Here is a 143550-nt window from a genome sequence, read left to right on the forward strand (position 1 = left end):
CCTTGTTGTTATGTTAAAGTATTTCTTGACTTTACCAATTAACTAATGAGGATTAACTAATGTTTTACCTGCCGCCAGCTCACCTGCGAGGTGTTTTACCTGCTGCCAGCTCACCTGCGAGGTGTTTTACCTTCTGCCAGCTCACCTGCGAGGTGTTTTACCTGCTGCCAGCTCACCTGCCAGGTGTTTTACCTGCTGCCAGCTCACCTGCCAGGTGTTTTACCTGCTGCCAGCTCACCTGCCAGGTGTTTTACCAGCTGCCAGCTCACCTGCGAGGTGTTTTACCTGCCGCCAGCTCACCTGCCAGGTGTTTTACCTGCCGCCAGCTCACCTGCCAGGTGTTTTACCTGCTGCCAGCTCACCTGCCAGGTGTTTTACCTGCTGCCAGCTCACCTGCGAGATGTTTTACCTGCCGCCAGCTCACCTGCCAGGTGTTTTACCTGCTGCCAGTTCACCTGCCAGGTGTTTTACCTGCTGCCAGCTCACCTGCCAGGTGTTTTACCAGCTGCCAGCTCACCTGCCAGGTGTTTTACCTGCTGCCAGCTCACCTGCCAGGTGTTTTACCTGCTGCCAGCTCACCTGCCAGGTGTTTTACCAGCTGCCAGCTCACCTGCGAGGTGTTTTACCTGCCGCCAGCTCACCTGCCAGGTGTTTTACCTGCCGCCAGTTCACCTGCCAGGTGTTTTACCTGCTGCCAGCTCACCTGCCAGGTGTTTTACCTGCTGCCAGCTCACCTGCGAGATGTTTTACCTGCCGCCAGCTCACCTGCCAGGTGTTTTACCTGCTGCCAGCTCACCAGCGAGATGTTTTACCTGCCGCCAGCTCACCTGCGAGGTGTTTTACCTGCTGCCAGTTCACCTGCCAGGTGTTTTACCTGCTGCCAGCTAACCTGCGAGGTGTTTTACCAGCTGCCAGCTCACCTGCCAGGTGTTTTACCTGCTGCCAGTTCACCTGCCAGGTGTTTTACCTGCTGCCAGCTAACCTGCGAGGTGTTTTACCTGCCGCCAGCTCACCTGCGAGGTGTTTTACCTGCTGCCAGCTCACCTGCGAGGTGTTTTACCTGCTGCCAGCTCACCTGTGAGGTGTTTTACCTGCTGCCAGCTCACCTGCGAGGTGTTTTACCTGCTGCCAGCTCACCTGCGAGGTGTTTTACCTGCTGCCAGCTCACCTGCCAGGTGTTTTACCTGCTGCCAGCTCACCTGCGAGGTGTTTTACCAGCTGCCAGCTCACCTGCCAGGTGTTTTACCAGCTGCCAGCTCACCTGCGAGGTGTTTTACCTGCTGCCAGCTCACCTGCGAGGTGTTTTACCTGCTGCCAGCTCACCTGCCAGGTGTTTTACCAGCTGCCAGCTCACCTGCGAGGTGTTTTACCTGCTGCCAGCTCACCTGCCAGGTGTTTTACCTGCCGCCAGCTCACCTGCCAGGTGTTTTACCTGCTGCCAGCTCACCAGCGAGATGTTTTACCAGCTGCCAGCTCACCTGCGAGGTGTTTTACCTGCTGCCAGCTCACCTGCCAGGTGTTTTACCTGCCGCCAGCTCACCTGCCAGGTGTTTTACCTGCTGCCAGCTCACCTGCGAGGTGTTTTACCTGCCACCAGCTAACCTGCAAGGTGTTTTACCAGCCGCCAGTTCACCTGCGAGGTGTTTTACCTGCTGCCAGCTCACCTGCCAGGTGTTTTACCAGCTGCCAGCTCACCTGCGAGGTGTTTACCTGCTGCCAGCTCACCTGCGAGGTGTTTTACCTGCCGCCAGCTCACCTGCCAGGTGTTTTACCTGCTGCCAGCTCACCAGCGAGATGTTTTACCAGCTGCCAGCTCACCTGCCAGGTGTTTTACCTGCCGCCAGCTAACCTGCGAGGTGTTTTACCTGCTGCCAGCTCACCTGCCAGGTGTTTTACCTGCTGCCAGTTCACCTGCGAGGTGTTTTACCTGCCGCCAGCTCACCTGCGAGGTGTTTTACCTGCTGCCAGCTCATCTGCCAGGTGTTTTACCTGCTGCCAGTTCACCTGCCAGGTGTTTTACCTGCTGCCAGCTAACCTGCGAGGTGTTTTACCTGCCGCCAGCTCACCTGCGAGGTGTTTTACCTGCTGCCAGCTCACCTGCGAGGTGTTTTACCTGCTGCCAGCTCACCTGCGAGGTGTTTTACCTGCTGCCAGTTCACCTGCGAGGTGTTTTACCTTCTGCCAGCTCACCTGCCAGGTGTTTTACCTGCTGCCAGCTCACCTGCCAGGTGTTTTACCTTCTGCCAGCTCACCTGCGAGGTGTTTTACCTGCTGCCAGCTCACCTGACAGGTGTTTTACCTGCTGCCAGCTCACCTGCGAGGTGTTTTACCTGCTGCCAGCTCACCTGCGAGGTGTTTTACCTGCTGCCAGCTCACCTGCGAGGTGTTTTATTCAGCTTACCAAGCCACAGCGTGGTGTCACTTCCTGTTTTGAGAGCCAATCAGCACGTCTCGCAGCTGTCAGACAGTTCCGGATATCTGGGAGCTAATAGCCAAATACTCAGATTAATAGTGAAATATGTTGGCTTCATCCCTCCAGCTGGAGCTAAGTCTGTCCCGAGGCTTCTGTGAAAGCTGAGCGGGCGTCATGTGGCTCAAACTGCAACCAAACGGTGAAAACCCGCCTAAACCCAGAGCAGGGTGGCTGCCGCCGTCCATCCCACTGAAGCTCTGAGTTTGTTTCTCAGCTCGTCTCCACACGGTGTTTAAATAAAGTTACACACCCAGGAAGTTAGAGGAGGAACATCTTCACAGGTTTTAGAAACAGAAACAAACTGAGTCTCGTCATGTTGTTTTAAAAGCATTTTAATGGCTTTTTGCACATATATAACAGAGATGGGGAGAAATCTACAGGTGCAGATCCAACTAGCAGTGACCCCCCGGTCCACATCACACCCAACAACCCCCCCCAGGCCCCACCTCCATCCCACCCACCCCTATCGTGGCATTATTGATTGTGCAACATGAAGAGATATCTTGTTACTATGGTTACAGTGACAGAAGAATGCACACTATATTTATCAAATTGCCAGAGATTTTAGCAAAAAGAAAGAATAAAGCAAAAACAGAGCGGGGGGGCCAAACACCGGTGAGTAATTCAGGTGGATGAGTCCTCACCCCACCACCAGCTGTGGAAAAACACCCACTTCCCAGGTGTTCGGGCTCATGTTGTCACATCAACCTCGTTTTCAGGCAGCTACGGAAGCTCATTAATGACAAAATTACAGAAACAAAGTTCACTTCGGATTCTAAACTCACCTGTTCTGCCACAGCAAGAACTCTGTTGGAATATTTAACCCGATTCTTACATTCCTCGACACTTTCTGGGGTTAAATTTAGTGATTAATACGGTTTAATTTGCTTCCTTTATAATATACAGTCTGAGGAAGAGGAAACCAAACAGTTAATGCAGCTCTGCAGCGCCCCCTGGTGTATAAACACCTGCTGCTTCAGGTCTTCTTTGTCATCACGGAGACACTTTCTTCATGGAAAGTTGCATCACCTCCTGTTCAGGAGCACAGATGTGCACAGATGTGCTCATATTTTCCACCAATAAAGCTGTTTTTAACCGATGAACGTGGAGTGAGCTCCGATCATTCCTGCCTCAGGGGCCGAGGTGCCGGGTTGTGCCTTTTATACGCCTGAACTCGGCCAATTTTGTCCTTAAAGAGCTTCCGTACCTTCAGGACCCGCTCGACTAACTCAGATTTCACCACAAAGGCAGAAGAAGTTGGAAACTTAACAAGAAAAAATGGAGAGCTGAAGCCAACAAGCAAGCGACCATCACTCTGCAACGTTACTCACTTCCAGTAAATGCTGTTTTAAAACCAACCGAACGGTAACTTTGCTTTTACGGAACATCTAACCTTCAAACTCGCCGGACCAAGCAAACCGAAGAGCTTCACAAAGTGGAGGAAACTAAACTCAGGGTTCAGAAATGTGAAGAAAGTAGAAAAGAAAGCTGGAAAAGTTCCTCGTTATTCCTCCATCATCCGTTTCACACAAAGAAAGTTAAAGTTTAACTCGATGAAGCTTATCACGGTTGGTCGTATTAGTAGTAGTAATAATAAGTGAAATTAAACACAGGTTTATTTTAACAGTTTGTTATACACAAAGTTATACATACAGTTCAAAAGCACCGCAGGGTAACGGCTCATCTGCTCCGTGTGCTGCAGGAATTAGACGGCCCCCGAGCCACGATTGTCTGCTTCTCACCGGTTTATTGCACAAACCAAGAAAGCAGAATGACTCAGAATGGCACAGAACCCTTCCTGGCTTCACTCTCCGGTGGAGCTTCAGAGGATTACCCCGCCGTGGTCTCAGTTTCCCCACTACAGGGATACACGTCATCTTGCAAAGACAAAGGCCTCGCAAAAACTGAGGAGGGGCCCAAACAGGAACTACCTACAACTTCCAAAGAAACATAGAAAAGCGGAAGTGACTGGGAAGCTTAACACCACCCAAACAAGGCAGAGTCGGACAGAAAGCCGGGAGAAACACAAAGAGCAGCAAGAAGAAGAAAACGGGGTTAACGGGGAACTCCTCTACGTTGTGTTGTTCAGCGGCAAACTCTGGCTTTGATTGGTTGGACAGCAGCCGCCTGCGGACCCTCGGCTGGAGGAGCTCCGGGTCTCTGAGCTCTGAGCCCACCGGACGGTTGATAGGCACAGAGTGGAGAGTTTTGGCTCGGAGCTGCATGCTGGAGTCACGCTTTGAGAGGAAGAGGAAGAGAGAAGCGGCTGTTTGGGGTTAGGTCTGACTGCAACCGTGCAGGAAGCCGAGCGAACAGTTTGTTAGAAGCTGTTAAAAACTGAGTTATTTCGTTTCTAATGTGGGACTGAACAGCTGAAAGAAATGGAACTACAGTCTGAGGCTCTGTCTATGACAGGATCGGTTGCTGTGAGCAGATTCGAGACCTGATCAACGATCAATCGATAAGGAGCGACCCCAAACAGCACCAGAGGGGGGGGGAGGGGGAGGGAGGGAGGGGGGAGGGAGGCGGAGCCTCTATTTCTTCTTGCTGAACAGACTGAAGCGCTTCTCCTTGTCTTTCTCTCGTTTGCCCGGGCTCGACTCCGCCGCCGAGATGGCGACGGAGGCGGGCAGCGTCTGAGCACGTGCGGCGGGGGCCGGCGTGCTGTGGCTGCTGGGCGTGACCTCTGACTTGTCGACCGACACGGCGGCGGCGATGGCCGAGATCCACGTGTTCATCTCCTCCTGCGGGACGAGGAGAAAGGCGTGAAGGTTCAGATGGGAAAGAAAGTTAAATGTAATTTATTTCTACAACAAAAAGGGCTTTACAGCAGATAATAAAGAAAAGAATAAGTACAAAACAATAAAATAACAGTAAACGCAATAAAATTAAATACAGCAAAATTGAATAAGATAATATAAAAGAGTCACCATACTGCTGAATGAAATGAAACAGTTTAATCCGTCATACTCACATCGTCTTTGGCTTGGAAGAGATACTCATTCCCATCAGTAATCCTGTGGATTCATGCACATGAATGAGTATTTACAGGTTTTTATGGCTCACAGGTGTCACATGAATGAGTATTTACAGGTTTTTATGGCTCACATGTGTCACATGAATGAGTATTTACAGGTTTTTATGGCTGACATGTGTCACATGAATGAGTATTTACAGGTTTTTATGGCTCACATGTGTCACATGAATGAGTATTTACAGGTTTTTATGGCTCACATGTGTCACATGAATGAGTATTTACAGGAAATCTGACGTTTTTATGGCTCACAGGTGTCACATGAATGAGTATTTACAGGTTTTTATGGCTCACATGTGTCACATGAATGAGTATTTACAGGTTTTTATGGCTCACATGTGTCACATGAATGAGTATTTACAGGTTTTTTTAGCTCACAGGTGTCACATGAATGAGTATTTACAGGTTTTTATGGCTCACAGGTGTCACATGAATGAGTATTTACAGGTTTTTATGGCTCACAGGTGTCACATGAATGAGTATTTACAGGTTTTTATGGCTCACAGGTGTCACATGAACGTGCTTCGCAACAACAGATGATGAGTTAGCATCTAAAGCCAGGGAAAAATGGGAGAATTTCCCCATCCTCCAGGATCCTGACACCCACTTGAGCTTGAAGACGTGCTTCTTCTTCTTGTAGTCCAGCGCCACCTCGCACACGGCGTCCTTCAGGCTGACGGGAATCTCGCTGTGGTAGGGGACGCCCTGACTGGCGCTCTTCTGGTCCTTGTAGAAGCCCATCTCCTGCTGGTTGATCACGCAGTACACGTTGTGCCACGACCTGCCGGGACACAGCTTTAGTTCTGGGTCCTTTTCTTTCACCAAAGTTCTACGAATCTGTGGCACAACTTTCATTTTCTCGTGCCTTTCTTCTGCATTTCATGCACAGAAGATGCAGCAGAAAGATCAGCTGCTTTGAAACATTTTCCATCAGGATCAACTGAACCACAGAGTTAAAGAGCTCAGTTTCCACCTGTTACATAATCTTTTAATCATGAGACAGTTTAGAAGCATGTCTCATCTCAGGCTGGTTCTAAATGCAGGTAAAACTCAGTCTATGTTCTTTTCAGATAAAAAGAAGGTTTCTGCTGTTTTACCCTGTATTATGTCTGCTCAGGGCACCCATACTGAGTCTGTGGCCACTTATAAATAACATTGGACCATAGCTTTTCTTTTAAATGACCAATTACTGAAGAAACTTCAATTAAAACTGGGGTTTTTCTTCAGAAATAGAGCCTGTTTTTCCTTTAATGCAAGAAAACGTATTGTGGCAGCCACTCCTGGATTATGGTGATGTTTACCCACTGGTATCTATTTATCTATAAATCCATCCTTGGACTACTCCCCTCCTATTTGTCCACAGACTTTACACGGAAACAGTCTGATCATAGCCTCCGGTCCTGGATTTCATCACATTTACCCCCCAGTCTGTACTGAACTGCTGATGCTGCATCTGTAACATGTTTTATTTAACTAGAGGACTTCAGATTACTTTTAGGAAGGCTGGTGAGACAGTCAGTGGGGGTCTGCATATGTTCTGTACTTAACTAGTTACTTTTTTCTTTAATTTTATTATTATTAATGATCATATGTTCCTGTTTTTGTCTCTTGGACGTTCAGTTAATCTGTAACTTGGTGTTTTGCTGCTGCCTAACCCTAACCCTCCCTGGGTCTCAGTGAGATTTTACCCGTATAAATAAAGGTTAATAAAAATAAAAAAATGCACAGGTGAACGTTTTTCCCCCTCAGTGAGTCAGAAGCGACTCCTACCTGCTCGACGCCTTCTTGTTGTGGCCCTCCCACTCGTGTTTGCGGTGCAGGAAGCCCTCCAGCTGGGACGTGGGCGCTTCTTGTTGGCTTTTGGCCGGCAGCGTCGCTGCCTGGCTGGGCTTCCCCTTGCGAGACGCCCCAGGAGACCCAGAGGGGCTGGGCTCCGACACCCCGTTCACCACCTCCCCGCCTTCCACGTTATCCTGGGACCGGAGGAAAGAGGAGTCAGAGCGCTGCAGGTGGAGGCCTGGTACACACCGTGCGATTCGCAGCCATTTAAAGATCGAAACGCGCAACTTTGTGACTATGTGGAAGCCAGTAATGCAAAACATGTCCGTCCAACTAAAACCGTGGAGCTAAAATACAGATAATGAGGCTGGGAAGCTGGTCTGTTAATGCTCCAAACTTCCATCTTTTAGTAAAAACAGGAAAGTTGGGAAGAAACTGGGTCTAAAATCAGCCCATTAAGGCTAAGGTTAAAGCATTTCCAGACTGTCGCTCTGCTCTAATAAAATCCTGATTTTATAACCAATTAAAGTAGCTCAAAGACAGCGTCTGATTCTGCTGGATTACATGGACCAGGACCCCCCACAGAGGAGGTTGGAGGCAGCAGGTGACCATCCTGCAGTGTAATCCAGCATCACTAACCGTAGAGCTATGCCTCCAGCATGGAAATGATGGTCCCAGCTGCTCTGTTAATGCTCCAAACTTCCATCTTTTAGTAAAAACAGGAAAGTTGGGAAGAAACTGGCTCTAAAATCAGCCCATTAAGGCTAAGGTTAAAGCATTTCCAGACGGTCGCTCTGCTCTAATAAAATCCTGATTTTATAACCAATTAAAGTAGCTCAAAGACAGCGTCTGATTCTGCTGGATTACATGGACCAGGACCCCCCACAGAGGAGGTTACAGGCAGCAGGTGACCATCCTGCAGTGTAATCCAGCATCACTAACCGCTGGCGCCGGTAGATGGAAGCCAAACAAGCTAAATGTGGCAGTGTTCAGATCACGGCCACATTAAGAAAGCTTTGATATAAACGCAGCGATTAGAGCCTCACCGTCACGGCTTATAAGGCGGCTGTTCGCACGGTGTCTACCTGCTTTTAAACACATTTTATCAGTCACACACACACAGAAGCAGTGAATCAGTTATCAGAGCTGCAGCATGCAGAGCAGAGACCAATCACAGGCTGGGAAGACACTTTAAACTGATCACAACGCCTTTGGGATGTCAGTATTATGCATGTGGGCAGTGCAGCCTCATCTAAAACCCTCAAAACTTACCCAAAACCAGGCAGTTAAATGAGTAAATGTGTTGATTTAACACACCTAAGGAGGCGTGGTCAAAGAGACTGAACTAAATTAACCTAAATTAAGCCTGAATCTATGAAACTGAGTCCCTTTTACACATGAACTAAACCCATCAAACCGCTGACACCAGCCTGTTTAAAGCAGATTGAAGCTTTCATTTTCAGCTGATTAGAAAGACATTAAAATGGACATTCACGGCACACGGTCCAATCATGCACTGATTACACACTTTCTGACATGCATGATCACACAGCACCACCCTGAGTGGTGGGGATTCATGAAGGAGGACAGAAAACAACCCAATCTCAAACAATTAGCCACAAAATTGCTTGGAAGCCATTATTGGTGAGGGGAGAATGCGATTGGTCTGCTTCCAGAGCAGATTTTATTTTTCCACACCACTCCAAGCTGATACTTATCACCCCAGTACAGAGCTCCTCGAGGGCCAGACGAATGGTGGGCAGATCAGAGGTCCGACCCATCCTGGAGCTTTAACCGAAGGGCTCAGAGGGCTGGACCCATCCTGGAGCTTTAACCGAAGGGTTCAGAGAGCTGGACCCATCCTGGAGCTTTAACCGAAGGGCTCAGAGAGCTGGACCCATCCTGGAGCTTTAACCGAAGGGTTCAGAGAGCTGGACCCATCCTGGAGCTTTAACCGAAGGGTTCAGAGGGGTGGACCCATCCTGGAGCTTTAACCGAAGGGTTCAGAGGGCTGGACCCATCCTGGAGCTTTAACCGAAGGGTTCAGAGGGCTGGACCCATCCTGGAGCTTTAACCGAAGGGTTCAGAGAGCTGGACCCATCCTGGAGCTTTAACCGAAGGGTTCAGAGGGCTGGACCCATCCTGGATCTTTAACCGAAGGGTTCAGAGAGCTGGACCCATCCTGGAGCTTTAACCGAAGGGTTCAGAGAGCTGGACCCACCCTGGAGCTTTAACCGAAGGGTTCAGAGAGCTGGACCCACCCTGGAGCTTTAACCGAAGGGTTCAGAGGGCTGGACCCATCCTGGAGCTTTAACCGAAGGGTTCAGAGAGCTGGACCCACCCTGGAGCTTTAACCGAAGGGTTCAGAGAGCTGGACCCACCCTGGAGCTTTAACCGAAGGGTTCAGAGGGGTGGACCCATCCTGGAGCTTTAACTTCCGACTCAGAAGGAACTAACCAATCGTGGGAGCTTGGAAGGAGCTAAACCAATCGTGGGAGCTCGGAAGGATCTAAACCAATCGTGGGAGCTCGGAAGGAGCTAACCAATCGTGGGAGCTCGGAAGGATCTAAACCAATCGTGGGAGCTCGGAAGGAACTAAACCAATCGTGGGAGCTCGGAAGGAGCTAAACCAATCGTGGGAGCTCGGAAGGAGCTAACCAATCGTGGGAGCTCGGAAGGAGCTAAACCAATCGTGGGAGCTCGGAAGGATCTAAACCAATCGTGGGAGCTCGGAAGGAGCTAAACCAATCGTGGGAGCTTGGAAGGATTTAAACCAATCGTGGGAGCTTGGAAGGATTTAAACCAATCGTGGGAGCTCGGAAGGAGCTAAACCAATCGTGGGAGCTCGGAAGGAGCTAAACCAATCGTGGGAGCTCGGAAGGAACTAAACCAATCGTGGGAGCTCGGAAGGAACTAACCAATCGCGGGAGCTCGGAAGAAACTAACCAATTGCGGGAGCTCGGAAGGATCTAAACCAATCGTGGGAGCTCGGAAGGAGCTAAACCAATCGTGGGAGCTCGGAAGGATTTAAACCAATCGTGGGAGCTCGGTAGGAGCTAAACCAATCGTGGGAGCTCGGAAGGAACTAAACCAATCGTGGGAGCTCGGAAGGAGCTAAACCAATCGTGGGAGCTCGGAAGGAACTAAACCAATCGTGGGAGCTCAGAAGGATCTAAACCAATCGTGGGAGCTCAGAAGGATCTAAACCAATCGTGGGAGCTCGGAAGGAGCTAAACCAATCGTGGGAGCTCGGAAGGAGCTAAACCAATCGTGGGAGCTTGGAAGGATTTAAACCAATCGTGGGAGCTCGGAAGGAGCTAAACCAATCGTGGGAGCTTGGAAGGATTTAAACCAATCGTGGGAGCTCGGAAGGAACTAACCAATCGTGGGAGCTCAGAAGGAACTAAACCAATCGTGGGAGCTTGGAAGGAACTAACCAATCGCGGGAGCTCGGAAGAAACTAACCAATCGTGGGAGCTCGGAAGGATCTAAACCAATCGTGGGAGCTCGGAAGGATTTAAACCAATCGTGGGAGCTCGGAAGGAGCTAAACCAATCGTGGGAGCTCGGAAGGAACTAAACCAATCGTGGGAGCTCGGAAGGATCTAAACCAATCGTGGGAGCTCGGAAGGAGCTAAACCAATCGTGGGAGCTCGGAAGGAACTAAACCAATCGTGGGAGCTCAGAAGGAACTAAACCAATCGTGGGAGCTTGGAAGGAACTAACCAATCGCGGGAGCTCGGAAGAAACTAACCAATCGTGGGAGCTCGGAAGGATCTAAACCAATCGTGGGAGCTCGGAAGGATTTAAACCAATCGTGGGAGCTCGGAAGGAGCTAAACCAATCGTGGGAGCTCGGAAGGATCTAAACCAATCGTGGGAGCTCGGAAGGAGCTAAACCAATCGTGGGAGCTCGGAAGGAACTAAACCAATCGTGGGAGCTCGGAAGGATCTAAACCAATCGTGGGAGCTCGGAAGGAGCTAAACCAATCGTGGGAGCTCGGAAGGAACTAAACCAATCGTGGGAGCTCGGAAGGATCTAAACCAATCGTGGGAGCTCAGAAGGATCTAAACCAATCGTGGGAGCTCGGAAGGAGCTAAACCAATCGTGGGATTACTTTGGGAGCACCACCGGCTCTGCTGGTGATTTTCTTTCTCAAACACCAATAGGACCAGTTCTTACAGGTGTTGGGTTATTTTTTACTGGGTCGACTGATCCAAGAAAAAACTGGAGCTTAAACTGAGGCAAAGATGCATCTGAAACTTCGGTCTTTCAATATTTAGTTTTAAGAATAAAAAATCCTGCTGAGAAGTTCCCATTTGCTGCATCTCCAGAGATGTTATGAAGTTAAATAACCTTAAGTTACCTTCTTCTTCTTGTTGTTCTACAAGCTGCTGGGTGAATAATGAATGCATTCAGCCTTTTGTGTGAGCATGGGATGGAGAAATGCAACATAAAACAGTGAATGAACAGAAGTTTAACTGGACACGATGACACAGAGAGGGACAAACCAGTTCTGACTGGGTTTATTGGGAATGTGTTAGTTGGGGTCCACTGAAGGAGCAATCAACAAGCAACAGATACAGAACAAATAAAGAAATGAAACCAATAAACATGGAACAGGAAGAGGGAACAAACGCACACAATCACGCACGTTTGGGTCGAAATGGGTGAAAAACGATTTAAATGATATTCTAAGTGATGTATGAAAGGCTCGAGCTGTGGGACAGGTGTGTGATGTTTCACATGAAGTAATATCAAGACGTGTTCATTTTAAATAACTCGTTTAAGCTCAGTGCTGCTAGAAATGACTCCGAATCAGCATCTAAAACCCTGCAGTGACCAATCAGAGGAGTTTCTGTTGGTTCGGCTCAGACTCTGTGAGGAGACGCCAGATAAAGGGAAACCAAGGAGGAGGAAAGTTCTGATGGAAATGACCGAATCAGCATCTAAAACCCTGCAGTGACCAATCAGAGGAGTTTCTGTTCGTTCGGCTCAGACTCTGTGAGGAGACGCCAGATAAAGGGAAACCAAGGAGGAGGAAAGTTCTGATGGAAATGACCGAATCAGCATCTAAAACCCTGTAATAACCAATCAGAGGAGTTTCTGTTGGTTCGGTTCAGACGCTGTGAGGAGACGCCAGATAAAGGGAAACCAAGGAGGAGGAAAGTTCTGATGGAAATGACCGAATCAGCATCTAAAACCCTGCAGTGACCAATCAGAGGAGTTTCTGTTGGTTCGGCTCAGACGCTGTGAGGAGACGCCAGATAAAGGGAAACCAAGGAGGAGGAAAGTTCTGATGGAAATGACCGAATCAGCATCTAAAACCCTGCAGTGACCAATCAGAGGAGTTTCTGTTTGTTCAGCTCAGGCGCTGTGAGGAGACGCCAGATAAAGGGAAACCAAGGAGGAGGAAAGTTCTGATGGAAATGACCGAATCAGCATCTAAAACCCTGTAATAACCAATCAGAGGAGTTTCTGTTGGTTCGGTTCAGACGCTGTGAGGAGACGCCAGATAAAGGGAAACCAAGGAGGAGGAAAGTTCTGATGGAAATGACCGAATCAGCATCTAAAACCCTGCAGTGACCAATCAGAGGAGTTTCTGTTGGTTCGGCTCAGACGCTGTGAGGAGACGCCAGATAAAGGGAAACCAAGGAGGAGGAAAGTTCTGATGGAAATGACCGAATCAGCATCTAAAACCCTGCAGTGACCAATCAGAGGAGTTTCTGTTTGTTCAGCTCAGGCGCTGTGAGGAGACGCCAGATAAAGGGAAACCAAGGAGGAGGAAAGTTCTGATGGAAATGACCGAATCAGCATCTAAAACCCTGCAGTGACCAATCAGAGGAGTTTCTGTTCGTTGGGCTCAGACTCTGTGAGGAGACGCCAGATAAAGGGAAACCAAGGAGGAGGAAAGTTCTGATGGAAATGACTGAATCAGCATCTAAAACCCTGCAGTGACCAATCAGAGGAGTTTCTGTTCGTTCGGCTCAGACTCTGTGAGGAGACGCCAGATAAAGGGAAACCAAGGAGGAGGAAAGTTCTGATGGAAATGACTGAATCAGCATCTAAAACCCTGCAGTGACCAATCAGAGGAGTTTCTGTTGGTTCGGCTCAGACTCTGTGAGGAGACGCCAGATAAAGGGAAACCAAGGAGGAGTAAAGTTCTGATGGAAATGACTGAATCAGCATCTAAAACCCTGCAGTGACCAATCAGAGGAGTTTCTGTTCGTTCGGCTCAGACTCTGTGAGGAGACGCCAGATAAAGGGAAACCAAGGAGGAGGAAAGTTCTGATGGAAATGACCGAATCAGCATCTAAAACCCTGCAGTGACCAATCAGAGGAGTTTCTGTTGGTTCGGCTCAGACTCTGTGAGGAGACGCCAGATAAAGGGAAACCAAGGAGGAGGAAAGTTCTGATGGAAATGACCGAATCAGCATCTAAAACCCTGCAGTGACCAATCAGAGGAGTTTCTGTTCGTTGGGCTCAGACTCTGTGAGGAGACGCCAGATAAAGGGAAACCAAGGAGGAGGAAAGTTCTGATGGAAATGACTGAATCAGCATCTAAAACCCTGCAGTGACCAATCAGAGGAGTTTCTGTTGGTTCGGCTCAGACTCTGTGAGGAGACGCCAGATAAAGGGAAACCAAGGAGGAGGAAAGTTCTGATGGAAATGACCGAATCAGCATCTAAAACCCTGCAGTGACCAATCAGAGGAGTTTCTGTTTGTTAGGCTCAGACTCTGTGAGGAGACGCCAGATAAAGGGAAACCAAGGAGGAGGAAAGTTCTGATGGAAATGACTGAATCAGCATCTAAAAACCTGCAGTGACCAATCAGAGGAGTTTCTGTTCGTTCGGCTCAGACTCTGTGAGGAGACGCCAGATAAAGGGAAACCAAGGAGGAGGAAAGTTCTGATGGAAATGACCGAATCAGCATCTAAAACCCTGCAGTGACCAATCAGAGGAGTTTCTGTTCGTTCGGCTCAGACTCTGTGAGGAGACGCCAGATAAAGGGAAACCAAGGAGGAGGAAAGTTCTGATGGAAATGACCGAATCAGCATCTAAAACCCTGTAATAACCAATCAGAGGAGTTTCTGTTGGTTCGGTTCAGACGCTGTGAGGAGACGCCAGATAAAGGGAAACCAAGGAGGAGGAAAGTTCTGATGGAAATGACCGAATCAGCATCTAAAACCCTGCAGTGACCAATCAGAGGAGTTTCTGTTGGTTCGGCTCAGACGCTGTGAGGAGACGCCAGATAAAGGGAAACCAAGGAGGAGGAAAGTTCTGATGGAAATGACCGAATCAGCATCTAAAACCCTGCAGTGACCAATCAGAGGAGTTTCTGTTTGTTCAGCTCAGGCGCTGTGAGGAGACGCCAGATAAAGGGAAACCAAGGAGGAGGAAAGTTCTGATGGAAATGACCGAATCAGCATCTAAAACCCTGTAATAACCAATCAGAGGAGTTTCTGTTGGTTCGGTTCAGACGCTGTGAGGAGACGCCAGATAAAGGGAAACCAAGGAGGAGGAAAGTTCTGATGGAAATGACCGAATCAGCATCTAAAACCCTGCAGTGACCAATCAGAGGAGTTTCTGTTGGTTCGGCTCAGACGCTGTGAGGAGACGCCAGATAAAGGGAAACCAAGGAGGAGGAAAGTTCTGATGGAAATGACCGAATCAGCATCTAAAACCCTGCAGTGACCAATCAGAGGAGTTTCTGTTTGTTCAGCTCAGGCGCTGTGAGGAGACGCCAGATAAAGGGAAACCAAGGAGGAGGAAAGTTCTGATGGAAATGACCGAATCAGCATCTAAAACCCTGCAGTGACCAATCAGAGGAGTTTCTGTTCGTTGGGCTCAGACTCTGTGAGGAGACGCCAGATAAAGGGAAACCAAGGAGGAGGAAAGTTCTGATGGAAATGACTGAATCAGCATCTAAAACCCTGCAGTGACCAATCAGAGGAGTTTCTGTTCGTTCGGCTCAGACTCTGTGAGGAGACGCCAGATAAAGGGAAACCAAGGAGGAGGAAAGTTCTGATGGAAATGACTGAATCAGCATCTAAAACCCTGCAGTGACCAATCAGAGGAGTTTCTGTTGGTTCGGCTCAGACTCTGTGAGGAGACGCCAGATAAAGGGAAACCAAGGAGGAGGAAAGTTCTGATGGAAATGACTGAATCAGCATCTAAAACCCTGCAGTGACCAATCAGAGGAGTTTCTGTTCGTTCGGCTCAGACTCTGTGAGGAGACGCCAGATAAAGGGAAACCAAGGAGGAGGAAAGTTCTGATGGAAATGACCGAATCAGCATCTAAAACCCTGCAGTGACCAATCAGAGGAGTTTCTGTTGGTTCGGCTCAGACTCTGTGAGGAGACGCCAGATAAAGGGAAACCAAGGAGGAGGAAAGTTCTGATGGAAATGACCGAATCAGCATCTAAAACCCTGCAGTGACCAATCAGAGGAGTTTCTGTTCGTTGGGCTCAGACTCTGTGAGGAGACGCCAGATAAAGGGAAACCAAGGAGGAGGAAAGTTCTGATGGAAATGACTGAATCAGCATCTAAAACCCTGCAGTGACCAATCAGAGGAGTTTCTGTTGGTTCGGCTCAGACTCTGTGAGGAGACGCCAGATAAAGGGAAACCAAGGAGGAGGAAAGTTCTGATGGAAATGACCGAATCAGCATCTAAAACCCTGCAGTGACCAATCAGAGGAGTTTCTGTTTGTTAGGCTCAGACTCTGTGAGGAGACGCCAGATAAAGGGAAACCAAGGAGGAGGAAAGTTCTGATGGAAATGACTGAATCAGCATCTAAAAACCTGCAGTGACCAATCAGAGGAGTTTCTGTTCGTTCGGCTCAGACTCTGTGAGGAGACGCCAGATAAAGGGAAACCAAGGAGGAGGAAAGTTCTGATGGAAATGACTGAATCAGCATCTAAAACCCTGCAGTGACCAATCAGAGGAGTTTCTGTTGGTTCGGCTCAGACTCTGTGAGGAGACGCCAGATAAAGGGAAACCAAGGAGGAGGAAAGTTCTGATGGAAATGACCGAATCAGCATCTAAAACCCTGCAGTGACCAATCAGAGGAGTTTCTGTTGGTTCGGCTCAGACTCTGTGAGGAGACGCCAGATAAAGGGAAACCAAGGAGGAGGAAAGTTCTGATGGAAATGACTGAATCAGCATCTAAAACCCTGCAGTGACCAATCAGAGGAGTTTCTGTTGGTTCGGCTCAGACTCTGTGAGGAGACGCCAGATAAAGGGAAACCAAGGAGGAGGAAAGTTCTGATGGAAATGACCGAATCAGCATCTAAAACCCTGCAGTGACCAATCAGAGGAGTTTCTGTTTGTTAGGTTCAGACTCTGTGAGGAGACGCCAGATAAAGGGAAACCAAGGAGGAGGAAAGTTCTGATGGAAATGACCGAATCAGCATCTAAAACCCTGCAGTGACCAATCAGAGGAGTTTCTGTTGGTTCGGTTCAGACTCTGTGAGGAGACGCCAGATAAAGGGAAACCAAGGAGGAGGAAAGTTCTGATGGAAATGACCGAATCAGCATCTAAAACCCTGCAGTGACCAATCAGAGGAGTTTCTGTTGGTTCGGCTCAGACTCTGTGAGGAGACGCCAGATAAAGGGAAACCAAGGAGGAGGAAAGTTCTGATGGAAATGACCGAATCAGCATCTAAAACCCTGCAGTGACCAATCAGAGGAGTTTCTGTTGGTTCGGCTCAGACTCTGTGAGGAGACGCCAGATAAAGGGAAACCAAGGAGGAGGAAAGTTCTGATGGAAATGACTGAATCAGCATCTAAAACCCTGCAGTGACCAATCAGAGGAGTTTCTGTTCGTTGGGCTCAGACTCTGTGAGGAGACGCCAGATAAAGGGAAACCAAGGAGGAGTAAAGTTCTGATGGAAATGACTGAATCAGCATCTAAAACCCTGCAGTGACCAATCAGAGGAGTTTCTGTTCGTTGGGCTCAGACTCTGTGAGGAGACGCCAGATAAAGGGAAACCAAGGAGGAGTAAAGTTCTGATGGAAATGACTGAATCAGCATCTAAAACCCTGCAGTGACCAATCAGAGGAGTTTCTGTTTGTTCGGTTCAGACTCTGTGAGGAGACGCCAGATAAAGGGAAACCAAGGAGGAGGAAAGTTCTGATGGAAATGACTGAATCAGCATCTAAAACCCTGCAGTGACCAATCAGAGGAGTTTCTGTTGGTTCGGTTCAGACTCTGTGAGGAGACGCCAGATAAAGGGAAACCAAGGAGGAGGAAAGTTCTGATGGAAATGACCGAATCAGCATCTAAAACCCTGCAGTGACCAATCAGAGGAGTTTCTGTTGGTTCGGCTCAGACTCTGTGAGGAGACGCCAGATAAAGGGAAACCAAGGAGGAGTAAAGTTCTGATGGAAATGACTGAATCAGCATCTAAAACCCTGCAGTGACCAATCAGAGGAGTTTCTGTTGGTTCGGCTCAGACTCTGTGAGGAGACGCCAGATAAAGGGAAACCAAGGAGGAGGAAAGTTCTGATGGAAATGACTGAATCAGCATCTAAAACCCTGCAGTGACCAATCAGAGGAGTTTCTGTTGGTTCGGCTCAGACTCTGTGAGGAGACGCCAGATAAAGGGAAACCAAGGAGGAGGAAAGTTCTGATGGAAATGACCGAATCAGCATCTAAAACCCTGCAGTGACCAATCAGAGGAGTTTCTGTTCGTTGGGCTCAGACTCTGTGAGGAGACGCCAGATAAAGGGAAACCAAGGAGGAGGAAAGTTCTGATGGAAATGACCGAATCAGCATCTAAAACCCTGCAGTGACCAATCAGAGGAGTTTCTGTTTGTTAGGCTCAGACTCTGTGAGGAGACGCCAGATAAAGGGAAACCAAGGAGGAGGAAAGTTGGGACGGCGATGTTATTGATTCATTAATATCTGTCAGATTCCTTTAAACAGCAGGTCATGTTAACAGATATTACATAAGCTGCCTTTGGGATCAGTTCTCAGGTATATTTTCCTTATTCGTTCCCTTTTAAACGTCTTTTCTCACCTCCATTGAAGCCCTTTGGGCGGGTCACAGACGGCACAATGATGGTTTTAATTGATTTTAAGATTCTTTTACTCACTTTTAAAGCTTTAAATGGTGCGGCAGCCACTATTTAACCCCACTGCTGCACTTATATAACCCTGAAACAGCTGTGAGTGCAGCTGGATTAAATCAGAGAGATCAGGCTTTAGAGTCTGGACTAACCTGCCACTTCATATTCATTTAAAACTCCCTTTTTTACCTTTTAATCGGAGCTCAGTTTGGGCCTTTAGTTCTGGCTCGTTTTCTTGCTTCTGTTATTTGTTCACGTCTGATTTATCTGATGAGAATCGTGACACTCGTGAAGAAACATGACAAATGAAACGGAAAATTAAAACAAATGTGTGTTTGATTTAAGGCTGAATGTGATGCAGTGAGATGAAGAACGACCTGGAATGAGCAGGATGGTGTTAACGGTGGATGGAGACAGGTGCCTTCACCACTAAACTATCTGCTAAATGTTGAATTATCACTGAATATAAGCAGAATATATTTTAACACAACTTTAACACTTTGTATTCTTTTTATTTTAAGACGATAAAAGTAAGACGAACTTCTTCTGGACGTGTTTTCGTGATAATTCCACAGCTAATCGTCCGCTTTTTTCATCTCAGGTGTTCATATTCCACAGGGTGAGTTTGTAAATGATGACGTAAACTAGCAGAAACATGAGCAGCTGAGGGGAGAGGATGGCGGGGGTGTCGAGCTGAGAGACAGAGGGGAGAAAGGGGGAGAAACGAGGGGACGGAGGGATTAAAACCACCCACATTTATACACTCACTCACATCCACACTCAATGCAAACATGACTTTCTGCTCACTCTGCGGCTTAAGGAGTAAGAAACATTGTTTTATAGCACCTTTAACACTTTAAACATCGATTAAAGAGTCAAAAAAAGGAATAAGAAGCGTCCAACAACGTCCACCTGAATCTTCTGAAGCATTTTAGATCATCAAACTAATCAGAAGCAGCTTTTTAAAACCCTCCAAAGAGCAGCTCAGAGACTGTTTTAAGCTGCATAAATCCTACGGAGAACAAGCCTTAATGTTACTTTTCATTTATGTGCAACTGAGCCCAGAACCAGGCCTGAAATGCTGAATAAGACGGGTCAGAACGCAGGCATTCAGGTTCAATTCTTCCAGTTTGCCCTGAAAAGAAGATTCAGGCGGACGGCTCAGACTGAGCTGGTCCTCGTACGTTTTAACCCGGTGACTTAAAGGCCTTTTAGAAGTCATCACACCGACGTATTTAAGCTAAATTATGGATAGAAAATAAGACATTATCAATCTGTGGGAGTGTGTGGAGGTGGTGAGCGTGTCAGGGGGCGGCGGCGGGCCGGCGGCCCTGCAGGCTGCTGCTGTATTTCTGGTAGGCGGGTGAGCGGTAACTAACCCTGGCAGAGTCCTGCTCGGTCGGCAGCCCGTTCTGAGACACCGGCTCTCCTTCCCTGCAGAAATAAAACACAGTTTAACAGGTTAGGACCGTCGGAAAGGTTCGGTTCCACAACCCGTTCCCCTTTTTATGGTTTCAGGGAAGCTTCGATCAGCTGTGAAGCTTCTGCTTTAACCTCTGAAACCTGCAGATTTACATCACTGCACCTGGTAGGTTTTGGGTTTTTTGCAGAGAATGAAAAAGCAGGATTGACCACAAAGGTTCAGTGAGTTCAGCTCTTTTTTTACAGACAAACTTTGTTTTCGGTTAGCTTTTCAGCCTCAGGTTTTATGTTTTTATGCATTTAGCAGAGGCTTTTATCCAAAGCGACTTACAGGTAGGCAGTTAGAATAAGGGGGTCTTGCCTAAGGACCCTACTGGAGGTAATACCTTTCATGCAGGGGATTTGAACCCAGATGAAAGGTGGGAATCATACAACTACACTATCCAGGACATCACTTTCAGATCCTGTTCATCTGCTGGAGATAGTTTTTTAGGCCTGACACTTCTTCTTTTGTCCTCCACTTGTCCAGTTTCCTCAAATGTTTTAAGGACACACTGCACACCATGCTGAGATATGCCAAGTTTTCAGCTAATAGCTCTTTGGGAATCACCTTGTTGCTGCAGAAATCCTATTTTCTGTCTGTCAAACTGTGTTTTCTTTGCTGTTTTTCATAGATGCAGCTAAAGAAATGGGAACAAATGATGTGTCTTTGGGAGAAAGTGCCTAAAGATCCAGTTTAAAATGGCTTCTTTGCTAAGTTGTCTGTTCTGTGTCGACACAACACTGGTTCACCCCTTGAGTTAGGAGCCTTTTTCCTGCCTGAATGCTTCATAGCTCAGAGTTAAGTGGCTGAACAAAGAAAAACACTGAAAATGCTCAGGAACAAGGACTGAAGATGAGGGAAAAAGCAAAAAATGTCCAAAGAAAAACTGTGAAGGAGCTTCTGAAAGCTGCAGAACTGTTGATCAGGACACTTTAAAGGTTTCAGAAAGCTGCAGAACTGTTGATCAGGACACTTCAAAGGTTACAGAAAGCTGCAGAACTGTTGATCAGGACACTTTAAAGGTTACAGAAAGCTGCAGAACTGTTGATCAGGACACTTTAAAGGTTTCAGAAAGCTGCAGAACTGTTGATCAGGACACTTTAAAGGCTTCAGAAAGCTGCAGAACTGTTGATCAGGACACTTTAAATGTTTCAGAAAGCTGCAGAACTGTTGATCAGGACACTTTAAAGGTTACAGAAAGCTGCAGAACTATTGATCAGGACACTTTAAAGGTTACAGAAAGCTGCAGAACTATTGATCAGGACACTTTAAAGGTTTCAGAAAGCTGCAGAACTATTGATCAGGACACTTTAAAGGTTTCAGAAAGCTGCAGAACTGTTGATCAGGACACTTTAAAGGTTACAGAAAGCTGCAGAACTGTTGATCAGGACACTTTAAAGGTTTCAGAAAGCTGCAGAACTGTTGATCAGGACACTTTAAAGGTTACAGAAAGCTGCAGAACTATTGATCAGGACACTTTAAAGGTTACAGAAAGCTGCAGAACTATTGATCAGGACACTTTAAAGGTTTCAGAAAGCTGCAGAACTGTTGATCAGGACACTTTAAAGGTTACAGAAAGCTGCAGAACTGTTGATCAGGACACTTTAAAGGTTTCAGAAAGCTGCAGAACTGTTGATCAGGACACTTTAAAGGTTTCAGAAAGCTGTAGAACTATTGATCAGGACACTTTAAAGGTTTCAGAAAGCTACAGAACTATTGATCAGGACACTTCAAAGGTTACAGAAAGCTGCAGAACTGTTGATCAGGACACTTTAAAGGTTACAGAAAGCTGCAGAACTATTGATCAGGACACTTTAAAGGTTTCAGAAAGCTGCAGAACTGTTGATCAGGACACTTTAAAGGTTTCAGAAAGCTGCAGAACTATTGATCAGGACACTTTAAAGGTTACAGAAAGCTGTAGAACTATTGATCAGGACACTTTAAAGGTTTCAGAAAGCTACAGAACTATTGATCAGGACACTTCAAAGGTTACAGAAAGCTGCAGAACTGTTGATCAGGACACTTTAAAGGTTACAGAAAGCTGCAGAACTATTGATCAGGACACTTTAAAGGTTTCAGAAAGCTGCAGAACTGTTGATCAGGACACTTTAAAGGTTTCAGAAAGCTGCAGAACTGTTGATCAGGACACTTTAAAGGTTTCAGAAAGCTGTAGAACTATTGATCAGGACACTTTAAAGGTTTCAGAAAGCTACAGAACTATTGATCAGGACACTTCAAAGGTTACAGAAAGCTGCAGAACTGTTGATCAGGACACTTTAAAGGTTTCAGAAAGCTGCAGAACTGTTGATCAGGACACTTTAAAGGTTACAGAAAGCTGCAGAACTGTTGATCAGGACACTTTAAAGGTCTCAGAAAGCTGCAGAACTATTGATCAGGACACTTTAAAGGTTTCAGAAAGCTGCAGAACTATTGATCAGGACACTTTAAAGGTTTCAGAAAGCTGCAGAACTGTTGATCAGGACACTTTAAAGGTTTCAGAAAGCTGCAGAACTGTTGATCAGGACACTTTAAAGGTTTCAGAAAGCTGCAGAACTGTTGATCAGGACACTTTAAAGGTTTCAGAAAGCTGCAGAACTGTTGATCAGGACACTTCAAAGGTTACAGAAAGCTGCAGAACTATTGATCAGGACACTTTAAAGGTTTCAGAAAGCTGCAGAACTGTTGATCAGGACACTTCAAAGGTTACAGAAAGCTGCAGAACTATTGATCAGGACACTTTAAAGGTTTCAGAAAGCTGCAGAACTATTGATCAGGACACTTTAAAGGTTTCAGAAAGCTGCAGAACTATTGATCAGGACACTTTAAAGGTTTAAAGCTGCAGAACTGTTGATCAGGACACTTTAAAGGTTTCAGAAAGCTGCAGAACTATTGATCAGGACACTTTAAAGGTTTCAGAAAGCTGCAGAACTGTTGATCAGGACACTTCAAAGGTTACAGAAAGCTGCAGAACTATTGATCAGGACACTTTAAAGGTTTCAGAAAGCTGCAGAACTATTGATCAGGACACTTTAAAGGTTTCAGAAAGCTGCAGAACTATTGATCAGGACACTTTAAAGGTTACAGAAAGCTGCAGAACTGTTGATCAGGACACTTTAAAGGTTACAGAAAGCTGCAGAACTATTGATCAGGACACTTTAAATGTTTCAGAAAGCTGCAGAACTGTTGATCAGGACACTTTAAAGGTTTCAGAAAGCTGCAGAACTGTTGATCAGGACACTTTAAAGGTTTCAGAAAGCTGCAGAACTGTTGATCAGGACACTTTAAAGGTTTCAGAAAGCTGCAGAACTGTTGATCAGGACACTTTAAAGGTTACAGAAAGCTGCAGAACTATTGATCAGGACACTTTAAAGGTTACAGAAAGCTGCAGAACTATTGATCAGGACACTTTAAAGGTTTCAGAAAGCTGCAGAACTGTTGATCAGGACACTTTAAAGGTTACAGAAAGCTGCAGAACTGTTGATCAGGACACTTTAAAGGTTTCAGAAAGCTGCAGAACTGTTGATCAGGACACTTTAAAGGTTTAAAGTTTTTAAAGGTGGCATTCATACCACTACTCTATCCAGTCCAGTCCACATCTTTTTACCACATCTATTGACAGGTTATTTCACACAAACACTTCCTGTAATCTTTGGGAGCTTCCGTCATGCTCCACTGAAAGTGTCTGAATAAAAACCCTTTTCAGAGCTTAAACCTCCACCTTTTGTCCCGTTTCCACAGTAAAGGCGGTAAAACGCTGCTCAGTCGGAGTAAAATGAGTAAAAGCTTCACCTCGGCTGCGCCGCAGCCTCGTCGGCCTGAGCCTCAGACGCCGGGGGTTGCCTCCTTCTCTCCTCTTCCTCTTGCCTACTTCTCACTTCCAGTAACTCCATCTGGACACACAAACAGAGTCAGCGCCGGTTCCGCCGCCCGACACCCGAGACCCGCCCCGCTCCTCACCGTGGTCAGCCTCTCCAGAGCGGCGAAGCGCTCCTCCCAGGTGGCGGCGGACTTCTCGAAGGCCTCGTGGCGCTTGATGAGCTTCTCCACCTCGTCCACGCTCTGCCCCATCTCCCTGCTGGACAGGTAGGGGTCCTGCCCCAGCAGCCAGGCCTCGGCCACGCCTGCGTCCCGGGAGAACTGGTGCACCTCCAGGACTGAACACATTCACACGTCAGGCGATTCATTCGGCGCCGTCTCTTCTGAGAGACGCGCTGGCGGCCATCTTACCCAGTCTGAGCCACTCCCATCTGTCCTCCCACTTGTCGATCATGTCTTTCCTCTTGTCCGTCAACTGCAGCAACTTCTCTTTAATCTGTCGGGAGAAACGGTTTTCAGAGACTTCAGGTGTTCCTGAAACTCAAACTACACCCTGCTGCAGCATGTGGTTAAAGGGTGGAGAACGACAGAAAAGCAGCATGTGGTTAAAGGGTGGAGAACGACAGAAAAGCAGCATGTGGTTAAAGGGTGGAGAACGACAGAAAAGCAGCATGTGGTTAAAGGGTGGAGAACGACAGAAAAGCAGCATGTGGTTAAAGGGTGGAGAACGACAGAAAAGCAGCATGTGGTTAAAGGGTGGAGAACGACAGAAAAGCAGCATGTGGTTAAAGGGTGGAGAACGACAGAAAAGCAGCATGTGGTTAAAGGGTGGAGAACGACAGAAAAGCAGCATGTGGTTAAAGGGTGGAGAACGACAGAAAAGCAGCATGTGGTTAAAGGGTGGAGAACGACAGAAAAGCAGCATGTGGTTAAAGGGTGGAGAACGACGGAAAAGCAGCATGTGGTTAAAGGGTGGAGAACGACAGAAAAGCAGCATGTGGTTAAAGGGTGGAGAACGACGGAAAAGCAGCATGTGGTTAAAGGGTGGAGAACGACAGAAAAGCAGCATGTGGTTAAAGGGTGGAGAACGACAGAAAAGCAGCATGTGGTTAAAGGGTGGAGAACGACAGAAAAGCAGCATGTGGTTAAAGGGTGGAGAACGACAGAAAGGCAGCATGTGGTTAAAGGGTGGAGAACGACAGAAAAGCAGCATGTGGTTAAAGGGTGGAGAACGACAGAAAAGCAGCATGTGGTTAAAGGGTGGAGAACGACAGAAAAGCAGCATGTGGTTAAAGGGTGGAGAACGACAGAAAAGCAGCATGTGGTTAAAGGGTGGAGAACGGCAGAAAAGCAGCATGTGGTTAAAGGGTGGAGAACGACAGAAAAGCAGCATGTGGTTAAAGGGTGGAGAACGACAGAAAAGCAGCATGTGGTTAAAGGGTGGAGAACGACAGAAAAGCAGCATGTGGTTAAAGGGTGGAGAACGACAGAAAAGCAGCATGTGGTTAAAGGGTGGAGAACGACAGAAAAGCAGCATGTGGTTAAAGGGTGGAGAACGACAGAAAAGCAGCATGTGGTTAAAGGGTGGAGAACGACAGAAAAGCAGCGTGTGGTTAAAGGGTGGAGAACGACAGAAAAGCAGCATGTGGTTAAAGGGTGGAGAACGACAGAAAAGCAGCATGTGGTTAAAGGGTGGAGAACGACAGAAAAGCAGCATGTGGTTAAAGGGTGGAGAACGACAGAAAAGCAGCATGTGGTTAAAGGGTGGAGAATGACAGAAAAGCAGCATGTGGTTAAAGGGTGGAGAACGACAGAAAAGCAGCATGTGGTTAAAGGGTGGAGAACGACAGAAAAGCAGCATGTGGTTAAAGGGTGGAGAACGACAGCAAAGCAGCATGTGGTTAAAGGGTGGAGAACGACAGAAAAGCAGCATGTGGTTAAAGGGTGGAGAACGACAGAAAAGCAGCATGTGATAAAGGGTGGAGAACGACGGAAAAGCAGCATGTGGTTAAAGGGTGGAGAACGACAGAAAAGCAGCATGTGGTTAAAGGGTGGAGAACGACAGAAAAGCAGCGTGTGGTTAAAGGGTGGAGAACGACAGAAAAGCAGCATGTGGTTAAAGGGTGGAGAACGACAGAAAAGCAGCATGTGGTTAAAGGGTGGAGAACGACAGAAAAGCAGCATGTGGTTAAAGGGTGGAGAACGACAGAAAAGCAGCATGTGGTTAAAGGGTGGAGAACGACAGAAAAGCAGCATGTGGTTAAAGGGTGGAGAACGACAGAAAAGCAGCATGTGGTTAAAGGGTGGAGAACGACAGAAAAGCAGCATGTGGTTAAAGGGTGGAGAACGACAGAAAAGCAGCATGTGGTTAAAGGGTGGAGAACGACAGAAAAGCAGCATGTGGTTAAAGGGTGGAGAACGACAGAAAAGCAGCATGTGGTTAAAGGGTGGAGAACGACAGAAAAGCAGCATGTGGTTAAAGGGTGGAGAACGACAGAAAAGCAGCATGTGGTTAAAGGGTGGAGAACGACAGAAAAGCAGCATGTGGTTAAAGGGTGGAGAACGACAGAAAAGCAGCATGTGGTTAAAGGGTGGAGAACGACAGAAAAGCAGCATGTGGTTAAAGGGTGGAGAACGACAGAAAAGCAGCATGTGGTTAAAGGGTGGAGAACGACAGAAAAGCAGCATGTGGTTAAAGGGTGGAGAACGACAGAAAAGCAGCATGTGGTCAAAGGGTGGAGAACGACAGAAAAGCAGCATGTGGTTAAAGGGTGGAGAACGACAGAAAAGCAGCATGTGGTTAAAGGGTGGAGAACGACAGAAAAGCAGCATGTGGTCAAAGGGTGGAGAACGACAGAAAAGCAGCATGTGGTCAAAGGGTGGAGAACGACAGAAAAGCAGCATGTGGTCAAAGGGTGGAGAACGACAGAAAAGCAGCATGTGGTTAAAGGGTGGAGAACGACAGAAAAGCAGCATGTGGTTAAAGGGTGGAGAACGACAGAAAAGCAGCATGTGGTTAAAGGGTGGAGAACGACAGAAAAGCAGCATGTGGTTAAAGGGTGGAGAACGACAGAAAAGCAGCATGTGGTTAAAGGGTGGAGAACGACGGAAAAGCAGCATGTGGTTAAAGGGTGGAGAACGACAGAAAAGCAGCATGTGGTTAAAGGGTGGAGAACGACAGAAAAGCAGCATGTGGTTAAAGGGTGGAGAACGACAGAAAAGCAGCATGTGGTTAAAGGGTGGAGAACGACAGAAAAGCAGCATGTGGTTAAAGGGTGGAGAAGGACAGAAAAGCAGCATGTGGTTAAAGGGTGGAGAACGACAGAAAAGCAGCATGTGGTTAAAGGGTGGAGAACGACAGAAAAGCAGCATGTGGTTAAAGGGTGGAGAACGACAGAAAAGCAGCATGTGGTTAAAGGGTGGAGAACGACAGAAAAGCAGCATGTGGTTAAAGGGTGGAGAACGACAGAAAGCAGCACGTGGTTAAAGGGTGGAGAACGACAGAAAAGCAGCATGTGGTTAAAGGGTGGAGAACGACAGAAAAGCAGCATGTGGTTAAAGGGTGGAGAACGACAGAAAAGCAGCATGTGGTTAAAGGGTGGAGAACGACAGCAAAGCAGCATGTGGTTAAAGGGTGGAGAACGACAGAAAAGCAGCATGTGGTTAAAGGGTGGAGAACGACAGAAAAGCAGCATGTGGTTAAAGGGTGGAGAACGACAGAAAAGCAGCATGTGGTTAAAGGGTGGAGAACGACAGAAAAGCAGCATGTGGTTAAAGGGTGGAGAACGACAGCAAAGCAGCATGTGGTTAAAGGGTGGAGAACGACAGAAAAGCAGCATGTGGTTAAAGGGTGGAGAACGACAGAAAAGCAGCATGCGGTTAAAGGGTGGAGAACGACAGAAAAGCAGCATGTGGTTAAAGGGTGGAGAACGACAGAAAAGCAGCATGTGGTTAAAGGGTGGAGAACGACAGAAAAGCAGCATGTGGTTAAAGGGTGGAGAACGACAGAAAAGCAGCATGTGGTTAAAGGGTGGAGAACGACGGAAAAGCAGCATGTGGTTAAAGGGTGGAGAACGACAGAAAAGCAGCATGTGGTTAAAGGGTGGAGAACGACAGAAAAGCAGCATGTGGTTAAAGGGTGGAGAACGACAGAAAAGCAGCATGTGGTTAAAGGGTGGAGAACGACAGAAAAGCAGCATGCGGTTAAAGGGTGGAGAACGACAGAAAAGCAGCATGTGGTTAAAGGGTGGAGAACGACAGAAAAGCAGCATGTGGTTAAAGGGTGGAGAACGACAGAAAAGCAGCATGTGGTTAAAGGGTGGAGAACGACAGAAAAGCAGCATGTGGTTAAAGGGTGGAGAACGACGGAAAAGCAGCATGTGGTTAAAGGGTGGAGAACGACAGAAAAGCAGCATGTGGTTAAAGGGTGGAGAACGACAGAAAAGCAGCATCTGACTCTGCGCACCTCCTCTGAAGCGTAGTGCTTCCTGGCCAGCAGAGCTTTCCCCAGCTCGATGCAGGCGGTGAAGCTGTCGTTGCGGGCGTCGATCTCCGCCTTGATGCCCTGGTGGTTGTTCATCAGCAGCTCCACCGACGACACGTCCCTGAAAGCCAAACACACGCAGAACTCAGCCCACAGAGTTTCTGAAGCTCTTTTCTGACTCAATAAAACAGCTACTTTGATAATCCATCACTGTCAAGCTCAGCTGAAGCTAATCTGAGAGCAGGAAATGTTCATCGGGCTGGTTTGGACAGCAGGTGGCGCTGTGGGGATTATTCTTTTATGTGAGATGGAAACAGAGAAAGATCTGTTTCTACCTCTGCTGACAGTGCAGCTTTAACCAGGCTTTACACAAAATGGAGTCACTTCTCTTATCTTATCGGGGTCTATGAGGCACTTTTTAAGCCTCCAGCATTAAAAGTGATGATGTCAGATCAGAGGTTACACGTTTTTCTGTTTAAATCCAATCTTTCTTAAACCAGTTTGAGTCCCAGTGGGTCAGAACATGGAGAGGGTTCATCTTTTCAGAACTCTGGTCCCACCTGGGCTTCTCCTGGGCCTCGATCAGGCGGATGACGTCCTCCATCCACAGCATCAGGTCGCGCACCATGCTGAAGAAGCGGAACTTGTCTCCGGTGTCGCTCAGCTTCGCCCGCCGGCCCTCCGCCGCCTCCAGCAGGTTCTTCCAGGCCTCCAGAACCTGGAGGGAGACGACACCATTACGATCTCTGATAAACAGCTGGCCCAGCTTCTGATGCCTCTAAGCACAACATGGCTGACACACGGCTCGTTGCTTTCAGGCACAACTCAAATGGGACGGAAGCAAAGGAAAACATTCGTGCAGATTGCAGAAGCAGAGGGGAACAAAGCATCGGTCTACTCATCTCTGGCTGCTTAACACCAGGCGGCACTGAGCTGGGCTCATTTAAGGCGGTATTTTTTGTCCTGAACACCCAAACGGCAGAAGCTGAAATCTAAAGAAGATCAAAAAAACATTCGCTTCCTTCTTAAACTGGAAAAACAAAAGCAGAATCCTGTTTTTTACAGAAAAAGTTCTGTTTGCACATAGTTAAGCTGATTAAATGGAAATTTCATACTTCCTGTCTCGTTTGCTCGTCACATCCAGACTCCTCCAGAACCTTCTTCTGGACACTTTCTCCCCTTTCAGCTGAGCTTAGCCTCAGAATGAAAGAACAAGCTTTTTTTTGCACATTTAAAGCTGTTTAAAGTGCAGATGATCCACTTTAACAGCTTTAAAGCAGTAGCGGGCTCGGTGTCTGACCCACCAACCCTTCGAGTAAGGACCAAGCTTCCAGATAATCAGGTCAGACGAGGCTGCCGCCTGCAAGCATCGACATTTAAACACTGAAACTGTGCTACAGACCAAACACCTGAAGTGTTTGCAAACTACAAGCATTCTTCATCCCGTCAGAGGCCCGGGTGGGTGGAGTTTTTAGTGCTGAAGAACATCCACCCGCACGGCGATCTGAGGGGAGTCACCAGATCACCGGGACTAACACTAGGCCGGAGCTGCATGGAGGAGACTAAAATGTTACTACAGCTGATCAACATTTTAGTCGGAACATTCAAAGAAAGTCTAAAGTGCAGCCAAAAGTAACACTGATGCAAAGCCAACGTTTGTGGGAGCGGGGTCTCACCTCTGCCTTTCTCCTCTGGGCGGACGGGGAGGAGATGGAGGCAAAGGGACATACAGGGAATGGTCAAAGCACATCAGCACCACCAGCTGTTCTAACAACCCAGTCCACCGACCTTCAGGTACAGTGAGGACAGATGTTCGGCCCGGCAGCGTTAGGTTCAGGGAGCCCAGCGGCGTTCGTGATGAGCAACAAGTCGCAGCTTCAGAAATACAACTGGCCGTGGTTCTGAACCAGTTCAGAGAGCGAAAGCGCTGTGATGAGAACGCAGCGGCGAGGATGCAGCGAGGAGAGGGCTGCGGCGGCGAGAGGGCTGCGGCGAGAACGCAGCGGCGAGAGCGCTGCGGCGAGAGCGCTGCGGCGAGAGCGCTGCGGCGAGAGGGCTGCGGCGAGAGCGCTGCGGCGAGAGGGCTGCGGCGAGAGGGCTGCGGCGAGAGGGCTGCGGCGAGAGGGCTGCGGCGAGAGGGCTGCGGCGAGAGCGCAGCGGCGAGAGCGCTGCGGCGAGAGGGCTGCGGCGAGAGCGCTGCGGCGAGAGGGCTGCGGCGAGAGGGCTGCGGCGAGAGGGCTGCGGCGAGAACGCAGCGGCGAGAGCGCAGCGGCGAGAACGCAGCGACGAGAGCGCTGCGGCGAGAGGGCTGCGGCGAGAGGGCAGCGGCGAGAGGGCTGCGGCGAGAACGCAGCGGCGAGAGCGCAGCGGCGAGAGCGCAGCGGCGAGAACGCTGCGGCGAGAGGGCAGCGGCGAGAGGGCAGCGGCGAGAGGGCAGCGGCGAGAGGGCAGCGGCGAGAGGGCTGCGGCGAGAACGCAGCGGCGAGAGCGCAGCGGCGAGAGCGCAGCGGCGAGAGCGCAGCGGCGAGAGCGCAGCGGCGAGAACGCAGCGGCGAGAACGCTGCGGCGAGAGGGCTGCGGCGAGAGCGCAGCGGCGAGAGGGCTGCGGCGAGAGGGCTGCGGCGAGAGCGCAGCGGCGAGAGGGCTGCGGCGAGAGGGCTGCGGCGAGAGGGCTGCGGCGAGAGGGCTGCGGCGAGAACGCAGCGGCGAGAGGGCAGCGGCGAGAGGGCGTTTTTTAGACTGGAACTGGTTCTGAACCAGGTTACAGAGATCGCTGTGGCGAGAAAATTTAGCAGATTTCTGAAGCTGTTTCTTAGGCTGTGGTTCTGAAACGTGTTTTTTGGGGAAGTCTCCAATTACGCAAACGTTTGGGGTTTATTGGTTTCAAATATTCGTAAAGTTAAAACCAGGGCTTTGTGCAGAGCTGCCAAATAAACCCGGCTCGTCGGTTCTGGTGGAGCCGAGTTTAAAAAGACTTGGTTCAGTCCAAAAAAGGAAAATCAAAGCTGAATAAATCCAGAACAAACTGGACCAAACAAAGCAAATCGGACTTTTACAGCTCAGGTTAAACGGCAGAAAACGCCTCCTCAGAAACTCCTTTTTTATTCAAACATGTGAACTGATTCTTTTGTTCGTCTGTAACCGACGAGTCGGCGTCTGAACGAGTTCACCTGCATGAATAAAGGTTAAATGAATCAAAACAAGGTCAGTAAAGCAACCATCCTGCTCATCTTTACCTCCACCCAACAGGCTCCAACCACGGTGTGTTTGCTGCACCTCGAAAAGTGGGAAATTCAAACTCTTTCAGTTAATCAACAAACTCATCAGCAGACGGCTTAAGAACTGAGATGGAAAAGCTGCAGCAGGTTTTTTATCAGGTTTTATCTCCCAAAGAGGAAATAAAACATTCAAATGTGTCACAAAGAGTGAAAGTTGAACGTTTCTACGGGAATCAGCGAGAATAAACTGGAAAATGTTGGCTAAAACACTGTTCTGTTCCTCACACTACTTACTGCAGGGCTTTAATAGGGAAACGTGCGCTTCTTCATCACGTGCACAGATGATTTCTGATCTCACTGTTGAGCCCAAAGACACAAAGTCTTACAAACTGTGATGAAACTTACTTTTTTCCTTCCAAAAAGCAACTTTTTGAGAGACTCTTCCTGTAGTTTGACCATGCCCTGTAAGAACGACCAGCTGGCGTCACATCTGGACTGTTTCTACAGGTGGGACAACTCTAACCTGAGTTAATGTCTTTGTGGGAGCTAAAGTACCTCATTAAGTCTGAGAAACTGACTCCAAACCGTTTTATTCTGCCAGCACATCCCTGCAGGCGCCGAGGAACGGTGCAGCAGCAGCGCAGCATGCGAGAGGCAAAGAGCCTTTTTACAGCAACATCACCACCACCAGCGCTGCGAGGGGTTTGTTTTCAGGGCAGTCAGTAAGAGAAGGAGGGCTCTACCACGCTGCCGTGGACGGAAAACACTGAAACTGTGAGTTTGGAGCAAGCAGTAAAGTGTCCTGATGCGTTCTCTCTGGAGCTCACCTCTCCTTCTCGCTTCTGAATGTCGTCGGCTTTGTCTCCGGCGTAAGCCGACTGCAGGCGGACGGCGTCCTCCTGAAGCTGCCGGACCTGCGAGGGAAGAGGCGTTCAGGTTAGTTCGATCAGATTCGCCTAAAAATCATCTTTTAAAGGATTTTTACTTGATAAAGGAGCCAGAATCAAGAATAACATCAACTAAACAAAATAAACAAAACAGAAAATCTTTTAAAAAGCTGCGATAAAAAGAGAAAAAAGGGTCTGAAACATTTAAATTCACGGTTTGAAGTGAGTAAACTGGTTGTAATTCAGCAGAAGAAGCAGTTGTCTTCACCTCAAAGTGGGAAAAGAAAAAAAACTGGGAGAAAATCTGGTGATTAAGGAACAGAAATGACTCCTCAGTCGGGATTCTTGCAGTTTATCAGAAGACGTGAAGAAGAAAAGGTGAACGGAAATGTTTCAGAGACGACTTGATGCACATTCTGACCTGAAAAGATTCAAATAACTCGTTTCCTGTTAGAACAACTACTTCTTCTGCTGAAACACTTTAAACGCCGACTTTATTCAGGCTTCTAGTTAGATAAGATTCGCCTAAAAATCATCTTTTAAAGGATTTTTACTTGTTAAAAGGAGCCAGAATCAAGAATAACATCAACTAAACAAAATAAACAAAACAAAAAATCTTTTAAAAAGCTGCGATAAAAAGAGAAAAAAGGGTCTGAAACATTTAAATTCACGGTTTGAAGTGAGTAAACTGGTTGTAATTCAGCAGAAGAAGTTCCTCAAAGTGGAAACAGAAAAGAAACTGGGAGAAAATCTGGTGATTAAGGAACAGAAATGACTCCTCAGTCGGGATTCTTGCAGTTTATCAGAAGGCGTGAAGAAGAAAAGGTGAACGGAAATGTTTCAGAGACGACTTGATGCACATTCTGACCTGAAAAGGTTAAAATAACTCGTTTCCTGTTAGAACAACTACTTCTTCTACTGAAACACTTTAAACGCCGACTTTATTCAGGCTTCTAGTTAGATAAGATTCGCCTAAAAATCATCTTTTAAAGGATTTTTACTTGTTAAAAGGAGCCAGAATCAAGAATAACATCAACTAAACAAAATAAACAAAACAGAAAATCTTTTAAAAAGCTGCGATAAAAAGAGAAAAAAGGGTCTGAAACATTTAAATTCACGGTTTGAAGTGAGTAAACTGGTTGTAATTCAGCAGAAGAAGCAGTTGTCTTCACCTCAAAGTGGAAAAAGAAAAGAAACTGGGAGGAAATCTGGTGATTAAGGAACAGAAATGACTCCTCAGTCGGGATTCTTGCAGTTTATCAGAAGGCGTGAAGAAGAAAAGGTGAACGGAAATGTTTCAGAGACGACTTGATGCACATTCTGACCTGAAAAGGTTAAAATAACTCGTTTCCTGTTAGAACAACTACTTCTTCTACTGAAACACTTTAAACGCCGACTTTATTCAGGCTTCTAGTTAGATCAGATTCGCCTAAAAATCATCTTTTAAAGGATTTTTACTTGTTAAAGGAGCCAAAATCAAGAATAACATCAACTAAACTAAATATAGAGTCAAAGTACACATAAAAATACATAAAAGACCATTAAATGATGGATATAAAATGGATATAGAAGTGTTAGAAAGTGTCTGCAGACACATCTGACCTGTGAATTATTTCAGTTTCATCATTTATGCTGAAAAAAGGCTTCAAACGTTCTTTAATTTGTGATAAAAAAAACAAACATTCAGCTAGAAACTGTCCCGGTTCATTTCACGCAGGCTTTAATTCGTCTGGTTTCCTCTCAACAGCGAAGCAAATCTTTTAAAAAGCTGCGATAAAAAGAGAAAAAAGGGTCTGAAACATTTAAATTCACGGTTTGAAGTGAGTAAACTGGTTGTAATTCAGCAGAAGAAGCAGTTGTCTTCACCTCAAAGTGGGAAAAGAAAAAAAAACTGGGAGGAAATCTGGTGATTAAGGAACAGAAATGACTCCTCAGTCGGGATTCTTGCAGTTTATCAGAAGGCGTGAAGAAGAAAAGGTGAACGGAAATGTTTCAGAGACGACTTGATGCACATTCTGACCTGAAAAGGTTAAAATAACTCGTTTCCTGTTAGAACAACTACTTCTTCTACTGAAACACTTTAAACGCCGACTTTATTCAGGCTTAAATTCGTCTGGTTTCCTCTCAACAGTGAAGCAATCTTTTAAAAAGCTGCGATAAAAAGAGAAAAAAGGGTCTGAAACATTTAAAGTCACGGTTTGAAGTGAGTAAACTGGTTGTAATTCAGCAGAAGAAGCAGTTGTCTTCACCTCAAAGTGGGAAAAGAAAAAAAACTGGGAGGAAATCTGGTGATTAAGGAACAGAAATGACTCCTCAGTCGGGATTCTTGCAGTTTATCAGAAGGTGTGAAGAAGAAAAGGTGAACAACTACTTCTTCTACTGAAACACTTTAAACGCAGACTTTATTCAGGCTTCTTTGTTACGATCGTAAACAGCCTCAGAGATTTGGGAAATGAGCCACAGAAGAGACTTTGGAGGCGTTTTACGGTTTCTGACATGCTTTTCATCGCCTGGCGTTTCACGCCGCGTCTGTACCTGCGTTCCCAGAGCCTGGATGTCGTGCTCGAAGGTGGTGTGCATCCTCTGCAGGGTCTCCACCGTGTTCTGGTCCCGGCCCAGCTCCTCCGGGAGCTTCTTGTGTTTGTCCAGGATGCGGTTGAGGATCTCCTTGGCGTCGTGGTAGAACTTGTGGAGCTCGTAGGAGGCGGAGAGGATCTGCGTCCGGGTGTCGATGAGCTCCAGCAGGTCGGCCCAGGCCTCGTTCAGGCCGTCCTTCCACTCGGCGATGGTGGCGGCGTCGCCGTGGCCGGAGTTGATCAGCTCGTCCGCCTGCCGGTTGACCCCGTCCACGCGCTCCTGGCCGATGTTCCCGGTGTCGCGGGCGAATTCTCTGAAGCGCTCCTGCAGCATCTGAAGGTCCAGAATAAAGAGGTTAACCATACAAACGGGTGTTTTATGACGCATTTTCCTAGGTTATGGCGGTTCTGAAGGTGTGCTGCGCTCACGGTCACGTGCTCGTAGTCCTGCCCCAGCTCGTGAGACCCGGCCACCACCTCCCTCTCGGCGATCCACTGCTCCAAGTCGTCCACCTCCCGGTTGAGCTGGAAGAGTTTCAGACGCTCGTCCAGCTTCCCCCGACGCTCCTCCGACAGGTCCTTCAGGCCGGCGTAGAGCTTGTCCACCTGAGACTGACGCATGCCGATGCGCTCGCTGCGGGACGAGGGGAGAACGCCACCGTTTGCATCTTCTGTCTGATAAAATGCAGAAAACCGTCCCGCCCTGAACCCTCACCTGTCGGTGTGCCCGGCGGCCACCAGGCCCCGGCTGGTGCCGGACAGCTGGTGGACGGCGTCGGCGTAGTCCTCCACCGCCTGCTCCAGGATCTGATGCTTCTTCAGCATGGCCACCGAACTCTGCTCGTCCTGAAAGAGACGCACAGAAGCTGCAGGAAACCGTTTGGTTTGGAGCTCGGGAGGAGAAAGGGAGGCTGGAAAAACTGAACTTTTACTGATCAGGGAAGGCAGCCGGAAACAGATCCAACCTGAAACCAGCCGCAAACTGAGGAACTGACGGCACAAAGGGAGCAACTCGCTGAACAGTTATCACCACTTTCTTCTGCTTTTGGTTTGGTATTGCAGCCATTAACCATCAGGGTTACCTGTCAGGCCGAACACTCCTTCACCTTCCTGCAGTTAACGTTAACGCTCATCTGTGAACGATCCATTTTAGCTTAAATACTCCTCTGGCCACCTTGACTCCTGCAATGCTCTCCTAACTGGTTTCCTAACTGGTTTCCTAACTGCTCTCCTAACTGGTTTCCTAACTGGTCTCCTAACTGGTTTCCTAACTGGTCTCCTAACTGGTTTCCTAACTGCTCTCCTAACTGGTTTCCTAACTGGTCTCCTAACTGGTCTCCTAACTGGTTTCCTAACTGGTCTCCTAACTGCTCTCCTAACTGCTCTCCTAACTGGTCTCCTAACTGGTTTCCTAACTGCTCTCCTAACTGGTCTCCTAACTGCTCTCCTAACTGGTTTCCTAACTGGTCTCCTAACTGCTCTCCTAACTGGTTTCCTAACTGGTCTCCTAACTGGTTTCCTAACTGGTCTCCTAACTGCTCTCCTAACTGGTTTCCTAACTGGTCTCCTAACTGGTTTCCTAACTGGTTTCCTAACTGGTCTCCTAACTGGTTTCCTAACTGCTCTCCTAACTGGTCTCCTAACTGGTTTCCTAACTGCTCTCCTAACTGCTCTCCTAACTGGTCTCCTAACTGATCTCCTAACTGGTCTCCAGCCTGTGAAACCTCTGCAGATGGTCCAGAACGCGGCGGTGCGTCTGGTCTTGGATCAGCCTAAAAGAACACGTCCCCCCTCTGTTCATTGAGCTCCTCTGGCTGCCCTTAGCATCAGATCCAAGTCCCTGATGTTAGCTACAAAGAGCTTAATGGAGCGGCTCCATCTACTTGAATGCTCTTGCAAAGGCTTCTGTCCCAACTGGGTCCCTCCGTTGGTCCCAGGATTGTCGTCTAGCAGCTCCTACACCACGCCTAAGACAATCCAAACTCTGTTCATGTGTCGTCCCACGATGGTGGAATGACCTACCGAGCGCTACCAGAACAGGGGCGTCCCTGTCTATCTTCAAGAAGCTCCTGAAAACCCAGCTCTTCAGAGAGCATCTCCTATCCCAGCACTTACCTTGTACTTCCCTCCCCCCTCTATCTCTGCTCTTTATCTTTCTGCTCTTCCTTCTATGCCTGCACCCTATCTCTACTCTGTCCCCTCTGACAGAGTCGGACTCCTGGGTTCCTTCTATGTAGCTTATTGCTAGCTTTTTATAAAGCTGTTATATCTTCATTTGTAAGTCACTTTGGGTAAAAACAGCTGATAAATACAGAAACAGAAATACACTCGTTTCATCAGTATCTGGGTGCACTTTGGGGGCAGTTCTGTTTAAGATGGACATGTTTACTGAGATGGAAACCGCCTCCTCCACAGAGCAGCTCACCTTCGCCTTCTCCTCCGACATCATGTACAGCTCCTGCTCGCTCATCCAGGCCTCGGCCTCGGCGGCGTCGAAGTAGTACTGCTGGGCCTCGTGGGCCTCGCTGAGCCGGGCGTGGCGCTTCTCCGTCTCCTTCCTGATTCTCTCCCACAGCGACTGGAACTCGGCGAGCCGCTGGCGGATGGGCTCGGCCGTGGCGCTGCCCTCCCTCAGGACGTGCTGGCTGCGCTCGAAGATGTCGTCGTAGCGAGGCTGGTGTCCCTGGATCTCCTTCTGCAGCGTCTGCGGGCGTCAGAGCGGACGTTACACGCCTCCTCTTTCACACACGCTTCTAAAACCAGGGCAGAGGTGGTTACCTGGTTCTTCTTTATGAGCAGCTGCACGGTCTGCAGGTTGTGGCCGTGGTCGGTGGATGTGGCCAGAAGCATCCTCTCCTCCACCCACAGCTGGAAACACACAGAGCAGCTGCTGTTGGAGGCTGGAAATCTGCTTTTCAGCTTCCAGATCTTTTCTGGGAGCTGCAGCTTTCTTTATCGACTCTACTTACGATCTCGTCCTCCACGTCCCGGTTGAACTGGTGGATCTCGCGGGAGGCCATGAGGTTCTCCCGCCTCTTCTTGACCGGCGCCTGGAGGGCCTGGAATCTCTTCTCCACGCCGATCCTCTGGCCGTCCACCTCCTCGGATCCCTTCCCCTCCTGGCTGAGGGCTTGAGACTGAGCCCTGAGCTCCTCCACCTCCCTCTGGCGCACCTCCACCTGGCTCTCCAGCATCTGGGTTCACAGAGAGGGAGACTGAGCAGCTGCATCTGGGAAATACTTCTAATGCAGAGAGTTAAAATGTGGAGGATTCACAGATGGAGTTTCTCTGTTTCCATCTCTGGGGACGCTGCGAAAATCAAGATTCATGCTAAATTAGGGTCATCCTGCACAGTATCTGTAACTGTTCTGGTGAAGCAAAGCGTCTAAAATCACGTACAGTAATTAAATGCAGCAAAGCCTCGTAAAATGAATCAAAGACAGAAAGGATCAGAGCTGCTGGCTTCTCCACAAAGAAAAAGCAGCTTTTCCACTAATAAGGCGACGTCTCATCATCTCCTGGCAGAAGAAAACGCACTAAAGCGTCGATGATCTGCAGAAAGCTGAGACGGCATCACGGGGGAAGTCTCCTCTCTCTGTTTGACACATCAAACGCTCCTCTGATGAGCTTCATCCCAGCTCGCTCTGCAGCCTCGGCTCCAACCGGGTCGCTGACATTCACACCTGAAGCTGGTTCTGACCTGCGTCCTGAAGCCAAACCGGTCCTCACAGAGCCAGACATATCCACACATGCTCAGCTGGCTCGAAACACTTCAAACGAGGGATTACATAACCTCCGAGTGTGCGAGCGTGCACGTGCGAGCGTGCACGTGTGAGCGTGCACCAGCAGATGGGTTACGTAACAGCTTTGACTTGGGCTCACACGACTGTAACTACGAGGAGATTAACAGCCGGACTTTCACCGCTTTGGGTCCCAACAGTCAACACCAAACGCTGTGACATCATCAGGCCACGCCCCCAACGGCTTTGAACTCGACTCGTGACTTAAGCGTAACGTCTCGGTTTTATTTAAAGTTTTTAATGAATTCAAATCATTTAACTTTATTAATTTCACGTCTGTTTACAGTAACTACCCAGAATTCCCAGATCCAACACCCAGAACCGCTCCATTTAAGGAACGTCCAAAGCTACATGAAGGCGGTCAGAGGCTAATTAACGTTAGCTTAGCACGTTTTCCAGCTTAATGACGGTTTTAATCCATATTTCTCTCTTTTTTTCTTTCATATTCAACGTTAACGACTTGGACCCGACTCTGGACTCCCGACTTGGGCCTCACGAGTCTTTATTGGAGCTTGACTGGAGACCCGACTGGAAAGACTCGAGACTCGTTCCTAATCGTGCTAATTAGCAGCGGTGCTTGCTGGAGCTGATCACGGTTTCAGGGAACAGCTTCTCTTCACTTGCTGAGCTTTAATGGAGCCACAGTTTTAAAAGAAAACCACAGAGAACCAGCTCAGCGGCCGCCTGGTTCTGTTCCTACCAACAGAACCAACCAGAGGAATCTTGTTTGACTGGGCTTCAAACAGCTTCTGCTCATGCAGGTAAAAGGTCGTTATAAGGTCGTTCTGAGGTCGTTATAAAGTCGTTCTGAGGTCGTTATAAAGTCGTTCTGAGGTCGTTATAAAGTCGTTAAAAGGTCGTTATAAAGTCGTTCTGAGGTCGTTATAAAGTCGTTCTGAGGTCTTTATAAGGTCGTTCTGAGGTCGTTATAAAGTCGTTCTGAGGTCGTTATAAAGTCGTTCTGAGGTCGTTATAAAGTCGTTCTGAGGTCGTTATAAAGTCGTTCTGAGGTCGTTATAAGGTCGTTCTGAGGTCGTTATAAAGTCGTTCTGAGGTCGTTATAAAGTCGTTCTGAGGTCGTTATAAAGTCGTTCTGAGGTCGTTATAAAGTCGTTCTGAGGTCGTTATAAAGTCGTTCTGAGGTCGTTATAAAGTCGTTCTGAGGTCGTTATAAAGTCGTTCTGAGGTCGTTATAAAGTCGTTCTGAGGTCGTTATAAAGTCGTTCTGAGGTCGTTATAAAGTCGTTCTGAGGTCGTTATAAAGTCGTTCTGAGGTCGTTATAAAGTCGTTCTGAGGTCGTTATAAAGTCGTTCTGAGGTCTTTATAAGGTCGTTCTGAGGTCGTTATAAAGTCGTTCTGAGGTCGTTATAAAGTCGTTCTGAGGTCGTTATAAAGTCGTTCTGAGGTCGTTATAAAGTCGTTAAAAGGTCGTTATAAAGTCGTTCAGAGGTCGTTATAAGGTGGTTAAAAGGTCGTTATAAGGTCATTGTGAGGTCGTTAAAAGGTCGTTCTGAGGTCGTTAAAAGGTCGTTCTGAGGTTGTTCTGAGGTCGTCGTGATCTCGGCGCTTCACTGGCGCCTGACTTTAGAGGCTCATTAAAGATTATATTTGTAATTTAAGGCAGCGACGTGTGAATCGACCTCGTCAAAGAAAACAAATCAAACAGATGAAGACAGAACTCATGATGAAGAATGAAAGTCTTCAGAGTTGCTCGTTTTCTCCTTCACTGGTACTTAAAGCCAGTTTGATGTCGTTCAGACGGTTTCTATCTCCAACCTGACCACTAGGTGGCAGTGTTTGCTACTTAAAGTTGGCCTATAAATGGCTTTTTGAAGGATACAGCTGCAGCACCTGCTGAAGTTTTTCTGTTCAACTGAACTGGAAACGTTCCCTCACCTGCTGTTTCTTGAGCAGGATGTTGACCGAGGTGAGGTCTTTTCCGTAGTCGTCGGACTGCAGCTGCCCATCCAGGCCGATCAGCCACTTGTCCAGGTCGGCGCAGCTCTGAGTGAACAGCTCCGCCTTGTTGGCGTCGAACAGGCACTTGGCTTTGGTCTGGGTGGTGGACTCGAGGTCGTCCCACATGGTCTTCAGGGACCCCAGCTTCTCCTTCACCATGGCCTCGGTTTCTGGTTTCTCCGCCATCAGCGTCTGGCCGTCCTGAAACAAGTTTTTGGGATTCAGCTGAGGTGTGACGGCTCAGGGGAGATCATCGGTGCAGGTGCACCTGGAGGAACCCGTTGGTTCACAGCTCACCTTGTTGATCTTGTCCAGCCACTCCTTGTTGGACTGCAGCTCGGCCATGAAGGCCTGGTGTTTGAGCCACTTGCTGTGCAGGTTCCTGGCCTCGTCGTACGACATGTCCTGAGCCGTCAGCATCTTCTCGTTGATCCACAGGTTCAGCTGCGGACAAACAGGAAGTTAATCACCAATGGAGGACTGCGGCCTGTCCTCTGAGGAGGTTATCGTCTGGGATTTACCTCCTGGCAGTCCTGCAGGAACTTCTGCAGGTCTCTGTTGTCCTTCAGCCTCATCAGCAGGTCGTTGGCGGCCTGTCGGTTCTTCTTGTGTCTGCCGGGCAGAAACAACGCGTTAAAAAACACCAACAGCAAGCGATGACATGCCCAGGACAAACCTCAGGTCACCTCTGGTCGATGGAGTCCACCTTCTCCTGGACGCGCTCGGCGCTGATGTTTCCATCGGCGACCAGGCGGCGGCCGGTGTCCACCACGCTGCCGATCTTCTCCTCGTTGGCGTCCATCGTGGTCATGAAGTCCTCCTGCTTCTTGATGGCGGCCTCGGCCCCCTCCAGAGTGCTGGGCATCTCGGTGTGAGCCAGAACGTACTCCTGATGAGGAACACAAGCCAGATGTTACAGCCTGAGCTTCGATTAAACATGTCGAAACTTTAGATTAAAGACTGATGGTGACGTTAAAGTGAGCAACAGACCAACAACTTTCAGCTGAATCTCACATTCATCCACAGCAGGCTGCTGTTTGCATTCAAAAAGGATCTAAAAAGATCCTCCTGTCCTGATCCTGAGGTCCAGCTGCTGAGCGGGAAATATTTCAACATATCCTGAACACATGATGGCGTTGCTCTGCAAATATTCAACTTTATATTTTATACTGAAATCTGCCGAATTTAACCGGAGAAATACAAAATAAAGTGTTTTTATATGGACCCAAACAGTTACTGAGTGTCCACCGATGTTTATCCATCTGAAATTAAATAAAAAAGCTTCTGAAAACTGAGGGTTTGTGGATAAAATGATCTCAAGCACATACAGTGCAGCGGGTAAATCATAAGAAACATTATTAAGTGAGAACTTCTGGAGACAGTGAGGGAAACTCACAGAGAAATGCAGTAAAGCTGCCTGCTGATCTGCTCCTGGTCCCAGGAGAAAACAAAGCATTTCACTTTCATAAGGGCTGAATTGATTTAAAAAGCAAGATCTTTTTCAAAATGCCTTTAAATATAATGCAACACCAGACCAGCATCGCTGTTGGTAGAAATGACATTAAATAATATATATTTCCAGGGTTTCTAACTTCTAATAAGTAGTTTGCTTATTTATTAAGACGCTCAACACCATTATGACCAGATCTTACGAGCTTTAAAACATTCTCAATAAGTTTGACTTGTTTTTGGTGCTTTTAGAAAGCAGGACGCAGGTTTAAATAAGTGAAATCTGGAGCTTTTTCTTTTTAACAGAATGTTGCTGCAATGAAGGCTTTCAACCAGCAGATGGCAGCATCGATCCTTCTCATAGTGGAAAAAGGAGAGATTCATAAAGTGATCGATTTTAAATCCGTTCAGGGCTACAAAGCACATCACTTCTACCGAGACTTATAGAATAATTATCAACATGTGACACAAAACTAAGGAGGTTTGCAGCTTTAACAGCGACACTGATCATTATTTCAGGTCTTTATAAGCTGGATTCTGGATTATTTTAAGGTTATATGCTTTTCTTGTGGTTATTTTGCTTTATTTTTGTTGGCTCTTTGTGCAGATTGAGTCCGATTACAGTATAAAAACCTTCGAGTCCTTCGGTTTCTCTTTAAAAAAGCGACTTCATCTCAGCCAGACGACCTGATGAAGTCATGTTTATCAAAGGATTGAAAGAAGAAGAAGAAACTAAACCCAGTTTGGTTCATTTGTTCTGACATTTAGTCAGCACAGACCTTAACCTGTACAGAGTCAGAGCCGTATCCCAGCATGCACTGGGGCAGACTGTCAGACCAAATCGAACCCATGTGGTGGAGACCTGGATCAGGGATTCACCTGCTGACCTCGCAGCATCCATAAGAAAACTTTTCCCTCTGTGGTCAGACCACACAACCGAATCCCAACCGAGCCCCCCCCCACCATTACTGTGATCTGTGCCGCCTTACGTCGGCTCCTCCAGCACGTTTAAAGGCCGTCTTTGTTCCCGAATGTGTGTGAGGTTACCTGGTTGTTGAGGAAGGCCTCGGCCTGCTTGGTGTCCCTCAGGAACAGCTGGTAAGCGTGGGACTGGGACAGCAGGTTCTGCCGGTTCTCCCACATCTTGTGCAGCTCGTTCCAGCCGGTGTCGAGCGCCTGCAGCCGCTGCCGCAGGAACATGTACTGCGCGTCCGTCTGGCCCTGCGTCACCATCTCGCCCATGTCCCTCATCTTCTGGTAGTCCTCCTCATAGTTGCGGATCTCGTTCTTGATGCCCTCGTGCTGGGCCAGCAGCTTCTCGGCCTCGGCCAGCGTGTTCGGCCTGTCTTCGGAGGCGATGACCGTCTGCGTCCGCGACAGCCACGACTGGAAGTCGTCCAGTTCGCGCAGGAACTGCTGAAGCTTGCTGGCCTCGCCCAGGGACTCCTCGCGGTTCTTCAGGGTGTCCTGTTAACAGACCAGACTCTGTTTCAGTTATCGGGACAGATTATCCTCGGGCCTTTCCCTGGAACCAACCCCTACCACACTGTAAAACCTCAATCCTAACGTCTCCAACCTTCATCTCGTCCCAGACGCCCGTGATCTCGGCCAGGCGCCCTTTGATGGCGTCAGACTGCTCCGGGTGTTCGGAGGCCAGGCGGTCTGCCTCCTTTCCCAGGTCGCCCAGCTTGTCTTCGATGGCCACCAGGTCGCGCTCCATCCCCGTCAGCTTCCTCTGCAGAGCCATGACGCCGGTCAGGTCGTTCCCCAGCTCCTGGGTGGACTCGATCACCTGCGGGACCACATCAGAGGAGGTTACCGGCGCCGATAACAGTCTCTGATGTTTGAGATTGATAATTCCTGAGACTAATTGTTCCTGCTCTGATTTTTCCCAGTGACAGTCCAGATGCTGTCAGCTTCTCCCCACCTCAGGTCTCATTCACTAACAGGTTTGTCTGTTCTGAGCCGACTGGTTCTGTTTGGTACCTTGGTCTTCTCCTTGATCCAGGACTTGGTCTCGTTACACTCCAGGTGGTAGTTCTGGACTCCCAGAGCTGAGTTCAGGTTCTCCTTCTTCTGGTCCACCAGGTCTCTGAACTGACTCCACCTGGACGGAGACAGACACCATTAGTGCCGTCTGATTGGTCTGTTCATCAGGAAGTCAGACCTGTTCTGCCTGCTCTGTAATGGCGTTGATTAGTTACCTGATTAGTCACCCGATTAGTAATCTGATTAGTCACTCGATTAGTAACCCGGTTAATTACCAATTAGTCATCTGATTAGTTACCAATTAGTTACCTGATTAGTTACCGATTAGTTACAGATTAGTAACCCGGTTAGTTACCAATTAGTCATCTGATTAGTTACCAATTAGTCATCTGATTAGTTACATGATTAGTCACTCAATTAGTTACCCGATTAGTCACCCGATTAGTTAACTGATTAGTCACCCGATTAGACATCTGATTAGTTACCCGATAAGTTACCGATTAGTTACAGATTAGTAACCCGGTTAGTTACCAATTAGTCATCTGATTAGTTACCAATTAGTTACCTGATTAGTTACAGATTAGTTACAGATTAGTAACCCGGTTAGTTACCAATTAGTCTGATTAGTTACCAATTAGTCATCTGATTAGTTACCAATTAGTCATCTGATTAGTTACCCAATTAGTCATCTGATTAGTTACCAATTAGTCATCTGATTAGTTACCAATTAGTTACCTGATTAGTCACCCGATTAGTTACAGATTAGTAACCCGATTAGTTACTTGGTTAATCTTAAAGTTAACTGATAAACTCGGTCAGTAAAATATTGGCACATCTTTAAATCTGATCATATTGACAAGATATTAAAAAAGTTAGTTTTTTAATTACTTTCAACACATGAACTCTGAAGTTTTACCTTTTTAATTTAAAGTTTGATAAATTAAGGTAATTATATTCAATTAATACATATTTCAAAGGTATTAAATCAAGTTTAATCCCATGAAGTTTGGTTTAATATCCAGTTAAAGTCTGGTTCGATGACCCAACGGTCCAGTTTCTGAGCCGGTTTAGTATTAGTCGGATTACCTGGTGTTGAGTTTGTCCTGATGGGCTTTGATCTCCTTCTCACTGGGATGTCCACTGTGCATCAGCTGCCTGGCAACCTGGTTCACCACGGCCACCCGGGAAGCCTGGCTGTTCATCTCTGGCTCCAAATTCTCGAACCTGGACAGAGTCAGTGAGGCGGGACCATCAGGAGGAGGACATCACAGCTGGTTTGGACCGATAACAGCCCAACAGGCAACTTTAGGAGCATTTCAACCAAAAACACCTGGAACTGCAGGAGCATTTCAACCAAAAACACCTGGAACTTCAGGAGCATTTCTACCAAAAACACCTGGAACTTCAGGAGCATTTCTACCAAAAACACCTGGAACTTCTGGAGCATTTCTACCAAAAACACCTGGAACTGAACTTCAGGAGCATTTCAACCAAAAACACCTGGAACTGAACTTCAGGAGCATTTCAACCAAAAACACCTGGAACTTCAGGAGCATTTCAACCAAAAACACCTGGAACTTCAGGAGCATTTCAACCAAAAACACCTGGAACTTCAGGAGCATTTCTACCAAAAAGACCTGGAACTTCAGGAGCATTTCAACCAAAAATGCCTGGAACTTAAGGAGCATTTCTACCAAAAACACCTGGAACTTAAGGAGCATTTCAACCAAAAACACCTGGAACTGAACTTCAGGAGCATTTCTACCAAAAACACCTGGAACTTAAGGAGCATTTAAACCAAAAACACCTGGAACTTCAGGAGCATTTCTACCAAAAACACCTGGAATTTCAGGAGCATTTCTACCAAAAACACCTGGAACTTCAGGAGCATTTCAACCAAAAACGCCTGGAACTTAAGGAGCATTTCTACCAAAAACGCCTGGAACTTCAGGAGCATTTCTACCAAAAACACCTGGAACTTAAGGAGCATTTCTACCAAAAACACCTGGAACTTCAGGAGCATTTCTACTAAAAACACCTGGAACTTCATGAGCATTTCTACCAAAAACGCCTGGAACTTCAGGAGCATTTCTACCAAAAACACCTGGAACTGAACTTCAGGAGCATTTCTACCAAAAACACCTGGAACTTCAGGAGCATTTCAACCAAAAACACCTGGAACTGAACTTCAGGAGCATTTCTACCAAAAACACCTGGAACTTCAGGAGCATTTCAACCAAAAACACCTGGAACTTAAGGAGCATTTCTACCAAAAACACCTGGAACTTCAGGAGCATTTCTACCAAAAACGCCTGGAACTTCAGGAGCATTTCTACTAAAAACACCTGGAACTTCATGAGCATTTCTACCAAAAACGCCTGGAACTTCAGGAGCATTTCTACCAAAAACACCTGGAACTTCAGGAGCATTTCTACCAAAAACACCTGGAACTTCAGGAGCATTTCTACCAAAAACACCTGGAACTTCAGGAGCATTTCTACTAAAAACACCTGGAACTTCATGAGCATTTCTACCAAAAACGCCTGGAACTTAAGGAGCATTTCTACCAAAAACACCTGGAGCTTAAGGAGCATTTCTACCAAAAACACCTGGAACTTAAGGAGCATTTCTACCAAAAACACCTGGAACTTCAGGAGCATTTCTACCAAAAACACCTGGAGCTTAAGGAGCATTTCTACCAAAAACACCTGGAACTTCAGGAGCATTTCTACCAAAAACACCTGGGACTTCAGGAGCATTTCAACCAAAAACACCTGGAACTGAACTTCAGGAGCATTTCTACCAAAAAAACCTGGGACTTCAGGAGCATTTCAACCAAAAACACCTGGAACTGAACTTCAGGAGCATTTCTACCAAAAACACCTGGAACTTCAGGAGCATTTCTACCAAAAACACCTGGAGCTTAAGGAGCATTTCTACCAAAAACACCTGGAACTTCAGGAGCATTTCTACCAAAAACACCTGGGACTTCAGGAGCATTTCAACCAAAAACGCCTGGAACTTCAGGAGCATTTCTACCAAAAACACCTGGAACTGAACTTCAGGAGCATTTCTACCAAAAAAACCTGGGACTTCAGGAGCATTTCAACCAAAAACACCTGGAACTGAACTTCAGGAGCATTTCTACCAAAAACACCTGGAACTTAAGGAGCATTTCTACCAAAAACACCTGGAACTTCAGGAGATTTTTGGCATTTCCACTGAGGTTAGAGCTGGCAGCCTGCAGAGCAGTGAAACCTGGGTATTCTTGGGTATTACCCTCCCCCTCTCAGGGATAATATATCTCCCCAGATATCTGTTTAGCCCCTGGTTCCTCTGGTGGAACCAGAAGAAAGCAACTAAAAGGTTGCTGTTGACATGATGAAGCCTAAAGTCTGCATCGGCGACTCATCATGAGCTTATTTAAGGTCAGAACTCTTTGGGTCAGCTTCTTACCGGTGCTGGACGACCTCCAGGTCCTCCAGTTTCTCGGGGATCTCCATGCTGTTGAGCCACTGCTCCTTCTCATCGATCCACAGCTCGCAGGCGCTGGCTTCGCTCAGCAGCTTGTAGAGCGCCAGAGCGTCCTGCAGCGCCTGCTTCCGGAGCCGCGTCAGCTCAGCCACCTCCTTGTAGCGCTCCTCGATGCCCGCCAGCCGGCTCTGAACCTGGGGACACACGAACAGAACCGAGGGAAGGCAGTCAGAGGCGGTCAAACCCGGCGGGTCGCTCACGCCGTCTGCCAGAGCTCTACCTCCTCGGAGTTGGCCCTCTCAGGCGGCAGCGTCCGGGACTGCTCGTGCAGGGCTTCGATGACGGGCCGGTAGCTGCCGATCTCCTCGGCCACATCCTTGTGTTTCTTCACCAGAGCCTGAGTGGAGAACTCGTCGTGGCCAACGTCGACACTGGAGACGATCCGCAAAACGTCCAACATCCAGGTGTCGATATCGTCTGCATCCGCCTGCAGAAAGACGATCACAGCTCAGAAAAGTCGTGTTTGTGTTGAAGCTTTGTGATGTTCCAGGTGGAAACAGGTGGCGAGCGAAGCTCGTTCTCACCTGGAACTGGTGCTGGTTGCAGGCCTCCTGCAGACGGGCTTTACGCACGGCGGAGAGCCGCTCCAGAGCCGCCCACTGCTCCTGCGGGACGGAAACACGCTCAAAGTCGCTCAAAGGAAAGCAGATGTGACCTGTTCTCCTTTGGGCTGCAGCTTACCTGGATGTCCTGGATTCGTTCTTTGATCTTGTCGGCGCCGAAGTGGTTGTCGGCCACCAGCTCCTCGCCCTGCTTGATGGTCTGTTGCAGGTGGGCGGCTCGCCCGCTCACCTCGTCTTCGAAGGCTTTGTGTTGACTCCGCAGACGCACGGCGCCTGTCAGATCCTTCCCATAATCCTCGGAGGACAGGATCTGCTCCTTCTCCCTGATCCATCCCTCCTACACACCAAAACCAGACAAACTTTCATTTGAAAAGATGTTTCCATGACTTATTCCTGACTTCCTGCATTCAGCACCACAGTAAAAATCTTCTGGATACTTTTACTGGAATCAACTATTTAACCTTCTTTTAAGAAAACATCACTTTCAGCTCATATCAATCATCTTAGGCAGCTATTTATGGCTTTTTAACTGGTATAACTGGCTGATTAAGCATCATTTTCAGCCACATCAGGCTGTAAATAAAGCTTTCATTTAAAATCACAGCCAGCATATCTGAGCTGATCTTTCCTGGTAACACAGAGTTTCTGTGACTGTGTAAGAGGATAAAAACAGGGATGATGATGATGTAAATGCTATGGCGTAACGACGCATTCTTTGGGGGGGTCGTGTCCCCCCCCAATATTGAGAAAATACCAACCTGTCCCCCCAATATTGAGAAAATACCAACCTGTCCCCCCCAATATACAGAAGAAAATATGTAAAATGCATGTTCTCCTTTTATGAACCCTGTTAAGGGATCGGTCTCTTGTTATGTCTTATTTATTTTCAACTTATTTCCGTGTGTTACCGTGGTAACGGCTGCGCCGCCGTCTCAGCAGCGGCTCTCCTTATCTTTACGTTGGACTTCTACTTTTGACGGAGCAGATTGTACCAGAACAGGAAATCCAACACAGAATCAACAAAATAAACTTCCGCCCCCTTTCAAAATAAAAGACTTAAAACAAAAATAACATTAAACTATTAGACTTTTCATTGTTAATGCACATTTTGAGACATTGAACCTGGACTTAAAAGTCCTCGGCACATTTTTTGTTAAAGGAAAAGTCTGTAATTTGTTACATCATTAGTTGTCCTTATTAAAATATTTCCATAAACATGCTTTGGGTATTTGGTGGTTTTCCATTGGAAGCTGTCCTATTTGCTACAGAACTACTGGAAGAGCATAATTGTAATTGGTAGGTGTGTTTAAGGTCAGTAAACAGTAAGCAACTAACCAAAACAAAGTGGGGGGGGCAGTCACTGTCTCGGAGAAATTACACTATTCCTTTAGATGTGAACTTACATGGTAAGTATGGAACTTAAGGAGCATTTCTACCAAAAACACCTGGAACTTCAGGAGATTTTCTACCAAACCCTCCACCCCCCCCCCCCCTCTCAGGGATAATATATCTATGTTCTAAATGTCCAATTTTTCATATATAAATAAAGAATTGTAGATAATGCACTCAACAATTGTTTTTCTTGGACCCCCCCAATGTCTACACCATGGTTACGCCCTTATGTAAATGCAGCAGAAGTCCTGCACAGGTTTAGCTGAGGGTCCAATCACAGCCTGGAGAGCCAGTAATGAGAAGAATAGAAGGATAACCTCTTCAGCCATTTCCCAGAAGAACTTCCAGAGGCGGCGGGACTCCTCGAGGCGAGCTCGCCGCTCGGCCGCCAGCTGGTTCAGCTCCTGGTAGCAGAACTCCATGTGAGAGACCCGGTCCCTGATGATCTGAGGATCACAGGGCTTGTAACCTGAGGATGAAGAGGAGAGCGGGATTACTCTCCTCTTCAGGAGTAGGATGGAAACCTACTTCTACTGGAATCCAGACTCGTGAATTAGAAAAACAGCACTAGCCTGCCATGCTTTCGGAGTCGTCTGCGAACTTCTGAGCGTTGCTGTTGACGTTTCGGACCCGGTCGGACTGGATGCTGATGTCGGCCTCCACCAGAGCGTGTTTCTGCAGCAGGTCCTCCACGCCCAGCAGGTGTTTCCCGTAATCCTGAGACAGCAGCAGCATCTGCAGGCCAAGAGGCGGGTCAAAGCTCCAAACTGTGGGTCTAAGCTTCACATCGCATCACTCCGACACGACAGAACTGTGGTTCTGTTCCCTGTTAGCAACCTGCTGAGCACTTTATTACAAACCAGCTGATTAAAACCGGCCCGATCAACGCTTTCTAAGAAGAAACGTCGATCCGTGTCCTGCGGCGGCGAAACAAACGGATCACATGTGCTACTACGGTCCGTGGGTTTGTAATCTGAGCTGCAACAAGACAGAAACATCCTCTAACAGATCTATTAAGATCTATTAAGATCTATACAGATCTATTAAGATCTATAAAGATCTATAAAGATCTATTAAGATCTATACAGATCTCTAAAGATCTCTAATGATCTATAAAGATCTATTAAGATCTATTAAGATCTATAAAGATCTATAAAGATCTATTAAGATCTATTAAGATATATAAAGATCTATAAAGATCTATTAAGATCTATTAAGATCTATAAAGATCTATAAAGATCTCTAAAGATCTATTAAGATCTATTAAGATCTATAAAGATCTATAAAGATCTCTAAAGATCTATTAAGATCTATTAAGATCTATTAAGATCTCTAAAGATCTCTAAAGATCTATTAAGATCTATTAAGATATATAAAGATCTATAAAGATCTATTAAGATCTATTAAGATCTATAAAGATCTATAAAGATCTCTAAAGATCTATTAAGATCTATTAAGATCTATTAAGATCTATAAAGATCTCTAAAGATCTATTAAGATCTCTAAAGATCTATTAAGATCTATTAAGATATATAAAGATCTATAAAGATCTATTAAGATCTATAAAGATCTAGAAAGATCTATAAAGATCTATTAAGATCTAGAAAGATCTATTAAGATCTATTAAGATCTAGAAAGATCTATTAAGATCTATTAAGATCTCTAAAGATCTATTAAGATCTATTAAGATATATAAAGATCTAGAAAGATCTAGAAAGATCTAAATAGATCTTTAGAGATCTATTAAGATCTATAAAGATCTATAAAGATCTATTAAGATCTCTAAAGATCTCTAATGATCTATAAAGATCTATTAAGATCTATTAAGATCTATAAAGATCTCTAAAGATCTATTAAGATCTCTAAAGATCTATTAAGATCTATTAAGATCTATTAAGATATATAAAGATCTAGAAAGATCTAGAAAGATCTATTAAGATCTATTAAGATCTAGAAAGATCTAGAAAGATCTATAAAGATCTACAAAACTACTTCATGATGGCAAACGAGCCGCATCAAGAACACATTTTATTGAAAACCAGGTAATTATTTAAATCCCTTTTTGGTTTTCGTGCTGCTGGTTTCTATAGTAACAGTAAAACTGGAGCAGCTGAAGAAGGAGTAATGGTTCCTTCTTTTATTCTTTTACCTTAAGCCAGTTTGTTCATTGTTTTGGGAGCTGTTTCAAACGCGGGTCGTAGGCATCACATATGACACCTTTAGAGTCGCTAACCTGAGCTTAAATCAGCTACAAGAACAAGCCCAATTCCCACGTCTGCAGAACTCAGAACTCGGACCGACGGCCTCTCCCTTCTCTACCTTCATCTCGTCCATCCAGTCCATGATGTAGAGCATCTCCTGGAAGACTCTCTGCAGGCCCAGGTTCTGCTCCAGCCGGTGCCGGCGGGCCTTCAGCAGCTCCAGCAGGTACTCCCACAGCCGGATCACGTTGTCCTTCCTCGCCGTGATGCGCTTGATGTCATGGTAACTCTCCGCCTCCAGCTCCCTCGCCACGGCAACCACCGCCTGTAACAAGGAGAGGAAGTTCTAAAGAAGCCCGCTGACGGTTTCATGATGTCATCAGGACTTGATGCGTCTGATCGAGGCTCAGATCGATCAATACTTTCTGCCCGTGACTGACTGACCTGAACGCGCTCCTCGTAAGCGGCGATGTCCGTTTCTATGGCTTCGTGTTTCTTAGTAGCAGCTTCGACGGCCTGAAGGTCAAATCCAAAGTTGTCCTGAGGGAGGACAGAGGAAAGGAAAGAAGGAGAGGAAACAAAGAAATAAGGAACCAAAGTGGGATCTTCACCAACCGACATAAAGGGCGATTAAAGATGGCCGCCGTGTGCGTTACCTGCGAGACCAGCCTCTGGTTCTCACTCAGCCACGTCTCCCTCATGGCGGCTTTGCGGTCGAAGCGGCGGGCGAGCTGCTCCAGCTTCTCCTGACGAATCAGCTCCGTCCTCAGCGCCAGCTCCCGTTCGTGCTCCGCCTTCTCCAGACGCTCCCACGCCTAAAACAAACGCACCCGGTCAGAGAGCTGCTCACCCTAATTATTCCTGACTATCACCACTTCGTCTAAAGGCAGCATGACGTGAAACCAGAGCTGACTGGACTAGAACCAGAGTGGTTAACCGGTGCCTAACTAACTGGTAACTCGACTCATCAGCAGCAGAAACAACCGGTCGGTTACCTTGTTGATGTCGGAGATGAGTTTTCCCTCTCGGGGGGTGAAGACCTTCTGGTTGTTGGCTCTCATCTTACTCTGGATGGTGAAGAGCAGAACCTCCAGGTTTCCCTTCTCTGTGAACCTGCAAACATCCAGCTTTAAGTCTGAGAACCTCGGATCTGAACCTCCCGTTTGATTTAAAACGCTTCTGCTCCGACTCACTCCTGAAACACTCGGACTCGGCCGGTTCTGCTCGCTCAGCCTCTTCAGTTCCATGATAAGTGACCAGCAACGACTCGTGTTTACTCTGAGATGTGAACAGTTGAATCTTTTTGAGGTTCTGGAGCTGATCTGTTATTATTATGTTATTATGAGGAGGTTTTCTGGATCGGGATGTTAGTTCAGCTTGAACTCATCAGATTTATGTTCCAACGCAAGAATTCCTGTGTCGAGTTCTTCCCATTTTTCAGCAAAACGAAAACAACATTTTTCAAATAGGCGTAAATTTGACATTTAAACAAGTATTTCTTCAAAGCTGCATCACATCAGTGGGTCAAAAGTGCAAAGAAAATTCCTTTCAAAGCATTTAAAGTTTATATTTAAAATGAGAGAAATATTCAGTGCTGTGTGCTGCCAGCAGGAAGCTTCCAGGAGATCATGGAGGGAGCAGTTCTGTGCGTTAAATGTAAAATATGACACTGTTTGCGTTTGTAAAACACAGGAACTCAACAGAAAACTCAAAAGAAGCTTTTTAAAAGGTAAAATGACTGATTTTACTGATGAAATATGAGCTAAATGTGAACATTTAATCCACATATTAATATTATATTAGAGCTACTTGTAAATTTACTTTGTGAATTTAATGTAATTTCTATGTGAACAAACATATACAATTATGTATGTTCTTTATATTTTAAATGCTATTTTTAAAGAAAAAATTCTGTCCCTTTCTGCTGGGGATTCACTTACATTTATCTTATTTTTTCTTACCTTACCTTAATTTAGCTTAGCTTAGTTTAACTAATCTTAGGCTATCTTAGTTTAGCTCAGTTTATCTTACCTTAGCTTAGTTTAGCTTAATTTAGGTTAGCTTAGTTTAGCTAATCTTAGGCTATCTTAGTTTAGCTCAGTTTATCTTAGCTTAGTTTAGCTTAATTTAGGTTAGCTTAGTTTAGCTAATCTTAGGCTATCTTAGTTTAGCTCAGTTTATCTTACCTTAGCTTAGTTTAGCTTAATTTAGGTTAGCTTAGTTTAGCTAATCTTAGGCTATCTTAGTTTAGCTCAGTTTATCTTAGCTTAGCTTCATTTAGGTTAGCTTAGTTTAACTAACCTTAGGCTATCTTAGTTTAGCTCAGTTTATCTTACCTTAGCTTAGTTTAGCTTAATTTAGGTTAGTTTAGTTTAGCTAATCTTAGGCTATCTTAGTTTAGCTCAGTTTATCTTAGCTTAGCTTCATTTAGGTTAGCTTAGTTTAGCTAATCTTAGGCTATCTTAGTTTAGCTCAGGATATTTTATCTTAGCTTAGCTTATCTTATCTTAGTTGGTAAAAATAATTTGAGCTAAATCTGAAGGTCTCCTTACCTATAACTAAATAATCTCAGTGGTTACTTGGTGTCTGAAAGGTGTGGACAGTGCAGTTAAATTAAATTATAAGTGATACTTAACACTGAATTACGTCCTTATAAAGAGTGACTGTTATGCTGTGAAATGCCCTGTAGCTAGCAGCTAGCCACATTCCCGTGGTTCGCCTCCAGGGTGCAACAGAACCACAGGAAGATGCTGTGGAATTTTATCTGAATCCAAAGTATTGGATTTCAATGAACCATCCTCACCTGCTTGGTTTAGTAAATCTGGGCCTTTGAGGCCTTTATTCTGTAAGTTTTGGTCCCGACTGTAACTTAACTTCAGAGGATTTGGGATTTTACACACGAGTCATTAGTTTTTTGTCAGTGTTTGAGTGAATCTGGACAACTTCACTTCTTTAAAAAGCAAATAATGTCCTTCAGATTCACTGATTCTGGTGAACTGGGATGATTTCTAAGTCTCTGTGACCTGAAAGCAGATGTACGAGTGTTTGTTTGTGATGAGTCATGCTCTTTCACTCAGAATATGTGCATCGTGGGCCTGTTTTCAGGTGAGAACTACTGTTTACATCCTGCAGATCTACAGGTCCGGTGGTACCAGAGGGAATCAGTTATATTCTCAGCCTAACGTGAGGTTTACAGAAGCCACCGAGTGTTTACTGACTTTGGCGGTTTCTCCACGGTGCGGTACGTGTTGAAGGCCTGCAGCTGCTGCTGGACTCCCACCAGAGAGTTGGCGAACTTCCTGTTGTTGAGGATGATGATGGTCTGTTCGATCCACTCCAGCAGGTCGGACGCCAAAGACTCGTACTTCTCAATCATCGTCTCCGTCTCGATGGCGTTATCCAGAACCTGGAAGACACAGCGGAGGGAAAAACAAGAATCTGATCATTATTATTATAGTGAAGGCAGCAGGTAAAAGATTAATGATTTAGACCAGATTATAAGTAACTAACGTGATTTAACTAACTATTTAATCTGTTAACTTATTATTATTATTCTAACAGGAAGCAGTTTGTATAAAACTGAAGGTTTAATAATAATTTATGTCTAATTCTAAAGGTTAAAGTAAGTATTTAAAGAGGTTAGCTTCTCGCCAGATTTAAGGTGTAACCTTGTTTTAAATGTAAGAAATGTTTAATTTATTGATTTCTTTTTATTCTAATCGGGTGTTTTTAAGCGCCGCTTCGCTCACAAACTTTATTTTCCTTCTCCAGGAAAGATAAAGTCCATCTTTGGTCCGATCACACGAACAAAGCCATCACTAAAAGCAGAAGCGGCTCCTCAGATTAAACCTGCAGACGGTTATTCGTCACCTTGCCGATTCGCTTCCCCTCCACCTTCAGCGCCTTCATCTTGGAGAAGTAGTGGTAGTAGGTGACCACGTAGGTGATGATGGACTTCTCATCAGGGTGGTCCACGCTGATGTCTGCAAACAGAGATGCTGACAGTGATGTGCGACCTCCAGTGTGTGAGTGAGAGTGTGTGGGGGGGGTCCAGCTCACCCTCGGGGTCCAGCAGCTTGGTGAGGCCCAGGTGCTGCTCGGCCTGGTTGAAGGCGTTCTGCAGGTTGTAGTGAGCGTTTGATTTCTTCAGCTTATCAAAGTCGATCAGGTCGGGCCTGAACGAAGGAGAAGAAGAAAAGTTTAAACTGGAGGCAGCTAAAAACTACTTTAACTTAACCGTGAGCCCGCCGCGGCTTCACTTTCATCCAAAAACACGCTTAAAATGCACTTTTGCTGCCTCGCTGACGTCATGATTCTAATGAGAAGAGCCGAGATTAGTGAAACTTCACTGAGGTTTGTAGTTGGTGCTGAATAAAGTTTAAAAACAGCCGCCTGGAAATGAGGAAGCAGCTAAAAGCAGCTAAAAGCACTAAAAGCAGCTAAAAGCAACTAAAAGCAGCTAAAAGCAGCTAAAAGCAACTAAAAGCAGCTAAAAGCAGCTAAAAGCAACTAAAAGCAGCTACAAGCAGCTAAAAGCAACTAAAAGCAGCTAAAAGCAGCTAAAAGCAGCTAAAAGCAACTAAAAGCAGCTACAAGCAGCTAAAAGCAACTAAAAGCAGCTAAAAACAGCTAAAAGCAGCTAAAAGCAGCTAAAAGCAACTAAAAGCAGCTAAAAGCAGCTAAAAGCAGCTAAACGCAGCTAAAAGCAGCTAAAAGCAGCTAAAAGCAGCTAAAAGCAGCTAAAAGCAACGAAAATCAGCTAAAATCAGCTAAAAGCAGCTAAAAGCACTAAAAGCAACTAAAAGCAGCTAAAAGCAGCTAAAAGCAGCTAAAAGCAACTAAAAGCAACAAAAATCAGCTAAAAGCAGCTAAAAGCAGCTAAAAGCAACGAAAAGCAGCTAAAATCAGCTAAAAGCACTAAAAGCAGCTAAAAGCAACTAAAAGCAGCTAAAAGCAGCTAAAAGCACTAAAAGCAACTAAAAGCAGCTAAAAGCAACTAAAAGCAACTAAAAGCAACTAAAAGCAGCTAAAAGCAGCTAAACGCAACTAAAAGCAGCTAAACGCAGCTAAAAGCAGCTAAAAGCAGCTAAAAGCACTAAAAGCAACTAAAAGCAGCTAAAAGCAACTAAAAGCAACTAAAAGCAGCTAAAAGCAGCTAAAAGAAGCTAAAAACAGCTAAAAGCAGCTAAAAGCAACTAAAAGCAGCTAAAAGCAACTAAAAGCAGCTAAAAGAAGCTAAAAGCACTAAAAGCAGCTAAAAGCAGCTAAAAGCAGCTAAAAGCAGCTAAAAGCAGCTAAAAGCAGCACCATCTGCATCAGCTAAAAGTATAAATCAATTTAAAGACTAAACTCTAAGAGACAGGAAGCGAATGTTTGGACCGATGCAGCCGGCCACGATGCTTCAAAAAGCATCCTCCGCCATCGGTGAACCTGTCGTCACGATTCTCCAACCTGCCCGGGTTCAGGAGCATTCGGACTGATGCAGAACTTCTGCAGGATCACCAAACTGAGCCGGCTTAAAAAGTCTTTTGCTGCCGGGAGCAACAGGAAATAACAGGAACGCTGCTCTGAGCCTGAAACTGGGCAGATTCTGTCCCAGCTGAGCTGGTTCTGGTCTACAGAGAGCTTCCTGAGAACGCTGGGTGAATAAATGAGAGGAAAGTCTCACGAGCAGCTGCTCTGGGTGGGAAAAGGAAAGTTTCCTGAACTTTTCCACCTTAACAGAAGCTGTTGAACGTGGACAGAATGGAGGGAAATTCAGTTCATAAAAGGTTTGAACAGTTAAAAAACATGTTAAAAACAGTCTTTCTTGTCCCTTTTTCAGCTCCGACCTGGAAGGAAAACGGGATGGAGCAGAGTCCAGAGACGAGCTGCTGTGAGTCTGCAGATATTAGATGATTAAAACTGGTTTTAACCTGAGGAAACTAAGGTCACCTGACATATCTGGCTGAAGGATTCGCACCTGCTGTCTCTTATTTCTGCACCGGGACGGAGAAGCCTCCATTTCCCGGCCTCGCCTGGTTCCTACCTGTGTTTGTGGATGAGGGCGTTGAAGGCCATCCCGTCTCTCCAGCTGGTGGTGAAGTTGTGAATGTTGACGTTTGGATATCTGGACAGAAAGAGGAAATTGTCACGATCCAACACACTCATTTAGAGGCTTTAAACACAGACTCTACCCTGTAAACGTACTGAAAATGTCTATCAGCTGCTGAAGAAGGTGTTTCTCACATCTCTGCAACATCTGTGTCCCACAGACCATAATAAATCAGCTTCGTCTCTCTGAGGCGAGCCGCTAACGCCTCTCTAACGCTACCTGAAGGCATCACTTTCTCTGACTAAAGGGCAGCAGAACAGAGGGTCCAAAACATTCCCTGAAAAGCCTCCAGCTGATCCAGAACCCTGCAGCCAGAGTTCTGATGAGATCTAACAGCAGAGATCAGTTTTAGCTTCTCTTCATTGGCTCCCTGTTAGATTCAGAATAGAATTTAGGATTCTTCTCCTCACATATAAAACTCTTAATGACCGAGCTCCATCATATCTTAAAGATCTCACAGTTGGATATTTCCCCAACAGAGCACTTTGCTCTCAGGCTGCAGGTTTCCTTGTGGTTCCCAGAGTTTCTAAAAGCAGAATGGGAGGCAGAGCCTTCAGTTATCAGGCCCCTAAAAGCAGAATGGGAGGCAGAGCCTTCAGTTATCAGGCCCCTAAAAGCAGAATGGGAGGCAGAGCCTTCAGTTATCAGGCCCCTAAAAGCAGAATGGGAGGCAGAGCCTTCAGTTATCAGGCCCCTAAAAGCAGAATGGGAGGCAGAGCCTTCAGTTATCAGGCCCCTAAAAGCAGAATGGGAGGCAGAGCCTTCAGTTATCAGGCCCCTAAAAGCAGAATGGGAGGCAGAGCCTTCAGTTATCAGGCCCCTAAAAGCAGAATGGGAGGCAGAGCCTTCAGTTATCAGGCCCCTAAAAGCAGAATGGGAGGCAGAGCCTTCAGTTATCAGGCCCCTAAAAGCAGAATGGGAGGCAGAGCCTTCAGTTATCAGGCCCCTAAAAGCAGAATGGGAGGCAGAGCCTTCAGTTATCAGGCCCCTAAAAGCAGAATGGGAGGCAGGGCCTTCAGTTATCAGGCCCCTAAAAGCAGAATGGGAGGCAGAGCCTTCAGTTATCAGGCCCCTAAAAGCAGAATGGGAGGCAGAGCCTTCAGTTATCAGGCCCCTCTCTGTGGAACCAGCTTATAGTTAGGGATGGCTCAGGTGAGCCTGATCGGTTTGTAATTAAGATGAATATTTGTTGTGATCTTCTTAGTGCACAAAGGCAGATATTTCTATGTGATTCAGATATTACATCATCAGTCAGAAACAGACGTTTCATATGTAACCCACTGAGGAACCAGAGCCTAAAGAGGCACCTCCACCCATCTGTTTCTCCCACTACAAAGACTGAAATGATCCAGGATCCTCCAGCAGACGGGTCATTAACTCTTCATGGATCTGATTCATGCTGCTGGAGGCTGTCCTGAGGACCTGAGTTATTACCAGATACCTTCCTATTTCTTTTGGACTTTGGTAAGGACTGCTGCTGGAATCCTTCCCAGAACATGCCGGACCGCAGGTTTGGGATCATAATCAGGACGAGAGAAATAAAACGCTGTAAAACGGAGATAGCTGCCTGCTGCAGTGCTTCACAGGGCGAGTTCACTGAGGGAAACACGGCTTTATTTGCTGCACAGTTCATTCCCAGCTGGGCTGGCAGAAGGCTTCAGTTGGACTCACCCTGCAGTCTTCATCTGGCACCACAGCAGCAGAGCATCTTTAGCCGACTTCTTCTCCTTGTTGTCCTCCGTCTCCACGCTGATGTCCTGGATCTGAAACACGGGGTCAGGGTGTTAGGGTCTAAAGGCAAAACATCCCACTCAAGTCCAAAGTGCTGCCGTTTCCATTTTTCTCCACAGGCCCTGAAGGCAGCAGCTAACACTGACTTCACAGAAAATGACCAAACTAAGTGGTTCTGGATCCCTCACGAATGTGGGCCCGGCAGAGGAAAGTCTGACACCACGAGTTCCACAACCAGCCTGGTTCTGGTTCTGAGTCCGAACCGTCACAGACGTCAGAATCCACCAGAACTCAGCGTCATCTGAGTGCTGCTGCAGGGGTTCATCCTCATGCTTTCTATAGATAAATAATATAATTTAACACAAAACACAGTTTCCAGATGATGTTCCTGAACATAAACAGCTGTTTGCTTCCTCAAACATGTCCCGACTTTGCTTTAATTTCTGGTGAAATTAACCGAAACTGAACCATTTAAACGCAACCCTGTGAATTGGAGCTGAATCCTGAGTGCTTGGACTTCTTCTTCGTGGTTTCACCTCTCACCTGAAAGCTATGGCGTAACCACACATTCTTTGGGGGGGTCGTGTCCCCCCCAATATTGAGAAAATACCAACCAGTCCCCCCCAATATACAGAAGAAAATATGTAAAATGCATGTTCTCCTTTTATGAACCCTGTCAAGGGATCGGTCTCTTGTTATGTCTTATTTATTTTCAGTTTATTTCCGTGTGTTACCGTGGTAACGGCTGCGCCGCGGTCGCCGTTGTTGATCGCTAACACTCTAGCCAATGAGAGCAGATTGTACCAGAACAGGAAATCCAACACAGAATCAACAAAATAAACTTCCGCCCCCTTTCAAAATAAAAGAACTTAAAACAAAAATAACATTAGACTATTAGACTTTTCATTGTTAATGCACATTTTGAGACATTGAACCTGGACTTAAAAGTCCTCAGCACATTTTTTGTTAAAGGAAAAGTCTGTAATTTGTTACATCATTAGTTGTCCTTATTAAAATATTTCCATAAACATGCTTTGGGTATTTGGTCGTTTTCCATTGGAAGCTGTCCTATTTGCTACAGAACTACTGGAAGAGCAGAATTGTAATTGGTAGGTGTGTTTAAGGTCAGTAAACAGGAAGCAACTAACCAAAACAAAGTGGGGGGGCAGTCACTGTCTCGGAGAAATTACACTATTCCTTTAGATGTGAACTTACATGGTCAATGTAGTCCTCTAAACTATGCTCTAAATGTCCAATTTTTCATATATAAATAAAGAATTGTAGATAATGCACTCAACAATTGTTTTTCTTGGACCCCCCCAATGTCTAAACCATGGTTACGCCCTTGCCTGAAAGGCTTATAAGCAGCAGAAAGGTCGTTCACACCTGTGGGGTCGACCTGGATAAGTGAGAATCCGACAGACACCAGCCCTGATCGGGTCTGAGCCTCATAAAGATGGCTCTGCTTTCTTCTTCATATGTCTTCATAAACCCTGAACACTTTCTCACGTTGCAGCTGACCTCAGTTCAGCTCTGAGTCTCACATCCATCAGCCCCAGTCTGACATCACGAAGCGTTTCGGAAACACAAATCAGGAAAGAAGCAGCTCTGAGTCCCGTTTCACCTTCGGTAGAAGAAGTTATTTAAACCTCAGAGCTTATGAAAGATAAATCCTTTCCATCCATCCCTAATGATGACATCATCCCTGATGCTCGGACCTCTGAAAGTTGCTTCTTTCCTTTAATAAGAATAACTTCATGTATCTGATTTAGAAGCTCATCCTAAAATCACTTCCTGTTTACAGCAGATCAGCAGATCTCTGGTGATTTAAAGGGGAACTCCGGTATTTTTTATTGTTTTTCTGACAGTTTTTAACAGATTCTTTTCGGTTATTTTGTCTCTTTTTTATCATCTCACATATTTTTTGGTTGTCATGTAGTTTTTTAGTCTCTTGGCGGTATTTTTGCACGTGTTTGGGGTTTATTTGCATGTCTTGGAGGCTGTTTGGACTGTTTTGTAAATCAACTATCTCACTTCGTCACATTAAAGGGGAACTCTGGTATTTTTAAACCTTATTTCTGGCATGAAATACGTTCATCTGCTCACAGAGAACAGTTTGGTGAAAGTCGGCGTCCTTCTGAAGATATTTAGATAACTGGAGATCCATATAACGGAGAGAACGGGGCTTAGAGGATGCAGCCTCTAAATAAGGCATTATCTGTCTTTATTTCACCAATACTTTAAGAAGAATGAATGAATGAACGTGTGCTATAGCTCTGTTAGCTCATAGCTCTGTTAGCTCATAGCTCTGTTAGCTCATAGCTCTGTTAGCTCATAGCTGCTGTTATGTGGCTACTTGCAGCTATAGGAGAGCTAACGGAGGGATTTCTACACAGGCACTCTACTGGGACCACTTCATCCACACGCCCCCCTGCAGCACAGTTTATTCACTCCGGTAAGAACGTCCATCTTATTCAAAGTCGTCGTTCACGTTGTCAAAATCTGATAAATATCCTGCCATGTTGCACAAAACTATCAGCAGCAAACTCTGTGTGAAGTTAGCCGACTGTCACAGAGCACGGAGTGAATAAACTGTGCTGCAGGGGGGCGTGTGGATGAAGTGGTCCCAGTAGAGTGCCTGTGTAGAAATCCCTCCGTTAGCTCTCCTATAGCTGCAAGTAGCCACATAACAGCAGCTATGAGCTAACAGAGCTGTGAGCTAACAGAGCTATGAGCTAACAGCGGCTATGAGCTAACAGAGCTATGAGCTAACAGAGCTATGAGCTAACAGCAGCTATGAGCTAACAGAGCTATGAGCTAACAGCAGCTATGAGCTAACAGAGCTATGAGCTAACAGCAGCTATGAGCTAACAGAGCTATGAGCTAACAGAGCTATAGCACACGTTCATTCATTCATTCTTCTTAAAGTATTGGTGAAATAAACTGTGCTGCAGGGCGTTTTTAACTCTTTTAAAACACTTTGAGACGCAAAATACGCAGCAAGCAGCTCTGATGGGACAGATCCCACGTTTTTAGGGATCATAAGAACATCGACAGGTGGAGGAAGAGGCTCTTTGCTTTAGCACTATTATGATTTAACATGATCAAAGAAATCACAATCAGCTGATCAGCAGCAGCATTAGAGGATGTGGGTGTTATTACAGCTTTAACATCATTTCTGGGATGCAAAATGGCTCATAAGTCGTGCCACCTGGTGACCACGGTGCCATCAGCCGGGGTGACTGAATGAGCTCACCTGGAATCTGAGGATGATGGTCCAGATGAGGCCCAGAGTGAGGCGGTGGTTCCCGTCCACGATGTCGTGGGAGCCCATGTTCTCCAGGTGAACCCTCTGCTCCTTCAGGAACTGCAGAGCCTTGTCCACGTTTTCCAGGCAGTGGATCCTCATCCGACCCTTCGTGGGTTTGGGCTGCAACGGAAAACAACAGAAGCATCAACAGCCGGAAGGCGTGAAAAGCTTCGAGCGGCGTAAACACGAAGGGGAAGAAACAGCTGCAGACACAGCTGAGTGCTTTCAACTGGTGAGAGAACAACTCGGAGTGTTCCTACAGTCTGTTTATCTGTGCCGTCACATTTCTACATTCATCCAATTCCTGCTGAGCTGCTTCTCATGTTGGGATCAGGAAGATGGTCTGAAAAGGACCGTTTACTACCGTTTATTTCAGTTTATTACCGTTTATTACCGTTTATTACAGTTTATTACAGTTTATTACAGTTTAAACTACATCAAAATGTCATTAAACTCTGACGATGAACTAAATTAAACTTTTATTAACACAACAGCAGCAAAGCAAAGAGCCAAAGTGCTGCTCTCCAGAAAGGTGCCGAAGAGAGGGTTTATATTTCTATTACTGCACAGATCAGACCCAGAGTCAGACCCAGAGTCAGATCCAGAGTCAGACCCAGAGTCAGATCCAGAGTCAGATCCAGAGTCAGACCCAGAGTCAGAGTCTGACCCAGAGTCAGACCCAGAGTCAGACCCAGAGTCTGACCCAGAGTCCGACCCAGAGTCAGACCCAGAGTCAGACCCAGAGTCAGAGTCTGACCCAGAGTCAGACCCAGAGTCAGACCCAGAGTCTGACCCAGAGTCCGACCCAGAGTCAGACCCAGAGTCAGATCCAGAGTCAGATCCAGAGTCAGACCCAGAGTCAGATCCAGAGTCCGACCCAGAGTCAGACCCAGAGTCAGATCCAGAGTCAGATCCAGAGTCAGACCCAGAGTCAGATCCAGAGTCAGATCCAGAGTCAGACCCAGAGTCAGAGTCTGACCCAGAGTCCGACCCAGAGTCAGATCCAGAGTCAGAGTCAGACCCAGAGTCCGACCCAGAGTCAGATCCAGAGTCAGAGTCTGACCCAGAGTCTGACCCAGAGTCAGACCCAGAGTCTGACCCAGAGTCCGACCCAGAGTCAGACCCAGAGTCAGACCCAGAGTCAGAGTCTGACCCAGAGTCAGACCCAGAGTCAGACCCAGAGTCTGACCCAGAGTCTGACCCAGAGTCCGACCCAGAGTCCGACCCAGAGTCAGATCCAGAGTCAGATCCAGAGTCAGACCCAGAGTCAGATCCAGAGTCAGATCCAGAGTCAGACCCAGAGTCAGAGTCTGACCCAGAGTCCGACCCAGAGTCAGATCCAGAGTCAGAGTCAGACCCAGAGTCCGACCCAGAGTCAGATCCAGAGTCAGAGTCTGACCCAGAGTCTGACCCAGAGTCAGATCCAGAGTCAGACCCAGAGTCAGATCCAGAGTCAGAGTCAGACCCAGAGTCCGACCCAGAGTCAGATCCAGAGTCAGAGTCTGACCCAGAGTCTGACCCAGAGTCAGACCCAGAGTCTGACCCAGAGTCCGACCCAGAGTCAGACCCAGAGTCAGACCCAGAGTCAGAGTCTGACCCAGAGTCAGACCCAGAGTCAGACCCAGAGTCTGACCCAGAGTCTGACCCAGAGTCCGACCCAGAGTCCGACCCAGAGTCAGATCCAGAGTCAGATCCAGAGTCAGACCCAGAGTCAGATCCAGAGTCAGATCCAGAGTCAGACCCAGAGTCAGAGTCTGACCCAGAGTCCGACCCAGAGTCAGATCCAGAGTCAGAGTCAGACCCAGAGTCCGACCCAGAGTCAGATCCAGAGTCAGAGTCTGACCCAGAGTCTGACCCAGAGTCAGATCCAGAGTCAGACCCAGAGTCAGATCCAGAGTCAGATCCAGAGTCAGACCCAGAGTCAGAGTCTGACCCAGAGTCCGACCCAGAGTCAGACCCAGAGTCAGACCCAGAGTCAGATCCAGAGTCAGATCCAGAGTCAGAGTCTGACCCAGAGTCTGACCCAGAGTCAGATCCAGAGTCTGACCCAGAGTCAGAGTCAGACCCAGAGTCAGACCCAGAGTCAGACCCAGAGTCAGATCCAGAGTCATAGTCAGACCCAGAGTTCCGACCTACAGATGCATTGAGGGACAGATCATCGGACTTCCTAACCGGGGGCTCACACCAAAAGCGTTGTGAGCTTCATGAGCTTCAAGAGGTGAGAAAGGCTCAACTTTATGCAAATGAGCAGTGACACGATGCAACGACAGCCAATTAGGGCCGATCTGGATTCCGAAGGCAGAAAAAAGGCGAAAAAAAGGTGGAAAAAAGGTGGAAAACGGCAGAGTGCAAACACAAAGAAACACAAAGAAGGCCCAGAGTACGATCCATGGTGAAAGAGGGAACCGATGTATGGATGGATTATTATATATATCTGCTAGTTGCTATACATATAAGCCCCGCCTCTTTGGCCGCTTCCGGCGGCAGAAGAAGAAGAAGCGGCGGGTCGTGAGCGGCTGTGGTCGCTCACAACGCTTTTGGTGTGAGCCCCGGTAAGAATCCCATTTCTTCAGCTGTTCCTGTTCTGACGATGTTTTAAATCTGGAGAAACCCTAAATTAAACAAAGCAGTTATAATAAATACGATGTGTCAGCTGTTAAATCCTAAGTGTTGTCCAACAATAACACTGCTGTCTTTGCTCCCCCCCCCCCCCCCGGCTCACTGATTCACAATCTGGACTCAAACCACAGATATTCTGGTCCGTTATCCGCTGGTGGCACCGACCCAACAAACCACAGAGCCCAGCAGAGCGGTCAGAATGATTATTTTACCTCCAACTGCAGGTTTGAGCTGTTTTCAACCATCATGCTGTGCAGGGAGCAGGGGGGGGGGGGGGCTTTCCATGTTGGTTTTTACGCTTTATTTTAAACCTTCAGTCAACTACGACCTCTGGGCTGAATTATTCAGGCCTCCTCACATGATATCTGCTGAGAGCTCAAATATCACCACACTGCAGAGTGTTCAGACTCTGCCTCAGTTTCACTGCCGGAAAAACACGGAATTAAGCTCCAGATATGTTAAGTTTGTTAATATAACGTGAGGGAAACTTTAAATTCTAAGGTTTAACATGGCTGCTCCCCAGCAGGTGTTAAAACTCAGTGAATCCAACCTGAGACAAAACACAGAAGCAGTGGGTGAAAAAGCGCTGCTTCAGCTCTTTGAGGTTTGCAGCTTTGGTTTCTGCACAGCTCTCTTAAGGTCCCACCACAGCATTTCAGTCAGGCTGAGGTCTGGACTCTGACTGGACCATTGCAACACCTTGATTCTTTTCTTTTTCCCACATTCTGCTGTAGATCTGCTGCTGTGTTTGGGATCTTTGTCCTGTTGATGAGCCAGTTTCAGCCCAGCTTTAGCTGTGGGACAGATGGCCTCACATCTGACTCTAGAATACTTTGGTATCCAGAGGAGTTCATGGTGGACTCAATGACTGCAAGGTGCCCAGGTCCTGTGGCTGCAGAACCAGCCCAGATCATCAGCCCTCCACCACCGTGCTTGACAGCTGGTATGAGGTGTTTGTGCTGATATGCTGTGTTTGGTTTCCTCCAAACGTGCTGCTGTGCATTAGGACCAAACATCTCCACTTTGCTCTGGTCTGTCCAAAGGACATTGTTCCAGAAGTCTTGAGCTTTGTTCAGATGCAGCTTTGCAAACCTAAGCTGTGCTGCCATGTTCTTTTTAGAGAGACGAGGCTTTCTCCTGCAGCCCTTCCAAACAAGCCATCCTTGTTCAGTCTTTTTCTAACTGTGCTGTCATGACCTTTAACCTTTAACATGCTAACTGAGGCCTGTAGAGTCTGAGATGTAGCTCTGGGCTTCTTCACCTTGGGGTGACCTTTAACCTTTAACATGCTAACTGAGCCCTGTAGAGTCTGAGATGTAGCTCTGGGCTTTTTCACCTTGGGGTGACCTTTAACCTTTAGCATGCTAACTGAGGCCTGTAGAGTCTGAGATGTAGCTCTGGGCTTTTTCACCTTGGGGTGACCTTTAACCTTTAACATGCTAACTGAGGCCTGTAGAGTCTGAGATGTAGCTCTGGGCTTTTTCACCTTGGGGTGACCTTTAACCTTTAACATGCTAACTGAGGCCTGTAGAGTCTGAGATGTAGCTCTGGGCTTTTTCACCTTGGGGTGACCTTTAACCTTTAGCATGCTAACTGAGGCCTGTAGAGTCTGAGATGTAGCTCTGGGCTTTTTCACCTTGGGGTGACCTTTAACCTTTAACATGCTAACTGAGGCCTGTAGCTCTGGGCTTCTTCACCTTGGGGTGACCTTTAACCTTTAGCATGCTAACTGAGGCCTGTAGAGTCTGAGATGTAGCTCTGGGCTTTTTCCCCTTGGGGTGACCTTTAACCTTTAACATGCTAACTGAGGCCTGTAGAGTCTGAAATGTAGCTCTGGGCTTCTTCACCTTGGGGTGACCTTTAACCTTTAACATGCTAACTGAGCCCTGTAAAGTCTGAGATGTATGACCTTTAACCTTTAACATGCTAACTGAGGCCTGTAGAGTCTGAGATGTAGCTCTGGGCTTTTTCACCTTGGGGTGACCTTTAACCTTTAACATGCTAACTGAGGCCTGGAGAGTCTGAGATGTAGCTCTGGGCTTCTTCACCTTGGGGTGACCTTTAACCTTTAGCATGCTAACTGAGGCCTGTAGAGTCTGAGATGTAGCTCTGGGCTTCTTCACCTTGGGGTGACCTTTAACCTTTAACATGCTAACTGAGGCCTGTAGAGTCTGAGATGTAGCTCTGGGCTTCTTCACCTTGGGGTGACCTTTAACCTTTAACATGCTAACTGAGGCCTGTAGAGTCTGAGATGTAGCTCTGGGCTTTTTCACCTTGGGGTGACCTTTAACCTTTAACATGCTAACTGAGGCCTGTAGAGTCTGAGATGTAGCTCTGGGCTTCTTCACCTTGGGGTGACCTTTAACCTTTAACATGCTAACTGAGGCCTGTAGAGTCTGAGATGTAGCTCTGGGCTTCTTCACCTTGGGGTGACCTTTAACCTTTAACATGCTAACTGAGGCCTGTAGAGTCTGAGATGTAGCTCTGGGCTTTTTCACCTTGGGGTGACCTTTAACCTTTAGCATGCTAACTGAGGCCTGTAGAGTCTGAGATGTAGCTCTGGGCTTCTTCACCTTGGGGTGAACTTGCTGGGACGTCCACTCCTGGGAAGATTGACAGCTGTCCTGAATGTTTTCCACTTGTGAATAATCTTTCTCTCTGTAGAATGATGGACTCCAGATAGTCTGGAAATGGCCTTATAACCCTTCCCAGACTGATGGGCAGCAGCAGCTGCTTCTCTGAGATCATTGCTGGTGTCTTTCCTCCTTGGCATCGTGTTAAACTGACAGAACTCCTGCTTTTATGGAGCTGCTCACACTGACTGAGGATCAGTTAATCAGAGCTGCTTCTTCTGGGTTCACTTAGTTCTTAACTCACAGTTTCTGTTGAAATAATAATGCCACAGTGTGATGGCATTTTAACGCCTGCTGATAATCTAACTCATATCCTGACACATGAAAAGTCAGAACTGAAGAGTCTCTTTGTTCTTTTTCTCTAAGTTTATCTTAAAACTTAAAACTCCCTCTAAGCTTCTTCCTTCACACTGAACAAACTCCCGGCTGCCTCAGCGTCCCCAAACAACTAGAACTTGAAATGTTTCTTCACAGATTTCGACACAGCAGGAAAAACATGGCGGTGGCTGAAATTGCTCCTCCTCTGCAGATGGAAACAGCCGCTCGCTGTCAGATTCTTTTGCCGCCTCTGGAGGCGTTTTGGCTGCCTGTGAAGCCTCAGAGTTACTCAATGACTCCTTTCACTGCGACACCCTCCTTCCACCCCATCAACTATCCATTTTCCCTCTTTTTCCTTTACTTCCTCCTTCCCGAGCGGCTGAAACGGCGCATGAATAAAGAATGAAACCCTGCTGCTGTGCTTCCTCTCGGCGTGCGTTTGACAGGCTGACAAAAAGCCGGATGACAGCAGAGCAGAGAAGAAGAAGGGAAAAGAAAAGCGAAGAAGAAGAGGAGGAGGAGGAGAGTGTAGTCTGAGAGGTTAAATCTGATCTGAAGTGATGTTGGAGACTTTCTCAAACTGCTCGAGTTGTTTCTGATCATCTTAAAGAGACTGAAGACTTCTTTTGGACCCTGTTCTCTGGGTTCTGTCAGTGGAGACATGTTTGGGTTCACTGCAGCTGCACAGCAGAACACCTGCCGAACTCCTCCTTTAACTGGAGGCTCTTCCTCCCCTTCCCAGAATAGAAAGCATGCAAACCCACCAGCCTCTCGCCTGACAGGACCTCCAGCAGCTTGATGAGCATGCGCCCGTCCCTCAGGTCCATGTAGAGGTCTGTGATTCGACAGGAAACCCTGGACAGGTGGGAGTTCACCCACTTGGTGAAGGTCTTCTTCTGCACCGCCTCACGCTCATCTGGACCAAAGACAGAGAGAGAACATGAGAAGTGAAGGAGTGATCTAAATCCCTGCTACTTTAAAGCTGGTTCTGATCGTTTCAGGCCTCACAAACACTCGATTACCTTCATTTAACCAGAGTTTCTGCAGGTTTCATCAGGTTAATCTAAGCAGCCCCTGAGCGGCATGACGTAAGCTTTAAATCTGTCGTCTCTTCCTCTAAGCTGCACCTGCTGCCCCCCCGGTGGGCTCTTATATGAGCCGGAACATTTCCAGCAAGCAGCGATTTAAACAGAATAATTCTTTGAACTCGCAGCATTTGAAGCTTTTCTAAAAAAGAGGAATTTAAGGAATTTCAGGCCGACATTTTGCATGAAAATAGACTTTTCCAGACACCGAGCTGCTCAACATCTTCACCTGGGAAACTTCCTCTGATGAACCTGATAAAATGACCCCCCTCAGTTGCCGTAGCAGCAGATTCCTCGACAGTTTCCCTCCTCGGACTGTAAAACACTCACTTCAGCAGCTTCAGTAATTTACTCACACCTCACACACTGCTGCAGGAACCGTGCACGTGCACGTGCGCTCCCCTGAGTGAACTCTGGGGCCACAGCTGCTAAATATGAGCGCCTCCTGCTGCTGTCACAGGTTCACAGTTTCTCCTCTGAGCGTCTCAGCGGAGGTCAGAGGTCATCGACACCTCCTCAGGCTGCGAAACTGTAAACTTCAGATGATTTCTGGTCTCAGCACAGATCAGTGAGGACTCTTCTTTTTCTTCTGGAGCCCTGTGGGACTCTTCTTTTTCTTTTGGAGCCCTGTGGGACTCTTCTTTTTCTTCTGGAGCCCTGTGGGACTCTTCTTTTTCTTTTGGAGCCCTGTGGGACTCTTCTTTTTCTTCTGGAGCCCTGTGGGACTCATCTTTTTCTTCTGGAGCCCTGTGGGACTCTTCTTTTTCTTTTGGAGCCCTGTGGGACTCTTCTTTTTCTTCTGGAGCCCTGTGGGACTCTTCTTTTTCTTTTGGAGCCCTGTGGGACTCTTCTTTTTCTTCTGGAGCCCTGTGGGACTCATCTTTTTCTTCTGGAGCCCTGTGGGACTCTTCTTTTTCTTCTGGAGCACTGTGGGACTTTTCTTTTTCTTTTGGAGCCCTGTGGGACTCTTCTTTTTCTTCTGGAGCACTGTGGGACTTTTCTTTTTCTTCTGGAGCCCTGTGGGACTCTTCTTTTTCTTTTGGAGCCCTGTGGGACTCTTCTTTTTCTTCTGGAGCCCTGTGGGACTCTTCTTTTTCTTCTGGAGCCCTGTGGGACTCTTCTTTTTCTTCTGGAGCCCTGTGGGACTCTTCTTTTTCTTTTGGAGCCCTGTGGGACTCTTCTTTTTCTTCTGGAGCACTGTGGGACTCTTCTTTTTCTTCTGGAGCCCTGTGGGACTCTTCTTTTTCTTTTGGAGCACTGTGGGACTCTTCTTTTTCTTTTGGAGCCCTGTGGGACTCTTCTTTTTCTTCTGGAGCCCTGTGGGACTCTTCTTTTTCTTTTGGAGCCCTGTGGGACTCTTCTTTTTCTTCTGGAGCACTGTGGGACTTTTCTTTTTCTTCTGGAGCCCTGTGGGACTCTTCTTTTTCTTCTGGAGCCCTGTGGGACTCTTCTTTTTCTTCTGGAGCCCTGTGGGACTCTTCTTTTTCTTTTGGAGCCCTGTGGGACTCTTCTTTTTCTTCTGGAGCACTGTGGGACTCTTCTTTTTCTTCTGGAGCCCTGTGGGACTCTTCTTTTTCTTTTGGAGCACTGTGGGACTCTTCTTTTTCTTTTGGAGCCCTGTGGGACTCTTCTTTTTCTTCTGGAGCCCTGTGGGACTCTTCTTTTTCTTTTGGAGCCCTGTGGGACTCTTCTTTTTCTTCTGGAGCACTGTGGGACTCTTCTTTTTCTTTTGGAGCCCTGTGGGACTCTTCCTTTTCTTCTGGAGCCCTGTGGGACTCTTCTTTTTCTTTTGGAGCCCTGTGGGACTCTTCTTTTTCTTCTGGAGCCCTGTGGGACTCTTCTTTTTCTTCTGGAGCCCTGTGGGACTCTTCTTTTTCTTTTGGAGCACTGTGGGACTCTTCTTTTTCTTTTGGAGCCCTGTGGGACTCTTCTTTTTCTTCTGGAGCACTGTGGGACTCTTCTTTTTCTTCTGGAGCCCTGTGGGACTCTTCTTTTTCTTTTGGAGCACTGTGGGACTCTTCTTTTTCTTTTGGAGCCCTGTGGGACTCTTCTTTTTCTTCTGGAGCCCTGTGGGACTCTTCTTTTTCTTTTGGAGCCCTGTGGGACTCTTCTTTTTCTTTTGGAGCACTGTGGGACTCTTCTTTTTCTTTTGGAGCACTGTGGGACTCTTCTTTTTCTTTTGGAGCCCTGTGGGACTCTTCTTTTTCTTTTGGAGCCCTGTGGGACTCTTCTTTTTCTTCTGGAGCCCTGTGGGACTCTTCTTTTTCTTTTGGAGCACTGTGGGACTCTTCTTTTTCTTTTGGAGCCCTGTGGGACTCTTCTTTTTCTTCTGGAGCCCTGTGGGACTCTTCTTTTTCTTTTGGAGCCCTGTGGGACTCTTCTTTTTCTTTTGGAGCCCTGTGGGACTCTTCTTTTTCTTTTGGAGCCCTGTGGGACTCTTCTTTTTCTTTTGGAGCCCTGTGGGACTCTTCTTTTTCTTTTGGAGCACTGTGGGACTCTTCTTTTTCTTTTGGAGCACTGTGGGACTCTTCCTTTTCTTTTGGAGCCCTGTGGGACTCTTCTTTTTCTTTTGGAGCCCTGTGGGACTCTTCTTTTTCTTTTGGAGCCCTGTGGGACTCTTCTTTTTCTTCTGGAGCCCTGTGGGACTCTTCTTTTTCTTTTGGAGCCCTGTGGGACTCTTCTTTTTCTTCTGGAGCCCTGTGGGACTCTTCTTTTTCTTTTGGAGCCCTGTGGGACTCTTCTTTTTCTTTTGGAGCCCTGTGGGACTCTTCTTTTTCTTTTGGAGCCCTGTGGGACTCTTCTTTTTCTTCTGGAGCCCTGTGGGACTCTTCTTTTTCTTCTGGAGCCCTGTGGGACTCTTCTTTTGAGTGAGAGCCTGATTCAGAGACAGCTTTTACTGATTACTCAGGTCACCTTACGCTTATGCAGCAGTTCACAAACTAAAGCTGCCTCCTTTCATCGTTTTATTCTGTGAGAATTAAAGCAAAGTTCAACTGAAATATCTTGTTTTATAGATCTAAAGCTTCCGTCTTATTCCGTCAGACAGATCTGGATGAAACTGGAAGTCTGTGTTTCTCTCACAAGACGCAGCGTAACTCAATTCCTGCTGAGTAATTTGTTGTAATTGTCTGCGTAACGTCGCTGCGAGTTACTGGTTCTCAGAGCGCCGTTTTAAGCGTTTTCTGCACAAACACGCAGGAACTGGTCACATGAACGCACAACAGGGAGCTTTTCTTTCACGGTTTGGTCAGAAAGTTCGTGCTCTTGGGAATAAACTGCGTCTGACCTCTGGAAGGAAGCTGGGAAACAGAGCGAGACGTCCACAGGCAGCCGATAAGAACCTTTACAAACGCAAACAAACACTCATAGAAATCCGTGTCCTTGGGAGAGTGCTGGTCTGCAGCAGGACAATAGCTGCTGTGTTGAATGGCCTTGAGCAGCACAAACAGACTGTGGAGAGGTTCTGATATCAAGCTGGAGCTGCTGGAAGTATGTGGCCGAGACGCCGTGAGGTCTGCGATTGGTCCGATATGCAGAGGAAGGAGAGCTGAGACGCTGGCTGCAGCGATCAGACACGAAGGACCCGACCCTGAAAAAACACGGGTTCGGCCTTCACAGAAGGGCTGAAATGAAACTTTCTGTGCTGGCAAACCCACAGTGACTCAGCAGCTCTGCAGAAAAACACTAAAAACATGAGACTCGCTTGTTTTCAGCACAAATTTCTGGAAAGACCCATTAACTCATGAAGCCACGAGTTCCTGATGAACTGCAGCTTCACACCAGCTGACCTCATTTCCTGACGCTATGACATCGACGGCATCAATCTACAGGACCCTGACTGTGGTGTGTTTGGGTGTAGCTGGTGACGACAGCACCGATTTTACTGCAGGAAACCTAAACAAAAGGGAAACAGCTGATTTTCTACATCACAACTGCTTCCTGGATCTCAGAGAGCAGCTAAACGGCGTCTTCAGAGCCAATTCTGTCCAATGGGAACCAAACCACGAGCTAATTCTGTCCAATGGGAACCAAACCACGAGCTAATTCTGTCCAATGGGAACCAAACCACGAGTCACTTCTGTCCAATGGGAACCAAACTTTCACGTGCACGAGCTAATTCTGTCCAATGGGAACCAAACCACGAGCTAATTCTGCCCAATGGGAACCAAACCACGAGCTAATTCTGTCCAATGGAACCAAACCACGAGTCACTTCTGTCCAATGGGAACCAAACCACGAGCTAATTCTGTCCAATGGGGACCAAACCACGAGCCAATTCTGTCCAATGGGGACCAAACCACGAGCCAATTCTGTCCAATGGGAACCAAACCACGAGCCACTTCTGTCCAATGGGAACCAAACTTTCACATGCACGAGCTAATTCTGTCCAATGGGAACCAAACTTTCACGTGCACGAGCCACTTCTGTCCAATGGGAACCAAACCACGAGCTAATTCTGTCCAATAGGAACCAAACTTTCACGTGCACGAGCCACTTCTGTCCAATGGGAACCAAACCACGAGCTAATTCTGCCCAATGGAAACAAACCACGAGCTAATTCTGTCCAATGGGAACCAAACCACGAGCTAATTCTGTCCAATAGGAACCAAACCACGAGCTAATTCTGTCCAATAGGAACCAAACCACGAGCTAATTCTGTCCAATAGGAACCAAACCACGAGCTAATTCTGTCCCAGAATCAGACCCAGAGTCAGAGCTTTGGGGGTTGGGACAAAAAGAACCGGATCTAAGCCAGATTCTGGCTTTTGGACCCACTAAATGAGCTGTGACCATCAGAAACCGAGGCAGGATGCGGCGTGATGTCCCAGAGGAGGAGCTCAGAGATGGACGCAGTTCTGCTTCTGGGAGTGTGTGTTGATAAGCTCTTATCTCCGCCGTCATGCTTCCTCCTCCTTAGTGTGTCCACGCCTGTGAGGTGTGTGCGGTGGGCTTCCTTGCACTCACGGGGCTCAGGATAAACACCTTCTGTCCTCTTCAAAAACAACTTTATTGGTATTCCTGATGTCTGACATGGACACACCAACACAGCTCAGACTTTAGCCCCTTTAATGCATCACACAGGATAAAAAAAGGCCACTTCTTTACTCAACAGAGCAGAAAAGCACCTTTTAAGGTGCAAACCGTTGGTCATAAATCCTCCTAAAGGGTCCAAACTGAGACCCTGTACCAGTGTTTCTCAGTTTCGGTCCTATTGACCCACTGCCCCGCATGTTTGAGATGTTTCCGCTCGTCATCCAGCTCTGCAGCGGCCTGATAAGGAGCCATTCATTTGAATCAGGTGTGGTGGAGGAGGGAAACATCTCAAACATGCGGGGCAGTGGGTCATGAGGAGGATTCTCCACCAGAAAAAGAGCTTTTCTGTAAGTGTTCATCTGCAGCTTTTCCAGATTCTGAACTGATGAAAGCTTTGGATTCACATCCTAAAACAATGAGTTCTGGCATCGTTCAGCGGGATCTTTACCAAACAGCACCAACAGGAGCGTTGGGCTCAGATTCATGTGTTCACACAACGAAAAGCAGCTGAAACAACCAGTGAGCTTCATTCGTCTTCCTCCTGATTCAGACCTTCAATCCAACCAGTGAGGCGTTAAAACCGGACGTTTCTCAGGTGTCATTCCTGCCTGTTTCTGATCTTCTGATTCTCCTCAAGTCGTGTTTTAAGGCCTTTCTGCTGCCGAACTGAAGGTTTTTGGGGCTTATTGACGGTTTGCTGGAAGCTCTCTGGCCTGTTTCCAGTTGAGTGACACATTTTCTGCGCTTCTGAGTCGTTTTTTGGATGAAATCCGCTTCTCTGACACGGTGAACATGTCTGATGACATGAGTGGAGTCTGCTTTCAGGGAATAAACACTCCTCACTCCTCCAGGACTTCGACTCCTCCATCACAGCCACGTTTTACTGTTCAAATGCTGCCAAAAGCACCCGACAGGTGACGGATAATCAGCCAACTATCAGGCTCCACCCTGGCTGAGATTCACAGTTTGTTTAAACCTCCCAATGTCAGTCCTTTAAACAAAGCCAGGCAGGTTTTTCAATCTTAAAAATCACTTTTTTTTGTGGTTAAAACTTTCAGGAGTTTCAGGAAAACCTTTGAAGTCAAACTTTTCTGACTCAGTTTGCAGATTTTTGGCTTAAAAAAATGGAAAACTTCTGTTTTTAACTGATCATTTAGTGCAATGTTTCAGCGAGTTTTTGCAGTTTTTCCAGGTGATTAGTGGCACTGATGCAAATGAACACGTGTACGTGCACGTGCGCACGCACAGCGAAGCAGAACTCAATGTCAGAGGGTTCGATTACCTTTTCGAGCCTTCAGGGTTCTGCTGAATCCACAAGAAGCAGCTGAGTGTGTTTCATGAGAGCCACAGAGGACACTGATGTATCGGTGGGGGGGGGGGCTATAAGTGGGTCAATAACACACACACACAGTTGTATTCAGAGGATGACCGTAACCCGAGCCTGAGGAAATACACACAGGCCAGACAGGCTGTGGTCTGGTTCGTCTCCTCTGGGACGAAAAAAGGAAATCAATGTCTTTGCAAACACAAGATGGAGAAAGAATGTGGAGCCTGAGCATCATGTGAGGCTCATCAGCTCGCATCGTCCGGCAAAAAGTGTCGCTCTGAGGAATCACAAGTCAGCACCGGAGAAGACTTCAGGCATCTGACAGCAACACAATCTGACAGCAACACAATCTGACATGAAGACAATCTGACAGCAACACAATCTGACAGCAACACAATCTGACATGAAGACAATCTGACAGCAACACAATCTGACAGCAACACAATCTGACATGAAGACAATCTGACAGCAACACAATCTGACAGCAACACAATCTGACAGCAACACAATCTGACATGAAGACAATCTGAGAGCAACACAATCTGACAGCAACAGTTTTATTCTCCACAAAGAAAAGACTGAAAAGAACAAGAAAAAGCAAAGAAAGCCGACCGCAAGAAGAGGAAACAAAGAGAGGAGAGGAGTGAGTGGGAGTGAAGGGGGGAGGCAGGGAGGGGGGAAGGAAGGAGGGAGGAAGGGAAGGAGGAAAAGAAGGAAGGAAGGAAGGAGGGAAGGAGGGAGGGAGGGAGGGAGGGAGGGAGGGAGGGAGGGAGGGAGGGAGGGAGGGAGGGAGGGAGGGAGGGAGGGAGGGAGGGAGGGAAAGAAGGAAGGAGGAAAAGTGAGCGGCGCTGAGGAGAGGCCGGGACATAAAAAGGTAAAGAAAGAGGAGATAAATGAGAGGAAAGCATGAACTGACAGACTGACCTCAGGGCAGGAAAACCCACACCTTGGTTTGAGGAACAGATGAACGGAGTGGAACAAAAGTAGAAAAAGGAGGAGAGGACGATGAGGAAGACTAAGATGTAAAAATGTACATCTGCTGTCGGGTGTAAAGATCTGAGTCATCTCTGACCTTTACAGATAAACTCTGACCTTTACAGATAAACTCTGATCTTTACAGATAAACTCTGACCTTTGCAGATAAACTCTGACCTTTACAGATAAACTCTGACCTTTGCAGATAAACTCTGACCTTTACAGTAAAAATCTGATCTGATCTTTACAGATAAACTCTGACTTTTACAGATAAACTCTGACCTTTACAGATAAACTCTGACCTTTACAGATAAACTCTGACCTTTGCAGCAAAAATCTGATCTGACCTTTACAAATAAACTCTGACCCGACCTTTACAGATAAACTCTGACCTTTACAGATAAACTCTGACCCGACCTTTACAGATAAACTCTGATCTGACCTTTACATATAAACTCTGACCTTTACAGATAAACTCTGACCTTTACAGATAAACTCTGATCTGACCTTTACAGATAAAATCTGACCTTTACAGATAAACTCTGACCTTTACAGAAAAACTCTGACCTTTACAGATAAACTCTGATCTGACCTTTACAGATAAACTCTGATCTGACCTTTACAGATAAAATCTGACCTTTACAGATAAATTCTGACCTTTACAGATAAACTCTGACCTTTACAGATAAACTCTGACCTTTACAGATAAACTCTGATCTGATCTTTACAGATAAACTCTGACCTTCACAGATAAACTCTGACCTTCACAGATAAACTCTGACCTTTACAGATAAACTCTGATCTGACCTTTACAGATAAACTCTGACCTTTACAGATAAACTCTGATCTTTACAGACAAACTCTGACCTTTACAGATAAACTCTGATCTTTACAGATAAACTCTGACCTTTACAGAAAAACTCTGATCTGATCTTTACAGATAAACTCTGACCTTTACAGATAAACTCTGACCTTTACAGATAAACTCTGACCTTTACAGACAAACTCTGACCTTTACATACAAACTCTGACCTTTACAGATAAACTCTGACCTTTACAGATAAACTCTGACCTTTACAGATAAACTCTGATCTGACCTTTACAGACAAACTCTGACCTTTACATACAAACTCTGACCTTTACAGATAAACTCTGACCTTTACAGATAAACTCTGACCTTTACAGATAAACTCTGATCTGACCTTTACAGACAAACTCTGACCTTTACAGATAAACTCTGACCTTTACAGATACACTCTGATCTGACCTTTACAGATAAACTCTGACCTTTACAGATAAACTCTGATCTGACCTTTACAGACAAACTCTGACCTTTACAGATAAACTCTGACCTTTACAGATACACTCTGATCTGACCTTTACAGATAAACTCTGACCTTTACAGATAAACTCTGATCTTTACAGACAAACTCTGACCTTTACATACAAACTCTGACCTTTACAGATAAACTCTGACCTTTACAGACAAACTCTGACCTTTACATACAAACTCTGACCTTTACAGATAAACTCTGACCTTTACAGATAAACTCTAATCTTTACAGATAAACTCTGACCTTCACAGATAAACTCTGACCTTTACAGATAAACTCTGACCTTTACAGATAAACTCTGATCTTTACAGATAAACTCTGACCTTTACAGATAAACTCTGACCTTTACACATAAACTCTGAGTTTTTAAAGTTGGACATTTTCTGGACTTTTCAGTGAGAAACGAGACGCTGTTAAAGCTGTTAAAGTCGCTGAAAGATGGAGCTCTGTGAGCACTGCGGCTCAATAAAGGCTCGGTTCACCGGCCCGGAAGCAGGTCCAAAGACTGAGCCGCTGACACAGAAAGGTACTGATGGATAAAAGTGTCCGGGAGGAAGAGGAGGAGACCGAACACATCACACATCTGTTTCCACTAACAGCAACACACACTCGGGGCTCTGTTCACTCTCCCCCGTCTCCAAATCTAACCCAGTTCTGGGCCGGCAGATCACATGACTTTAACCAAACACACACTTATCAAAACACACACTTCCAGCTCTGCAGTTCCAGGATTCCAGCATTCCTGATCCCCCACAGGAGGAGCAGGAAGTCTGACGAGGTTACAGAGCTCGTGTGGGTCGTGTTCAGCTTAACTGGAAACAAACCAGAAGCCACGGCGAACGGCGAGCTGGGAGAGTTTTAGTCGTCCTCACGGTGAACAGGTCATGGACTAACCTGAAGAAAACCGCCGTCACATCCATCAACGTGCACAAGAACACAAAGGTTTGTCCTTTTGTCTGCTAAATAAATAAATTAAACAATAAAAAATAAATAAAACAAATAAATAAACACTAAATAAATAAATAAATCAATAAATGAACAAAACAATGAATAAATAACTAAAACAATAAATAAATAAAACACTAAATAAATAAAAATGAAACCAATAAATAAATAAATAAAACAATAAATAAATACAACGATAAATATATAAATAAATAAAACCTATAAATAAACAAAGAAATAAAGAAATAATAAATAAAGAAATAAAACAAATAAACAAAACACTAAAGAAATAAAACAATAAATAAAACAATAAATAAATAAATAAAAACAAATAAATAAAACAAATAAACAAAACAATAAATAAATAAATAATGAGAGGAACAGAGACTGAATATATACGTCAAATATAAAATAAAACCGTTAAATTCAGGTTTAAAACGACTGAACCAACCAAAACGCATCTGAAACAAACCAAACGGTATCCACCAATCAGGACTCGAGCTCCGCCCACTGCAAAGCATCATGGGTAACGCTAAAACTTCTCCAGCCATAAGTTAAACCAGTAAAAAATTAAGTTACTGAGTAAATGATCATTTTCCACATTAATAAATGAACATTTGAACTTTTCCAGCTCGTTTTAAAGCCATAAATATAAAATAAACACCATATTTACGGCTTTTTATTAACGTCTCATCGCTCAGAAGCTTTTTAAATCCGAACCCTAAACGTATTTATTCCAACTGTGACGTTTTACGTGTTTTTACTTTCTTTTATCCCTGTTTTTTCTGCACTCTTCAACCTTTCGGACGGTGTGAAGCGCTTCAAAGACAAATGTTGATCGTTAGATCTGAGCTCGACTGCAGTAGAGTTCCTCCACGTGTTTCTGTTCCTATAAAAGCTCCTCCGCTGTGTGATTGCTGTGAATGATTCACTCCTCTCATCCTGTTCCGTCTGCAGACCGACGGTAAGCAGCAGAACCGAGCTTCAGAGGTGAAGAGTCCTAAAACACGACCTGAGGAGCTTTGAGGGACTGGCAGCCAATCACAGGAGACGATGCTGGGCCTGTCGCCCAATCACAGCGGCCTCTGCTGCTGCATGAGAGCAGAGCGGGACACAGACAGCGGCAGTGTATTCCCAGGAGAGGAGAGCGTGAGCCAGAACCTGGAACAGAGGACCCACAGAGCGCTGCCCTCTGACTGACTGACTGTTTAACTGACTGGGGACATATGTTCTGTCGGCTCCACTTCCAGCCAGAACCGCCGCTAATTCCTCTCCTTCTACAGCACCTGAACCAGCGAACACCTTCGTCACACCTCCATCGGGGATGTTTGGGGGGGTCTGAGGAAAGGTTAAAGGTTAAAACACGTCTCATGCAGCACAGCTTCCTGTCTGCAGCTCAGACAGAGCGCCACCAGCAGAACTTCCCTTCGTGTTACTCAGAAAGCGGCCCTGCCTTCCTCTGGTCTAACAACACGCTCCAGTGTTCGGTTTCAAGCTGAAACTCGGGATGAAATTTCAGAGGTTGGGCGGACAGGAACTACAGTCCCGTAACCTCGGACACGTTGAGTTTGATCAGGAGATGATCCAAACTCCCTGGAAGGCTTTAGACAAGAAGCAGGAGTTCTAAAATCAATCAATACTCAGCTGTGACACATCACTGTGGCGTTAATATCTGAACAGAAACTGAGAATAAACACAGAAGCAGTGAGTTAAAAACTAAGTGAACCCTCACTGCAGGAACTAAGAGGGTAAGAAGCAGCTCTGATTAACTGATCCTCAGTCAGTGTGAGCAGCTCTATGAAAGCAGAAGTTCTGTCAGTTTAACACGATGCCAAGGAGGAAAGACACCAGCAATGATCGTAGAGAAGCAGCTGCTGCTGCCCATCAGTCTGGGAAGGGTTATAAGGCCATTTCCAGACTATCTGGAGTCCATCATTCTACAGAGAGAAAGATTATTCACAAGTGGAAAACATTCAGGACAGCTGTCAATCTTCCCAGGAGTGGACGTCCCAGCAAGTTCACCCCAAGGTGAAAAAGCCCAGAGCTACATCTCAGACTCTACAGGCCTCAGTTAGCATGTTAAAGGTCAAAGGTCACCCCAAGGTGAAAAAGCCCAGAGCTACATCTCAGACTCTACAGGCCTCAGTTAGCATGTTAAAGGTCAAAGGTCACCCCAAGGTGAAAAAGCCCAGAGCTACATCTCAGACTCTACAGGCCTCAGTTAGCATGTTAAAGGTTAAAGGTCACCCCAAGGTGAAGAAGCCCAGAGCTACATCTCAGACTCTACAGGCCTCAGTTAGCATGTTAAAGGTTAAAGGTCACCCCAAGGTGAAAAAGCCCAGAGCTACATCTCAGACTCTACAGGCCTCAGTTAGCATGCTAAAGGTTAAAGGTCACCCCAAGGTGAAAAAGCCCAGAGCTACATCTCAGACTCTACAGGCCTCAGTTAGCATGCTAAAGGTTAAAGGTCACCCCAAGGTGAAAAAGCCCAGAGCTACATCTCAGACTCTACAGGCCTCAGTTAGCATGCTAAAGGTTAAAGGTCACCCCAAGGTGAAAAAGCCCAGAGCTACATCTCAGACTCTACAGGCCTCAGTTAGCATGTTAAAGGTTAAAGGTCACCCCAAGGTGAAAAAGCCCAGAGCTACATCTCAGACTCTACAGGCCTCAGTTAGCATGTTAAAGGTTAAAGGTCACACCAAGGTGAAAAAGCCCAGAGCTACATCTCAGACTCTACAGGCCTCAGTTAGCATGTTAAAGGTTAAAGGTCACACCAAGGTGAAAAAGCCCAGAGCTACATCTCAGACTCTACAGGCCTCAGTTAGCATGCTAAAGGTTAAAGGTCACCCCAAGGTGAAGAAGCCCAGAGCTACATCTCAGACTCCACAGGCCTCAGTTAGCATGTTAAAGGTTAAAGGTCACCCCAAGGTGAAGAAGCCCAGAGCTACATCTCAGACTCTACAGGCCTCAGTTAGCATGCTAAAGGTTAAAGTTCACCCCAAGGTGAAGAAGCCCAGAGCTACATCTCAGACTCTACAGGCCTCAGTTAGCATGTTAAAGGTTAAAGGTCATGGACCTGGGCACCTTGCAGTCATTGAGTCCACCATGAACTCCTCTGGATACCAAAGTATTCTAGAGTCACAGCTAAAGCCAAAGCTGGGCATGAATCCTGTCATCTCCCTCTTTACAAAGACATTTATTCACGTATGTCAGCAGAGAATTTAGTGTTACAGAAAGGCCAAGAAAGAGTTTCAGAGTCACAGAACATTATGTTTACAGCAAGTTAACAACCTGTTGCCCCTTTAAAAGTGAGAAAATATGAGTGAATTAAGTCGTGGCTGCTGGAAAAAAGCCCAGGAAACGAATCCTCAACCCCCCTCAGAAGCTGTAAAATAAGAACTGAGCTGAAGCAGGGCGACAGGGAAGGACTTCGGCCTTTCATCCAAACCAGGTGCAAAGTTTACCAGATGCAACTAAAATGCTGCAGATGATTTATTTCACACAGTTAGACTGTAACAGCAGTTCAACATTTACTGCTGCAGCTCATTACAAAACACCTCTGACACAGCCGATAAGATCCCATATTTCCTTCGTGTTGTCATCCACGAACTCACACCTGGCGTAATCTGACAGGGCTGAACAACTCAGGCCAAAGTTTGTGCCTCCAGCAGCTGAATAAAGACCTCCTCCTTCCTCTTCTTAAGACGTAATCACTGTTTAATTGTTGCTTTAGTTGGAAAGTCAATCTTAGCTTCATTGATAAGATGATTAAGAGGTGAGTTTCCCTACTTGTTGTCCTTAATATCGGTTATTTAGAGGACAAAAAAACCTTTATTGGCACATTTTCCCGCAGAGACTCATGAAACATTGACGAGGTGTTAAAGGGACAAAAACAGGGAGGGAGGACAATGTGGTCGGGATATTTTTGTGCCCCTCCCCTCCATTAATCCTCACCCCGGGGCTCCCAAACCCCACGAAGACGTCTCAGCTTCTCGCTCAGAGCAACAATGATGGGCGGAGCTCATTTCCAAAGCCCTCAGGTGCAGGAAATAGCTGCTGTCCGTGAAAATAAACGGCTCTTCATTACAGGCAGCGTGTGACTTCACCGCGGCGTGACTCAAATTCCTCATCCAGGCGCTCTCTGGGTGCGAGTGAAACAGACGTGCACGAGTTTCCGTGAACGCACCTCAAACCACTTCTGTCAAAACTGTCATTAAAACTGGGACTGATGCACAAACTGATGCTGTGGTGAAGAATCGTAAAAACTGTCAGAGTTTGTACTGTTCTGAGGAGAAAACGTGTTTCTGTGGATCGGTTCTGAGGAGAAAAACGTGTTTCTGTGGCTCGGTTCTGAGGAGAAAACGTGTTTCTGTGGATCGGTTCTGAGGAGAAAAACATGTTTCTGTGGATCGGTTCTGAGGAGAAAAACGTGTTTCTGAGGAGAAAAACGTGTTTCTGTGGATCGGTTCTGAGGAGAAAAACGTGTTTCTGAGGAGAAAAACGTGTTTCTGTGGCTCGGTTCTGAGGAGAAAACGTGTTTCTGTGGATCGGTTCTGAGGAGAAAACGTGTTTCTGTGGAGAAAACGTGTTTCTGAGGAGAAAACGTGTTTCTGTGGATCGGTTCTGAGGAGAAAACGTGTTTCTGTGGATCGGTTCTGAGGAGAAAACGTGTTTCTGTGGATCGGTTCTGAGGAGAAAAACATGTTTCTGTGGATCGGTTCTGAGGAGAAAAACGTGTTTCTGTGGATCGGTTCTGAGGAGAAAACGTGTTTCTGTGGAGAAAACGTGTTTCTGAGGAGAAAACGTGTTTCTGTGGATCGGTTCTGAGGAGAAAACGTGTTTCTGTGGATCGGTTCTGAGGAGAAAAACGTGTTTAAGTGGATCGGTTCTGAGGAGAAAAACGTGTTTCCGTGGATCGGTTCTGAGGAGAAAACGTGTTTCCGTGGATCGGTTCTGAGGAGAAAAACGTGTTTCCGTGGATCGGTTCTGAGGAGAAAACGTGTTTCTGTGGATCGGTTCTGAGGAGAAAAACGTGTTTCTGTGGATCGGTTCTGAGGAGAAAACGTGTTTCCGTGGATCGGTTCTGAGGAGAAAAACGTGTTTCCGTGGATCGGTTCTGAGGAGAAAACGTGTTTCTGTGGATCGGTTCTGAGGAGAAAAACGTGTTTCTGTGGATCGGTTCTGAGGAGAAAACGTGTTTCCGTGGATCGGTTCTGAGGAGAAAAACGTGTTTCTGAGGATCGGTTCTGAGGAGAAAAACGTGTTTCTGTGGATCGGTTCTGAGGAGAAAAACGTGTTTCCGTGGATCGGTTCTGAGGGGAAAAACGTGTTTCTGTGGATCGGTTCTGAGGAGAAAAACGTGTTTCTGTGGATCGGTTCTGAGGAGAAAAACGTGTTTCTGTGGATCGGTTCTGAGGAGAAAAACGTGTTTCTGTGGATCGGTTCTGAGGAGAAAAACGTGTTTCTGTGGATCGGTTCTGAGGAGAAAAACGTGTTTCTGTGGATCGGTTCTGAGGAGAAAAACGTGTTTAAGTGGATCGGTTCTGAGGAGAAAAACGAGTTTAAGTGGATCGGTTCTGAGGAGAAAAACGTGTTTCTGAGGATCGGTTCTGAGGAGAAAAACGTGTTTCTGTGGATCGGTTCTGAGGAGAAAACGTGTTTCTGTGGATCGGTTCTGAGGAGAAAAACGTGTTTCTGTGGATCGGTTCTGAGGAGAAAACGTGTTTCTGTGGCTCGGTTCTGAGGGGAAAAACGTGTTTCTGTGGATCGGTTCTGAGGAGAAAAACGTGTTTCTGTGGATCGGTTCTGAGGAGAAAAACGTGTTTCTGTGGATCGGTTCTGAGGAGAAAAACGTGTTTCTGTGGATCGGTTCTGAGGAGAAAAACGTGTTTCTGTGGATCGGTTCTGAGGAGAAAAACGTGTTTCTGTGGATCGGTTCTGAGGAGAAAAACGTGTTTAAGTGGATCGGTTCTGAGGAGAAAAACGAGTTTAAGTGGATCGGTTCTGAGGAGAAAAACGAGTTTCTGTGGATCGGTTCTGAGGAGAAAAACGTGTTTCCGTGGATCGGTTCTGAGGAGAAAAACGTGTTTCAGTGGATCGGCTCTGAGGAGAAAAACGTGTTTCCGTGGATCGGTTCTGAGGAGAAAAACGTGTTTCTGTGGATCGGTTCTGAGGAGAAAAACGAGTTTCTGTGGATCGGTTCTGAGGAGAAAAACGAGTTTCTGTGGATCGGTTCTGAGGAGAAAAACGTGTTTCCGTGGATCGGTTCTGAGGAGAAAAACGAGTTTCTGTGGATCGGTTCTGAGGAGAAAAACGTGTTTCCGTGGATCGGTTCTGAGGAGAAAACGTGTTTCTGTGGATCGGTTCTGAGGAGAAAACGTGTTTCTGTGGATCGGTTCTGAGGAGAAAAACGAGTTTCTGTGGATCGGTTCTGAGGAGAAAAACGTGTTTCCGTGGATCGGTTCTGAGGAGAAAAACGTGTTTCAGTGGATCGGCTCTGAGGAGAAAAACGTGTTTCCGTGGATCGGTTCTGAGGAGAAAAACGTGTTTCCGTGGATCGGTTCTGAGGAGAAAAACGTGTTTCTGTGGATCGGTTCTGAGGAGAAAAACGAGTTTCTGTGGATCGGTTCTGAGGAGAAAAACGAGTTTCTGTGGATCGGTTCTGAGGAGAAAAACGTGTTTCCGTGGATCGGTTCTGAGGAGAAAAACGAGTTTCTGTGGATCGGTTCTGAGGAGAAAAACGTGTTTAAGTGGCTCGGTTCTGAGGAGAAAAACGTGTTTCTGTGGATCGGTTCTGAGGAGAAAACGTGTTTCTGTGGATCGGTTCTGAGGAGAAAAACGTGTTTCAGTGGATCGGTTCTGAGGAGAAAACGTGTTTCTGTGGATCGGTTCTGAGGAGAAAAACGTGTTTCAGTGGATCGGTTCTGAGGAGAAAACGTGTTTCTGTGGATCGGTTCTGAGGAGAAAACGTGTCTCACACATGACTGATCAGCTGTTCCACCGGCTCAGCATTCATAGCTAAGCCAGTGAGTAACATTCATCCCTTCCTCAGCTTTCAAATACAGGAAACCCACCAAGAAAACACACTCTGAGCTGAACTTTACACCCACAGAACAATCAGAGGCTCCGTTTCTCATGTTGATGCCCTGAAATGCTCCCATAAAGGCCACAGACAGCAGTTATTCCACTGCAGGTTCAATCATTTACCCTCTTTAACACATGCGAGCTTTAAGGAGTGGAGCCATTCAAAACGTGACCTCTGCACAGCCTCCTGAGCAACGTGTTTGTGCTGAAGTGGAACATTTCTGCGTCCAGTCTGGGAAAATTAATCTGCAGCTCTCTGTTGAAGTCCTCTGAAATGAGACGTCTTTCAGCCAAAGACTCAATATTTTAGACAGTTTGAAGGCACCTGCTGTCATTTCTTTAAGGAATAGTTCTCCAGGCTCATTGAAGGACATCCCAAAGCTCAGACTCTGGGTCAGAACTCAGGGTAGGGACCCTGGGTCGGGACTCTGGGTCGGGACCCTGGGTAGGGACTCTGGGTCGGGACTCTGGGTCGGGACTCTGGGTCGGGACTCTGGGTAGGGACTCTGGGTCGGGACCCTGGGTCGGGACTCTGGGTCGGGACCCTAAGTCGGGACTCTGGGTCGGGACTCTGGGTAGGGACTCTGGGTAGGGACTCTGGGTAGGGACCCTGGGTCGGGACTCTGGGTCGGGACCCTGGGTCGGGACCCTGGGTCGGGACCCTGGGTCGGGACTCTGGGTAGGGACCCTGGGTCGGGACTCTGGGTAGGGACTCTGGGTCGGGACTCAGGGTCAAGACCCTGGGTCGGGACCCTGGGTCAAGACCCTGGGTCGGGACTCTGGGTAGGGACCCTGGGTCGGGACTCTGGGTCAAGACCCTGGGTCGGGACCCTGGGTCAAGACCCTGGGTCGGGACTCTGGGTAGGGACCCTGGGTCGGGACTCTGGGTCAAGACCCTGGGTCAAGACCCTGGGTAGGGACTCTGGGTCAGGACTCTGGGTAGGGACCCTGGGTGGGGACTCTGGGTCGGGACTCTGGGTCAAGACCCTGGGTAGGGACCCTGGGTAGGGACCCTAAGTTGGGACCCTAAGTCGGGACTCTGGGTCGGGACCCTGGACTCTGGTCCTGGACCCTGGATGGCTTCTTATTTTTGTCAGACAACATAAAAATCCCTCTTTTTAAACCTCGGAAGCTGCAGACATAAAAGCTCAAACATTTAATTTTCCAGAATAGATAAACTGAATGTTGGGGAGGCGCTGGACGACTCTTTTTGCCACTTCGGTGAACAAGATGAGTTTCCATGAACTTCCCCTTTTTAAGAAGCAGCTGTGGTGACAAACATCATTTACAGCTGTTGGCTGCTTATTTTTAGCCTTTACTTGATGGTGTTTCGCCCTCTCTGGGCTCACATGCACCCGCCTCCTCTCGGCTGTTGTGAGCATGCTCAGTGGAGCGTTCCCATCAAAGGGCCCTTTCATCCTGCAGATCTGAACAAGACGCCGGGATAACCCGCCCTCACAGAGCGGCTTCCCTGTTCTTCCTCATGTCACCTTCGGCTCAGGCACTCCACAATAACTCGATTCTGTCTCTGTAACTGATACTGCTGACTCCACCGCGGCCGAAGCCTTCGGAATCGCTGCCATACTGTCAGCTTTTCAGGAATTCCTGCTCGTAATGTCACCTCAAAACACAGGAGACGCTTTGGATTTGCGGTCAGATTTTCTTCTGACATGCTGGAACAATCTGTCAACAAGAGAAAACATGAAATATGCTGCAACTTTAAGGCTGCAGGTCCGATTTCTCTCTGGAAAAACATCCCTAAATCTCCCCAGACAGTGAAAATATTCAAGTAACAGACTGTGTTAGGACTCTATCAGCTGCTGCTGGTACTGAAGAGGCGCCTTCATGCATCTGCAGGGTTTTATCAGCTTCACATCATGTGTGGAAGTCTGAACTCCTGCTTTTCTGCTCTGCTATAAACGACTAATCGTCATCCTCAGCTTTAGAGTTTATTTAACTTTAGAGGATGCTCCTCTGGTGCATTTTATATCAGGAAATCCCACTTCCTGTTCCTCCCAGCAAGATGTTTGCATTTGAAAGTGAACACAGCTCCATTCGGACCTGCTTTTACTCAGAAACTGTGTTTCACATTTAAGAAAAGCTGCTAAAAGCTGCTAAAAGCTAAAGCTAAACAGCTTGTTCTGAGTGTGCTCGTTTGGGCTCTTTGGTGAGGTTAATACACTTCAAATAAGATTAAATTCAGCACTAAACCGAAGGAAATACAGCCGAGTTACGTGCTGCAGACACTGAGGCGTTCACACACAGTTAAGAACTCCCTTGGAGTTAAATCCCATGAAGAAGAAGCAGGACGTGAGCGAGCTGAAAGGCTACACCCGCTCTGCTGATGGGAGGATGAGGAGGAAACGAAGCTCCGGCCTTTGTGTGAATCTGATCAGCAGCTGACGCTTCCTTTAATTCCACTAAGAGGGAGGATGGATGGCGGGGGGGGGGGGGGGGGGGGGGCAGCGACAGACGCCTCGCAGAGCCTCATGAAACATGGATGAGGTGGACGAGGTGCTCGCTTTCTGGTTAAAGGGACAAAAACGGCGAGGGAGGACAATGTGGTCGGGATATTTTTGTGCTTTTCAGACCCCCCCCCCCCCCCCCCCCCCCCCCCCCCTCCGTTAATCCTCACCCCCGGGCTCCCAAACCCAGAGAGGGCGGCTGATTGGCTGGGTCAGGACTACAGGAGGGGGGGGGGCTGTACTTTTCATTTTGTTTCCCACAAATTCAGATAAACGTCAGGAAACTGTAGCTCCGCCCACTGTGGATATTCAGTTCATCTATTCATAACATCCCTTCTTCTCTGGGAGTTCAATCAATGTCCCGACTGTTCAAAATATGTTTTATTTACATTCCATCCATCATCCATCCATCCATCAATCATCCATCCATCATCCATCCATCCATCCGTCCATCCATCCATCATCCATCCATCCATCCATCCCTCCATCATCCATCCATCCGTCCATCCATCCATCATCCATCCATCCATCATCCATCCATCCATCATCCATCCATCCATCATCCATCCATCCATCATCCATCCATCCATCCATCCATCATCCATCCATCATCCATCCATCATCCATCCATCCATCCCTCCATCCATCCATCCCTCCATCCATCATCCACTCATCCATCCATCCCTCCATCATCCATCCATCCATCCTTCCATCCATCCTTCCATCCATCCATCCATCCTTCCATCCATCCATCCCTCCATCCCTCCATCCATCATCCATCCATCCATCATCCATCCATCATCCATCATCCATCCATCCATCATCCATCCATCATCCATCCATCATCCATCATCCATCCATCCATCCATCCATCCCTCCATCATCCATCCATCCATCCATCCATCCATCATCCATCCACTCATCCATCCATCCCTCCATCCATCATCCACTCATCCATCCATCCCTCCATCATCCATCCATCCATCCGTCCATCCATCCATCATCCATCCATCCATCCATCCCTCCATCATCCATCCATCCATCCATCATCCATCCATCATCCATCATCCATCTATCCATCATCCATCCATCCGTCCATCCATCCATCATCCATCCATCCATCCATCCATCATCCATCCATCATCCATCCATCATCCATCCATCCATCCCTCCATCCATCCATCCCTCCATCCATCATCCACTCATCCATCCATCCCTCCATCATCCATCCATCCATCCTTCCATCCATCCTTCCATCCATCCATCCATCCTTCCATCCCTCCATCCCTCCATCCATCATCCATCCATCCATCATCCATCCATCATCCATCCATCATCCATCATCCATCCATCCATCATCCATCCATCATCCATCCATCATCCATCATCCATCCATCCATCCATCCATCCCTCCATCATCCATCCATCCATCCTTCCATCCATCCTTCCATCCATCCATCCATCCTTCCATCCATCCATCCCTCCATCCCTCCATCCATCATCCATCCATCCATCATCCATCCATCATCCATCCTTCCACCATCCATCATCCATCCATCCATCATCCATCCATCCATCATCCATCCTCCATCCATCATCCATCATCCATCCATCCATCCATCATCCATCATCCATCATCCATCCCTCCATCCATCATCCATCCATCATCCATCCATCATCCATCCATCCATCATCCATCCATCCATCATCCATCCTCCATCCATCATCCATCATCCATCCATCCATCCATCATCCATCATCCATCATCCATCCATCCATCCTTCCATCCATCCTTCCATCCATCCATCCATCCATCCTTCCATCCATCCATCCCTCCATCCATCATCCATCCATCATCCATCCATCAGTCTTTCTAAAATCAGCCAAAAATCCATCAGAAGCTCTTTGATTTCCATCTATAAACACATCATCTATTGATCCATCAATATGTTCGTCTGTTATTGTGTTTATTGATCCACCCCCCCACCCCCCCACCCCCCCCCACCCTGAGACCTTTTTAGCTGTGATTTCTGGGAAATAACTTAAAGTTTGATCGTGCTCAGGCTTCTGTTCAGCTCCTCACGGGGAGTTTTTGACCCGTTTCAGCGTCTTATTCTAGCCTCTCGTTGGTAGAATTAAAGTCACCTTCCATTATTCTAATAAAACTGCTCCACAGCTGCTCTCTGAGCCTTTATCTCCACATCCATCAGCAGGCGTGAAAACCTCCCCTGAGTCAGTTCGGCAGCCAGCCTGATGACTTGTTTCCCTCCATTATTGCTTCATTTCTAGCTGTGGAGGCTCGCTCAATACACTCGATTAGAGTGAGGAGGAAGCGCTGCCCTTCGGCCTCCTTCCCGCCGCCGAAGCACTTCGCGGTGCAATAATCACTAACTGCTTCCACATTCATCACCCTGCTGGGAATTGAACCAGTGGACTCTTTTAGGACGCGAGGTGCTGCTCCGAAGCACCTGAGCAGCACATGAATTTACAGCCTCTCAACACGCTGCAAAGAACCTCATAAAACCAGCTCCCAGACGGTTTATCAGCCCCAGGGTAACCTGAGGGGCTTCATTCAAACGTCAGCCTTTTTATTCTCACGCCACCTTCAACTGATCCTGTTTGCAAACAGAATCTGAAAGGCCCAAAGCCTCCAGAAAAGTTAGCTCTTATCCAGAAAGGGGAAGTCGTTAGCAGCTTTCTTTAAAGATCTGGAGATATTCAAGGCTGATTTCAGGCTGTATCAGTCAGCTGCAAGCCTGAGAATAAGCAGGCGGTTTATCTTAAAGTTGAATCACATACTAAAGAATGTGTATTTTCCTCCAACAGACAGCTGGTCAACATGCTACAAACATTGATTTAAAGGCTTCAAACTGTCTGCAGCAGGGATTCACTGCGAGAGATTTAACCTGCAGCTCACATCCTGCATTCTCAGGCAAAGCCGTGCGACTGGTTATAAATCAGCTGTGCAGATGGACTGAAGAGCGTAGTTCAAGCCACAGGGGAAACCCTGACTTCAATGGGAAAAGATCTTCATTTTCTGGATAAAGTATCACCTCCAGGAGGCATAACATCAGGGGGATTCATCACGCCCTCCGCCTGGCCTCCAGCCAGCGAGCTGCTTTTAGATACCAGGGCCGAAGGCTTCTGGACAGAAAACCGGCTCCATTAACCTTCAGCTAAATTCAGCCGGTCGGTAATCTCACCCTGAAGTGTTTCTCTCAACCTTCCACAGAGGAGCCTCTGAGGGCTTCTTCTGCTCCGTGTTCCTGCTTCAGAAGCTGAAGGTTACCGGCTGAAAGCAGCTGAGTCAGCGTCCCTGCAGCACATCTGTCCCTGCAGCACATCTGTCTGTCCCTGCAGCACATCTGTCCCTGCAGCACATCTGTCTGTCCCTGCAGCACATCTGTCTGTCCCTGCAGCACATCTGTCTGTCCCTGCAGCACATCTGTCCCTGCAGCACATCTGTGTGTCCCTGCAGCACATCTGTCCCTGCAGCACATCTGTCTGTCCCTGCAGCACATCTGTCTGTCCCTGCAGCACATCTGTCTGTCCCTGCAGCACATCTGTCCCTGCAGCACATCTGTCTGTCCCTGCAGCACATCTGTCCCTGCAGCACATCTGTGTGTCCCTGCACCACATCTGTCTGTCCCTGCAGCACATCTGTCTGTCCCTGCAGCACATCTGTCTGTCCCTGCAGCACATCTGTCCCTGCAGCACATCTGTCTGTCCCTGCAGCACATCTGTCCCTGCAGCACATCTGTCTGTCCCTGCAGCACATCTGTCCCTGCAGCACATCTGTCTGTCCCTGCAGCACATCTGTCCCTGCAGCACATCTGTCTGTCCCTGCAGCACATCTGTCCCTGCAGAACATCTGTCTGTCCCTGCAGCACATCTGTCTGTCTCTGCAGCACATCTGTCTGTCCCTGCAGCACATCTGTCTGTCCCTGCAGCACATCTGTCTGTCCCTGCAGCACATCTGTCTGTCCCTGCAGCACATCTGTCTGTCCCTGCAGCACATCTGTCTGTCCCTGCAGCACATCTGTCTGTCCCTGCTTCCTGCAGAAACATCCAAATGTAACACAGACACCGCAGAACAACTGCAGAAGAAGACGCTACAGGGGCCTGAAAGAGCCAAAAAGAGTCATCGGGACATGCTGACACAGAGCTGCAAAGCATCATTAAAGCAGTAAAATACAGGTAAGAGTTACAGATAAAGACTTTATGATTGGTTAAAGGCCTTTAAATGGCAGCTGAGGGTTGGTTTGTATCAACCATAAAACCCTCCGGTGAACATTAAGAGAGACGAATTACTTAAAGCGAAACCCTCAACAAATATGTTGTGGTTATATCAGTTAGGAAATAACTAGAAGGTCAAAAGGCTCCAGGTTTGCTGTCACCAAGGCTCAATTCAGTCTTTGGAAGATATTCCTTAAAAATAAGAGAAAACGTCTCTGATGATAAACAGCTTGTTACAGTCCAGCTAAAAAATCATCCTCCAGCTTCTTTCAACCCAGTTTCTGTCACACTTACCCTTTTCCCAAGAGCAGAAGCACTTTAATTATCTTTCTTTTTATATTTCAGGGTTTCAGAAACACACCTAAAGTGAGCTTCAGTCTGATGGGTGAAGAATTCAAAGCTCAAACCTCCAAACTAAGAACCAGTCGGTCACAGCGGCTCATAAAGCAGCCATGGAGCCGGTTTCATCCACACAAACAGCAGAAAACTGACGTTTATTCAAAAGTTTTCATCAGTTTGACAGAAAGATTTGAAGAAAATCCATGTTTACACTTCTTTACCAGTGATTTTAAAGGGTTTTCCTCCAGCGGCACACAGAAATAACCCAGAACAACAAGGGGAGGGGTGGAAATTACAGATTAGAGCTAAAAGTCGCAAAGTGAAATCTCTAATTTAAAAACCAGCTGTTTTCTTTGCTGTGGGAGGCGTGGCCTTTCACACCAGAGCTTTATAACAAACGGCGTCCCTGGGATTCTGTCCGCGATCACGACGACGCACCAAAAACCGAACGGGACCACGATCCGCCGGCCAACACCCTGCTGGAGGCCCGCCGGTCAGCTCGCAGCTATCTGAGAGAATCTGGGTGTGGGAGCTGACTCAGAAGCACTGCTGCCCTTCAGCAAGGCACTACCCCGGCAGCTGATGGCTTTTATTAGTGTCCCCGTGTGACCGCAGGGTGCGGCTCCCATCCAGCGAGAGTTCACCGAGATAAGGGCCACAGCTGCTGACTCATGGCCTCTGAAGCTCTGATTTCACAACATAAAACTGCAAACAATCAATGATTAAGAGCTCAAACGCCTGCTTTATGCTCAGGTCGTGGTCACACGCCTGCTTTATGTTCAGGTCGCGGTCACACGCCTGCTTTATGCTCAGGTCGTGGTCACACGCCTGCTTTATGCTCAGGTCGCGGTCAGACGCCTGCTTTATGTTCAGGTCGTGGTCACACGCCTGCTTTACGTTCAGGTCGTGGTCACACGCCTGCTTTATGCTCAGGTCGTGGTCACACGCCTGCTTTATGCTCAGGTCGTGGTCACACGCCTGCTTTATGCTCAGGTCGCGGTCAGACGCCTGCTTTATGTTCAGGTCGTGGTCACACGCCTGCTTTATGCTCAGGTCGTGGTCAGACGCCTGCTTTATGCTCAGGTCGTGGTCACACGCCTGCTTTATGTTCAGGTCGTGGTCACACGCCTGCTTTATGCTCAGGTCGTGGTCAGACGCCTGCTTTACGCTCAGGTCGTGGTCACACGCCTGCTTTATGCTCAGGTCGCGGTCACACGCCCGCTTTATGTTCAGGTCGTGGTCACGCCTGCTTTATGTTCAGGTCGCGGTCACACGCCTGCTTTATGCTCAGGTCGCGGTCACACGCCTGCTTTATGCTCAGGTCGTGGTCACACGCCTGCTTTATGTTCAGGTCGCGGTCACACGCCTGCTTTATGTTCAGGTCGTGGTCACACGCCTGCTTTATGCTCAGGTCGTGGTCACACGCCTGCTTTATGTTCAGGTCGTGGTCACACGCCTGCTTTATGTTCAGGTCGTGGTCACACGCCTGCTTTATGCTCAGGTCGCGGTCACACGCCTGCTTTATGTTCAGGTCGCGGTCACACGCCTGCTTTATGTTCAGGTCGCGGTCACACGCCTGCTTTATGTTCAGGTCGTGGTCACACGCCTGCTTTATGTTCAGGTCGCGGTCACACGCCTGCTTTATGTTCAGGTCGCGGTCACACGCCTGCTTTATGCTCAGGTCGCGGTCAGACGCCTGCTTTATGTTCAGGTCGCGGTCACACGCCTGCTTTATGCTCAGGTCGCGGTCACACGCCTGCTTTATGTTCAGGTCGCGGTCACACGCCTGCTTTATGTTCAGGTCGTGGTCACACGCCTGCTTTATGTTCAGGTCGTGGTCACACGCCTGCTTTATGCTCAGGTCGCGGTCACACGCCTGCTTTATGCTCAGGTCGCGGTCACACGCCTGCTTTATGCTCAGGTCGCGGTCACACGCCTGCTTTATGTTCAGGTCGCGGTCACACGCCTGCTTTATGCTCAGGTCGCGGTCACACGCCTGCTTTATGTTCAGGTCGCGGTCACACGCCTGCTTTATGTTCAGGTCGCGGTCACACGCCTGCTTTATGCTCAGGTCGTGGTCAGACGCCTGCTTTATGCTCAGGTCGCGGTCACACGCCTGCTTTATGCTCAGGTCGCGGTCACACGCCCGCTTTATGCTCAGGTCGTGGTCACACGCCTGCTTTATGCTCAGGTCGCGGTCACACGCCTGCTTTATGCTCAGGTCGTGGTCACACGCCTGCTTTATGTTCAGGTCGCGGTCACACGCCTGCTTTATGTTCAGGTCGCGGTCACACGCCTGCTTTATGTTCAGGTCGCGGTCACACGCCTGCTTTATGTTCAGGTCGTGGTCACACGCCTGCTTTATGCTCAGGTCGTGGTCAGACGCCTGCTTTATGCTCAGGTCGCGGTCACACGCCTGCTTTATGCTCAGGTCGCGGTCACACGCCTGCTTTATGTTCAGGTCGCGGTCACACGCCTGCTTTATGCTCAGGTCGTGGTCAGACGCCTGCTTTATGCTCAGGTCGTGGTCACACGCCTGCTTTATGTTCAGGTCGCGGTCACACGCCTGCTTTATGCTCAGGTCGCGGTCACACGCCTGCTTTATGCTCAGGTCGTGGTCACACGCCTGCTTTATGTTCAGGTCGTGGTCACACGCCTGCTTTACGCTCAGGTCGCGGTCACACGCCTGCTTTATGCTCAGGTCGCGGTCACACGCCTGCTTTACGTTCAGGTCGTGGTCACACGCCTGCTTTACGCTCAGGTCGTGGTCACACGCCTGCTTTACGCTCAGGTCGTGGTCACACGCCTGCTTTACGCTCAGGTCTTGGTCACACGCCCGCTTTACGCTCAGGTCGTGGTCACACGCCTGCTTTACGCTCAGGTCGTGGTCACACGCCTGCTTTATGCTCAGGTCGTGGTCACACGCCTGCTTTATGTTCAGGTCGCGGTCACACGCCTGCTTTACGTTCAGGTCGCGGTCACACGCCCGCTTTACGCTCAGGTCGTGGTCACACGCCCGCTTTACGCTCAGGTCGTGGTCACACGCCTGCTTTATGTTCAGGTCGTGGTCACACGCCTGCTTTATGCTCAGGTCGTGGTCACACGCCTGCTTTATGCTCAGGTCGTGGTCACACGCCTGCTTTATGCTCAGGTCGCGGTCACACGCCCGCTTTATGCTCAGGTCGCGGTCACACGCCTGCTTTATGTTCAGGTCGCGGTCACACGCCTGCTTTATGCTCAGGTCGTGGTCACACGCCTGCTTTATGCTCAGGTCGTGGTCACACGCCTGCTTTATGCTCAGGTCGCGGTCACACGCCCGCTTTATGCTCAGGTCGCGGTCACACGCCTGCTTTATGTTCAGGTCGTGGTCACACGCCTGCTTTATGTTCAGGTCGTGGTCACACGCCTGCTTTATGCTCAGGTCGCGGTCACACGCCTGCTTTATGTTCAGGTCGTGGTCACACGCCTGCTTTATGCTCAGGTCGCGGTCACACGCCTGCTTTATGTTCAGGTCGTGGTCACACGCCTGCTTTACGTTCAGGTCGCGGTCACACGCCTGCTTTATGCTCAGGTCGCGGTCACACGCCTGCTTTATGTTCAGGTCGTGGTCACACGCCTGCTTTATGCTCAGGTCGCGGTCACACGCCTGCTTTATGTTCAGGTCGTGGTCACACGCCTGCTTTATGCTCAGGTCGCGGTCACACGCCTGCTTTATGTTCAGGTCGTGGTCACACGCCTGCTTTACGTTCAGGTCGCGGTCACACGCCTGCTTTATGCTCAGGTCGTGGTCACACGCCTGCTTTATGCTCAGGTCGTGGTCACACGCCTGCTTTATGTTCAGGTCGCGGTCACACGCCTGCTTTATGCTCAGGTCGTGGTCACACGCCTGCTTTATGTTCAGGTCGCGGTCACACGCCTGCTTTATGTTCAGGTCGTGGTCACACGCCTGCTTTATGCTCAGGTCGTGGTCACACGCCCGCTTTATGCTCAGGTCGCGGTCACACGCCTGCTTTATGTTCAGGTCGTGGTCACACGCCTGCTTTATGTTCAGGTCGCGGTCACACGCCCGCTTTATGTTCAGGTCGCGGTCACACGCCCGCTTTATGTTCAGGTCGCGGTCACACGCCCGCTTTATGTTCAGGTCGCGGTCACACGCCCGCTTTAGGTTCAGGTCGCGGTCACACGCCCGCTTTATGTTCAGGTCGCGGTCACACGCCCGCTTTATGTTCAGGTCGCGGTCACACGCCCGCTTTATGCTCAGGTCGTGGTCACACGCCTGCTTTACGCTCAGGTCGTGGTCACACGCCTGCTTTACGCTCAGGTCGTGGTCACACGCCTGCTTTATGTTCAGGTCGCGGTCAGACGCCTGCTTTATGCTCAGGTCGCGGTCACACGCCTGCTTTATGCTCAGGTCGCGGTCACACGCCTGCTTTATGCTCAGGTCGTGGTCACACGCCTGCTTTATGTTCAGGTCGTGGTCACACGCCTGCTTTATGTTCAGGTCGTGGTCACACGCCTGCTTTATGTTCAGGTCGCGGTCACACGCCTGCTTTATGCTCAGGTCGTGGTCACACGCCTGCTTTATGCTCAGGTCGTGGTCACACGCCTGCTTTATGCTCAGGTCGCGGTCACACGCCTGCTTTATGCTCAGGTCGTGGTCACACGCCTGCTTTATGTTCAGGTCGTGGTCACACGCCTGCTTTATGTTCAGGTCGTGGTCAGACGCTTGCTTTATGTTCAGGTCGTGTAAAAACTGCACAAACAACTGTTCAAAAAAGTTCTGCGTAACTTTCCTACCTTGAAGTTGTTTGAACCTCCCCTCCAGCTGGTTGTAATTGAGGGTAGATCCAGGCCCGGGGCTCGGGCTCCGGCCGGGGCCCCCAGAGGATGGGGACATGGGGCCGGAGTAGTCAGAGGTCGGGGAAAGGGGCGAGATGTGGCCGCCGGTGGCGCTCTGTAGCTCCATGATACAACTCCAGCGAGGACTCAGATGGAGCGAGTCCACAGAGACATGGAGGAGAAACTCCACCGAGAAAGTGGACCGAGTGGTCCTGAGAGTCTGAGAGGTGGAGCCCTGAAGCCTGATTTATGTCCAGAAGTTTCCCCGCAGCAGAGTAAAGCTTGGCCCACAGAAGAAGAAACAGACAGGAAGCTCTGAGCACCTCCAGCACAGCAGCACTGAGCCAGAGACCCAGCAGATGAGCTGTGGACGGCCTCCCTCTATGTGTGAGGCAGAAATCGCTGGCTCAGCAGATGCACCGCGGCGACATCACGCTTCTGTTTTCCCTCCATCCATCCATGTGTCACCGTCTTTAGAGATCACTGCTTCCCCCGGTCAGGCTCACACCCTTCCTCCGCTCACACACTCACCCCAGCCCGGTGAAAAGGTGGCGCAGTAACGGCAGAAAGAGTGCAGGAAGCCCACGGAGAGAAGGAAGGAGGTAGAGAACGAAAGCGTGGGTCTGTCCTCCGGTGTGTAGCAGCAGCAGCAGCAGCTCAGACACTGAAAACACCTTCAGACGGAGGGAGAGCTGAGGGGGGAGGGGCCGGCAGCCGGGGAGGCTTCTCCTCCCAGCAGCCAATCACAGCCCTCACACTCAGAGATGATGTCATAGCTCATTTGCATAAGGGGCGGGCAGAAGGACGGCGAGAGAGAAAGAGAAAAAGATTAACCGGAGGCTCAGTTTCTGCTCAAACTGGAGATTAAATTAAACTAAGACGGAGAACTTTCACCAGCTGCTTGTTCAAAAGCTGCAAAAGTGAAGCAGATCAATTTCTCTCCGTCATAAGTTTGATTTAACTGGATTCATTGTTTAATCAGAAGCAACACAAAGAGCTCCCCTGTGCATTCGCTCAGCCTAAAAACAGTTTCAAATGAATCCGAGTGATCCGGCCCTGTGTTTGGAGTCACGTCGCCCTGGCAACAGGAGCAGCTGAAAGAATGTCCTGCTTTCCAACATCCAACTGAAGCCGATGTTGAGATTTTCAGCTCCAAAACACTCTGATATTAATGAAAACTCACTGAGCAATGAGCCAGGAGAGCATCCCGATACATCTGACCATCTCCGCTTTCACATGACGATATTTCACATTTAGCTGCTATCAGCTCACTTTGTGAGGCGATACAAATGAAATAAGCAGTGAAACAAAAGCCAAACACTGCAGTTTGAATGGGTTTCCATCAGCTGCTGTGTTTTCATGCCTCAGCAGAGAATAAGTCGGGATCAGGCTTTAACAGCTCTTTTTGTTTCAAGTTCATCCAACAAGGTTTTTCTCTGTGGCCGAAGCAGATCTTTGGAAAGCAGGGCAGTCAGACTCTGAAACAGTACAAATTAACATATTTCTAGACAAAGAAAAGGGAAAACCAGAGAGAAACTAAGTGGATTGTCACAACGAACCACAAAGATAACATGAAGAAAGTCCAGCTCTTCTCTGTGTGACAGTGAGTTTGCTCTTTAGGTTGGATTTCTGCAGGTTGGGGGGTGCTCAGAAAGAGAATATGGTTTATAGTTTGGGTGGTTAGAGCCCTGATCTCAGGGATTCACAAAATAAACTAACTTAGTTCTTATTGCACAGCTCAAATCTGCGATGCTGAAGACGACGGAGCATCACAGAGAACCCTTAAAGCAGCAGACCCTTACAGCGCCTCCTGCAGGTGGTGGGTCCCCTGGAGGGTGGGTCCCCTGGAGGGTGGGTCCCCTGGAAGGTGGGTCCCCAAGAGGGTGGGTCCCCAAGAGGGTGGGTCCCCTGGAGGGTGGGTCCCCTAGAGTGTGGGTCCCCAAGAGGGTGGGTCCCCTGGAAGGTGGGTCCCCAAGAGGGTGGGTCCCCTGGAGGGTGGGTCCCCTGGAAGGTGGGTCCCCAAGAGGGTGGGTCCCCAAGAGGGTGGGTCCCCAAGAGGGTGGGTCCCCTGGAGGGTGGGTCCCCTGGAAGGTGGGTCCCCAAGAGGGTGGGTCCCCTGGAAGGTGGGTCCCCTGGAAGGTGGGTTCCCTAGAAGGTGGGTCCCCAAGAGGGTGGGTCCCCAAGAGGGTGGGTCCCCTGAAAGATGGGTTCCCTGAAAGATGGGTTCCCTGGACGTTGGGTCCCCTAGAGTGTGGGTCCCTTGGAGGGTGGGTCCCCTGGACGTTGGGTCCCCTAGATGGTGGGTCCCCTGGAGGGTGGGTCCCCAAGAGGGTGGGTCCCCTGGAAGGTGGGTCCCCAAGAGAGTGGGTCCCCAAGAGGGTGGGTCCCCAAGAGGGTGGGTCCCCTGGAGGGTGGGTTCCCTGGAAGGTGGGTCCCCTGGAAGGTGGGTCCCCAAGAGAGTGGGTCCCCTGAAAGGTGGGTCCCCTGGAAGGTGGGTTCCCTAGAAGGTGGGTTCCCTAGAAGGTGGGTTCCCTAGAAGGTGGGTTCCCTAGAAGGTGGGTCCCCTAGAGTGTGGGTCCCCAAGAGGGTGGGTCCCCTGGAAGATGGGTCCCCAAGAGGGTGGGTCCCGTGGAAGGTGGGTCCCCTGGAAGGTGGGTTCCCTAGAAGGTGGGTCCCCTAGAAGGTGGGTCCCCAAGAGGGTGGGTCCCCTGAAAGATGGGTTCCCTGGAGGGTGGGTGCCCTAGAAGGTGATCCCCTGGACGTTGGGTCCCCTAGAGTGTGGGTCCCTTGGAGGGTGGGTCCCCTGGACGTTGGGTCCCCTAGATGGTGGGTCCCCTAGAAGGTGATCCCCTAGAGGGTGGGTCCCCTAGAGTGTGGGTCCCTTGGAGGGTGGGTCCCCTGGAGGGTAAGCCCCCTGCCGGGTGGTCCCAAGTCACTTCTACGACCTCTGATGACCAGGTGCTCGCCAGCGGGCCTCCAGGATGAGGCCTCTGTCTCTCTAACCCAGGAAAGGTAGCTGAGCTTCGTAAATTTGACACCATGAGGGTTTATGAATCGCACCTTGTCTGACCCCTCATCCAGGACCAATTTGCCACCTGAGACCCCTCCGGGTGAAAGCTGCGCCTGACCACAGCTCAGGGGACCCCCAAAGGCACGAAAACCCCTCCACCAAGAAAAGGTGGCGATTCATGGAGGGAATCTGACAAAACAGAGATGTGTGAAACTATCAGAGAACATAAGGGAGGGAGCATGTGTGCGTGTAGAAAGGATGAATCACACAAAGAGAAGGAAAACAGTGTGTGCGTGTGTGTGCACGTGTGTGTGCACGTGTGTGTGCACGTGGACTCTCTGAGCTCATCGCTCATCGCAGACATCCAAACATCCTGAGACAATCTCAGCTCTAATATTAGAGCCTGTTGTGGAGATGTTCTTCCTGTCAGAGTCCTGCCAGCACTTCCTGTTTGATCCAGTTGTCCATCAGCAGCGCACACACACGTGCGCACGCACACACACGTGCACACACGTGCACACACACCCATATCAGAGGCTAAACTAAACTGCAGATTTGGAAAAAGGTGGAGACGCCAAACAATTTTGGACTTTTCAGAGCTTCCCTTCCTGCATCACAGAACTGACAGACAGGCGTCAACAAAGGGGTCAAAGGTCAAAGGTCACGACACTCAGACAATACAAGGAACAAATATTTATGTGACCGGAAAAAACACAGACAAATTTAGCATTTTTCTGCTTTCCTCGTGCAAATAACCAGCCGTGAAACACATCTGCGGCGAGGAGGTCAGAGGTCGCCAGAGGATGACACAGTGGATCACGTGATCTCCAGCTCTGACCCAGGATTAAAGATCCCCCCACAGACCGAAGATGGAGCACAGAAAAAACTAAAGGTTCTTGATCTGAAGCCAACTCGCTCTTTTTTAAAGGCTGAAGTGAGATCATGTGAGGACAAGAGAGTCAACCCTCTGATTAATCATCCTCCTGATTATTCTGTCATCCTAAAGATTCTTTTCTCTGATCGATAATCATTTATTTAGACAAATATCTTGTTCTGGAGACGATGAGATCACAGCAGGCAGAGAAAACGGATGATGTTTTTACTCTTTAGAGCTTTAGAGGTGCAGGCAAGCTTTCCACAGAGCGCCACGGTCCTCTGTGGGCGTCATCACATGTTGTTTTTCTACAAACTTTATTCATGTTTGGTTGGCACGGTTACAGCTGCAGTTACAGCTGAACTGGGCTTTTAACTGGACCTCAATACTTGTCTCAGCATACATGCACGAGAGGGGAATCGAGTTATCTTCTGAAGTCTGTTGGAGGCTGTGGACTCTGAGAAAACCTTCCAGACATCCTGCTGCCTCCAACTTCCCCTGTGGGAGATCTTGGTGCATGTAAGCACAGCCGAATTCACTGCACTGACGCAGAATTCACTGCACTGACGCCGAATTCACTGCTCAGACGTAGAATTCACTGCTCAGACGCCGAATTCACTGCTAAGACGTCAAATTCACTGCGCAGACGTAGAATTCACTGCTCAGACGTAGAATTCACTGCTCAGACGTCAAATTCACTGCGCAGACGCCAAATTCACTGAGCAGACGCCAAATTCACTGCTCAGACGTAGAATTCACTGCTCAGACGTAGAATTCACTGCGCAGACGCCAAATTCACTGAGCAGACGCCAAATTCACTGCGCAGACGCAGAACTCACTGCACGGATGCCGAATTCACTGCACAGACGTCAAATTCACTGCTCAGACGCCGAATTCACTGCGGAGACGCCAAATTCACTGCACAGACGCCAAATTCACTGCGCAGACGCCAAATTCACTGCTCAGACGCCAAATTCACTGCACAGACGCCGAATTCACTGCTCAGACGCCAAATTCACTGCGCAGACGCAGAATTCACTGCTCAGACGTCAAATTCACTGCGCAGACGCAGAATTCACTGCACAGACGCCAAATTCACTGCGCAGACGCAGAATTCACTGCTCAGACGCCAAATTCACTGCACAGACGCCGAATTCACTGCTCAGACGCCAAATTCACTGCGCAGACGCAGAATTCACTGCGCAGACGTCAAATTCACTGCGCAGACGCAGAATTCACTGCACAGACGCCGAATTCACTGCACAGACACCGAATTCACTGCTCAGACCCTGAATTCACTGCACAGACGCTAAATTCACTGCTCAGACGCCAAATTCACTGCTCAGACGCCAAATTCACTGCACAGACGTAGAATTCACTGCTCAGACGTAGAATTCACTGCGCAGACGCCAAATTCACTGAGCAGACGCCAAATTCACTGCGCAGACGCCAAATTCACTGCACAGATGCCGAATTCACTGCACAGACGTCAAATTCACTGCTCAGACGCCGAATTCACTGCGGAGACGCCAAATTCACTGCGCAGACGCAGAATTCACTGCACAGACGCCAAATTCACTGCACAGACGCCGAATTCACTGCTCAGACGCCAAATTCACTGCGCAGACGCAGAATTCACTGCGCAGACGCAGAATTCACTGCACAGACGCCGAATTCACTGCTCAGACGCCAAATTCACTGCGCAGACGCAGAATTCACTGCGCAGACGTCAAATTCACTGCGCAGACGCAGAATTCACTGCACAGACGCCGAATTCACTGCACAGACACCGAATTCACTGCTCAGACCCTGAATTCACTGCACAGACGCTAAATTCACTGCTCAGACGCCAAATTCACTGCTCAGACGCCAAATTCACTGCACAGACGTAGAATTCACTGCTCAGACGCCAAATTCACTGCGCAGACGCCAAATTCACTGCGCAGACGCAGAATTCACTGCGCAGACGCAGAATTCACTGCGCAGACGCAGAATTCACTGCGCAGACGCAGAATTCACTGCGCAGACGCAGAATTCACTGCGCAGACGCTGTCTTTAAGTTACTTTGATGGTGATACTGTCAGAGGAGGCTGTGGTTATAAAATCAGGATTTTCTCAGAGCAGAGCGACAGTCGGGGTTCACATATAGTCTTAATGGGCTGATGTTCAGTCCCAGGCTCTGATAAAAGCTCTTTGGAGATATTTCTACTAAAAGATGGAACTTTGAAGCATGAACAGAGCAGCTCGGACCAGCCGAGTGTTTACATGCAGGAGGGATTTGAACTTCTAATCCATAATCTGGGAGCGTTAATCCGGATTGTTTCTTCCAGTGTCATTTTAACAAGTTTACTGACAGCTGAAATGGTTACAATCTGTTTGGTTTCACTGGTTCCTGATCCAGAGTTCGACCCGTTACTTCTTTTATCTCATAAATACACGACGCCTGCTACATGCATCCAGAGATCTCCACTGCATGCCGAGGGTGCAAAAACAACATCTTAATTCCTTCTAACTGACCGCCAGAACCTGCTGGCTGAACATTTCATTGGTTTAGAGCTGGAGGAGGAAGGTTCACGGAGCTCACAGCAGCACCGGGAACCTTCCTCCTCCAGCGCCCCCATGCAGCCACCAGAGCAGAGGTCAGAGGTCAGGTCACAGCAAACCAACAACATATGGAGCAAACATCTCTGCAGCCGACAGAAACACTTCCAGTTGCTCTTTAGGTTCTGTTGATAATCTGCATGAGAGCACAGTCTGTCCTGTCTGGGAGCTGAGCGTCACGCCATGTTTCCTGCCATCATCTGGCTTCCTCGTGGCTCGGGCCCTCGGGGCGGCGGCGGCGGCGAACCAAACGCACCATTCATTCGCTGCTCACAGAGGGCGCCTCGGGGGGCTTCCTGAAACTGTGGGAGAACATCTGCAGCTGAAACCGACTCTGTTGTCCTGCAGTCCAGAGCTGGTGCTGCGTTCAGGGTTCAAACATTTGTCGCCATCGTGGTGAATTTCACACCAGAGCAACGCCTCACCCTCCTGACCACACAAAGACATTCCTGTGAGGTCAGCGCATCAGCAGGGCCGGCGGCGGCCATGTTGGAGCCGAAAACAGGCCGACTTACAGAGACGAGGCACAGGGTTTCCTGTCTGCGACTGGTTTAAACCTCACTCAGACGCATCTCATCTTGTACTTTAAGACCACCTCAGTTCGTCTCAAAGACAACAGCTTTACTTTCTAACATTCCCAGCATCTGGGCCCCCAAACAGGAAGTGACTCACACATTATCCTGAGTGAGTTTCTCACTTTGGACCCTGGACTGTTCCCGGATTCGATTACAGAGCGACTGACTGAGACTTAGTCATAAAATTCCACCATTAATGAACTCTGATCACCACAGATTCTCATGTTTTAACACGTTTTTTAACGCTCTGGTCAATAAAATCACTGTTTGTCCTCACAGTTATTATCACTGATAATGACATTATATTAGCTACATATCAGGAAGTCTTTGGTAACATGAGTTACTTATTTTACTGTTTAAAAGGTCCTGATCAGCTTCATTCTTTACATATTTCTATAAAAACAGGAAGCAGCTGCAGAGATTCACTGAAACATGTTAAACATGAACATAAACCCAGAATCTGAGGCAGAAACAGAGTTTTTTATCAGTTCTGAGCAGCTTTAAAGTGAATCTCTGGTCTGAGCTCCTTTATTCTCCAACACAGCCTGAACCCTCTGAGACCAGCTTTCTGTCATTTCTTTAAGGAGTCTTCAGGAATAGTTCTCCAGGCTTCTTGAAGGACATCCCAAAGCTCTTCTTTGGATGTGGGCTGCCTTTTGTTCCGTTCTCTGTCAGATGATCCCACACTGCTTCAATAATGTTGAGGTCCGGGCTCTGGGGAGGATTCATCCCTCCATAAGACCTGTTGCCACTGATTTTCAGTCCACTTCTTGTGTCATTTGGCACAGCTCAGCCTTTTCTCCCTGTTTCCCTTCCTTAAGAACGGCTTCTTGACAGCCACCCTTCCATGGAGACCATTTCTGATGAGGCTTGGGCCAACAGTAGATGGATCAGCTGAAGGTCCAGATGCATCTCTCAGGTCCTGTCAGGTCACAGCTGGATTTTTTCCTCTTTCTTAAGGACATCACTTTCAGATCCTGTTCATCTGCTGGAGATAGTTTTTTAGGCCTGGAAGCCTTGAGAACTATTGATCTGGACCACTAAAGATTCATCCAAAGAAAAACTCTGAAAGAGCTTCAGAAAGCTTCAGAACTATTGATCAGGACACTTTCTGAAATAAATGAGGCTGATCGGGACTCTGGGTCATATGACTCTTAATGTCTGCAAAGAATCGAACAAGAGATTTTTCTTCTTGTTCTTCCTGGAACTTTGTGCAGTTTTATCAGCTTCTAAAGACATTTGTGGTTATTTTGAGCTGCTTTGAAGACTGAAAACAAAGTTTCCAGAAACACCTCCTGTTACAGAACTTTCATCTTCTGGATTCTTCAGGTTTTCTGGCTGATGAGTCAGTTTAAATGTTAAATTTCAACATTTATCTGACTATTTTCACAGTAAAGTGTGATTTAGTCTCCTGTTTCTGGACTATAGCTGCAGATGTGAATGCATTTAATTGGGACCTGAAAAAATGACTTGATGCTGAATATTTTGCTGAAACTCGATCTGAAGAGGAGGAATAACATCTTTTTGTGTTCGAGGCAACTTGACGAGAAGAACTGAGCCCATAAAACACCATGAGGAAACCATGTGATCCACCGCAGCTTCGTCTGACTGGACATCAACACACACTCCTTCTGTCTCTGCCTGCACTGTAAGCAGATCTGCCGGCGTTTCCATGGTGACTGGCGGTTTTGTGTTCCCCGGGATATCATATGGAGGCAGCAGGACACCTTCAGCTCTCAGCATCAGTTTTCAGACACAGAAACGACGCCGCAGGCTGCTGTCAGGTGACCGATGGCGCCCGACATCACGGCCGCCGTCACTCTAACGCTCCATCAACAGACCTTTCTGATCGTGTGAATCATTTTCTGACCACAAGGCGGGGTGGACTGCTGCCAACACATCTAACCCGAGCTAATTCAGAAAAAAGGACTCCATCAGGGATAAAGAACACGTGCACGCGCACGTGCACAGAGCCAGAAATGCAGCACAAACTGAGAGTCATCAGCTGCAACAACCATCGGCCTGCTGAGCTCAGCATGAGCAGGAAGAGGAGGAGGAGAAGAAGAATGAAGGCACAGATGGGACATTTGGACAGATATTCCAGCTGAAAGTTTCCTTTTCACCAGCAGAGGCTCCACTGAGCAGCCGGTCACAGCAAAACTGGTGGGAAAGCGGCAGCCGGGAGCCACAAAAGAGCCGTGACACCGATTTACTCTGAACTCTAACCATCAAACCGATCAAATCATCACCTCTTTGGAGCTGCTTCATGAGGCAGAGCCTCAGGAGGCAGAGCTTCAGGAGGCAGAGCTTCAGGAGGCAGAGCCTCAGGAGGCAGAGCTTCAGGAGGCAGAGCTTCAGGAGGCAGAGCTTCAGGAGGCAGAGACTCAGGAGGCAGAGCCTCAGGAGGCAGAGCTTCAGGAGGCAGAGCTTCAGGAGGCAGAGCTTCAGGAGGCAGAGCCTCAGGAGGCAGAGCTTCAGGAGGCAAAGACTCAGGAGGCAGAGCCTCAGGAGGCAGAGCTTCAGGAGGCAGAGCTTCAGGAGGCAGAGCCTCAGGAGGCAGAGCCTCAGGAGGCAGAGCTTCAGGAGGCAGAGCCTCAGGAGGCAGAGCTTCAGGAGGCAGAGCTTCAGGAGGCAGAGCTTCAGGAGGCAGAGCTTCAGGAGGCAGAGCTTCAAGAGGCAGAGCCTCAGGAGGCAGAGCTTCAGGAGGCAAAGACTCAGGAGGCAGAGCCTCAGGAGGCAGAGCTTCAGGAGGCAGAGCTTCAGGAGGCAGAGACTCAGGAGGCAGAGCCTCAGGAGGCAGAGCTTCAGGAGGCAGAGCTTCAGGAGGCAGAGCTTCAGGAGGCAGAGCTTCAAGAGGCAGAGCTTCATGAGGCAGAGCTTCAGGAGGCAGAGCCTAAAGAGGCAGAGCTTCAGGAGGCAGAGCTTCATGAGGCAGAGCTTCAGGAAGCAGAGCTTCAGGAGGCAGAGCTTCAGGAGGCAGAGCTTCAGGAGGCAGAGCCTCAGGAGGCAGAGCTTCAGGAGGCAGAGCTTCAGGAGGCAGAGCTTCAAGAGGCAGAGCTTCATGAGGCAGAGCTTCAGGAGGCAGAGCCTAAAGAGGCAGAGCTTCAGGAGGCAGAGCTTCATGAGGCAGAGCTTCAGGAAGCAGAGCTTCAGGAGGCAGAGCTTCAGGAGGCAGAGCCTCAGGAGGCAGAGCCTCAGGAGGCAGAGCTTCAGGAGGCAGAGCCTCAGGAGGCAGAGCTTCAGGAGGCAGAGCTTCATGAGGCAGAGCTTCAGGAAGCAGAGCTTCAGGAGGCAGAGCTTCAGGAGGCAGAGCCTCAGGAGGCAGAGCCTCAGGAGGCAGAGCTTCAGGAGGCAGAGCTTCAGGAGGCAGAGCTTCAGGAGGCAGAGCTTCAGGAGGCAAAGACTCAGGAGGCAGAGCCTCAGGAGGCAGAGCTTCAGGAGGCAGAGCTTCAGGAGGCAGAGCCTCAGGAGGCAGAGCCTCAGGAGGCAGAGCTTCAGGAGGCAGAGCTTCAGGAGGCAGAGCTTCAAGAGGCAGAGCTTCAGGAGGCAGAGCCTAAAGAGGCAGAGCTTCAGGAGGCAGAGCTTCATGAGGCAGAGCTTCAGGAAGCAGAGCTTCAGGAAGCAGAGCTTCAGGAGGCAGAGCTTCAGGAGGCAGAGCTTCAGGAGGCAGAGCTTCAGGAGGCAGAGCTTCATGAGGCAGAGCCTCAGGAGGCAGAGCCTCAGGAGGCAGAGCTTCAGGAGGCAGAGCTTCAGGAGGCAGAGCTTCAGGAGGCAGAGCTTCAGGAGGCAGAGCTTCAGGAGGCAGAGCCTCAGGAGGCAGAGCCTCAGGAGGCAGAGCCTCAGGAGGCAGAGCCTCAGGAGGCAGAGCTTCAGGAGGCAGAGCTTCAGGAGGCAGAGCTTCAGGAGGCAGAGCCTAAAGAGGCAGAGCTTCAGGAGGCAGAGCTGCAGGAAGCAGAGCTTCAGGAGGCAGAGCTTCAGGAGGCAGAGCCTCAGGAGACAGAGCCTCAGGAGGCAGAGCCTCAGGAGGCAGAGCTTCATGAGGCAGAGCTTCAGGAGGCAGAGCTTCATGAGGCAGAGCTTCAGGAGGCAGAGCTTCAGGAGGCAGAGCTTCAGGAGGCAGAGCTTCAGGAGGCAGAGCTTCAGGAGGCAGAGCTTCATGAGGCAGAGCTTCAGGAAGCAGAGCTTCAGGAGGCAGAGCTTCAGGAGGCAGAGCTTCAGGAGGCAGAGCTTCAGGAGGCAGAGCTTCATGAGGCAGAGCTTCAGGAGGCAGAGCTTCATGAGGCAGAGCTTCAGGAAGCAGAGCTTCAGGAGGCAGAGCTTCAGGAGGCAGAGCTTCAGGAGGCAGAGCCTCAGGAGGCAGAGCCTCAGGGGGCAGAGCTTCAGGAGGCAGAGCTTCAGGAGGCAGAGCTTCAGGTCACATCAAATTAGCAGCATTATAAGAAAAACAGTCTGTTTTCAGACAAAGATCATCAATTTGTTGCCCGAGAGGTGCAACAGTTTCAGGTTTTTCAACACATTGGAACAGTAGAAAGAGATCAAGCTTCACTCCTCAGTTCAAAAGGGCTTTAAAAAGGAATGAAAAGCCTGAAAGGAGAGCAATGAAGGGGGCTCGCACAAAGAAGAGAGAAATAACTGGATATGAAAGAGGACAACCTTCTGAATCTGTTTATAATCTGTGACTCAAACCTCTGTCTGAGTCAAATTTCACCTCTGAGGACTCCTTCATATCAGCGAGGAGCCGCTTTTATCAGTTTACCGGTTACCTTTACCCAGTCCTGCTTCCAGCCTGATGACTCCTCTTTACAGTTAAAATCTTATTAGCTGTAAAGTAGAGCAACAACAAGCTGTTTGTTCAGAGTCTGTGAGTCACAGATCACAAAGAAACCAACATTAATGACGTACTTCAGGATCCCTGATCGCTTCTCTGTGAAATCTGTATCACAAAAGCAGAGAAAACGCCCAGATAAACTTCCCCAGCTGATATAAAACATGATTTTCTTCATGATCCAGATCAGAACCTAAAAAAAACCCCCATTAAAAACCAGAAAACAGAGGAAAACTTCAGGAATTACACACGTCCCGCACCATGAAAACCTTCAACAAAACTTCTTTTTTAACTCTATTTATGCAGCTGATCTCTAACCCGACACTAACAAACTCATCTGCTTAATTACAGTATCTAACATTAAGTGACAGTAAAGCTTAGCCAATCATGTTCTTCTCCATGTGCATCGCTGCTGCATTGCATCATGGGAATTCATGTAGCATCAAACAGGGCATGCCTGGAAATAGGATCCACTGAAGGTTTGGGACTAAAAAGGATCCTCCTCCAGCAGCTCACTGCTTTTCACTTCCTGTTTGAGCTGCCATTTTCCTGACTTTTACACACCTGTCGTGCAGGTTAACAGCAGGAAACAGAAGCTCCGCCCACTCTGAGCGCCGTCTCCTGCATATTTAACACCAGAGTGAATTATTTAGTGAAGTACTGAAGGAGCCGGCCATCGGCTTAAAAACATCAGCACGAGATAAAATTACCGTAACACACGCACATGCACGCTCACGTGCACGCTCACATGCACGCCCACTGAAGCATGTGAGCAACAATCAGCTCCGACTCATGATCAGGACTGACAGAGTTCTCTGTTATGGACATAAAACACATTTTCATGTCTTCAGTTCAGTGATTTTCTGCCTCAGACTGTTTTACACTGAAAAATCGACACATTAACTTCGAACTAAAAGGAAAAGTTCATCAGAAATTTATTAGACATTCTGTGGCGTGTGGAAAGGTTCTGACTCCAGGTCAGATTCCAGGTCTGACTCCAGGTCTGACTCCAGGTCTGACTCCAGGTCTGGTTCTAGGTCTGGTTCCAGGTCTGGTTCCAGGTCAGATTCCAGGTCTGACTCCAGGTCTGGTTCTAGGTCTGGTTCTAGGTCTGGTTCTAGGTCTGGTTCCAGGTCTGACTCCAGGTCTGACTCCAGGTCTGGTTCTAGGTCTGGTTCTAGGTCTGGTTCTAGGTCTGGTTCTAGGTCTGGTTCCGGTCTGACTCCAGGTCTGGTTCCAGGTCTGACTCCAGGTCTGACTCCAGGTCTGACTCCAGGTCTGGTTCCGGGTCTGACTCCAGGTCTGGTTCTAGGTCTGGTTCTAGGTCTGGTTCTAGGTCTGGTTCTAGGTCTGGTTCTAGGTCTGGTTCCGGTCTGACTCCAGGTCTGACTCCAGGTCTGGTTCCAGGTCTGACTCCAGGTCTGACTCCAGGTCTGACTCCAGGTCTGACTCCAGGTCTGGTTCTAGGTCTGACTCCAGGTCTGACTCCAGGTCTGACTCCAGGTCTGGTTCTAGGTCTGGTTCTAGGTCTGGTTCTAGGTCTGGTTCTAGGTCTGACTCCAGGTCTGACTCCAGGTCTGACTCCAGGTCTGACTCCAGGTCTGACTCCAGGTCTGGTTCTAGGTCTGGATCTAGGTCTGACTCCAGGTCTGGTTCTAGGTCTGGTTCTAGGTCTGACTCCAGGTCTGACTCCAGGTCTGACTCCAGGTCTGACTCCAGGTCTGACTCCAGGTCTGACTCCAGGTCTGGTTCTAGGTCTGACTCCAGGTCTGGTTCTAGGTCTGACTCCAGGTCTGGTTCTAGGTCTGACTCCAGGTCTGACTCCAGGTCTGGTTCTAGGTCTGACTCCAGGTCTGACTCCAGGTCTGGTTCTAGGTCTGACTCCAGGTCTGGTTCTAGGTCTGGTTCTAGGTCTGGTTCTAGGTCTGGTTCCAGGTCTGACTCCAGGTCTGGTTCCAGGTCTGACTCCAGGTCTGACTCCAGGTCTGGTTCCAGGTCTGGTTCCAGGTCTGACTCCAGGTCTGGTTCCAGGTCTGACTCCAGGTCTGACTCCAGGTCTGATTCTAGGTCTGACTCCAGGTCTGGTTCTAGGTCTGACTCCAGGTCTGACTCCAGGTCTGGTTCTAGGTCTGACTCCAGGTCTGACTCCAGGTCTGGTTCTAGGTCTGGTTCTAGGTCTGGTTCCAGGTCTGGTTCTAGGTCTGACTCCAGGTCTGACTCCAGGTCTGGTTCTAGGTCTGACTCCAGGTCTGACTCCAGGTCTGGTTCTAGGTCTGACTCCAGGTCTGGTTCTAGGTCTGGTTCTAGGTCTGGTTCTAGGTCTGGTTCCAGGTCTGACTCCAGGTCTGACTCCAGGTCTGACTCCAGGTCTGGTTCCAGGTCTGGTTCTAGGTCTGGTTCTAGGTCTGGTTCTAGGTCTGACTCCAAGTCTGACTCCAGGTCTGACTCCAGGTCTGATTCCAGGTCTGACTCCAGGTCTGGTTCTAGGTCTGACTCCAGGTCTGGTTCTAGGTCTGACTCCAGGTCTGGTTCTAGGTCTGGTTCTAGGTCAGACTCCAGGTCAGACTCCAGGTCTGATTCTAGGTCTGATATATATTTATGTCTAAAAGCAGGAGTTTTCTTTAAGAATAATTTATCAGCCAACAGAAGAAGAAGAAGTGTTGTATGAAATCTATATTTCTCAGTATTTAACTCGTATTTATGGGTTAGCATCTCAAAAATCTTTTTTTGCTTCTCAAATTACCAGAATATTTTAAAATATAATCATTTATCATCTAAAAAAAATGGGAAAACTCATGATTTTGATTATAATGAGAGACAAAGTGAACTGAGCCGACCAGTGATGGCGGCTCTGAGGTCAGAGGTCAGTGCCCGTCTCCATCACTCAACTGGGAGCACCAGCTCTCTAAAAGCCTTAAAAGCAGCAGGACAAACCCGTTTCAGGGCCTGAGACCGGGTCAGAACTGATCCAGGAACAGTATGAGGAGGAAAACAGCAACACCGAGCATGGAAACAGAGAAATGAGCCTCAAGGATGCAAATATTTAGCATTAAGTGGCTTCGTTTGGATACTTTTCACTGCTGCCAAGAGCTTTTATTTCCTCCAGTTTGTAAAAGGATAAAAAAACTACCTTGAAAACAGTAAAATGACTCTTTTATGTCAGTTTTTGACACATTTCGTGATGAACAGAACGCTTGAATACCTGAAAAACGCCACCTTGCCACACAGCAGCCATAATTTGAGCTAAATTTAGCAGGAATGAACCCAAACGACCACGAAGTTTGGACACAAACGGACGAGTTTCCTCAGCATACGTGTTCAACGCTGGTTTCTGTGGGCCTGAAACCATCTCAGCATCAGATTAAATCTACAAGGACCAGCATCACCACGGTAACCGCTCAGACTCCGCCCCCTCCCTCCTACCTGCGAGGGCTTTGATGCGCGAGCGCTCGAACAGGCGAGCCGAGCTGTTCTCGTTGTCCCAGTCGTCGGCGTCCCAGCGGTTGTTGACGCCGTCGCTGTACTGCTGCTGGATCTCCATGTGGTCGTAATCCGCCGCCACCGTCGTCATCTTGTCCTCGCCGCGACTCCGGCCCCGGCGCCGCTGCTGCTGCCGCGTTCAAATCCTTCCACTTGTGAGCTGCCGAGGTGACCGACGGGACCCTCACGCTCTCAGACCGGCTCCGACTGGCAGGCCGAGACGTTGGTAGAAAACCTGCAGGAGATAAAACGGACGAGTTAGCGGAAAACAGCCAGACTGAGGACGGCGAGCGCGTTCTGATGAGCTGTCCGGGTTCACACCTGAGAGCGATTAAAGCCTAATGTCTCCTCATAGATTAAACTGTGTCTGACTCGTAGAAAACTATGTGTTTTAAAGGCTGAAACTGTGCCGGAGTACCTCAGGGTTCTATGTTGGCTTCCCTTTAGTTTCACTTTCCCGTGTTAGCATTTAAAACTGATTTAAAACAGATGTTGCACAGCTTCCTTTTAAAAACACATGATTAAATGTGCAGACCTTAAGATTTCTCCCTATTTCCAGATTATAAACCCACAGAACTGAGGAATAACAGCCTGTTCTCCACATTCACACAACAGCTATGCTAGAAAATCCAATCAGAACTCAGAATTTAGAGTAAAGAGGGTTTTATTTACATCTAAAATACATTAAATCCTCTTTATCTTATTTTTTTTACTATGTTAAAGTCATTTTTATGTGCTGAGCCTGTTAATTAAACACTGTGACGTCGTCTTTGCTCATATCACGAATCATTATAAAGAATAGTTTAGGTTTGTTTAACTGCTCTGAGGTATCCCTAAAGTTTTATCTTATATAATAACTCAGATTTATCATCAGGACTAAAGTCCTTCTAAAAACTCATCAAAAGAGTTTGTTTTTCAGCCTAAAACAACCAAAGTTTAACACAAGAGGAGCCGAGTTTCCTCATCTTTCAGTGAATTAATCTGAAGCAGTTTCTCTTCTTCTGGTTATTTTGATCTAAATCTAACTCTAATCTTATATTTATCATCATTTAACGGTGATCTGTGAGCAGTTTGAGTTTTAATGAGAGCCGAGCAGCTCCAGGAGTGTCACAGCACGTGTGTGACTCCATGAATTAAACATCAGAGGCTGATCTCTGAGGCTCAGGGGGGCGGAGTCATGTGACCAGCTGGGCTCAGAGCTGCTGTAAAATGGAACAACACCGCCCCCCTGTGGCCACAACATGTTACTGCAGCATCTGAGAGACGCCTGTGAGCTCAGAGCTCAGCATCAGCTCCTTACTGGACCAGTGAACAGAACCAGTGAACAGAACCAGTGAACAGAACCAGTGAACAGAACCGTGACTCAGCATCAGCTCCTTACTGGACCAGCAGAACAGAACCAGCGAACAGAACCAGCCAACAGAACCAGCGAACAGAACCGTGACTCAGCATCAGCTCCTTACTGGACCAGACAACAGAACTGTGAACAAAACCAGCGAACAGAACCAGCGAACAGAACCGTGACTCAGCATCAGCTCCTTACTGGACCAGCAGAACAGAACCAGCGAACAGAACCGTGACTCAGCATCAGCTCCTTACTGGACCAGCCAACAGAACTGTGAACAGAACCAGCCAACAGAACCAGAGAACCAGCCAACAGAACCAGAGAACCAGCAAACAGAACCGTGACTCAGCATCAGCTCTTTATCGGACCAGCGAACAGAATCAGTGAACAGAACCAGCCAACAGAACCAGCAAACAAAACCGTGACTCAGCACAACGTTTGGACCCTGCAGCCAGCGAACAGAACCAGTGAACAGAACCAGCCAACAGAACCAGCCAACAGAACTGTGAACAGAACCAGCCAACAGAACCAGAGAACCAGCCAACAGAACCAGAGAACCAGCAAACAGAACCGTGACTCAGCATCAGCTCTTTATCGGACCAGCGAACAGAATCAGTGAACAGAACCAGAGAACCAGCCAACAGAACCAGCAAACAGAACCAGAGAACCAGTGAACAGAACCGTGACTCAGCATCAGCTGCTTACTGGACCAGCAGAACAGAACCGACAAACACTCGACAACACGGGGCATCTCTGGCCCCGCCCACCAACGTTCGACTCGCCCAATGAGATCATTTCCTCCTCTGGGAGGCGGCAGCAGAGCAGGAAGTGTTGCTCCGAGCAGAAACACCGACACCGTGCTGCCGCCCAGCAGCCAGTCAGGCTGGAGCAGCTTGTGTTGCTACGCTAAAAATACGCCGTCACCGGGTCGCTGGCAGAGTGTCGCCAGAGAGAAGCGAACACAAGGTGCTCTCATGTAGAAGCATGTAGAGTCCTGACAACAAACTGGGTTTCTGCAGCTGAAATAATCTGCTTTAAGTTGATCAAGAATCATTTTCAGCCGCGAGAGGAAGGTCTGAGTCCAGCTGAGGAAGGTCTGAGTCCAGCTGAGGAAGGTCTGAGTCCAGCTGAGGAAGGTCTGAGTCCTAATCTGAGGCAGCCTGGATCACCTGAGGAGACGAGAGACAATTCAAACCTGCCAGAGAAAGGAGGAGAGGAGGAAGAGTTCTTTTATTTCACTGCAAGAAGAAGAATCTTCAGCTCAGTTTAATACGACATGAAAGAGAAAAGCAGCTCCTTAAAAGCTCCAGCTCTGTTGGTTCATCACTTCCAAACGACAGCTTTCCATCACAGACTAAATATCCCTGCAGCTAAAGCACCATCAACACAAAGCAAAGCAGAAATGATGAATTCCAGCCATGTTAACTTAACTAATCAATGCTCATCTCTGAAGTGTCTCAGAGACTCAGATATGAGGAAAGCTGAGCCGCTGATCCACCAAAATCTGGCTGCACTGGAAGCATTTTTTAAACCTTGAGCCATAAAATCTAATTTTTAGAGGGGAAAAAGCGTAAAACTAGTCAGAACTGCAGATAAACAGCCGATAAACTGCTGATAAACAGCCGATAAACAGCTGATAAACTGCAGATAAACAGCCGATAAACTGCTGATAAAAAGCCGATAAACTGCTGATAAACTGCTGATAAACTGCAGATAAACAGCCGATAAACTGCAGATAAACAGCTGATAAACTGCAGATAACCTGCTGATAAACAGCTGATAAACAGCCGATAAACTGCAGATAAACAGCTGATAAACTGCAGATAACCTGCAGATAAACTGCAGATAGACAGCCGATAAACTGCTGATAAAAAGCTGATAAACTGCAGATAAACAGCCGATAAACTGCAGATAAACAGCTGATAAACTGCAGATAACCTGCAGATAAACTGCAGATAGACAGCCGATAAACTGCTGATAAAAAGCTGATAAACTGCTGATAAACAGCTGATAAACAGCCGATAAACTGCTGATAAAAAGCCGATAAACTGCAGATAAACAGCTGATAAACTGCAGATAAACAGCCGATAAACTGCAGATAAACAGCTGATAAACTGCAGATAACCTGCAGATAAACTGCAGATAAACAGCCGATAAACTGCTGATAAACTGCTGATAAACAGCAGATAAACTGCTGATAAAAAGCCGATAAACTGCTGATAAACTGCTGATAAACAGCCGATAAACTGCAGATAAACAGCTGATAAACTGCAGATAAACAGCTGATAAACTGCTGATAAACAGCTGATAAACTGCAGATAACCTGCAGATAAACTGCAGATAAACAGCCGATAAACTGCTGATAAACTGCTGATAAACAGCAGATAAACTGCTGATAAACTGCTGATAAACTGCTGATAAACGGCAGATAAACAGCCGATAAACTGCTGATAAACAGCCGATAAACTGCTGATAAAAAGCCGATAAACTGCTGATAAACTGCTGATAAACAGCCGATAAACTGCAGATAAACAGCTGATAAACTGCAGATAAACAGCCGATAAACTGCAGATAAACAGCTGATAAACTGCAGATAAACAGCCGATAAACTGCTGATAAAAAGCCGATAAACTGCTGATAAACAGCTGATAAACTGCAGATAAACAGCAGATAAACTGCTGATAAACAGCTGATGAACTGCAGATAAACTGCTGATAAAAAGCCGATAAACAGCCGATAAACAGCAGATAAACTGCTGATAAAAAGCCGATAAACTGCTGATAAACTGCATGATAAACTGCTGATAAACGGCTGATAAACTGCAGATAAACTGCTGATAAACTGCTGATAAACTGCAGATAAACAGCCGATAAACTGCTGATAAAAAGCAGATAAACTGCTGATAAACTGCCGATAAACTGCTGATAAACTGCAGATAAACAGCCGATAAACTGCTGATAAAAAGCAGATAAACTGCTGATAAACAGCTGATAAACTGCTGATAAAAAGCCGATAAACAGCCGATAAACGGCCGATAAACGGCTGATAAACGGCTGATAAACTGCAGATAAACAGCCGATAAACTGCTGATAAAAAGCAGATAAACTGCTGATAAACAGCCGATAAACAGCCGATAAACGGCTGATAAACGGCTGATAAACGGCTGATAAACAGCTGATAAACTGCTGATAAACTGCTGATAAACGGTATGAACACAGATTAAAGCTCAAACTTTTAAGTGGAAAATCCCCAAATATCAACTCCAGCAGAAGCTCAAACAAACACAACCTAAGAAGAGGTGAAAGCAGCAGTAGTAAATGTTTCAGCGTGTCTTTCTGTGTCTGAGTCTGCAATAAAAGGCCAACATTATCCGGTTAAAGCCACGGGTCTCCATGGTTACGGCTGTCCCAGCATCCATTGTGTCCGATCCCACTCATCAAGCTGCTGACAGCAGAACAAAGAGCAAAACTGGAGCTTCAGCGGGAAGAAAACCTTCAGGCGCCGAAGCCAAATTACAGTCAGTTTACAGAGAGGAACCAGAACCAGAACCAGAACCAGAACCTGAGGATGACTTCAGGCAAAATCAGCAGATTCTGACCCCTCAAACTGAAGCAATGCTTCTGTTTTTAAAGAAAAAACTAAAAGTTTCAGGACTTTGGGAAGTTTTTCAGTCTAACATTAACAATAAAGTTTAATCCAGTCAGAGAGTCGCTTCTTACTGACACCACAGAGGATAAAGCAGCTGCACAGATTTAGCTTTTCGGAGATTAAATCACCGGATTTAAATCCCTCGGATCGAGTTGCTGCAGCACAGATGATGCAGGATCACTTCACACATTTCTGTTCGTTAAAAGTGACGAACTGCAGCAGATCTGCTACAAAAGGAATTAACAGCAAACCTGGAACCACATCATTCGAGTCTTCTTTTAATCCATTTCATCTCATCTGTGAACATTACAAAGATTCGACCCTGCAAACAGAAACGAGTCATTTTTAGGCTTGTAATATGGAACATTTTCAGCCATTTTTCCTTCCTGAGACCAAAACACACATTTTTCAGAGTAAATAAGAGCATTTTCTGATAAATTCAGACGAGGATTGTTTAAGAAACGAAGAGCTGCAGCTCTGCCACATACAGACGGAGAAGCAGATGGATCTCAGTTCTCAGTATTTTTAGCAGCTCTGAAGATCTCGCATTTCAAGTATCAATTGTTCGCCATGGCAACCGAAGCCCGGCAGCATCCCGAGCCGCGCTCAGACTCCCACGCAGGACAAGCAGCCCGCCGCACGCCACCACCGGCGCCCTGATCCGTCCAATAACGGCACGGCGGCCTCGTGTGGACCTGAGCCGGGCCCCAGAACACAAACTGAACCCGGAGGACACGTTACACAGCAGAAAATCTATGAAGAAACCCGACCAACGCAGGTTAAAGACGCCCTTCACCTCTAAATCTGTTTAATTCAGATGAAACTGGAGCGAGGAGTCGATTAAACTATCAGAGAAAACGGATTCAAACCAAACCTTTGATGTTTTACAGGATCAAACCTGAGCATCCGGACAACTCCAGAACCATAAAACTTAGACTGAGACCGTAGAAGAGAAAGAAAACTTTGAATGATTGCAGAGCTGTGAGAGTCCAAAGAGGCCTGAACTCTGAAAGGTTTCACCAAACTATGCACAGAAATACTTTTATATCCAAAGAACCAAAAACGGACGACACAACCAAGAAAGAAGCGTTTCCTCACAGCTGTGGGACTCTTACTGGAAATCTCACCTAAAATTAGGGCGAGTTAACTTCATCCACAATGCACTAAAAGCTCACCTCCATCATCACTTTACTGAGGTGTGAGGCTCTGAGTTCAACATGTTTACGGTTAGCTGTCATTAAAAACGTCGTCTTCCTCCTCCTCAGAGTAAAATCTCACTGATGATCCCAGAATAAAACTTTGGAGGGATTAAAACATGAGATACGACCCAGAACATGCACACAGCAGTCCTTCAAACTCATTAAACCTTGATTAAATATCCGCCTCATAATGAAACTTTAAAGAGGCTAAAGTGTCGTTTTGTAGCTGCTTCCATGCAGAATAATCCACAAAATCCAGAAACTGTCACAGGTTTTGAGCTGCATGAGCTTCACAGAGCGGGAAGGATGAAAACTTGACCTCACGCGACCAACTGGACCCGGTTCTGAGTTCTGGTCGAGGCCGGCTCGACCTTCACCGCAGCGCCCCGTAAAGCAAAGACACAAAGCCGATAAACTGCTGATAAACTGATGATAAACTGCTGATAAACAGCTGATAAACAGCCGAAAAACTGCAGATAAAAAGCTGATAAACAGCTGATAAACTGCTGATAAACAGCCGAAAAACTGCAGATAAAAAGCCGATAAACTGCTGATAAACAGCCGATAAACTGCCGATAAACTGCCGATAAACTGCTGATGAAAAGCAGATAAACAGCCGATAAACTGCTGATAAACTGCCAATAAATAGCCGATAAACAGCCGATAAACTGCTGATAAACTGCAGATAAACTGCAGATAAACAGCCGATAAACCGCAGATAAACTGCTGATAAACAGCCGATAAACTGCAGATAAACAGCCGATAAACTGCCGATAAACTGCCGATAAAATGCCGATAAACTGCCGATAAACTGCCGATAAACAGCCGATAAACCGCAGATAAACTGCTGATAAACAGCTGATAAACAGCCGATAAACTGCTGATAAACTGCAGATAAACAGCCGATAAACAGCCGATAAACTGCAGATAAACCGCAGATAAACAGCCGATAAACTGCAGATAAACTGCTGATAAACTGCCGATAAACTGCCGATAAACTGCCGATAAACTGCAGATAAATAGCCGATAAACTGCTGATAAAAAGCCGATAAACAGCCGATAAACAGCTGATAAACAGCCGATAAACAGCTGATAAACTGCAGATAAACTGCTGATAAACTGCTGATAAAAAGCCGATAAACAGCTGATAAACTGCTGATAAACTGCTGATAAACAGCCGATAAACAGCCGATAAACAGCCGATAAACAGCCGATAATAATCCTGCTCGTTAGGGACCGTGTTCTGAGTTCTGGTCGAGGCCGGCTCGACCTTCACGGCAGCGAAGGAAAGACACTCAGGTGTGAGTGGATATCTGGGACGTGGAGCAGGAAGTCATCCATCACGCTGCCCCTCTGCAGCGCTATGTAGGCCACACCGAGCCATGTAGGCCACACCGAGCCATGTAGGCCACACCGAGCCATGTAGGGCAGAGCCCGACCCGCCAGAACCAGCCGGCACCAACTCAGAGGATGGATGATAAATAATCAGCTGGAGGAAGTCAGGCCGTCAGAATCTGGAGCTTCATACCATCTCTCCTGGTATGAGGAAGTTTCCATATTTTCTCTGAAACCGGTGCAGAACACTTTCACCACAGAGCCACAATGATTCTGGACCTCAGGATGCAAATAAAGCTTAAACCATTCATAATATCCAACAGAATCATTTTTAAATATATTCAGGGGACAAAAACCTGAAATAATCTGAATTTATCAACGTTGGAAGAATCAAAACCAGCAGCGAAACAAACAAAAAGGACAGGAGTTGAACTGCTGAAACTGAAGCTCATGAGGGTTAAATCACACCTAAAAAGCTTCAGTTCAACCCAAACGTCCCTGAGCAGAGAAACGTGAGTAAGGAAATGTTTCAGTGTGCCGCTACCTTCTATACGATCTGCTTCTATACGATCTGCTTCTATAAGATCTGCTTCTATAAGATCTGCTTCTATACGATCTGCTTCTATACGATCTACCTTCTATAAGATCTGCTTCTATAAGATCTGCTTCTATAAGATCTGCTTCTATACGATCTGCTTCTATACGATCTGCTTCTATACGATCTGCTTCTATAAGATCTGCTTCTATAAGATCTGCTTCTATAAGATCTACTTCTATACGATCTGCTTCTATACGATCTGCTTCTATACGATCTGCTTCTATACGATCTGCTTCTATACGATCTGCTTCTATACGATCTGCTTCTATACGATCTGCCTCTATACGATCTACCTCTATACGATCTACTTCTATACGATCTACTTCCATAAGATCTGCTTCCATACGATCTGCTTCCATACGATCTGCTTCCATAAGATCTGCTTCCATACGATCTACTTCTATAAGATCTACTTCTATACGATCTACTTCTATACGATCTGCTTCTATACGATCTGCTTCTATACGATCTACTTCCATAAGATCTACTTCCATAAGATCTACTTCCATACGATCTACTTCCATACGATCTACTTCTATACGATCTACTTCTATACGATCTCCTTCTATACGATCTACCTTCTATACGATCTACCTTCTATACGATCTGCTTCTATACGATCTACCTTCTATAAGATCTGCTTCTATACGATCTGCTTCTATAAGATCTACTTCTATACGATCTGCTTCTATACGATCTGCTTCTATACGATCTGCTACTATACGATCTGCTTCTATAAGATCTGCTTCTATAAGATCTGCTTCTATATGATCTGCTTCTATACGATCTGCTTCTATACGATCTACCTTCTATAAGATCTGCTTCTATAAGATCTGCTTCTATAAGATCTACTTCTATACGATCTGCTTCTATACGATCTGCTTCTATAAGATCTGCTTCTATAAGATCTGCTTCTATAAGATCTGCTTCTATACGATCTGCTTCTATACGATCTGCTTCTATACGATCTGCTTCTATACGATCTGCTTCTATACGATCTGCTTCTATACGATCTGCTTCTATACGATCTGCTTCTATACGATCTGCTTCTATACGATCTGCTTCTATACGATCTGCTTCTATACGATCTGCTTCTATACGATCTGCCTCTATACGATCTACCTCTATACGATCTACTTCTATACGATCTACTTCCATAAGATCTACTTCCATAAGATCTGCTTCTATACGATCTGCTTCCATAAGATCTGCTTCCATACGATCTACTTCTATACGATCTGCTTCTATACGATCTGCTTCTATAAGATCTGCTTCTATAAGATCTGCTTCTATAAGATCTGCTTCTATACGATCTGCTTCTATACGATCTGCTTCTATACGATCTGCTTCTATACGATCTGCTTCTATACGATCTGCTTCTATACGATCTGCTTCTATACGATCTGCTTCTATACGATCTGCTTCTATACGATCTGCTTCTATACGATCTGCTTCTATACGATCTGCTTCTATACGATCTGCTTCTATACGATCTGCCTCTATACGATCTACCTCTATACGATCTACTTCTATACGATCTACTTCCATAAGATCTACTTCCATAAGATCTGCTTCTATACGATCTGCTTCCATAAGATCTGCTTCCATACGATCTACTTCTATACGATCTACTTCTATACGATCTCCTTCTATACGATCTCCTTCTATACGATCTACCTTCTATACGATCTACCTTCTATACGATCTGCTTCTATACGATCTACCTTCTATACGATCTACTTCCATGCGATCTACTTCCATAAGATCTACTTCCATAAGATCTACTTCCATAAGATCTACTTCCATAAGATCTACCTTCTATACGATCTACCTTCTATACGATCTACCTTCTATAAGATCTACTTCCATAAGATCTACTTCCATAAGATCTACTTCCATAAGATCTACTTCCATAAGATCTACTTCCATAAGATCTACTTCTATACGATCTGCTTCTATACGATCTGCTTCTATACGATCTGCTTCCATACGATCTACTTCTATACGATCTACTTCTATACGATCTACCTTCTATACGATCTACTTCTATACGATCTACTTCTATACGATCTGGTTCTATACGATCTACTTCTATACGATCTACCTCTATAAGATCTACTTCTATAAGATCTACTTCTATAAGATCTACTTCTATAAGATCTGCTTCTATACGATCTACTTCTATAAGATCTACTTCTATAAGATCTGCTTCTATACGATCTGCTTCTATACGATCTGCTTCTATACGATCTGCTTCTATACGATCTGCTTCTATACGATCTGCTTCTATACGATCTGCTTCTATACGATCTGCTTCTATACGATCTGCTTCTATAAGATCTGCTTCTATAAGATCTGCTTCTATAAGATCTGCTTCTATAAGATCTGCTTCTATAAGATCTGCTTCTATAAGATCTGCTTCTATACGATCTGCTTCTATACGATCTGCTTCTATACGATCTGCTTCTATACGATCTGCTTCTATACGATCTGCTTCTATACGATCTGCTTCTATACGATCTACTTCTATACGATCTACTTCTATAAGATCTACTTCTATAAGATCTACTTCTATAAGATCTACTTCTATAAGATCTACTTCTATAAGATCTACTTCCATAAGATCTGCTTCTATACGATCTGCTTCTATAAAATCTGCTTCTATAAGATCTGCTTCTATACGATCTACTTCCATAAGATCTACTTCCATAAGATCTACTTCCATAAGATCTGCTTCCATAAGATCTGCTTCTATACGATCTGCTTCTATACGATCTGCTTCTATACGATCTGCTTCTATACGATCTACTTCTATACGATCTACTTCTATACGATCTACTTCTATAAGATCTACTTCCATAAGATCTGCTTCTATACGATCTGCTTCTATAAGATCTGCTTCTATAAGATCTGCTTCTATACGATCTACTTCCATAAGATCTACTTCCATAAGATCTACTTCCATAAGATCTACTTCTATAAGATCTACTTCCATACGATCTGCTTCTATACGATCTGCTTCCATACGATCTGCTTCTATACGATCTGCTTCTATACGATCTGCTTCTATACGATCTGCTTCTATACGATCTGCCTTCTATACGATCTGCTTCTATACGATCTACTTCTATACGATCTACTTCTATACGATCTACTTCCATAAGATCTACTTCCATAAGATCTACTTCCATAAGATCTACTTCTATACGATCTACTTCCATAAGATCTACTTCCATAAGATCTACTTCTATAAGATCTACTTCCATAAGATCTACTTCCATAAGATCTACTTCTATAAGATCTACTTCTATAAGATCTACTTCTATAAGATCTACTTCCATAAGATCTGCTTCCATAAGATCTACTTCTATAAGATCTACTTCCATAAGATCTACTTCCATAAGATCTACTTCCATAAGATCTACTTCCATAAGATCTACTTCCATAAGATCTACTTCTATAAGATCTACTTCTATAAGATCTACTTCTATAAGATCTACTTCCATAAGATCTACTTCCATAAGATCTACTTCCATACGATCTACTTCCATAAGATCTACTTCTATACGATCTACTTCCATAAGATCTACTTCTATAAGATCTACTTCCATAAGATCTACTTCTATAAGATCTACTTCCATAAGATCTACTTCCATAAGATCTACTTCCATAAGATCTACTTCCATAAGATCTACTTCTATACGATCTACTTCCATAAGATCTACTTCTATACGATCTACTTCCATAAGATCTACTTCCATACGATCTACTTCCATACGATCTACCTTCTATAACTCTGCTCTTCTGAGCTTTGAACACAAAGATCGTCTCTTTGTCTGGTTTTTAAACACTGAATGTTTCACTAAGATGATTAAAAGAAGCAAAAAAGCTTCTCATGTTTCCCAAAAATGAGTTTTTTTTAAACAAAGTGCTTCTAAACTCCAGATGCTGCGTGTCAACAGGTGAAAACATATTTTTCAGCCGTTTAACTCGTCCCTGAAGTGTCTCAGAAGCTCAGATATGAGGAAAGTTGAGCTGCTGATCCCCAAAAATCTGGCTGCACTGGAAGCATTTTTCAAACCTTGAGCCATAAAATCTCATTTTTAGAGGGGAAAAAGCGTAAAACTGGTCCGAACTTCCTTAAATATCTTGTTCCATCTCAGCTGAACCCAAATTATTCAGAGGCTTCAGGAAAGAGGGATGTTTGACTTTTCCTTTGACTTCCACTCAGTTTTTAACGCTTTCAGAGCCAGCTCAGATGTCAGGGGAACCTCCTAAAACACCGGTAACCATGGAAACCGCCCACCCGCCGTGAGTACAAAAGCCCGCCGTGTGACTTGTTTTTCAGGCGAACGTCGGCCTCTTCGGACCAGGCGAGCGGGTCAGTGAGCAGCTGACTCAGCTGTTCAAACGCATCAGGCTCACCTGCCTCCGACTGAACCTTCGAGCTCTTTCCACTCAGAAAACAACACATCTGCATCAAAGCCAACATCTGGGAGGCAGCAGGATGACGTCATGCGACAGAACGAGCACAGATGACACCAGCTCCACTATTTAAGGTGGATTTTACCCTCACTGTCCGCCTTAAAGAACCAGCAGCATCTGCACGAAGTCTCCCTGGAACACGGTGACTTTTCTGCCTCCAGCTGGAGGTTTTCTGCCCTGTGGAGTCAGACAGAGGAAGGCTGAATGAAACGTGAGCAGAGACGCCGCGGCAGCCTCAGATTTACGCTCTGCTTCCTGTGGACTGAAGACATCTGATTGGACTGGACTGAAGCTCGCTGCAGATCGTTTCTTTTCTGTAAAAACAGCTGATTCCACCCAACAAAACCTGGACATATAAGTTTAAATCCTCCCCGTGATGTCTGCAGGACAGCCGACATTTAGTCAGGTTATCTGACCGGGTTGACAACTGATGCAGTTAGCAGTTGCCATGGTTACACGGATCAATCAATAGGGCCAAAACTACAACTCTTTGTTTTCTCATTTCTGTTCGAGAGCAGATTCAGCTGCTTTTCACTCCCCTCCTGATCGTCCAATCAGAGAGCTTTAACCCCCCGTCACATGTTTTCACCTCCAGATGTTCGATCCCATCTGGATCTGGATGCGAAGGCGCCCCAGAAACCCTTCAGGCCTCCGTCCTTCCAGCGGAGGACAAACAGAGCCTGGAAACACAGCTGCCTCACAGCCAGTTTCCCTTCAACTTCCACCTCTTTAGTTTCCCTCTGGGCTTCCGTAGTTCAGCCGTTTCCTTCCCACAGGAACACAAACAACAACTGGACCCGGTTCGGACCCAGGTATGAGCAGCTAAAAGACGCCGTTTGCCCTCACATTCACAGAAAGTGTCGCATTCCTATAAAATGATCATATTTAAGGTATTTAACAGTGTTTGGTACCTAATTCGCCCCTTTTGGTGCATTTCGAGCTGTAATTCTTGCTGATGACATCATGCACGGTCGTCTGGGAGTGGAACAAAGTGCGTCTCACGCTCCCTTCCTGAGTGTTTTCATTCTGGGAATCATCAGGGCGGGATAGAGCTTAATAAACCTGTCGAGCTGGTGTCTTCTGCTGCATGTCTTCCCCCAATCTTTGCCCCCTTTCCTGTCGAATAAAGGCCTTTAGCGCCCAAAAAAGACTTAAATAAACACTGGAAATCTTGTTAAACTCCTGAATAAAGCTTTTCTCTACAAAGTGTTCGGTTGTTCTGTGATAAAACAACAAGATGAGAGTCCAGGTGCCAGCCTGGACGACTGATAAGTTTGTTCTTCACGTCATGTAGCAACATTTTAGATGATCCAGATAAAAGTTCTGCAGCGGCAACATGCAAATTCAGTTTGTTTAATGCAACAAAATGTGAGCTTCAGTGGTCTTAAACTGGATGAGCTGAACCCATTCAGCTGATTTCCGGGGCCTCTCTGCTCCGTCATGTGAGAAAATATCCAACACACACTGACACAAAGTGACAAAAGAGTGAGGGAATAAAGGGCTGAAAGCAGAGGAATGTGTCAGCAGCCGGAGAGGATGAGATCAGGCTGCCGGAGCCGCTTGGAAGAGCGAGTGAATGGAAAGAGGAAAAAAGGAAGTGGAAAGAAAAACCTGTTATTATTATCACCATCTAATCGGTTATCTGCAGCAGGAAAAGTTCACGTCATCCGATTCCAAAGAGAGTGAAGGGACGGGAAACTTATTAAAACCAGGTTTAAATGCAATTATCCCCAATTTACGTCCAGACACGGAGGGATAGGAGGGATATTTGTGGCTCTGGCTGATGAATCCTGCTGCTTTCAGGGATGTTTCACCTGCATGAAGTCGTGTGGAAAACGTGAGAAAAACCCCACAGTTTTAACATTTGCTGATAAAACGGCGGCGTGAAACTTTCCCAAAAGGAATCAAATTTTCCTTTTTATTTTGTGTAACAAAGCACAAAGAAACAATTCAATTTCATGACTTTGAATCAAGTCCCACATCACAGAGTAATCACCCAAAAACAGGCTCTCACACAGCTCTTTGTGATTAAAGTGTGTGCACGTGCATGTGCACGTGTTCAGTGACGGCGTGCAGCCGCTCGCTGAGGTTTGACCGCCTCGGTCCAGTCTGGGATGTCCCGGTCTGATGAGGCCTCCTGGGATGACTTTTACACCCACAGCTTCATTATAAGGTGCTGAAAGCAGCTTTAAGTGTTTAAACTGTAAAAACAGCCCATAAACAACAGATTTTCTGCCAAAGATTCCAGCCAATAACAAACGCTGATATAAGGCGAGTTCAAAGCAACAATGTTCAGCTGCTTTGTTTGGAGTAGATAAGGGTGCTTTTTCAGGACTGTCCGACACAAACAGGAACCTAATTTCAACATCAAAGATGTAATTACAGCCAACCGTTTAAATCCAGTTTACTGAAGTTTTACTTCCAAAGAGTCAAAACACGACTTTCACACAAACAGAGTGAATGTCAGAGTAGGTCTGAGTACTGCGCCGTGTGAGCAGAGTGTTCAGGGTGAGCAGAGTGTTCAGGGTGAGCAGGGTGAGCAGGGTGAGCAGGGTGTTCAGGGTGAGCAGGGTGTTCAGGGTGAGCAGAGTGTTCAGGGTGAGCAGGGTGAGCAGAGTGAGCAGAGTGTTCAGGGTGAGCAGAGTGAGCAGAGTGTTCAGGGTGAGCAGAGTGAGCAGAGTGTTCAGGGTGAGCAGGGTGAGCAGAGTGAGCAGGGTGAGCAGGGTGAGCAGAGTGTTCAGGGTGAGCAGGGTGAGCAGGGTGTTCAGGGTGAGCAGGGTGTTCAGGGTGAGCAGAGTGTTCAGGGTGAGCAGAGTGAGCAGGGTGAGCAGGGTGAGCAGAGTGAGCAGGGTGAGCAGGGTGTTCAGGGTGAGCAGAGTGTTCAGGGTGTTCAGGGTGAGCAGAGTGAGCAGAGTGTTCAGGGTGAGCAGGGTGAGCAGAGTGAGCAGGGTGAGCAGAGTGAGCAGAGTGTTCAGGGTGAGCAGAGTGTTCAGGGTGAGCAGAGTGTTCAGGGTGAGCAGGGTGTTCAGGGTGAGCAGGGTGTTCAGGGTGAGCAGAGTGAGCAGAGTGTTCAGGGTGAGCAGAGTGTTCAGGGTGTTCAGGGTGAGCAGAGTGTTCAGGGTGTTCAGGGTGAGAAGAGTGAGAAGAGTGTTCAGGGTGAGCAGAGTGAGAAGAGTGTTCAGGGTGAGCAGAGTGAGCAGAGTGTTCAGGGTGAGCAGAGTGAGCAGGGTGAGCAGGGTGTTCAGGGTGAGCAGAGTGTTCAGGGTGAGCAGGGTGAGCAGAGTGTTCAGGGTGAGCAGAGTGAGCAGAGTGTTCAGGGTGAGCAGAGTGAGCAGAGTGTTCAGGGTGAGCAGGGTGAGCAGAGTGAGCAGGGTGTTCAGGGTGTTCAGGGTGAGCAGAGTGAGCAGGGTGAGCAGAGTGTTCAGGGTGAGCAGAGTGTTCAGGGTGAGCAGGGTGAGCAGGGTGAGCAGAGTGAGCAGAGTGTTCAGGGTGAGCAGGGTGAGCAGAGTGAGCAGGGTGTTCAGGGTGAGCAGAGTGAGCAGGGTGAGCAGAGTGAGCAGGGTGAGCAGAGTGAGCAGAGTGAGAAGAGTGAGCAGAGTGTTCAGGGTGAGCAGAGTGTTCAGAGTGAGCAGAGTGTTCAGGGTGAGCAGAGTGTTCAGGGTGAGCAGAGTGTTCAGGGTGAGCAGAGTGTTCAGGGTGAGCAGAGAGTTCAGGGTGTTCAGGGTGAGAAGAGTGAGCAGAGTGTTCAGGGTGAGCAGAGTGAGAAGAGTGAGCATGCAGGCCAGACCTCCCACCGGAGATCTCACTGAGGGAATCCTTTGGATTCCTAATACAAAGAACCAGAACTTCACCCACAACAAAGCCCAGCAGCGACTGTATTTCCAGAGAATCCTCAGGAGAAACCAACGGTAACAAAAGCTGCTGGTGAACTTTGACCTCCGTCGTGAGCAGACTCACCTGCTGCATAACGGTGCGGCACGCCGGGAGCTGGACAGCAAACATAAAGCCCTGCAGCGGGTTTTAAATTCTGCCCAGAAACCTTTGGGCTGCTCCCTGCCTTCCTTGGAGCAGCCACTCAGCTCTCGTTGCCTCACAAGGACCAGCTCCATCCTCCATGACTCCCCCATGACTCCCCCATGACTCCCCCCACCCAGTGCACCACCTCTTTGGCCTGTTTCCCACGCTACAGGTCAGTTAAAGCACCTCAAGACTCAAACAGCTTCTTTCATGGCCATAAGAAACCGAATAGTGCAGGACTCAGAGCACATTTTTATAGTGCAATAACCTGTCCCTTATTTCTGTCATTTAATTATTTAAACTTCTTCTAACAATTTAGCTATTCTTCTATTCTATTCTGCTGCTGATGACAACTTTAATAAGGATTCCAGGACACGATTAAGGGTGTTTTTTCATCGTTTCATAATGTTTAAAGAAATTAATAAATCAGTTCATCAGCCATTGTGATCAGTCTACATTCATTTATGTTTTTGATTGAAAATAAAGTTGAATCATCTCACAAAAACCCCATCCAGGCGCCATTTCAGTCGCACCTGATCCAAACCTGGACCAGACCTGCCCTGAACCTCTGTGATGAAGGCTCAAAAGGCTTAACTCCTCACAGGAAGCCAGGCAGAGCAGACCAGAGCGACCGCTCGCCATCAATAAGTCATGAGGTCACATTTGCTCACTCAGCCGAGTTGTTTTGTTCAGATGGAGACAAAGAGACCAGAAAGATTTAAAAGAAACAGCTTTTTACTTAACGGTGGTCCCAAACTCAAACTGATCCTGCAGCCGCCCCGATCAGCTCATTGATCCACAGTTTTAAACATCTGCCGACAAGACAGAATTAAACTGGAATTATGAACTGGGACATGATTTTTTAATCATAATTAACTGCTAGAAAATCTTACAGATGAAAATCTCAACAGCTCACGGAGGCCTGCCTCATCAATGCAGCCACATAAACTAGAATAAAGTAGAAAAGTCATTACAGGAGCCTCTTTATGAGCCTTTGTTGCTCTTCTACTTTTCAACATGAACTGACTTTTAGGAGAAACAGAAACAGAGCAGGCAGCAGATGACACAAATCTATATTTGATAACTTTACACTGAATTATTAATCGGTCCATGTTAGAGTGCTGCATGTCTGTGCTGCATCTCATGCTCACTGCATGTCTGCATCTCATGCTCACTGCATCTCATGCTCACTGCATGTCTGCATGCTGCATCTCATGCTCACTGCATCTCATGCTCACTGCATCTCATGCTCACTGCATCTCATGCTCACTGCATGTCTGCATGCTGCATCTCATGCTCACTGCATGTCTGCATGCTGCATCTCATGCTCACTGCATCTCATGCTCACTGCATGTCTGCATGCTGCATCTCATGCTCACTGCATCTCATGCTCACTGCATCTCATGCTCACTGCATGTCTGCATGCTGCATCTCATGCTCACTGCATGTCTGCGTGCTGCATCTCATGCTCACTGCATGTCTGCATGCTGCATCTCATGCTCACTGCATGTCTGCATGCTGCATCTCATGCTCACTGCATGTCTGCATGCTGCATGTCTGCATGCTGCATCTCATGCTCACTGCATGTCTGCATGCTGCATCTCATGCTCACTGCATGTCTGCATGCTGCATGTCTGCATGCTGCATCTCATGCTCACTGCATGTCTGCATGCTGCATCTCATGCTCACTGCATGTCTGCATGCTGCATCTCATGCTCACTGCATCTCATGCTCACTGCATCTCATGCTCACTGCATATCTGTGTGCTGCATCTCATGCTCACTGCATGTCTGCATTCTGCATGTCTGCATGCTGCATCTCATGCTCACTGCATGTCTGCATTCTGCATGTCTGCATGCTGCATCTCATGCTCGCTGCATGTCTGCATTCTGCATGTCTGCATGCTGCATCTCATGCTCGCTGCATGTCTGCATTCTGCATGTCTGCATGCTGCATCTCATGCTCACTGCATGTCTGCATGTCTGCATCTCATGCTCACTGCATGTCTGCATGCTGCATCTCATGCTCACTGCATGTCTGCATGTTCACAGACGACCTCTGCATCGTATCATTTAGTCTCCCATACGGTTTCTGCTGATGTCTAACACAGAACCACTAAACACTCCGTGCTGTAGATACAGCTCAGGAGGCACTTATGACCTCACATGTGCTTTTAAATATGAAGCTGTCAGAGCATCTATTAATTATCAATGAGCGTCCTGAGTGCTGTGTATGTGTGTGTGTGTGTGTGTGTATGGTCCACCAATAACAGTTGAGGACAAACCATCCTTTGTTCAAGCAGGAAATAGAGATGTCACAGTGTTGCATCAGCCTCAGACACACTCACATCTTTCTTTTCTAAATTTCACAGGACACGCATTAACATAAACCATCCTAAACCAGATTCTAACCTCAACATTAAGTCTGATTGCTCACAGCCAGCTGTCCTCACCCACAGTCTAACAGCACGTAAAATCCAGTGATGACTTCCACTCAGCTCAGACGTGCACACACCGACAGAAAGCTGAGCAGTAACACCGAGGACAGAGGATGCATTGAAGATGGCAAGAGAAGGATGAGAGGAAGCAGCAAATGTTGTTGAACTGCTTTCATCTGACTGCTCTACAGCCAAAAAGAGTCCCTGGTTCAGGCTCTGAGAGTTGGAACTGATCCTCTTTGTGGCTCAGTTCCTTCAGTCCAGCGTTGAACTGGACCAAGTTGTTAAAACAGTGGGATGAAAAGTGGCTGCTGCACATTCACAGTCTTTAGCTAACTCTGCTGGAACATTAGCCTCAGATATAGTTTATCCACTGGGCTCTTATATCCTCTGAGGCTGCTGCTGGATGGAAGATGCATGCTCCTCAGTGCAGCTGACAGCAGAACATTTCCACCAGAAGCTGGCTTCATCCGTCCAGCAGGGTGGAGGTGAGGGGCGGGGCTTAGTAGAGGAGGCGGGGCCAACTTAAGGAGTGACGTACTTTAGAAATTAAATCAGAACGGCTCGTTAAAGGAGGAACTTTCACACAAAGGGAACTAAATAAATACCAGAGTTTGTTTTTGGGGAGTTTTACACCTTCTGGTGACTTCAGACGCCCTGATATCTGCTCCCAGGAGCAGGAAGAAGGAGTTTTACACTTTAGACGCCCTGATATCTGCTCCCAGGAACAGGAAGAAGGAGTTTTACACTTCAGACGCCCTGATATATGCTCCCAGGAGCAGGAAGAAGGAGTTTTACACTTCAGACGCCCTGATATATGCTCCCAGGAACAGGAAGAAGGAGTTTTACACTTCAGACGCCCTGATATATGCTCCCAGGAGCAGGAAGAAGGAGTTTTACACTTCAGACGCCCTGATATATGCTCCCAGGAACAGGAAGAAGGAGTTTTACACTTCAGACGCCCTGATATCTGCTCCCAGGAGCAGGAAGAAGGAGTTTTACACTTCAGACGCCCTGATATATGCTCCCAGGAACAGGAAGGAGTTTTACACTTCAGACGCCCTGATATATGCTCCCAGGAACAGGAAGGAGTTTTACACTTCAGACGCCCTGATATATGCTCCCAGGAGCAGGAAGAAGGAGTTTTACACTTCAGACGCCCTGATATATGCTCCCAGGAACAGGAAGAAGGAGTTTTACACTTCAGACGCCCTGATATCTGCTCCCAGGAACAGGAAGAAGGAGTTTTACTCTTCAGACGCCCTGATATCTGCTCCCAGGAACAGGAAGAAGGAGTTTTACACTTCAGACGCCCTGATATATGCTCCCAGGAACAGGAAGAAGGAGTTTTACACTTCAGACGCCCTGATATATGCTCCCAGGAACAGGAAGAAGGAGTTTTACTCTTCAGACGCCCTGATATATGCTCCCAGGAGCAGGAAGAAGGAGTTTTACACTTCAGACGCCCTGATATATGCTCCCAGGAGCAGGAAGAAGGAGTTTTACACTTCAGACGCCCTGATATATGCTCCCAGGAGCAGGAAGAAGGAGTTTTACACTTCAGACGCCCTGATATATGCTCCCAGGAGCAGGAAGAAGGAGTTTTACACTTCAGACGCCCTGATATATGCTCCCAGGAGCAGGAAGAAGGAGTTTTACACCTCAGACGCCCTGATATCTGCTCCCAGGAACAGGAAGAAGGAGTTTTACACTTCAGACGCCCTGATATATGCTCCCAGGAGCAGGAAGAAGGAGTTTTACACTTCAGACGCCCTGATATATGCTCCCAGGAGCAGGAAGAAGGAGTTTTACACTTCAGACGCCCTGATATCTGCTCCCAGGAGCAGGAAGAAGGAGTTTTACACTTCAGACGCCCTGATATCTGCTCCCAGGAGCAGGAAGAAGGAGTTTTACACTTCAGACGCCCTGATATCTGCTCCCAGGAGCAGGAAGAAGGAGTTTTACACTTCAGACGCCCTGATATATGCTCCCAGGAGCAGGAAGAAGGAGTTTTACACTTCAGACGCCCTGATATATGCTCCCAGGAGCAGGAAGAAGGAGTTTTACACTTCAGACGCCCTGATATATGCTCCCAGGAACAGGAAGAAGGAGTTTTACACTTCAGACGCCCTGATATCTGCTCCCAGGAGCAGGAAGAAGGAGTTTTACACTTCAGACGCCCTGATATCTGCTCCCAGGAACAGGAAGAAGGAGTTTTACACTTCAGACGCCCTGATATATGCTCCCAGGAACAGGAAGAAGGAGTTTTACACTTCAGACGCCCTGATATCTGCTCCCAGGAACAGGAAGAAGGAGTTTTACACTTCAGACGCCCTGATATCTGCTCCCAGGAGCAGGAAGAAGGAGTTTTACACTTCAGACGCCCTGATATATGCTCCCAGGAGCAGGAAGAAGGAGTTTTACACTTCAGACGCCCTGATATATGCTCCCAGGAGCAGGAAGAAGGAGTTTTACACTTCAGACGCCCTGATATATGCTCCCAGGAACAGGAAGAAGGAGTTTTACACCTCAGACGCCCTGATATCTGCTCCCAGGAACAGGAAGAAGGGATTTTTAACAGCACATATTAACACTGATTAACGGTTTTTCAACATGTTAAAATGTTAATCCAAGCATCTGCAGGGTGGTCATCTTTAAGCATATTCAGAAAATAAAGATCCTGAATGTGCTGCTGCTTGCGTTTTATCTGCTAACCTGCAGATCGCCCAGCAGGTAGGAACAGGCTGAATGACCAGAGGTCCCAACACCAGCTTCTAATGTTGCTCTGTGGCTCGTTCTGCTCAATTCATCAGCTCATGATCATCTGTGCTCCATAATGTTAATGGCCTCGGTATAATGGAAGTGAAAACAGTGTGCGAGTGTTTCCAGCTGACCAACAGAGTGCTTAAAGCTTTGTAGATGTAAACATCAGTTACTCAGGATACTTCCACTCTGTGTTTACAGTGAGTCTGTGTGTTGTGACACGGAGGAGATAAAACCCAGGCCTATTATCCAGAAGATGGATGGTGTGGTGTGGTGGGAGCGACGTGCACGGGACTCTGGATCTGAAAACACGGAGCTTTACCGCACATTTCAGACATTTTACTGTGAATTCTCCACTCAGATGGAGTCATGAGGTCATGCTGTCAACACAGGAAGTGACACACACACCATCTGTTTGGCATTTAACTGATTTCAGTTGTTAGAAAAGTAAAGTTTAAATGATAAAAACCCTCAAAGTCTTACATATTTCTTTACGTTTCAGCCTTTCATTCACACACAAAGACGGTTTTCTTCATCTCAGATGGGGTGCGGTTTGTTTAAAAAGCAAAAGATGGTGAAAAAAGCACTGATGCTCGTCTTTTTAAAGGCTTTTCTTTTACATATTTGAACCAATCCACTGTTGGTGGGATAACTTTGAGAACAAAGTGGTTGTTTCTGCAGATCAATGAGCACATTTTCACACATTAAAGGCCCGTGTACCACGCCTGTTACCAGAGGATTCCACCAGGGGGCGCACGCCAGATAGAGAAATACCATTAGCACCAATTCCGCTTTGTTTCTCCCACATTTTCCACTATTTTCTGCTTCTGTGAGGGAACCCAGACAGCCCTCTCCAGCTCCTCTTGGGAGATTCCAAGATGTTTCCGGGCCAAATACGATACATAATCCCTCCAGAGAGTTGTTGCCTAGAAAACCTCCAAAGGGAGGCGACCAGGAGGCATCAAAACCAGAGGAACCACCTCAGCTGACTCCTTTCTATGTAGCTCCTCCCCCCCAGATGGTGGAGCTCCTCCCCCTGATGGTGGAGCTCCTCCCTCCAGATGGTGGAGCTCCTCCCTCCAGATGGTGGAGCTCCTCCCCCAGATGGTGGAGCTCCTCCCCCAGATGGTGGAGCTCCTCACCCTGATGGTGGAGCTCCTCCCCCTATCTCTAAGGCTGAGCCCAGCCCCCCTCTGAAGGAAACTTATTTCAATAAAAACGGGTAAAATACAGGTAATTCCAGACTTTCTCCACAAGTCTTCAGAGCGTCTGCCGACCCTATGACCCTACATCCCAAACTGCCCCTCCTGGTCACCTTCATATCGCAGCGCTACTTTCTGAGGATGCACAGATGCTGCTCCAAGCAGCTGCAAGAGATAAAAACACATACCCAGAATTAAAAGTAAGTGTATTCCTGGTTGAAGTTGTCCTTAAGTGAGCTGAAACCTGTGATCACACATCATGAAAGAGCTAATCTGAGCAAAATCTGCAGTTTCATAGAATTAAATTAGTTTGAGCTGCTCTATGCAGTTTAACCTTTAAATGTGTTTGATCTTTTCTGTGCTTATTTTGTCTTATTGTGAAAAATCCTGATTTATTTAGAGGCAAAACGGGCTAAAGTCTGTTTTAGCTTTTAGTTGTAATGTGAAAAATAAAAGAAAAGGTTGAAGGTTTTTCATTTTGTTAAGTTTTTAGTGTTTTATATTAGTTTCAGCTGCAGAGACCGTTTGTTTTATTGTATATAAAGTTTTTATTTTGCACCAAAAACGGGCCAAAAAGTAGAAAAAAGGAGGAAAAACATCTCCTGCAGGTGTGAAAACTCCAGGATGACCAAGTGGTTCAAATTTAAGTTTGTTCAATTTTCCTCTTTACAGAAAATCTCTGGAATCTGTTAAACTTTCACTTTAACGTAAATAAAGCCGTCGGCTCACTGAAAGACAACATACAGCAGAAACATGCAAAAGAATCCGAAATATTCGGTTTTAATCCAAATAAACTGATAAAAGGACAGTTTAGAGCTCAGGGTCATCAATCCTGGTTCTTTTAGCGACGTGATGAGCAGCAGATCCTCTCTTTTCAGGTTTCCCTCCTCTTCCTCAGCCTCCACCCTTCTGCTTCCCAGTCCAAACTCTCCCACTGTTTTCCTGCCATTATGCAACTGAAGCCTGCAGCCAAAAACAGCCTCCCCGCCCGGCCGAGCTCCTCCTGTCCAAACAAACAGCGTCTCCACCTTCTGCACCGGCAGGCGGGCGGAGGACACCCAGTTGGCTTTCATTCTGCACAACATGCAGATGAACAAACTTTGAAATCCCAAAGATCTTTGATTGGAGGAGTTTATTTGAACAAAGCCCCAGTAAACACCAGATTTCTTGGAGGAATTCTTTGTTTTTAGATCATGAGAAGTCACCGAGGTTTCAGATTTTATCTTAAAAGGCTTTTGATCAACAGCAACTGTCATGAAATTTAATACAATCTTAATTCGTGGGATAAAAAGACTGTAAAGAGTCGAGAATTATCCAACAACACCTTTGTGTGAGGTTTGAATCTACAGCCCAAACAGAAGGTTCCTTTAAAAATAAAGACATTTAAACTATTCCTCTAAAGTAGAAGCTGATGTTTAACCTTTGAGACACGGTTAGATTTATCTAGAGAAAATACAGGGGAACATAATTAGAAAGAGTTTGGGTTTTATCAGAAGTTACAGGATGGAGCTGCTTCTCAGGAGCTAAAAAAGCTGCTCATTCCTTTAGGAACCGCCTAATCAAAGCTTCAGGTGAGTTTCTGCCCCACTTGCAGGAGGGTTTACAGTCCGGCTGATCTCTGAGTGTTGCAGACAAAAAACAGGAGCTGGATTCATCTTTTATTTCAAAGCTTTAAGATAAAAAGCTGTGAAAAGGAGGATAAGTTCCACATCTTCTGTGTTACAAAGCCAGCGAGCATCTTCCCATGAGTCAAGCCTTCCACACATAGCGTAAAGGCCGACAAACGAGCCAAATGGCTGCAGGATAGATGTGATATTCTCTGATGAACAGCACAATGAACAGAGGGGGGGGCGGGTTCTTTTAGGCTGATCCAAGACCAGACGCACCGCCGCGTTCTGGACCATCTGCAGAGGTTTCACAGGCTGGAGACCAGTTAGGAGACCAGTTAGGAGACCAGTTAGGAGACCAGTTAGGAAACCAGTTAGGAGACCAGTTAGGAGACCAGTTAGGAAACCAGTTAGGAGACCAGTTAGGAGACCAGTTAGGAGACCAGTTAGGAGACCAGTTAGGAGACCAGTTAGGAAACCAGTTAGGAGACCAGTTAGGAGACCAGTTAGGAAACCAGTTAGGAGACCAGTTAGGAGACCAGTTAGGAGACCAGTTAGGAGACCAGTTAGGAGACCAGTTAGGAAACCAGTTAGGAAACCAGTTAGGAAACCAGTTAGGAAACCAGTTAGGAGACCAGTTAGGAGACCAGTTAGGAAACCAGTTAGGAAACCAGTTAGGAAACCAGTTAGGAAACCAGTTAGGAAACCAGTTAGGAAACCAGTTAGGTTTCAGATTTTATCTTAAAAGGCTTTTGATCAACAGCAACTGTCATGAAATTTAATACAATCTTAATTCGTGGGATAAAAATACTGTAAAGAGTCGAGAATTATCCAACAACACCTTTCCTTTAAAAATAAAGACATTTAAACTATTCCTCTAAAGTAGAAGCTGATGTTTAACCTTTGAGACACGGTTAGATTTATCTAGAGAAAATACAGGGGAACATAATTAGAAAGAGTTTGGGTTTTATCAGAAGTTACAGGATGGAGCTGCTTCTGGGGAGCTAAAAAAGCTGCTCATTCCTTTAGGAACCGCCTAATCAAACCTTCAGGTGAGTTTCTGCCCCACTTGCAGGAGGGTTTACAGTCCGGCTGATCTCTGAGTGTTGCAGACAAAAAACAGGAGCTGGATTCAGCTTTTATTTCAAAGCTTTAAGATAAAAAGCTGTGAAAAGGAGGATAAGTTCCACATCTTCTGTGTTACAAAGCCAGCGAGCATCTTCCCATGAGTCAAGCCTTCCACACATAGCGTAAAGGCCGACCAACGAGCCAAATGGCTCCAGGATAGATGTGATATTCTCTGATGAACAGCACAATGAACAGAGGGGGGGGCGGGTTCTTTTAGGCTGATCCAAGACCAGACGCACCGCCGCGTTCTGGACCATCTGCAGAGGTTTCACAGGCTGGAGACCAGTTAGGAAACCAGTTAGGAAACCAGTTAGGAGAGCAGTTAGGAAACCAGTTAGGAGACCAGTTAGGAGACCAGTTAGGAAACCAGTTAGGAGACCAGTTAGGAGACCAGTTAGGAGACCAGTTAGGAGAGCAGTTAGGAAACCAGTTAGGAGACCAGTTAGGAGACCAGTTAGGAAACCAGTTAGGAAACCAGTTAGGAAACCAGTTAGGAAACCAGTTAGGAAACCAGTTAGGAAACCAGTTAGGAAACCAGTTAGGAAACCAGTTAGGAGACCAGTTAGGAGACCAGTTAGGAGACCAGTTAGGAAACCAGTTAGGAAACCAGTTAGGAGACCAGTTAGGAAACCAGTTAGGAAACCAGTTAGGAAACCAGTTAGGAAACCAGTTAGGAAACCAGTTAGGAGACCAGTTAGGAGACCAGTTAGGAAACCAGTTAGGAGACCAGTTAGGAGACCAGTTAGGAAACCAGTTAGGAGACCAGTTAGGAGACCAGTTAGGAAACCAGTTAGGAAACCAGTTAGGAAACCAGTTAGGAGACCAGTTAGGAGACCAGTTAGGAGACCAGTTAGGAGACCAGTTAGGAAACCAGTTAGGAAACCAGTTAGGAAACCAGTTAGGAAACCAGTTAGGAAACCAGTTAGGAGAGCAGTTAGGAAACCAGTTAGGAGACCAGTTAGGAGACCAGTTAGGAAACCAGTTAGGAGACCAGTTAGGAGACCAGTTAGGAGACCAGTTAGGAGACCAGTTAGGAGACCAGTTAGGAGACCAGTTAGGAGAGCAGTTAGGAAACCAGTTAGGAGAGCAGTTAGGAGACCAGTTAGGAGACCAGTTAGGAGACCAGTTAGGAGACCAGTTAGGAGACCAGTTAGGAGACCAGTTAGGAAACCAGTTAGGAAACCAGTTAGGAAACCAGTTAGGAAACCAGTTAGGAGACCAGTTAGGAAACCAGTTAGGAAACCAGTTAGGAAACCAGTTAGGAAACCAGTTAGGAAACCAGTTAGGAAACCAGTTAGGAAACCAGTTAGGAGACCAGTTAGGAAACCAGTTAGGAGACCAGTTAGGAGACCAGTTAGGAAACCAGTTAGGAAACCAGTTAGGAAACCAGTTAGGAGACCAGTTAGGAGACCAGTTAGGAGACCAGTTAGGAGACCAGTTAGGAAACCAGTTAGGAAACCAGTTAGGAAACCAGTTAGGAAACCAGTTAGGAAACCAGTTAGGAAACCAGTTAGGAAACCAGTTAGGAAACCAGTTAGGAGACCAGTTAGGAGACCAGTTAGGAGACCAGTTAGGAGACCAGTTAGGAGACCAGTTAGGAAACCAGTTAGGAAACCAGTTAGGAGACCAGTTAGGAAACCAGTTAGGAGACCAGTTAGGAGACCAGTTAGGAGACCAGTTAGGAGACCAGTTAGGAAACCAGTTAGGAAACCAGTTAGGAAACCAGTTAGGAAACCAGTTAGGAAACCAGTTAGGAGACCAGTTAGGAGACCAGTTAGGAGACCAGTTAGGAGAGCAGTTAGGAGAGCAGTTAGGAAACCAGTTAGGACACCAGTTAGGACACCAGTTAGGACACCAGTTAGGAGAGCAGTTAGGAGAGCAGTTAGGAGAGCAGTTAGGAGAGCAGTTAGGAGAGCAGTTAGGAGAGCAGTTAGGAGAGCAGTTAGGAGAGCAGTTAGGAGAGCAGTTAGGAAACCAGTTAGGAAACCAGTTAGGAAACCAGTTAGGAAACCAGTTAGGAAACCAGTTAGGAAACCAGTTAGGAAACCAGTTAGGAAACCAGTTAGGACACCAGTTAGGACACCAGTTAGGACACCAGTTAGGACACCAGTTAGGAGAGCAGTTAGGAGAGCAGTTAGGAGAGCAGTTAGGAGAGCAGTTAGGAGACCAGTTAGGAGACCAGTTAGGAGACCAGTTAGGAGAGCAGTTAGGAGAGCAGTTAGGAGAGCAGTTAGGAAACCAGTTAGGAAACCAGTTAGGAAACCAGTTAGGAAACCAGTTAGGAAACCAGTTAGGAAACCAGTTAGGAAACCAGTTAGGAGACCAGTTAGGAGACCAGTTAGGAAACCAGTTAGGAAACCAGTTAGGAAACCAGTTAGGAAACCAGTTAGGAGACCAGTTAGGAAACCAGTTAGGAAACCAGTTAGGAAACCAGTTAGGAAACCAGTTAGGAAACCAGTTAGGAAACCAGTTAGGTTTCAGATTTTATCTTAAAAGGCTTTTGATCAACAGCAACTGTCATGAAATTTAATACAATCTTAATTCGTGGGATAAAAATACTGTAAAGAGTCGAGAATTATCCAACAACACCTTTGTGTGAGGTTTGAAACTACAGCCCAAACAGAAGGTTTCAGAAGCTGGATTCAGCTTTTATTTCAAAGCTTTAAGATAAAAAGCTGTGAAAAGGAGGATAAGTTCCACATCTTCTGTGTTACAAAGCCAGCGAGCATCTTCCCATGAACCTTCCACACATAGCGTAAAGGCCGACAAACGAGCCAAATGGCTGCAGGATAGATGTGATATTCTCTGATGAACAGCACGATTATTCCCTCATATCATATCTGAATGGCTGCTGTGTCCGGGACCGGGAACCATCTCTGCTCCCCTGCAGTCAGACTGAATCACTTTAACCAAGTTAAGCTCCAATTGTTGAAGCATAAAACAGAAGGAAGGCCTTTTCTCGTGGTCGTGGGTTTTTTTTTTCGTGACCTTTCAGACAGGCGGGAAAAAACCTGAACTTTCTGTGAACCAGAAAAATCTGGAAAGTCCAGGATTCCAGCTGCTGATGAATGACGACCAAGAGGAGGCGCACCGCTCCTCTAACATCCAGCACAAGCTTCTAGTTTGGCTGGAAGAAGTGTGAGCATCGGCCTAAAACCGAGTCGAGGTGCAGAGCTGTTTCCGAGCTGTTTGACAGCAGCGGGAATGATGCAGATCGCAGAGTGGGCGTCTGTGGGCGGCAGCTCCAACAAAAATACCCTCAGCAGAAAAAGACGGACATTTTGTTGTAGCCTTTTAGGTAAATGGAGAGGAACAGGAGAGATGGAGGCTGCATCTCCACAGGGAGCAGATAACCTCCTTTTACTCTGCTTATCAGAGGGAGCTGCTATCTGTGACACCAAACAGAGCCAATCAGGGCCCCAGCAGCCAAGAAAGAGCAGAACAGAACCAGAAAAGAGCATTTTTAGACCAGCAGGGAGGAGCAGAAAGCTTCCCAGTGTGTCGGCAGCTGTGGAGCAGATGAAAGTGCAAAGAGTTAAAGAAGAAAATATAAAGAAATGCATGAAGGAGGAATGTGAAGAAAGAAATGAGGGATCAGACGAGGCACTGGAGATAAACTGCAGAGGTCAAGAGAGCTCTTCAGAAGCCTCTCTGATCCGTCCATCTGTGAGCCGACTGCATGAGATCCGCAGCTACGGGAGCCCGAACGGGACATTTAGCTGCTTTAACCTTCAACCTTTTCATTTACTGCAGCCTGAACGCGGTAGAGTAGTTCTCAGAGTTTAAATCTGCTGCATATTCTGACAAATAAACCGTGTTCGAGTTTTCTCTCTGAAACAGTAATTATTCTTACTCGATAGAACACTCGATTAGCTCAATAATCGCTTCCCGCAGCCCTGATTTAACCCCAAACTGGACCTCGAGTCGTTAGGAACTGTAATTACCTGCTGATCAGAAAAAGATTCTTCAAACTTCATAATGACGTAAGGCAGAGAAAAGCAGGTGAAAACAGCTTTTTCCAGTCATTGAGAACTGAAAATATCAGCTGATTGTGTATCATTTGTTGTGTGATCGGTCCTTTAAGGAGTTCTGTCCTGACAGGGAGGGTTTTAACACAGGAGAAACGCTGCTTTATGTGGTTTGTCCTTGTGTTGCACCGCTGATCTTCATGTGTGTCCTGAGCTAAAAGTGACTCCATGTCAGTCCTGTATGTCCACCTCAGGTTCGTGTTCTTAAACCACACGACTGTTTCTGCATTTAGCAGCTGTTTTTATCCAAAGATGAAGATATAACAGCTTTATATAAAGCTAACAATAAGCTCCATAGAAGGAACCCAGGAGTCCGACTCTGTCAGAGGGGACAGAGT

At 47.1% G+C, this 143550-nt stretch overlaps 1 protein-coding gene across 2 annotated transcripts; it reads right to left on the bottom strand.

Moving 5' to 3' along the window:
* Positions 1 to 2789: 2789 nt before the first annotated feature.
* On the bottom strand, positions 2790 to 113613 carry LOC140312709 (spectrin beta chain, non-erythrocytic 1-like). Of its 2 annotated transcripts, none has more exons than XM_072390493.1 (43): positions 113364 to 113613; positions 69158 to 69309; positions 62770 to 62943; positions 59454 to 59545; positions 57717 to 57797; positions 55748 to 55863; positions 55559 to 55671; positions 54907 to 55094; positions 52684 to 52801; positions 52345 to 52503; positions 52133 to 52228; positions 51807 to 52013; positions 50060 to 50222; positions 49805 to 49956; positions 48214 to 48432; positions 48057 to 48137; positions 47753 to 47959; positions 47455 to 47666; positions 45085 to 45222; positions 43996 to 44116; positions 43586 to 43801; positions 43057 to 43476; positions 41247 to 41449; positions 41082 to 41172; positions 40858 to 41004; positions 40498 to 40761; positions 37770 to 37994; positions 37579 to 37668; positions 37226 to 37504; positions 35516 to 35646; positions 35230 to 35434; positions 34760 to 35134; positions 32165 to 32251; positions 28680 to 28837; positions 28102 to 28240; positions 24048 to 24132; positions 23778 to 23974; positions 23610 to 23710; positions 19735 to 19789; positions 7278 to 7480; positions 6115 to 6288; positions 5448 to 5490; positions 2790 to 5217 (listed from the first exon to the last, which is right to left on the bottom strand). In XM_072390493.1, the coding sequence occupies exons 1-43, from the start codon at positions 113509 to 113511 to the stop codon at positions 5008 to 5010; spliced, it is 7035 nt and encodes a 2344-aa protein (XP_072246594.1). In that variant the 5' UTR covers positions 113512 to 113613; the 3' UTR covers positions 2790 to 5007. The 2 variants fall into 2 exon arrangements, with proteins under 2 accessions (XP_072246594.1, XP_072246593.1); XM_072390492.1 differs by lacking the exon at positions 113364 to 113613 and adding an exon at positions 98014 to 98634.
* Between the last annotated feature and the right edge of the window lie 29937 nt (positions 113614 to 143550).

This window comes from Leuresthes tenuis, unplaced genomic scaffold, assembly GCF_036924035.1.
Source record: "Leuresthes tenuis unplaced genomic scaffold, fLeuTen1.0.hap1 SCAF_8, whole genome shotgun sequence".
NCBI lineage: Eukaryota > Metazoa > Chordata > Actinopteri > Atheriniformes > Atherinopsidae > Leuresthes > Leuresthes tenuis.

Coding starts and splice junctions, on each gene's coding strand:
- LOC140312709 (XM_072390492.1), bottom strand. CDS start 98,182: ATGGAGCTACAGAGCGCCACCGGCGGCCACATCTCGCCCCTTTCCCCG. Junction 55,864..57,716: donor GCCCTCATCCACAAACACAG/GTAGGAACCAGG, acceptor TCCTTCGTTCAG/GCCCGACCTGATCGACTTTG. Junction 37,505..37,578: donor TGCTCATAAAGAAGAACCAG/GTAACCACCTCT, acceptor TGACGCCCGCAG/ACGCTGCAGAAGGAGATCCA.